This window comes from Neltuma alba, unplaced genomic scaffold, assembly GCF_004799145.2.
Source record: "Neltuma alba isolate B1F8T4 unplaced genomic scaffold, ASM479914v2 tig00013430_pilon, whole genome shotgun sequence".
In the NCBI taxonomy this organism is placed as follows: domain Eukaryota; kingdom Viridiplantae; phylum Streptophyta; class Magnoliopsida; order Fabales; family Fabaceae; genus Neltuma; species Neltuma alba.
The window spans coordinates 127331-256117 of record NW_021637680.1 but is presented as its reverse complement, the minus strand read 5'-3'; the positions used below and the strand labels follow the sequence as shown (position 1 = coordinate 256117).

Below are 128787 nucleotides of genomic sequence, written 5' to 3'. Positions count from 1 at the left end.
CAGGATTTTATGCAACTTAATTTTTTCAGTATACAACTCAATTTTTCTTATGTGCAATCATGTTTCCTTGTGTCACATCTTCTCTTCGTGCAACTGAACTTTTTATGTGTGCAACCCATCTTCCTTTATATGCAAGTTATTATCTGCAAATTAGCCTCTTGTATCCAAATAATGTTTTGCGCAAATAATTTTTTCCATATGCAACTCAACTTCCCTTATACTCATTTCATTTTTCCTTGCGTAACCTATCGTTCTAGGAATTATTTGCTAATTAATTTTCTAACGAGAAATTTATCACCAATTTTGCCAAGGAACAAAACTAATCTTTCAAAAATGTATTACTACATTGTAAACTATATTATTTCACATTAAATATTTTTGAGAAAATGAGATAAATCTTCGTTTGAAAAGTTTACTGAGATTGGCCATTAGAACTTTGTGAACGACCGCAGTCTTTCAAAGAAAGATAAATTTGCTCATAAAATGATCACAGTGCCCTTAGTGTACATGTACATGTTCAACTCCTAGATCTCGTTTATTTAATAACATCTCCCATGGTAATCACCATTCCAATGTAAGTATACATTTTTAGATTTTAGTATAATACAATCATGTCCGATTAACTATAATTATGTAAGTAATCTCTTGGAAATATGGTCCTTGCTAAAGATATAAAACCCAATCCCAAGGACAACCATTTTACCAATAAATTAAATACATCTTTCTTATATAAAATGTAAAAAAAAAAAAAAAAGGCCGCACTATGCATACCTTGCGAGGAACAAAAAATTGATCTAAATACTAAATTGATTGAGGTAATAGTTCAATAGTCAGTGGGTTAGACTATGATCAACTCAAGATCAAACTAGTCGTATTAAAATAATATCATTTAATTGAAAATAGCAAAATACAATAACATTAACAATCACTAGTAACAAAATACAAGGAAATAGAATAATAGTTTGATTGTAATAATAATAAAGGAGAATAACATAAAAATTTTGACTTTTATGATTCTTTAATAATTAAAATTAATAATCATTGATATCAAAATCATTATTAAAATTCATTCAAATTTATAATGATTGATATATTAGGAGCTGAATAAAAAAAAGTAAAACTAATAGTAACATAATTATCCAAACTGGTTTACATTGGTTTTCACTAGTTCAACTTTTGGCCAGCTCAGTACCCAAACTATGGTTGGTTCATCAATTTTTCAATTGAATTAGCTGATTCGATTGGATTTTTTTTTTGCCTTGATAATTTGTGAATAATTAATATAATTTGTTATAATTTTTATTGTATATTAATATTAACTGATAATCGTTGATATCACAATTCTACTTATTTTAGAAATAATACAAAACTTTCAAATTCAAATATTTTATATACAAAAAGGTATATATAATTATACTCCACCCAATTTTAAATATAGGAGTTAGTTAAAAGGTGTGTGTTACTCCGAAATATATAATACTCTCAATCCACTTTGTCTTTTAAATTTATACATCGAATCTTTAATATAGGAACTAGATATCTAATTTGAGGATATTAAGAAGATTAACTTAGTTGGTTATTTGTCAAAAATGTGTGTTAATATCTCTAAACTATTCTTTTTAGTCATATGTATTGGAATACCTTTTGGTGGAACTTGTTACAATCAATAAAAATATCAAAGGAAAAATGAGAGGTAAAATATATTAAAGTTTTATATTTAGAACCAAAATAATCCCCAACTAACTCTTATATTAACGATTAGAGAGGTAGTAATATTTTTTCCAAATTATCTTTATTAATGGCACTTATTAAAAGAGTTTCTATGAATAATACAAGTGATTAAAAGAGATATTATAAAGAAACCAATATAAATATTTTATAAATTACTAATTTAATTAATTTTTTTAATCCACATTAGTTATTCAGCTATTGTAGGTCTTATACAAGAGAGGAGGGAGTAGAAGAGATAGAGAGAAAAGAGAAAGTTGATCTAAGATCAAATGTAATTCTCACATATATTTACATTCTCTATCAATTCATTCTGCAAAAATGATATGAGATTTGCAAGTTACAACACATTATAAGCCATCTCAGGCCCAATATTTCATAACACAACATAAATCTGGTTAACGATCATTATCAATATCTAACCTACTCTCCCTTTTGGAATTTTTAGGAGAGGAACATCATCAAAATGACCAAAATTCATTTCTACATGAGCACATGGTTCTTTCAAGTGAAGCAATATATTCAGAACCTCCTTCGTGGAAGGCCTACTAGCTGGCTCTTTGGCTGTACACATCACCCCAAGTTTGAAGACACTGTACATTTCCTCCAAGTATGAAGTTTCCTTAACATCTTCGTCTAGAACTTGTTCAATGTTTTTTCCTTGTTGAATCTGACGCCATGCCCATTCTGCAAGGCACGAGTGCTCATCTCTATAGTTAGCTTCTTTACCTGTTGTCAGCTCCAGAAGGATAACCCCAAAGCCATATACATCAACCTTTTCATTCACTATTTTCGTTTGAGCATATTCTGTAGATTCAATATGTTTCACATAGCATTCATATCAGTTTTGTGCAGTTTAAAAGGAAAGAAAATTAAACTAATTTGAAACTAAGCATCCCTTATTAGTCTTTCTGTCACGTGACTCAAAAGGTGAGGGAAGGACTAACAATCAATAAATTTGTGATTTTTGTGGACTAAACTGCATATTTACTAATTTTTCTATGATTACAACTAGATACAAAGCCAATGACCAAATAGTTCACTGAAAACTAGAAGAGAAACTTAAGAGGTGTTTGGGTATCATCTCAAACCATGGTTTGAGGAAAGAGTGAGCCAAACAGGGAGAAATAATTCGAAACTATGGTTTTCGAGTCCAAAACCATAGTTTTAGGATAAGTGAATCCATTCTACTTCTAGATCAAATTGGAGAGTATGATTGTATCTGTCAAAGTAGATTTCAACAATAATATGACTTTAACACCCCTTAATTATTTTTTTTATAAACATATTTAATCTTATATCTTATAAATATATATACACATATTAATTATTTATTAATTACATTATCTTATGTATTATTAATTATGTTGGTAAAAAATATATTATTAACAATTTTATTCCTTCAAATTAAAATATATTATAAAATTTATATTTTATATAATTATCATATTAACTTATACGTTTTTTAGTAATTTACATATATAAAAAGTGTTTCTGATAACAACTATTCAAACACTTTCACTTTATCAAAATGACTTTTTCACAAAATCTATTCTTTATAAAATCTATTCTTCACAAGCTATTCTCCAAACTATGGTTTGGTTTTATTCAAACACCAATCTTTGAGGACTTGGTATTTGTTTTCGCCACCACTTATAAATTTTTTTCTCATCAAGCTCTTATGGTATCATATGATTCTAATTAAGTCTTTGCAGTTTTTTTAATTATTTATCTGAAATTACAGGATTTGATAAGAATCATGTGAAACTAGAAAGACCTAATTAAAAAGACGATAAGGACCTTACTATAATTAAGTGAAACTGTAAGTACCAGATAAAAAATTATAGAGACTTGATTAAAAATCAGATGAAACTATAAAAACCTAAAGATTAATTTTCTTGAAGTAAAATATGAGCTCATGCCTTGCATGAAATCCAAAATAATATCACTCACAGCATATGAACAGTACAACTATACCTATTATATATAGATTACGTATTTGACTATTTGTGACATTATTTACCTGGAGCAATGTAACCAAAAGAGCCAACCACACATGACATGGTATCAAGTTGTCCTGGTTTGATCAACATCTTGGCAAGACCAAAATCTGCAACTTTGGCATTGAACTGAGAATCCAAGAGTTATTGTTGCAGGTGATCTCCTTCCATGAACAATGAGATGAATCTGATTGTGTCCAGTGACTGAGAGAATATGGGCTTTTAAAGTACTGCTTCATCCTCAGCAGAACTCCATGTTCTTGATCATAGAGTTCAGACTGAGAATTCGCACAGATCAGAAAGAGAAGGAAGAAGAAGTTAAGTGGGACATAGAGACAGAACAATGGGGTTGAATTCCTCATCTGGGTATGTGAATTTCACTCCTCTCGTAGTGATTTCGAAGAGGAATAGGATTGGGCGATGAGTTCGAGGAGAAAGAGTGAATCACGTTCACGCATGCATTATCACATCGTTGCAGTTGTCTGCGATGTCGGGTTTTACACACAGATCCTGAAACTGAAAGGACGAAAATTCTTCTCGAATGTTGGCTTTCTGCCAAATCCGAACTTGGACTTGTCAAAGTCAAATATATTTGGCGGGCGAGAGTTGTTACGCCCCCTGTGGGCCCATAGAAATAACGTGATTGGTTGGTTGTAAAATCCTTAAGTCTTATCCGGCAAGATGCAACCGCTCAATAGGGCTGTTTACGAGACGGATCGGGACCGGGACAAGCTCGTTCCGGTTCCGTCCCGATAAACAGTAACAGGATAGATTTTCTGTCCCGTGTCCCGATCCGTCCCGGGGTTGTCCCGGTCCCGGTCGGGATGGGACGGATCCGGGACGGGACCGGGACATCCCAAACCTCTTTTTTTTTTTTTTAAATTTTTTAAAATTTTTTTAATAAAATCTGATTTTTTTAATTATGTTTTTTTTGGGCTTAAACCTTATAAAAACATCTTTTTATTTTTTTTTTATTTGTTTGGGCACACTCTTAGGTATGTTTGGCTCAATGAGAGGAAGGGAGGGGAGGGATTTTAATGGAGGGAAGGGGAGGGGAGGGGAGTGGAAGGATTTTAATATCACCTTGTTTGGATTTATAAAAAAGAGGGGAGGGGAGGGAAAAATATTTTAATATGGACAATTTTGCTCTTATTTTATTTAAGGCATGGGCATAATAGTCACAACATGACAAAATATAAACATAATGGTCACAACATGACAAAATATGAACATAATGGTCATAATATGACAAAATATTGCATTTTCCTTCCAAATCCTCCCAATTTTGGAGGGGAGGTTGAGGAGGGGAGGGGAGGGGAAATTTTAAAAAATTTTCCCTCCCCTCCTAAAATTTGTGTGTTGCCAAACAAGGGAAAATGATTAAAATCCCTCCCCTCCCCTCCCCTCCCTTCCAAATCCCTCATACCAAACACACCCTTAAACAAAAACTCAAAATATTACATATAATAATCATTAAAAACTCTAAATAAAATCTTTTAACACAATAAAAACTTGCTCAAAATTCTAATCATCAATAATCTCAAATCATTAACAAATATAAAAACTCTAAATAAATATATCCATAGTTCCATACAATAGTATCAAATCTTAAAAAAATATGAAAAAAATAATATTATATAAATGGGATAAAAAAATAATATAAAAAAAAGGACCGGGACGGGACGACCCCGTCCCATGTCCCGTCCCGTCCCGGTTTGTCTCGTCCCGAAAAATTTCGAGACGGATCCGTCCCGTCCTAATAAGACCAGGACCATAACGGACCGACCGGGACGGATCCTTCTTGAACACCCCTACCGCTCAACTTTGTAGATGGAAGTCGACGGATCTTTCCTTGTAGCGTTTCATTCCCACTTTTTGTTTCCTGCCCATCTTTACTTTCCAAGCAATTTTATTAGAAGTATTACCAGATATTAAATATAAATATTTTTCTTAAAAAGAATTTTAATCTTAGTTCATCGAGATTAGCTTCATTTGTTAAACACAAGTCCGCTGTTGGTTTTTCAGTTTTGTTTTAGCTTATCTCGTTCTAGTCTTTTTCACACTAATCTATTATGTTATATATCAATTTATAAGTTAGGTAATTAATTTTTAAAAAAATGATAAACTCTTCTATACAAGAAAGATTAATTGATGACTTATATTTAGGACTAAAACTTACCTTCTAAATATAAGTCATCAATATAATTTTTTCAAATTTAAAATGTTTTTAAACTCTTCATATTAATTACATATATTAAAAGAATTTTTTTATGATAGTTTGTAATATAAATAATTAAAATGAGTATCTTAGATAATCAATACATACTTTTACAAATAAATAACTTAATTGATTTTTGAGTTTCTGTAATTAATTATCTAACATTTAGAATGGAAAACACTTCCTGAATTTTTTTAATTAAAAAAAGGAATCTGTTGGTAAAAGAGTAATTACGTTCTTGTTGATTCACTTTTCAAATGCGCACGGCTGAAATTTCTTTTCACATCAGTCTGATTGACTAAAATTTAGTGGTTATGCCAATAATCCAATATCTGCCAAGTATTCCTCCTTAACAGCAAATATAGTGGCTCAGTCAAAAGAGGGGGGGGGGGGGAAGTACGGATATGATTGTTAGGTTTAGTGAAATGAACTTGATGTTTCTTAAAAGATAAAGGTTTTAATTTTATAAATAAACGAAGTTATATTAACAGAATTTTAAATTTAGGCCTAATAATCTTTGGATTTAAATTAGTCAGCTCGATCAAATATTACATTAAACAATTAGGTAAAAATACGTTACTGGTATTTGAATGAATTTAAGTGGAGAGGTATTTGAATGATATGGTTGTGGAAGTGGAGTGTGCTTTGGAAAATGCTTCAATAAAATAGACTAGCAATAGGATCTTTTGGTATCATTCATGACATCATATAATGCTAAAATAAAATATTTTTTGGCCCACTGTTTAAAATAAAATATAAATATGGTCAATAAAATAAAATACTAAGTGTAACAATTCAAGATCGGACAAGTCGCCTATTTCATCAGGGTTACTGCCATTAAATTCACACAAGTGAAGTTGAAGACTTCTCAGCTCCCTCAACCTTCTGATGCTGGCCGGAATGTTGCCGGAGAATTTGTTGGCGCCAAGATTGAGATATAAGGGATGCACCTCCAGTTTACAATCCTGGAACTTGCCTGACGGCTTAGAAAAGAGAGTCAAGGCCATTAGAGTGGCCCCGGAGGGGAACGTGAAAGATAAACCGAAGATCCAAAGAGTTTTTATATTTGTTACTCATACAGAGAAATCGAATGGAATCTCGTCTTAGCACTCCCAACTTCGACTTGAGAAGTTCAAACCCACGTGGAATCAAATTATAGGAATTATTTAATGATGTAACGTGAATTTAAGTTTTTTTTTTTTAAAAAAAAATTTGTGTGAACTGAGTCTTTTGTACTCATCGGTCATCAGTATTAGGACATGTCTCTATAACGCAAAAAATATTTACAGAGATATTTATATATTGCTCACAAATAAAATTTTCAAATTAACAATTAGATTCAAATTCATGAGTTTACAAGTTATAAACTGATTTTTTATTAACTAATTGGCTCTTGTAAGAGACATGAATATAGTTAATTAAGAAGCAACATGGAATTGGCGTTTGACGACGACGAATCCCAGATGGGTGGGAAGCCCACATGTTTGTTAAAATGTCAAGATGGGAAGGAGCACGCCTTTGTTGGACATGTTTAGATTGCTATTAGAAACGGTAAAAGTTTTTTTGGAATTTGTAAACTGAGATTTGTAACTTATTTAGGATCAAATGGTTGTTTGGATGGGCTAAAAGCCTAACTGACTTCAACTTTAGTTGGACTTAACAACAAAAAATCTGACCTTTTTTTATTTCAAACTGCAGTTTCAAACAGTGATCATTAAAAATGAGCATTAAAAATATACCAATTCAAATTTACCTTCACATTTTCTTCTCTACCTCATCTCCTTCATTAGCATAATAAGTTTTTATTCAGACCAAATGAATTTTAATTTATATTCATGGTTTTTCATTATATATATTTAATTAATTATCTACAATGTGTTTTCAATTTTTTTTAGTAACAAATATTTTTATTTTATAATCTTAAAAATAAATTATTTTTATTTTATCATAATAATTTTAGGTATTTTTTAACTATTATCACATTAAAAATATAAAATATCAAATACTATTATTCAATAAAGTCTATATTCTTTTCAATCATTTTACAATTGAACTCATTTTTTTATTTAATCATCCAAGTAACTTTTAATTTTTTTCAACTAACTTTTTATAAGTATTTATCTAAATATAAATCATATTATACTAATTAATTTTTACTCTAATTTTAGTTATAAAAATCAGTCAGATTGGAAATCAGTTTTTTTTTTTTTATATCAATTCAAACACACCCATTGAAGTCGAAGGCGTCACGTTTGAGAAATTTCCACCGTGGAAAAAATGACAAAAGATGTCGACGTAAGGGGGGGCAGTGGAAGACCCTGACTTCCCCCAAAAAGCTAACAACCCATTGACTCTCGCAGCGAACGGATTTTTGAAGACCACTCCTTTCGCTCAGACTCTGTAGTCTACTCTGTGTATGCACTCACTGAACGCAGAGTTGAGAATATTTTGGATTTATTTGTGAACAGGTGACTTCGTTTTTGTTCCACACTCCTTGTTCGGCTTTTGTAACGTTATCTGATTTTGATTAATATATACATACCTTTCATTTAACCAAAAAAAAAAAGCAAACAATAAGAAGAAGCTATCAACCCATTTGTGATTCCTTAGCTGCAAATTTTCTGCGTTCGTTTTTACTCATATATTTTGAATATCGGAACTAATTAATACTATACTGAAGAATTGAACAATTTAGAGTGATTAAAAAAAAAAAAATATTTTAAAGTATTTATATTTATTATTTTTTAAAAACTAATTTACCTAACTTATAATTTAATATATAACCTAATACGGCATATAAGGATTTTAGAAATATTATGTGACTTGTATTATAATTAAGTAATTTAATAAATTTTTTTAATTTAATTATTTAACTTCTTCTTATATTAATTATTAAGAACCGGAGGTAGTAGTTTTTATCTTAAATATAAGATTTTAATCTATTTTATGATTTTATCTTTTATTTTTGTGATTTTTCTCAAATTAATTTATTTAGTTTATAAATTGGTAGATAATATGATGTTACATTAGAGTATTTTAGGAAGATCATGCCAAGTTGTTAGTTAGTATTACATTTTTCTAAAAACTAATAAATTGATTGGATAATTGTTTAAACATCTCCTATCGCAAAATTTATTGTCCAATGGTATTTAGAAATTCATGTTCGACGTATGACATATTTTAAGCTATGCAAACAGTTAAAAATATGTTGTACACGTCTAAAGAAGAGTTGGGGCTAAAAATATGTCGTAGTTGGCTTTTTAGACAAATTTCAAGTACATAAATGAGAAGTTTTGTTTTAATCAAACAATGGTACCTAAAGTGTTCCCTTTTTAATAAATAATATGATTTTTTTCTCTATTCTGTCTCCAAGTAAAGCATTCGATGAGAAGGAAGACTCCTAATTTTTTCATTGATCAATCCGATTTTTCAAAACCCAGCGGCAAGGCTGATTAATCCGAAGAATGGTGCATGAGAATTATGAAGGAAAATTAATTATTTTAAAAAAATATGAATTTAAAATTTACAAAGAATGACCAATATTTTTATAAAATCCAAATGGATAAAATTTCCCTTGTGATTGGTAACATAGTTGGTTGTAAATTTCGGAAGATTAACTGTAATTGTTAAAAGATTACCTGCAAATCAGTTTGTAAACTATGAAATGGTTGTAAATAATATAATACCATCAGCTAATAGTGGATTTTGAAGCCGCCCTTATAAGTTGTGATATTTAATATCAATTAAATTAGTTTTAACTAAATAGAAGAACATGTTTAAAATTGATCTTATCCAAAACGAACATACCTTATTAAATTAAATTATTATAAGTGATTGAAAACATTCCTAACATTTATCACAATTTCATCATGAATGGAATCATTGATATTGTAATTTAAAAAATTAAACATATATATCCTCAAATAAGTCCAATCGAATTATTCACAAAGGAAAATGATGCTCCTCTAATTTTAAAATTATATTATAAAATAAGTCTTATATTTAAAATTAAAAAATATATTGAATAGGTTTTATTTGGGAATTGATCGATACCAATGGTCTCCGCCATACTGCAAGAACTAAGGCATTAGTTTTCTCCACTGCAATTAAATGATTATGATAAGTCTGCTCCTGAGCAAAACCGCTGTCACCTTAGCCCCACTTGCCACCAGAGTTGGAAAGGGGTTTGTTGGATTGCAATATTCTCTCTAATCTTTTTTTTTTTAAATATAAACTTCAATTTTTTAGCTGGAAATTAACTCTATGTCTTTCTTATCTGTGTTTCTCTACTCATTCTCTCTTTTACTCACACTCTCCATAAATAATGATATTTTAAAATATATATTTTTATATATTTATTGTTTTTAATCAATTTTAACTAGTTTTAATGTTTAATACTACCAGTCCTTAATACAAGAACTAGTTTGACTTTTAATTTGATCCTAAATATAAGATCTTAATTCACTTTGACTCCAGTATTTGTCTATTTCGCCTTCAAGCAATTTCTATATTAGTTGCATATGTTAAGAAGTTAGCATCAATAAGTAATTCAAACATATATGATTAATAAAGATATTTTAGGGAAGACAATATTTATTTGCTACAAATAGCTAACTTAACTAACTTTTTTAATCTCTCTAGATTAATCAATTAGATCTTATATTAAGAACTAAAAGTAATAGCATGACTTGAAAATTTATGCATTTATATGAAAAAGTTAGTACTCTGACTTGGAAAAAATTAGTACTTTGACTTAGAAAGAGGAGTATAGCTGGGTTTTTGCCTTGTAATTGGTTAAAACCTAAACATGAATAGGTAGTTGTAATGAAACCTCTTAGTGCCTAGTATGTATTACTACATTCTAACAAAAGCAACATTTTATTAATACTAAAAAATCAATACAAAGTATCCAAAAGAAAATAGGATAGTGACAACCAGCAACAGCCAAAAAAAAAAGAATCCAAGATACAAGTAGAGCAAAAAAAAAACAGAGAAAAAACAACAAAAAGAACAAGGAAAAAATAGGAATAAATCCTTAATTGAGAATTTAATTGGTAAATTCTCAGTGTGCAACTTAACTTCTCTAATGTGCAATCCATCTTTTCTTATATGCAATCATTTTTCCTTATGTCACATCAACCGAACTTCTCATGTGTATGACCATATGCTCTTATATGCAAGTTATCATTCTTATGTGCAAATTAGCCTCTTGTATCTAAATAATGTGTTTTGCAAATGATCTTCTCTATGAGTAACTCAACTTCCCTTGTGTGCATTTTATTTTCCTTTGTGCAAGCCATCATCCTAGAAATCATTTGTTAATTAATTTTTTAATAAGGGATTTATGACCAATTTGGTCAAAGAGCAAAAGTAATCTTTGAAAAATGTATTACTACATTTTAAAATATATTATTTCACATTAGATATTTTTGAGAAAACCGGGGTAAATCTTCATTTAAAAAATTTACTGGTCGTTATGACTTTATGAAGGCCTGGGGCCTTCAAGATGGATAAATTTGCTCATCAAAAGATCTCAGTGCCCTTAGAGCACGCGTACATGTGCAGCTCCTCCTAGATCTCGTTTATTTAATAAGATCTCCCGTGGTAATCACCATCCCAATGCAAGTATATTTTTAGATTTTAGTATAATGTAATCATGTCTGATTAACCATAATTAGGTAAATAATCTCTTGAAAATCTGGTCCTTGCTGAAGATATAAAAACCAATCCCAAGGACAACCATTTTACCAATAAATTAAATACATTTTTCTCATATAAAATGTGGAAAAATAGGCCGTACCATGCATAATTTGTGAGGATAAAAAACTAGACCAGACACTAAATTGGTTAAGGTAGTGTTTCAAGAGTCAGTAGGTTAAATCGAGATTAACTCATAGTCAAACTGGTCATATTAAAATAATATCATTTAATTGAAAATAACAAAATACAACAACATTAATTGTCACAAATAATAAAATACAAGAAAATATAACAATAGTTTGATTGTAACAATAATAAAGTATAACAACATTGAGAATTTAGATCTTTGCGATTCTTTAATAACTAAAATTAATACTAATTGAGACCAAAATCATCATTGAAATTTATTCAAATCTATAGTGATTGATATATTAGGAGCTGAATAAGAAAAAGTAGCACTGATAGTAATATAATCATCCAAACCGGTTTATATCAGTTTTCACTAGTAGAAGTGTTCAATTTGTCTCAATCCCGGTGAGTTCAGGACAGGACAAAAAATTTTTTTGGGACAAGACAAGTATGAGATGAGACAAGACACGGGACGGGGTCGTCCCGTCCTGTCCCAGGGTATTTTTTTTTAAGAAAATTATTTATTAATAATAATTATTAGCTTATTCAGTTTACTTATTAATAATAATTATTTTTATAGTAATTTTTAGCTCTTGAGTTGTAGTATTATCTCAACAAAATCTCCTTTCTCAATAAAATAATTTATAAAGCCATTATATAGTTTTTTTTTTACAATATTATTTTTACACCTTTTTTATACTATATAATTGAGTTTTTTACATAATCTTTTTTACAACAAAAAGGGAAAATGGGATGTCCCAGTTCCTTCAGAATCGAGACAGAACCTAGAAGAGACAAGACCGGACACGGGACAAAAATCCAGTCCTGTCCTGTCCCTTGAATACCCGTACTAACTAGATTAGACCACTGGCTGGTTCACGATTCCAGTTGAATTGGTCGATTCAGTTTTTTTTCCCTTGATAATTTGTGAAAAGTTAATATAACTTGTTATAATTTTTATTTTATATTTAATATAACTGATAATCATTGATATCACAATTCTACTTATTTTAGAAATAAGACACGACTTTCAAATTCAAATAGTTTATATACAGAAAAAAGTATGTATAATTATGCATACTCCACCCAATTTTAAATATAGGAGTTGGTTAAAAAGTGTTTTAGTCCTAAATATATAATACTCCATCCACTTTGTCCTCCAAATTTATACTACATCGAATCTTTAATATAGAAAATAGATATCTAATTTAAGGATATCAAGGAGATTAATTTAGTTGGTTGTTTGTCATGAATGTGTGCTGACATCTCTAAACTACTTTTTTTAGTCATACGCATCCAAATACCTTTTGGTGGAATCTCTCACAATTAATTGAGATATCTTGGAAAAAATGAGACATAAAATAGATTGAAGTTTTATATTTAGAACCGAATCTGAATTCCAATTAAGTCTCATATGAAGGACAAGAGAGGTAGTAATATTTTCTCCAAATTATCTTTATTAATTACACTTATGAAAATAATTTCTATGAATAATACAAATGATTAAAAGAGATATTATAAAGAAACCAATACAAATATTTTATAAATAACTAATTTAATTAATTTTTTAAATCTACATTAGTTATTAAGCTCTTTTAGCTCTTATACAAGAGAGGAGGGAGTAGAAGAGATAAAGAGAAAAGAGATAGTTGAAGATTAAATGTAATTCTCACATATATTTACATCCTCTATCAATTCATTCTGCAAAAATGATATGAGATTTCCAAGTTACAGCACATTATAAGCCATCTCAGGCCCCAACATTTCATAACACAACATAAATCTAGTTAACTATCATTATCAATATCTAACCTACTCTCCCTTTTGGAATTCTTTAGGAGAGGAACATCATCAAAATGACCAAAATTCATTTCTATGTAACCACATGGTCCTTTCAAGCGGAGCAATATATTCAGAGCCTCCTTCATGGAAGGCCTACCAGCTGGCTCTTTGGCTGTACACATCACCCCAAGCTTGAAGACACTGCACATTTCCTCCAAATATGAAGTTTCCTTAACATCTTCGTCTAGAACTTGTTCAATGTTGTTTCCTAGTTGAATCTGACGCCATGCCCATTCTGCAAGAGATGAGTGCTCATCTCCATAGTTAGCTTCTTTTCCTGTTGTCAGCTCTAGAAGGATGACCCCAAAGCCATATACATCAACCTTTTCATTCACTCTTTTCGTTTGAGCATATTCTGCAAATTCAATATGTTTCACATAGCATTCATATCAGTTTTGTGCAGTTTAAAAGGAAAGAAAGCTAATTTGAAACTAAGCATCCCTTATTGATCCTTCTGTCAAGTGACTCAAAAGATGAGGGAAGGACTAATAACAAGCAATAAATTTGTGATTTTTGTGCTAAATTGCATATTTACTAATTTTTCTATGATTACAACTAGATACAAAGCCAAGGACCAAATAGTTCACTGAAAACTAGGAGAGAAACTTAATCTATGAGGACTTGGTATTTGTTTTTGCCAACACTCGATAATTTTTTTCTCATCAAGTTCTTGTAGTATCACATGATTCTAATTAAATCTTTGTAGTTTTTTTTTTATCAGTTATCTAAAATTACAGGATTTGATAAGAAATCATGTGAAACTAGCAAGACTTGATTAAAAAAAGACGATAAGGACCTTACTATAACTAAGTGAAACTATAAGGAACCAATAAAAAAATTACAGGGACTTAATTAAAAATCAGGTGAAATTATAAAGATCTAAAGATTAATTTTCCCAAAGTAAAATATGGGCTCATGCTTTGTATGAAATCTAAAATAATATCACTCACAGCATATCAGCAGTACAACTACCTATTATATATAGATTATATATTTGACTACTTATGGCATTATTTACCTGGAGCAATGTAACCGAAAGAGCCAACCACACATGACATGGTATCAAGTTGTCCTGGTTTGATCAAAATCTTGGCAAGACCAAAATCTGCAACTTTTGCATTGAACTGAGAGTCCAAGAGAATGTTACTTACTTTGACATCACGATGAATAATGGGCGGCGAGTTATCATGATGCATGTAGCTCAAACCTTGTGCAATCCCAATGGCTATTTGCAATCTCCTTGGCCACTCAAGAATAATGCTATGAACTGCAGATGACACACCCAATGAGCCATTCTTCTTGTGCAGCCACTTATCAAGACTATGATGTTCCAAATACTCATATACTAGAAGTAGAGAATCCTCATTAGATATACAACATTGTAACTTCACTATGTTGATGTGACGAATAGTGCCTAAGATTTCAACTTCTGCAAGAAATGCATTCTCAAGCTTATGATCTAACTTCCTGTTATTGCTTATCTTCTTCACAGCAACATGGTCTTTATCATTGACAGCAACACGGTACACAGTACCGTACCCTCCTCTACCTATGATGTTATGGTCTGTCAAGGATGAGACAATCTTTGATTCTGTGAAAGTTAGCTTCTGGAAGGAAGTCAACTTCCATGAAGTGTCCAATTCTTGCTTTCTCTTTTGGTAGAATTTCATCATGAAAAGTGATAACAAGGAAATTGCTATGGAGGCTACTATAGCAAGGCCTATGATCAAAGCAAGAGACATGGATGAGCCTTTGCTTGACTTCTGAGGGACAGAACCAGAATTGCACAATTTAAGGTTTAATCCAGCTGTGTTAGCACAAAGGCCCGGATTGTTCAAAAAGTTGGTGGCATAAGCAAGATTTTCAAATTCACTAGGAATCTTCCCAGTCAAGTGATTAGAGGAAAGGTTGAGATCAGAGTTTCTCAAAAGGGCTAGTTGAGATGGAATTTGGCCAGATAATTGGTTTTCTGACAAGTCTAGTTGTGCAAGGTCAATCAAACGAGTAATTGAATCTGGGATTTCCCCAGAAAGTTGATTTTGGCTCAAGTTTAGAATTCTCAGAGATTTCCATGATATGATTTTAGATGGAAGCGGCCCAGAAAGTTTGTTCTGATCAAGAAGCAGAGTTGCAAGCTGAGAAAGACTGGTTAGCTCTTGCGAAATACTTCCATTAAAGAGGTTGCCACTTGCCTTGAACACAACCAGATTTTTCATGGAAGATATTGCTGCTGGAATTCTGCCAGAAAACTGATTGTAACTAATTACCATCTGTGAAACATTCACAGGCAATGTTTCAGGAAGCTCACCTGTGAACTTATTTTCACTGATCATTAAAGTTGACAAATGCCGAGACTTCCAAAGGCTGCTAGGAATTTCACCAGAGAGCTCATTATTGTAGACCTTCAACTCTAGCAAGCTGCTACAATTTCCTAATGATTCTGGTAGTTCACCACTGAGTTTGTTGTCATAAGCTGTTAATCGAAATAAACTGCCATGGTAACACAAATTCTGAGGAAGACTGCCCGTTAAACTGTTTGATGCAAGTTCAAATCTTCCAAGGTTTGAATGGAGCCCGAACTCTGGAGGAATGTTGCCTGATAAATTGTTGAAGAAGACGCTGAAATCTATTATAGATTGAAGACGGCCTAGGCTTTCGGGAATCTCACCTGATAATTGATTAAGTCCCAAGTTCAAGCCAGTTAGCTTATGGAGATTTCCAAAGCCATTAGGTATCTTTCCTGTAAGCTTGTTCTGAGGAAGATCAATGATGGTCAAGTTTAAGGCTTCAATCACTTGAGGTAGCTCCCCATCAAGCTGATTCCTTGAAAGAAACATCATGCTGAGATTCTTCAGCATAAACAAACTACTTGGAATTTTGCCACTTAACTGATTTCGGGATAAATCCAACATCTCTAAGACTACCAGTTTCCCAATACTTTCTGGGATTTCACCAATCAAGTTGCAATCAGACATCAGAAAATGCTTCAACTTCGTGAGGTTGGTGAAGCTAGAAGGAAACTTTGAAGGAGAGAATGGGTTGACGCCCAAATTCAAGATTTCAAGATTGGATAAGTCGCCTATTTCAATTGGGATACTGCCATTGAATAGACATAAATCAAGGTGAAGAGTTGTGAGCTCTTTTAACCGCGTAATGCTCTCCGGAATCTCACCGGAAAAGTTGTTGCCGCCGAGGTTAAGAAAACGCAGGCTAGCCAATCTGTCAATGTCCTCTGGAACCTTGCCAATGAAGTAATTATCAGAAAGGTCCAGGTGCTCCAGCTTGGAACAGTTGTAGAGATACGTTGGGAACTCCCCAGGAATGAAATTCAAATGAAAATCAATAGAAGTGAGGTTTTTAAGCTCACAGATGAAAGTTGGTATCGGTTGAATGATATTGATCTCTTTCAGAGCCAGCCCTGAGACAGAGTTATTGTTGCAGGTGATCTCTTTCCATGAACAATGAGATGACTCTGATTGTGTCCAGTGACTGAGAGAAGATGGGCTTTTAAAGTACTGTTTCATCCTTAGCAGAACTCCATGTTCTTGATCATAGAGTTCAGACTGAGAATTTGCACAGCTCAGAAAGAGAAGGAAGAAGAAGTTAAGGGGGACATGGAGACGGAACAATGGAGTTGAATTTCTCATCTGGGTATGTGAATTTCACTCCTCTCGTAGTGATTTCGAAGAGGAAATAGGATTGGGTTATGAGTTCGAGGAGGAAGAGTGAATCACGTGCACGTATGCATTATTTGCAGCTGTCTCCAATGTCGGGTTTTACACACAGATCTTGAATGAAAATTCTTCTCGCATGTTCCAAACTGGGACTTTTCAAGGTCAACTATATTTAGCGGGTCAGAGACGTTAAGTCCTTTGTGGGCCCCACACAAATAACGTGACTGGTTGTAAAATCTTTAAATCCTATACCGCACGATGCAACAGGAAGTCAACCGATCTTTCCTTGTGGCGTTCTATCCCCACTTTTTGCTTCCGGCCCGTAGTTACTTTCCAAATTCCAAGCAATCCTTTTGTTAAAAACAATTCGCCCCTCAGTTCTGTTTCCAATTTTGTTTTAGTCTTTTTTATCCAGTCAGAGTTGGAATGGTTAGGACAAAGACACACTAAACGGGCTTAAGTTGTTCGTACACGGGTTATTTATTTAATTCAGATAAAATAAGAAAGCCAAATAAATTATTTAATTATAAGATATGTGAACTAACTTTTCTAAAATAATTACGTATAACATTATATTATATATTAATTTATCAGTCAGATAATCAATTTAAAAAATGATAAACTCTTCTATATAATAAAAATTAATTAATAACTTATATTTAAGACTAAAACTTACCTCCTAAATATAAGTCATAAATCTATTTTTCTTCAAATTTATAAAATTTTTAAACTCTTCATATTAATTACATATATTTAAAGAATTTTTTTAATGAATGAAATAGTTTATAATATAAATAATTAAAATGAGTATCTTAGATAATTAATGCATACTTTTACAAATAAATAATTTAATTTATTTTTTAATTTCTGTAATTAATTATCTAACATTTAGAATGGAAAATACTTCCTGAATTTTTTTATTAAAACAAGGAATCTGTTGGTAAAAAGAGTAATTATGTGCTCGTTGATTCACTTCCCTAATGCGCACGCCTGAGATTTCTTTTCACATCAGTTTGATTGACTAAAATTTAGTGGTTATGCCAATAATCCAATATCTGCCAAGTATTCTTCATTAATAGTAAATATAGTGGTTGAGTCAAAAGAGGGAAAAAAAAAATTTATAGACATGATTGTTAGGTCTAGTGAAATGAACCTGATGTTTCTTAAAAGATAAAGGTTTAAATTTTATAAATGAAAAGTTATATTAACAGAATTTTTAATCTAGGCCTAATAATCTTTGGATTTAAATTCCTCAACTGGATCAAGTATTATATTAAACAATTAGGTAAAAACACCTTAATGGTTTTTGAATGAATTTAAGTGAAGAGGTATTTGAATGATATTTAAGCATCTTTCACCGGACATGACCTCGACAGGCGCGTCCTGATGAACAAGGACGAGACCAGACTTTTGTCCTGTTTTGTCCTGTCTCGGTTTGGGACCGAGATGGAACTCAGACGTCTTGTTTCTTCTTTTTTTAAAAAATACTATAATTTTTATATGAATTTTTTATATTATAATGCTTATTTTTTATTAGGTTTCTAAAAATAAAAACATTATAAAAAAATTATGTAGAAAGCTTAATTATATGGCACTACCCTTGATCCTAATTATAAGAGCTAGTTAACTAATTTGAGAACACTAAAAAAAAAAGTTAAGTTAGTTATTTGTAATAAATAAGTGTTGTCTTTTCTAAAATACCTTTACTAATCAAGTGTATTAGCTAGAACTATCATTGTTAAAAAGGCTGCCTTGAGAAAAAAGCATTAATATGATAAACAAAATGGATTGGAGTCTTATATTTAAAATCAAAATAAAAGTCAAGTAAAGTTTTATATTAAGGAGCGGAGACAGTATAAAAAATATGCAAAAACAATACTTGATGTGAATTACTCAGCTGGATCAAATATTATATTAATTAATTAGGTAAAAATACGTTAGTGGTTTTTGAATGAATTTAGGTGGAGACGTATTTGAATGATATTGCTGGGGAAATGGAGTGTACTTTGGAAAATGCTTCAATAAAATAGATTAGCGATAGGATCATTTGGGATCATTCATGACATCATACAATGCTAAAATAAAATATTTTTTGGCCCACTGTTTAAAATAAAATATAAATATGGTCAATAAAATAAAATAAAATACTAAGAGTATACACCCTACCATTGTTGACATAGAATATTATGTGAAAGAAGTTTCCATAGCCAATATAACAAAATGAGTTTTTTTTTGTTCAAATAATGCTACTACATCCGCTCCTTAATATAATATCTCGTTTAACTATTGTTTAGGTCTTAAATATAATATTCTAATCTATTTTATCTCTCATATTTATATTTAGAACTCCAAATAGTAATATGTATGAAAAATAAATTCATAATAAGTCTATTAGTTAACACATATATTAACACCATACGCATGTGTGTGTGAAATTTTTAATGAAATAATGCCATATAACTACACATAGTTTGAAAAATGAGAAAATGACCACAAAATATCATATAAATTTCAAAAAGACAAAGAAAGCATCAGGTACTAATATGAAATTTTGATTTTTCACTTAAAGACCGAAATGCCCTTATTATTACAAAACATAATAGAATTTACAACTTTTATAGTGAGAGTTACTACTTCATCAATGTGTTTTGCAATCTTTTTGGAGGAGTTGGGCAATTTTTCTGTAAAAAAAATACAATTCCACGCTGAATTTTACAAAACAATTAGTGGAATTTATAACTTTCATAGTGAGACTTGCTATTTTGTCAATGGGTTTTGCAACCTGTTTTGAGGGGCCGGGCAACTTTTCTGTAAAAAAATAATATAATTGCACAACGAATTTTACAAAATACATAGTGGGTTTTACAACTTTCATAGTGAGATTTACTATTTCGTCAATGGGTTTTGCAACATGTTTTGAGGGAATGGGTAACTTTTCTGTAAAAGATAATACAATTCCATGCTGAACTTTACAAAACACATAGTGGGATTTCACAACTTTCATAGTAAGAGTTATTATTTTGTCAATGGGTTTTGCAACCTATTTTGAGGGGCCGGGCAACTTTTCTGTAAAAAACATAATAAAGGCATTTCGTTTTTTAGGCCAAAAATCAAAATTCTAGATTGGTACCTGATGTTGGCTTTGTGATTTTATTTATTCGGGTGTCTTTTTTGTCTTTTTGAAATTCATATAGTATTTTGTGGTCATTTTTCTTTGAAAAATCCATCAGGCTTATTTATTGGGTCAATTTTTTTTTGGATTTTTTTAATTTTCAGTATTTTCTTTTTTTGGCACTCAAAGTAGGTTCGGTTTCTTAAAACCGTTTCGCTTTCCAATCTAATTTTAATTTTTGGCGAATGACAATTCCACTCGATTCAGCTAAGCAATTTTTTGGTCATAACTAAACCATCAAGAAAGGGCAAATGTATGGCGCATAAAGGAAGCTAAATTGCTATTGCCATTTGGCTCCCTATAAATTTGTTACGCTCTATATGATAAGCTAAAATTATATAACACTATCTCTTGTTCTTAATATAAGACCTTGTTTGATCTTTATTTTAGTCTTAGATATAGAATTTTAATTCACTTTGTCTCTAATATTCACTACTAAAAAAAATTTCCGACAATGATTTTTGATGGCGACAAAAAAAGTCACTACAAAAAGTTGACTTTTGGCAGTGACACTAGAAAGTCAACAAAAATGTCACCGTTAAAAGTCATCACTAAAAGTATTTTTTAGTGATGATTTTTAGTGATGACACAAAAGTCACCACTGAACGTAAGACTTTCAATGGTGATGGGGTCACCACTGAAGGGCTCACTTTCAATGGCGGCTTTCTAGAATCACCGTTGAAAGTAGACTTTTAAAGGCGACCATTAGTGTTGCCGTTGAAAGCCTTTTGATTCTCCATTCATGCTCAAATTTTTAGTGGCAACGGTTTGACTTTGAGTGGCAACTTTCTAATATCACTGCTAAAAGTTTAATATGATAATATATATATATATATATTTTATTTTACAATAATAATAAATAAATTCAATCCAACTCAATGGCAAGAAGATTGGACACGAAAAGAAGCGGTCACAAGTTTGAACCTTGAAGAAGACACATTTAAGGGTGTGTTTGGGTGACACCCCAAACCATGCTCTGGGGAATAAATCACCCAAACACCTACCCAAAAACCAAAACCATGGTTTTGGAAAAAGCAAAAAATTTTTGTTTTTGGAGAAAAGAGGGAGAGTGTGAGAGCCTATAGGATATGTATCTTGTTATTTTTTTATAAACATATTTTTTTTATAAATATATTTAATCTTATATTTTATAAATATATATATATATACATATTAATTAATTATTAATTATATTATCTTATGTATTATTAATTATGTTAATAAAAAATATATTATTAATAATTTTATTCCTTCAAATTAAAATATATCATAAAATCTATTTTTTTCTGTAATTATCATATTAACTTATGTCTTTTTTTTAGTAATTTGTATATATAAAAAGTGCTTTTGATAACAACTATCCAAACACTCTCACTTCTCAAAATCACTTTTTCATAAAATCTATTCTTTCCAGAATCTATTCTCCAGAATCATTTTTCCAAACCACGGTTTGGTTTCATCCAAACACACCCTTAATGTGAAAATATTTGGACAGTAACATGGTGGCAAGGAGTGATGTGGCATGAGAGTGGTGATGTGGCAATGATGTGGAGGTGGTGGCCAGTGAAGTGGTGGTTAGTGATGACGTGGCAACTATCAATGATGAGGTGGTGACGAATCGGTGAGGACGTGGTAGCCGACGGCGGTGATGTGGCATCAGTAAAGTTAGTTTTTCTTTGGCATCGCTTTTAGCCGTAACAAAAAAAGTCATCATTGAAAGTACTTTTAGCGGCAGCAAAAGATCATTGCCAAAAATATCTTTTAGTGGCGACAAATGTCACATCTAGAACTTGTAAAAGTTGCTGCTAAAAATGGCTTTCAACGGCGATTTTTTTTTTGTTGTCGTTAAAAATTTTCAACCACGGTTGCTATAACAACAACTATTTAGTGGCGACACTAAAAGTCACTACTGAAAGTCAATTTTTTTTGTAGTGATTTATGCATTTTTTCTTAAAATAATTCTTCTAATAATGGTAGTTTTAGTCAACATATTTGATTAGCAAAAATATTTCAGAAAAAAAAACCTATTTATTACAATTAACTAACTTAACTTATTTTTTTTAATTTCCTTAAATTAGTCAACTAGCTCTTATAATTAGGACAGAAGGTAGTAATATGGATTATAAGTGCACACGTGGCTCCTGTATTACGGACTTATGGTCGCCTAAATTTTTTTAAAACTTATAAATAGTATAATTTTAATTTATTATAAATTTTATATTTAATATTGATCATGATTGTCATATCATTAATAATAACAACAGTAAGAGCGGCAATAGTAATGAGGTAAATTAGAGAGAAGAAGAAAAATGAAAAGGGAACTGATCGATCCTATTCCCAAACAATCTCTTTCTATATTTATGCTAATTAGTACAAACTATTATATTTATTTTTCACACTATTTAAGTTGTAAATTCACATGGTATGTCAATTTATAAGTTCTTCAGAAATTTACGAGTGTAGGAAACATATCAACTTGTAAATTACAAATACACTAGTTAAGTTATAAATTTTCAGAAGATTTATAAATCTCAAAGCTTTACTTGTAAATTATATGTAAAGGTGTCTAAATAATAATATTTACTCCATTAACATGTTAGTATTTTATAAAATGCTACATTCGGTCCTTAATATAAGAATTAATTGACTAATTTGAGTATATTAAGAAAACTAGTTAAGTTAGTCATTTGTAATAAATAAGTATTATTTTTTCTAAAATATTCTTACTATTTAAGTGTATTGGTTAGAACTATTATTATTACAAAGATTATTTTGAAAAATAATGAATAAATATGATACACAAAATGAATTAAATTTTTATATTTAAAATTAAAATAAAAATTAAATAAACTTTTATTTTAATGGTTAGGGGTATTATAATATTTTGAGTCACTCAGTGATGCCATCGCGGGTGATCCCGATAATTAGTCAAAGTGCTTGGTCAAAATTAACTTTTGAGCGTTTTACGTTGTAAGAAATATCATTAGTTCCTTGGCATTTAATTGTAACTTTGGAATTCAATCGGTATTACTGTTTTACGAGATGCTATCTCCAATTCTTAATATAAAAGTTTAGGGATAATTAATCTCCAGGTCCTTATAGTTTCATCTGATTTTTAATTAAGTCTTTATAAAATATTTTCTTTTTATCAACTCCTTTTACTTTCGTGTATTTTTAATTAGGTCCTTCTTTTTTTTTTCTTTTTATCAGATCCTTATAGTTTCACTTATTTTTTAATTAGGTGCTTTGTAGTTTTGAAAAATTATTTATTAACTTTATTCTTTAAAATTAATTTCATTTTTAAATTAATAATTATATAATTGGACAAAATAATTAATATAATCATTTAGTAATTAATAAATAATCAGAATAATAATTATACTTAAATATAAATTATTTATAATCATATTTTAATTTTAGAAAAATTTATTATTATAATTTGAATTTTATAATTATAAAAAATTCGAATTGAAAATAAATAATATATTTGTTTAACTAAAAATTTAAAAGAATATTAACATAACATTGTTACAATAATTTATTATTTTTAAAATGTTATTATTTGTAAAATAAAAAATAAAAACTACAAGGACCCAATTAAAAACAAAGTAAAACAATAAGGACCTGATAAAAAGAAAAAAAATTATAAGGACTTGATTAAAAATATATGAAAGTATAAGGACCTGATAAAAAGAAAAAAAATTATAGGGACCTGATTAAAAACCAGTTGCAACTATAAGGACTTATATATTAATTATCCCAAAAGTTTATTTAATTTTTATTTTGATCTTAAAAATAAGATCCTAATATATTTTGTCTCACATATTTATTTTTTTTCACGTAGTTCTTATGATAACGATAGTTCTAGTAAAAAACTTGATTGATTAATAAGAATATTTCAAAAAAAAATAACACCTATTTATTATAAATAATTAACATAACTAATTTTTTTAATCTATTTAAATTAATTAATTAATTTTTATATTAAAAATCAGATGTAGTACTTATTTGTAATTTTTGATGTCTTCTTTATAATTTGGATGGAAAGTGTAACAGGGGAATGACTTTATACGCGTCCCTTTCGCCCCACTTCCTCCTCACATCTGATCTTAACCCATAGATTAAAATTTGATTGGTTAGGATTTAATATTTTATAAAATTATTAATAAAACGTGAAATTATTAAGTAAATAAATAAATACAAATTGTTAAATATTAGCTTAGTTTAAAACTGCAATAAAGAAATATTAAAAGTTGTTTTATAAAACATTAATGTTATGAAATAGAACCAAAAATGAAACCACAAAAGTAGAAAGATGAAGACAAGAGAATGAGATTGCTTTTGTATTTCTTCACTTGCTTCACTTGCATTACAACACAAATGACATGCCCTATTTATAGGCATAATCTTACAAATAGGTTACAATTGTTCTTAAATGACAAATGGTGGATAATCAATCCCATGAATGTGAATGGAGGTGAGTTACAAGAGTGAATGGGTAGTGGAGGAGTAATGGGTAGTGGAGGAGTAATGGATGGTGGAGGTAGTGGAAGTTACTTGGAGAAGATGAAGAGCAAGGGGTAAATGGACATCCACACAATATTCATAACACTCCCCCTTGGATGTCCATTATATAAGGATGTGCCTCATTAAAAAACTTCAACTAGGAAAAACCCTGTGGGATAAAAACCTAGTAGAAGAAAAAGAGTACACATTCACTAATACACTATTCGATGCTGCCTCATTAAAAACCTTGCTAGGAAAACCCAGTGGGAAAAAACCATAGACAAGGGAAAAAGAGTACAGCGTGTATTAACTCTCCCTCTTGATAACATCAATTGATATCCTTGAGTCTATGACATCTGATATCATGAACAAACTTTTTAAATATTGTAATAGGAAGTGACTTGGTGAACAAATCTGCTAGATTTTTATTTGAATGAATTTGCTGGATATATCTTTCACCATCTTTTGGATATTGTGAGATAAATACTCCATTTGGAATTACCAGCATGTAAATCAGAAAAGAATCTAGAATTCTATTCCAATGTCTTTGGTGAAGAAATATATCTTACCAGTAAGTTAACAGCAAATGATATGTGATGTCATGTATGATTGATAAGATATGATATGATACTTCTGGACCTATGATTTGGTACTTCTGGACCAAGTAGTTTTTCATCACCTTCTCAAAATATATAAAGTTCTTTATTCACCTCCACAAATCTCACAACTATTAAAGTATATAATGGATATGATTTATCCATATAAAAATACTTTAAGGCTTTTCTTGTATCAATTATTTGATACACAAAAATCTTCATTTTTCAAGTATTCAATTTCCAATCCGAAGCAAAACTTTGTTCTTTTCAAGCCCTTCATTTCAAATTCTTTCTTTAAGCAATCCATAGCTTTTGTAAGCTCTTCAGGAGTTCCAATAATATTTATATCATCAGCATAAACAATTATAGCAAACTCACTTTCAGATCTTTTCATAAAAATACATGGGCAAATTGGATCATTTTTATATCATTTCTTCAACCGATATTTACTTAGTCGGTTATACCACATACGCCCTGATTGCTTCTGGCAACTTATTTAACTTAATCTTTATTCTCAAGAACTTAAATTGTATGCTTCTGGCAAGTGAAATTCTTTAGGGAATTTCATATATTTTGATTCAAAACTATAAAATGAATCATACATACTGAAATTATTTTAATCTTCATAATATTTTATATACTGAAAGATTTTCTTATATATGCTCCTGGCATATTTTTGAATCCTTCAAGGATTATCATGTAAATTTTACTATTTAATGATCCTCATCCAGGGGTCATCTAGCAGGCACATTTCATAATGCCAGACTATTCAAATATGTAAAATTATATCCACCACAAAGTAATATGTCTCATCATAATCATTTGTGAAAATCTATATTTTCACATAAATGTCTATATATTCTATTGAAACTTTATATGTGTTGGGACTACAGGCCCATTTTCACATATCGAAATAACATTTTCATCACATCTTTTCCCTTTTCCTTTTCTTCTTGGCCAAATTTATATCTACTTTATATGATAGATCTATACGTAAGATCCTTTTTTTATCATGTGATATTCTTATGAAAATCATTGTCGACAACTTTACCTTTTCGGTTCCATTTTTTCTTTTGTGACAACAACTTTACCTTTTCGGTTCCATTTTTTCTTTTGTGACATAATTTGTTGAGATCTCTTTCTTCCTTTTCAGGTACCTGAACCTCTTCTGGGGTTTTATAATTAGTTATGTCTTGACACTCTTCTAGAGTAGATGCCTCCTCAATACAACTTCTAAGTTGTATGCTCCTCTTTATTCAAGATATTTATATTGGAACCAATTAACCTCTCATACTTCTGGCATGTCTTAATATTCAAAATAATTGGAGCATTTTTAGCTGGAATATGAGATTTAAAAATTTTCATTCAAGTCAGTAAAATATTTTGTAATATTTCATGAATGCAATTTTGATGAACTTCTGGTCCATACTAATATATTTGAGGATCTATATTTAATAGTAATAATGCATTCCATGCATTCTCTTTTCCAGCTACTCAATTTCTCCCCCTCATGTTAGGAAAACTTTGTCGAATAACAGTCAACTAATTATGTAGTATAAGTCTCCTAAATCCATTTGCTTCTTTTAGGAACATTATTTTGTTCCATTTAAAACAAACAAGAAGAAAGAGGTTCTTACCCAACATATGTCCCAACTTTCTTTAAATATCCATCTATGTGCATTGTGGTGGATTGGTAAGAATAAATATTACACATTTCAATCTTTAGATGGAAAATATCTTGCTCCTGACCAAAAGCCAATTTCATTGGGAGAATTTTGTTGCCTTGATGTCTATAAGTGCTGCAATATATCAAATATGCCAACACTAAAATGGAAAAATTTGTTCTCATAAATATTGATCAAGCTATTCACAGAGGCATCAACAAATGATTTTGCTAGATCAATTTGTTAAGCAGGCTTTTCAACATTAAAAGCCTGATATATAAATTCACTAGTATCTTTAAAATCAAGTTTTGGGAATCACATAGTCTGGAAATATTTATCTAAATAATCTTGCAAACTTCAGGTTGCAAATTAATATCAATCACACATCTTACCATTTTATATAGATGCATCTATCAAATATTAAATACTTGTATGGCTTTTGTGCTTCTAAATGGGCCCATATATATTTCCAGAAATATAGTGATCCATTCGAAAACAAAACATAACTAATGATATTTTATAATCAATTTTCTTTGAGAACAAGCAGCACATACGGATTCTTAAAAATGTTGGCTATTCGGAAGAATCTTCTGGTTCTTCAATGGATATCAATACATAATCTTCAATAATTATATAGTTTAAGATGATCAAACAAGTCATGCCAACAATAAATCTAATTATATCAGTAAACTTCTGGTTTACTGTATCATGTTTCATTACCAATAATAAACTTTTCAATATAATATATGATTGATGATATCCATTTATGAAATTGATATGAAAAATATATCCAATATCAACTCATATTTGTATTTCAACAGTTTTTCCCCTCAAGATTGAGTCATTCAAATATGATTCATTTATTCATATATTTCATAAATAGCTGCTAGCATAAAATAGGTTAAAGCCAATAACATATCTTTTGCTTGGAAGCCCAAGTACTTCCTAGTTTATATATAGTTACGGACTTTAATCCAATTATACTATAATATTTACACTCTTTGGAGAACCAAAGTTGCGATGTAGATCTATGGATCATATTTTTCACTATCAATACTTTGTCTGCTCATAAAGAAAAAATCAGTATTAGTTCTTCTGGAACTATATTAATACTATTACATCGAGTTCTTCAGGAACTATATAATTTAAGAGGAATATGAAAGACAACTCTATTTCAATATATTATTAACATAATAACAAATAATTATGAGTATCATAGATTTAACTTACAAGACACATAGAAAACACACAAAAATGATGAAGAACATTTAAAATGAACTTTTAAAAGTAAAGTACTTAATGTTCAAAACTTCTCAATATTAATCAAGGTACTATAGACATTTAAAATGTTCAAAACTAATATTAAATCAGATCACATAAATAAGATATAAATAAACAAAATATAACTAGTAACCCTTGAGTCTATTTGATCTATTTAGTTTTATATCACACACTTATCAATATTACAATATCAAATTCTTATAACAATTTGTTTATCACAAATCACAATAAATTTAAAGGCCGATAAAAATTAAACATTATACACATAGCCTTCTAGGCATATACTTATATGTTTTCTATTTTTATATATATTTTGGGTATCTATCTTTCTTCACAACTTATTGCCTTCAAGCATTAGAATTACCTTCGATATTTTGATAATATCACATGGTCTTTTTGATTCCACAACCATTTTTTCTTAACATTTGCTTTTCAATGAATTGATACATATTTGTTTATATGACTTCTGGTCATATTATAACAGTTGTTCATAATTTTATCATATTGATCATAGGGCCATTACTAATTCTGCCGTTATGATTCAATAGTCAAGCCCCAAGATTATTGCCCTTTTAGTTATCAGTTCCACTGATACAATGTTATCATATTTTTTTGTCACTCTTATGGATATATTCCTTGCTTTCAATAGCATATCATCATTTTTCTCAAATATTAGTCTTCCGGACTATAACAAAATTTTCAGAACTACAAAGTTCTTTTGTATCGTGAGTTTTTAACCATCAATCTTCAGGACTTTGATATATATTATCAAATTGTGACAGTCTTGTCATGCCATCTGTTACTACCACAAGATGGTCTTTTATCAAATAATCATCAAAACGTGATGTGGCTTCTGGCCATCTAATCACAAAATCAAGAATATAATGGCTATTAGCCATTCATTTATATGTTTAACATTCTACTTTTCAAGACAACAATTAACCAATATCAGAGATGATAATCATATATAGTAATTTTATAGATAAACAAAAACATCATAGCAAATCAATAAGTCTTAAGGATAGTAGGATCATAAAAATATAAGAAAAGTAAGAAATAAAAATTTTCATATCTCAATACGATAAATAAAATATTTGGTTGCCAATGAATCAATATGGTTAAGATGCAAAACCATCATTTCCTCTAAATAAATTGGAGAAATCTTACCAAACTGTTCGGATCAAACTATCTTCATTCAACGAACAAAACTTCAACGTGCATCAACTAGAAGCCATGGATTCTGATGGTAGAGTCTCGTGCTGATAACGTGTTATGAAATAGAACCAAAAATGAAACCACAAAAGTAGAAAGATGAAGACAAGAGAATGAGATTGCTTTTGTATTTCTTCACTTGCTTCACTTGCATTACAACACAAATGACATACCCTATTTATAGGCATAGTCTTACAAATAGGTTACAATTGTTCTTAAATGACAAATGGTGGATAATCAATCCCATGAATGTAAATGGAGGTGAGTTACAAGAGTGAATGGGTAGTGGAGGAGTAATGGATGGTGGAGGTAGTGGAAGTTACTTGGAGAAGATGAAGAGCAAGGGGTAAATGGACATCCACACAATATTCATAACAATTAAATGTAAATAATTCCTTCGGTCAAAAAAATGAATATTTCAAAATTTAATTTAACGACTTTAAAATGGAAAATGGAGACACGTGGAGGGAAAGAAAAGTTAAAAAAAAAAAAACAAATCCGTTTAATAGAAGGACAATATTGCACCTTTTTAATATTTAATAGATAAAATTTCATCACTCTTAATTTTACGATGACCGCGCACCTTGAAAATTTTCAAGAATAAAAATATACCTAAAATAAAATTTTAAGAACGCACAACTTGCCATTCTTAGAAGTAAACCGCTATGAGAAAGGAGTTACTTTTTTTTTCCCCTATCACGATAATAATGCTACTCCTCCGGTCCTTATTATAAGACCCAATTTGATTTTTTATTTGGTCCTAATTATAAGACCCAATCCATTTTCTCTCTTATATTTATGCATTTTTTTTCCAAGATAATCCTTCTAATAATGATAGTTTTAGCCAATATACTTAATTAGCAAGAATATTTTAGGAATAACAACACTTATTTATTATAAATAACCAACTTAACTTACTTCCTTAATCTCCTTAAATAAGTCAATTGGATCTTATAATTAGGACCGGAGGAGTATTTTTTATTGTTGGGTTACTTATCTTATCAACCAACTGAGGAAGAATTCAGTAAAATAATACAAGAATGAAAGTTACCAATAAACACATAAACTTGCTACACCCGGGGGGGGGGACTATTCCTTATAGTATATTGGCCATTAGGAGAGTGCATAGATAGGATTGTACAGGGTCTGTCCGATGCCTAATCTGAAGGTTTTGTAACTCGTTGCTCGGCTTTATCCAGTAGAAGCTCTAGTCATTTTTGGCATATGGGCTGGGCAAGGCAGGCTCTCCTTATCCAATTTTACAACCTGAATTTTGAAATTAAAATATTACTATATATCTTAACAAACATTTATGCTTTAAGAGTTAAATAACATCCATATTTTTTTTAAAAATAAGACAATAAAAAATTATAATTAAAGCCTTAAAGTTCAAATGATTTGCATCAATCTTCACAATACAAGCTATATTAACATATTCAATTATATTATTAATTTATGGTTTAATGTAATTTATAGTGTTCTATATATCATATTCAAATTAGTATAATTTTATAATATATGAAGTAATATTAATGTGAAAAGGTTAATAAAAAAACCAACTATAATACACAACAAGGTAATTTAGAAAAGTTAAAAAAAGTTGTTATATCTAAAATAACTAAAACTTAAAAAAATCTCACAGCATAATTTCAATTGAAATATAATATATTAATATATTATAATTTTGGCCAAAAAATACATATTATAATATAAATAATCATTTTTTTATTGGACCAAATAAGCAAGCCTGCATGTCATGTTCTCGGTCTGGCCCTGCCCGTAATTAGCTCGGTCTGAAATGCCAATTTTTATTCAAGCTTTTTTTCTTTCTTGGGTCAGGTTGGGTATTTATTTTGACGGACTCGGGGGGCACATCAAGTTATTGAGCATCATGAATACTCCTATTATCGATGTGACTCGTTTAGAAGAAAGAATTCAAACTTGTGTGACCAACAAGTGTTGGTCCAAGATAGAAGGAACTTGGGCACCTTAAACATTATGTTCTGGGTTTGATTCTTGGGATGATGTGTATGGAACAAACACTATTACGAGGGGTCCCTGCTACGACGCCTGACAGTACTCCAAGAGATTAGTCTCTTACCGTTCGGGTGGAAGGATACTCTGGACAACCAAAAGAAAAAAATTCAAACTTGTGTGAGAATTTGGCACCCAAGTTATTTCGAGAATATAACGCTATTGTTTGAGTGTTTTGAAGAAAATTATTAATATTTTAATCCCTATTTCAAAAATAAATTTTTTTTAATAAAAACAGGGGAAATTGGTTGAAAGTGCATGTTTGAAAATTTTATTAGATTAAAAAAAACATGAATTTGAGAGAGTACAACTCTTCTTTAATTATTTGCAATATATTTTGATTATGTCCAAATGGCTTTCATCTTGAAAACTTTTACACATAGACATTTTTAACCAAACTTTCCCAGAATATATCATAGGCGTCAATTTGGAAAAGGCAATTTGTTTCAAGGGACCAAGCCGATAAATTTTTCTTTTCGAGGGATCATCCAAATGTCATTCTAGACCCATACTTCAGCTTCAGCATAATGCTCATCTGTAACTTCTGTGACGCGAAATGAAAGGCCTCCATGCCTACACAGCTTATAATTTACTCCTCCGGTCCTTAATTAGGACCTAATTTTTAAGTTAGTTTTGATCTTAAATATAAAACACATTTATCATATTTATTAATTTTTTCTAAATTATCCCTATGGATATTTCCTTAACTATAATCAAGTAGAAGAGGTAGATGAGGTATTAAAAAAGATGATTATAGTATTTTTAAAAAAACATGTCACTTTTCTTATAATTAACTAACTTACCTAACGTCCTTAATCTAATCAAATTAGTTAAATTGGTCTTATATTAAGGACCGAAAAAGTATAAATACAACAGAAACACATCATCATCCCACATAGTACTTTTCATCCGTTAGAACCATGTAACTAATTTATGAATATTAAGAAAATTAATTAAGTTAGTTATTGTGATAAATATATCTTGATTTTTCTAAATTATCCACTCTAATCAAGTACACTGGAATATGTGTAATATAATCAAATGAGATGGCTTTGGGCAAAAAAATATAAACTTAAGAGACAAAGTCAATTAAAGTTTTATATTTATAATCAAAGTAAATTTTTATTTAACTTTTATACTAATTGAACTGTCATAATTAGGACCAGTAAATATGATGAGATCTTGTATTTCATTTATGTTCTTTACACTATTCAAGGATATTCCTCACTGTGCGCACTACTGTTTTCATATGGAATGTTATTATCTTTTATTCAAAAAACTGGATGCAATTTTCATATGCTTAATTAATTATAATAATCGTTCGGTCCTTAATATAAAACTTAATTGTTGAGTTAATTTTGATTTTAAATATAAAACTTATTTCTTATATTTATCAATTTTTTCCTAAATTATCCCTATGGATATTTTGTCAACTATAATCAAGTAGGAGAGATTGGAAGAATATTAAGAAAAATAATTAAGGTATTTTAAAAAAATATCATATTTTTTATAATTAATTAATTTACCTAACTTCTTTACTCTAATCAAATTAGTTAATTAGATCTTATATTAAAGACAACAGGATTATTTGACACATTCTTACAACAAAAATTTTTTTTAAATGGAAAGATAAATATTTTGACAAGTTTTTGTTTCAGTCCCCGTATATATTTTTTAGCAAGTTTTAGTTTTAAATCATATATTTGACTTTCCTTAATGCCATCAAATTTAGATCCAAGTCCTTATGGAATATTACATTAGGACTATCATTTTTAGACAAAAAAAAAGCTATAGGAACAAAAAAAAAAATTTGAAAATACATGGTCGGAAAGTAAAATTTGATTAAATTATATGGACTAATAATGATATTAACACTAAATATTTTACAATTTTTAGATTGATTTATTTTGATTGCAATTGGAATTTATGGGCTGCCTGTGGCATTTATATTGCATTGGGTTTTTAGGTATTTAAAAGTGGGCTCAGAAGAAGAAAAAGAACATGCAGAATCCCTCACAACGTGATGAACCAAAGTTCAATTCCCTGTTGGGAGAGATGTCTACATTTAGTGCTTGACAATATCTTAAATAGAATTACTTCCAATATGAGAATATCTATACTTTAACCAAAAAAAAATGAAAAGAAAAAGAACAAATAACATATAATTACTCAATTACGAGTAAATCCACGAATTTAAAAACCATTAGTAACAAGAAGCCAGAGAATGAAGACACAGCAATAATAATAATAACAACAATAACAACAATAATAATAATGCTCAACTATAAGGAACTACCAAAAAAGATATATATTAATAAAATATAATATTAATACGATGAGATTAACACGGGTATTTAGATAGAAACCAAAACATGATTTTAAAAGTGCTTTTACGGTATACGAAATAAATACATAGAGAAATTTATCTTGTTTTACAAAAAAGTGCTTTTAGAAAGCATTTTTATACAATCCCAAACACCTACTAAAGAGTATTGACCTCATCCTTTGCAACATATTTTGCCTAAATGGCCTTCTTGAAGTTTAACCTTTTAACATCCTCAACACACATTCCTCAACATGTTTATAGTAATATATTGTATCTTTCGATGATACTCAAAAATTTTTTAATTAAATATTTACAGATCTTCTAGATTTAAATTACGAGATAAAATTATTTTTTAAACGTACAAGAAGTTACCATTTTAATTTGATCAAACTGAACACCAATGGGAAGAGGTTTTTTTTTTTTTCCTCATAAAGATGTTGAAAAGTAGTCTGCGCAGATGAAAGCATTGGCCAATTATTTTTGTTGAAAGATATATTTTTAATAGCATATATTAATAATCAACTTATTGTTGAACTATTCTGAAAATTGTAAAATATATCATTAATATTTAAAAATGTCAATACCATTGCTTCTCCTTATAATTTTGGTTTTAGTTCATATAGTTTAAAATTGCAATTTTTTGTTACCTATAGTTTCTTAATGAGGCATGGGAGAACATTGACTGAGGGTTCATACTACTTGTGGGCCCAAACACATTGTTGCAGTTGCGGAGGCGTAGTATGGGTATTCAGATGTACAACTACAAAAGACGAAGAATGTAAAATTAAAAAGGAATCAGTTCACTATTCAGTACTGCAAGTCCTGAGAATACCGAGTTACGGAAAAAGAAAGAAAGAAAGATATATTTATAATAAAAAAAATTACTTCTAGATTATAAAATCTTAATTTGTTTTGTTTTTCCAAATTTATACTATCTCAAGTTCTTAACAGAAGAGCTAGATAACTAATTTAAAAATATTAAAAAAATTTAGTTATTTATCACAAATCTGTGTTGGTCATCCTAAATTGTCTTCTTTAATCATGTACTACCTCCAATCTTTAATATAAGAGCTAGATAACTAATTTAAAAAAATTAATAAAATTAGTTAGGTATTTGCAATAAATAAGTGTCGATTTTTCTGAATTAACCTTATTTAATTATGTACATTAAAACTATATTTGGGTGCAAATACCTTACAAGGAATATTTTTTAGAACACATAATAAATTTAAGAGACAAAATGAACTAAAATCTTATATTTAGGACCCTCAACTAGTTCTTATATTTAGAATTGAAAATAGTATATTGGATTACCCCTTTCTAGGAATATCTTATCATCAATAGGAATATTTTCAACAAAAAAAAAAGAGAGAGAGAGAGACAATGTATTAAAGTCTCATATTTATGACCAAATTCAATATCTAAACTAGCTTTTATATTGAAATCAAATATGATAATTTTTTTCTTCAAAAATATTCTTATTGGTTAAAAAGAGTTTTCATAAAAAAATAGTTCCAATGAATGAGTAAAAAAATACTTTAAAGAAGTTAATACAATTTTGTTATAAATAACTAATTTGACTAATTTTCTTAATTTATACAAACTAATTATCTAGATCTTATATTAAAAACTAAACAAGCTAGACAAAACAAAAAACTTAAATATGACAAAGCTTGAAGCCTGATGATTTCACCATGGGAATTAGTTGATGGCAACTTGTGAGCTCTCCGAGTTGCAAAGCAAATCACGCGTGCAAACGCTCACATTAGTTTGGATTGTCTTGGTGGTCAGTGGATTCGGATCCTTAACCCTTTTTTTTTTTTTTTGGGGGTGGGGCAATAAAAATCAGAAAATATTGCAAAGAAATAGTTAGAGACAAAGGGGGGAAGTGAAACACCAAAGGGGCATCATTTCTGTTTTATATTTCATGCATTTAGAAAGAAAATGACATAAAAAAATGTGATTGTGTATACAATTCACATTCTATAACATCACTTATCTACTACGTGAGTATGTGTAGGATTCGTATCCTACGATCATACTCATCAACTCTTTTCTGTGTCTTTCTTCAAATGGATCATATACATTTACTTTTGTGAATGGGAAGGAAAGCTCTAGCAGAAAGCATCCTCATGTATCAACTGTGTAAAGTTGAGTAGAAGGAACTCAATTATTCTTGAGCAAAGTTAAGAATTCAAACTTTGTGGATGGAGAAAATTATATCGAGTGTTATTCCCAATTATACACGACAATGCTCAAACTTGACATAATGGTACTGAATAATATATAATAAAGGAAAACAAGGCACCACAATCTGCCAACTTCTTACTCCCTAAGAAGATATCTGCTAACACTCTTCTGGTGTTTATAGGATTATCAAGAGAAGATAACTAAGGTTCAGTTACAAGGGACTTTTAAGTTTAGAAATGCACAAAATATGCATCAAGTAAAGCTTAGACATCTAATAAGCACAACACATGAGATCATTATGAAGTAAGATTCAGACGCATCGAACGTTATAACCCACAAACAATTCAAATGGTTCAGTAAGGTGGCCGAATTCTCTGCAAATTTAAATCTTAAGCCACAAACAATTCAATTGGTTGCATAAATGTTAAGCTTAGCTGCAGCTTCTCACTGCAAATTTATAAGTATCAAATCATATATGTGCCTAAAATTAGAAAATGAGCTGCACTGAACCCAACTAGACATGCTAAAATACACATACGAGAAAATGTAGCTCATGGAACAACTAACATGGAAGGTAATCCGGGTTAGATAACTTCTTCAAAGTTTCTTCGCTTTTCCTTCATCACATCTTTAACGGAGTTCATGAAGAACTCCATTCCACAAAAAGCGCCGCAGGGCCATAATTTGTCCAGGAGAACAATTGGTAGGATACACGTACAAAAGAAAACAAAATCTGCAGGACTGAATCTGATGCGCTGTTGCCATGACCCATCATTTTCAATTTCAGCTATCTACTTTCCCCTTAAATTGATCACCTTGTTCATACTATCAAAACTCTGAGCTCACAATATTTATTAATGTCTACATTCTATTGGCAATGATAGAAAATTAAATACACGGTGAGAGTTCTCACTCTTGACCTGGTCTCCCCCCCCCCCCGGGGGGGGGGGGGGGCCTTAGCATTGTTACTCAACCAAATCTGATCACAAGTTAATTTAATTGTCTCTATGAATTGGCGGAGTTCAACACCATTTAGACTTAGACATAGTTTCTAGAAATGAGCCATAGTACAATACCATGCACGATAAGCCAGTTCAGAATCAAGTATTTATCACATCATACTATATGTTATGGATCCAAGGAACACAAACCACATTGTAGCAATCTAACGCAAGCAACAACCAGCATCATATAGGATAAGCTGTTGTTCAAAGGAAGGGATAATATCGTAATGTGGTATCCCCATGTTCATTGTCATCGAGAATTATTCTAGTTCCCCACAATGCATTGCTTAACTAGCAACATAAGCTACCGACCTAAGTGGATGCAGCACCCGGAGTTCCTGGTTTGAGAGTAACATTGTTGAGTCGCTCTAGAACCAAAATTAGTGATTGAGTTCCCAAATTACCTTCACCATAAGCCTTAAGTGACACGTAAAGCTGCTGAGCAAGAGCCAGCCCAGGCAAAGAAATACCCATGTTCTGACACTCCTTCAAACAAATCCCCAAGTCCTTCACAAAGTGATTCACGTAGAATCCAGGCGCGAAGTCCCTCTTCAAGATTCTATGCCCATACAAATCCAGCGACTTCGAACCCGCCGCTCCCGTCGAAATTGCATCCAAGTATAATCCCACATCAAGCCCAGCCTTATGAGCATACACCATACCCTCCACGAGCCCGACCATGGTTGAAGCAATCGTAATCTGATTAGCTAACTTCGCGAATTGCCCCTTCCCACTACTACCCATATAATTAACCTTCCCCATAAGGGAAAACAATGGGCTTAACCGATGAACTACAGATTCGTCTCCCCCTGTGAAGATTGCTAGGGTTCCGCTCTTAGCACCCCGATCACCGCCGGAGACAGGGGCGTCAATGGAGTAGCAGCCTTTGGAGGCGGCAGCTGAGGCGATTTCCACGGCAAGGGATGGCTCTGAAGTAGTCATGTCGACGAGAACTCCGCCAGGCCTAAGTCCAGAGAGCACACCGGATTTGGGGTCCAGAAGGACGGAACGGACATCAGAGGGGTAGCCGACGATGGAGAAAACGACGTCGGATTGGGAAGCCACCGCTTGAGGAGACTGAGCTAGCTGAGCACCCATATCAAGAAGGGGTTGAGCTTTAGAGACAGTTCGATTGAAGACGGTGAGCTTATAGCCAGCTCGAATCAGGTGACCGCACATTGACTGCCCCATGACGCCGGTGCCGATCCATCCCACACGAGTGTTTGATGGGCTTACTGAATCGGCGGCGGCTGCGGCCATGAAGCGGCGGAGAAGAGTAAAGAGGGCGACGGAGGGATTGGAAGCGTGAGACCGGGAGAGAGAGCAGGAGTGCCGGCAGTTCTGATGAAGTGAACGTAGCAGAAGAGGCAGGGGCATTTCCCTGGGTCTTTCTGGTCCAAATTATTTCATTATCCTCACTGCGATTCTGCTTCTAATTTGTTTGTCGTTTTGGCCCCGGAGATCACCGGACCATAAATAGTGATCGACGTTGAAAATAATTTATCAGTTATACTATCTTTTGGTTTTTTTTAATAAAATTTGTCTGATTTTTAATTTGTTGTTAAATATAAAATCTCAATTTATTTTATATTTTATATTTATTTATTTTTTTAAAAGTAATTTTTATAATAGTTGAATATATTAAATATTTTATCAAACAATAATTTTAGTTAATATATATAATTAATAAATATATTTTTAAAAAAATAATACCTATTTATAATAAATAACTAAATTAATTAATTTTTTTAATCTTCTCATATAATTAATTAAGTTTTATATTAACCATCAAAAGTAAGTGTTAGTTTTTTTTTTTAAAAAAAAATACTATATTTAATAATTAACTTTTCATGATTGAAATCTTATAATTAACAAAAATAATTAGAAAAAGTTATAAATTCAAGAAGAAAACGTTCTGAACCTCAACATCAAAACAAATTAATCTCGCGACTTATTATTCTCTCTTCTTTTTTTTTTTCAAAACTCAAAAGTACAATTTTTGTTGGTTTAGAAGCGTTATAAGATGAAAACTGTGCTAACATATGCTTTTCCTCGAATTCTTCCTCAGAATCATAAACTCTATCATTTACCAACTCAAATATTCATTTGAAGCTTGAATTAACCAAAACCCCTCAAATCTATCACTTAATTAAACAAAAATCACATTATATTACAGAACCGAATTGTCCTCAATTTTATGCAAAGTGCTTGCAGAAACTTTTACTTTTGCAAGTAGTCCAAACAAGCACGCAAGTTGGCGAGTATGAACAAGTCACTTAGCCGAGATCACTGGTAAAGTTCAATATGGGAAGTGATTATGGTAGCAAGGATGGGAAGCTTGACAAAATGAAGGAGGAGGATGCGATCATAAAAATGGAGGGTGAAAAGCACAAGCGGTGTGATGCGAATTGAAACTAGCGGGCATTTTCCTGATTCCATTATAAATGGAGCTCGATCATATCGGTTTATTTTCGAATCACTCCCGCAATACACATTTCAAAAAATAAAGATATATATGGAGAAATTTCCATGAATTTCAGATTTTAGCTATAAAATTAACCGTTCTCGTGATCCCCCCCCCCCTCCTTCCTCTAATTTAGCTCATTTTCCCGCTTGTTTCTCAGCAATGTCCACGACCATCGAAGAGAGAGAAGGAAGAAGGGCAGATACAGGCAAGCATGGGATGAGGAATATACTCTCGTCGACGTTTCTGTTTCGGCATCCCGGAGCATTACATTAAGTTGGGAGAAAAACAAGGGTCGTAATGCCTTCGTCGGAGGCTCTCGATTGGTTCCTCCTCCCTCTTAGCAGAGCCTTTTGTACGCCATTCTCCGTTTTCATTCAGATCCAGGTTCCCTTTTCTCATTTCTTTCTCTTCTGTTATTCCCATGCTGAAAATGTTGCGAAAAGCATTAACATTCTTTTTGTATTTTTCTGCTGTTTCTCTGGAATTATCCAACTCTTATACATTTGTGTTGCTAAGTTTGTTAATGGTAACATATAGCTCATATAATTTCTAATGAATCATGCGTTTGGAAAATGTATTGTTACACCTTTGTTTAACCCATTTTATATATTGTAAATAACTAAATATGCATATTAATTTTACATGAATATTTATTTAATCCTAAAAGTAATTGAAAACTTAAAATTCAATTTAATATCTGAGACTCAATTATTTTTAATCATCAACCTTTTCAGACGCATAGTAATTTAAATTGAACGAATAAACTTATCAGAATACATACATTTAGGTGGAAAGTTTCACCAGAAAAAAGGGAGTTTCTAAATTAATTTTATAATGTTAAGGATTAGCCGTCTAGCTGCTGGCTGTATATATAATACAGTTAAAAACTAGCTTGGTTATTGTGGGTTAGAAATGGCAAAAGAAACAAAGCTTTCTCATTAAGACTTAGGACTAACAGGTGACTCCACTTTGCATATTAGGCACCAGTCGGCAGTATTTAAACTGCTTTGAAGCTTATTGTCTCAGTGATTACTGAATGACTGGTACAGAATTTGCAAGGCTGTTAAAACTGCTTTGAATAAACCCTGGCCCGTGGGGACCCCAGCATGCTTTTATTTCTTGCAGAATGTTTTATAAGCTTCACTAAGAGTTCAAGGACACATCAATCTGTGAATCTGCATGGTTATTGGACGAAATGGCACTAATTGTGATGAAGGAGTAGTTTAACCTAAATATCTGAGTACTGTCTTTGTATATGGCCAAAAACATCAGCAATTTGGTGATATAACTTTCAATTGGTCATTTAAATTAAATAAGTTGCCATGAAATGCTGTTATAAATTCATCTGTGTTTGTTGCTTATGAAAAATACTTGCATGATACTGTGCCATTCAAAGCTAAATTTTATGTCTGCTCTGTAGGGATGTGTGATTTGCTTACTTCTTGGTATTGGGTGGGCCTTGGCTGCTTCTGTCAGGTACTCATTGATGTCAAACAGTGAAACAATTTCAATACCATGTTAATGAGACTTTTGATATATATAATTCTTTACAGGAACAGAGAGATAAATAGAATTAAATACAGTATGCGGAATGGCAACGACTTCGCTTTCCTTTGTCACAATATCAACGAACTTGAGCACTCACATCAGGTCAACCTGCCAACAGTAACTGTAATTATGCCACTAAAAGGTTTTGGAGAACACAATTTACACAATTGGAGAAGTCAGGTAATATTCTGGACACATGCCCTCCGAACTTTCATTTTTGGTATGTTCCATTGATTTATGGAGCTGGGAATTCAGGTGAACCCATTGGGGTAGTCTGTTTTCCTCACATTTTACCTAGGGCAGGGCTTGGGAAATTGGGGGGGAGGATGAGGAAAAGGGCTTTTAGTTCAGGCTTAAAAGCCCTGCTAAAGGTTGGCAAAAAAATAAAAAAGAAAAGCCCTGCCAAAAAGGCTAGGCTTCGGCTAGCCTGAAAATTCTTTTTGTTGCCTTTTTTTTCTTTTTCCGTTTTACATAATTTTATCAAGCTGGATGACCTGACCCCATTTTTGAAGCGTCAAATTTTTTATTCTGATGATGAAGATGAGATATCAAGAAAAATTTAATTGTATATTTATAACTTGGACTTTAGAAAATTTATATTTTTCCTTTAAATTTGTATTTTAAAGCATTTTAATTTGGTCCTATAGAGTTTATTGTTGTATTATTCAAATTGGATTTTGGATATGCATTGTGACCATGTGAAACTTACATTGAGAAAAGGAAAATGATATTATCCAGGCTTTCAAGCCTAGCTTTGAGCCCGATCAACTAGGGCTAGGTTTCAAAAAATGACCAAAATCAGATAAACAAGGCTTCTGAGCTTGAGCTTAAGGGCTTGTAGGCCAAGCCCATGCATTTCCCAACTCTTTCCTTTGATGTGATTCTTTCTAAAACTACTATTTGTTGCGCTTGTTTGGTTCTTTATGGATTGGAAATTTTATATCTAACTTAATTATTATGAGTGCTTACATCAACATTTATTCTCTACATATTGTGTTTATCCCAAATTTGAATGAATTCACTGTAGGTTGCATAAATATATCTAGTTTCTTATTGAAATTTAAGTTGTATGATTTTTTTAGTATTTTGCACATTTTATGAACTGTGGTGTTTGACTCTATTCTGTTTATAAATTGCTGTATGACCATTATGCTTCTTATTTGAGGTTCACTTCTGTTATTTAACAAACGTAGATAACATCTCTCTACGGGGGCTCTCTAGAATTTCTTTTTGTGGTAGAAAGCACAGAGGATCCTGCTTACCATGCTATATCACTACTGCTATCAGAATATGAGGTATACATAGTCCTGAAACAGATTGAGATTTATTTCCTATTTCAGAGACCTGTTTATAGTTTTGCTGTTATGTTCTACAAGCTGATATATAAACTCATTTAAGTACATCATCCCCCTCTTTATCCAAACCTGGAAGAAGTGAAAAATGAGAATTCCATGTTAAGGCTAGATTCTTGGCTTCTTGATGCGGTGGCAGAGCTTTAATTTTGTTTTGAGCGTCTTTTGATATCTGTACCTGTACCTTACCAACTTTGATGTTATATTTGTTCATGCAGGATAACGTTAATGCTAGGATTATTGTGGCTGATTTTGCAACAACTTGTAGTCAAAAGATTCACAATCAGTTGGTATGTTACATTGGCTTATACATTGGTATGGAAATGTACAGGGCTTTTTCATTTGTGTTGATCGGTTAGGTCGTTCTTTATAATATGATTTGTTTCATTTGCCCTAGTAATAGACACTGTAAGCACATGGGCAGGTTGGAGTTGAAAATATGCGTAAAGACAGCAAATATGTATTGTTTTTAGATGATGATGTTAGGCTACATCCTGGAACAATTGGAGAGCTCACCAAAGAGATGGAGAAAAACCCTAAGGTATAACTTAAAATACTTATTTCTTCTTGTTTAATTATAGCAGTAGAGGTTCTACTTGCCTATATTATATAATCATGTTCTCAAGTGTTTTGATGCTTAACAGATATTTATTCAAACTGGATACCCTCTCGATTTGCCATCTGGAAGTCTTGGAAGCTACTGCATCTATGAATACCATATGGTATCCAACTGCGACTGTCATAGTATCTTCACTCACTTGTGTGCTCCCCCCTTCACCCTCCCTCCTTCCCATATAGGATTGTGTGCTTTATGCATTTCTGGTGAAAGGTGATTCACTGTAAGAAGTCTCACAAAATGAATTTAACTGGAGCCTTCAGAAATCACTGGATACTTAACATGTCATTGATGGGCCTGATGGCTTTCCATGTGTCTTTCATTATATCATATTAGCTTAAGTTTGTTGTTTTTTAACCTTCTCACAGCCATGTTCAATGGGCTTTGCGACTGGTGGGAAAACTTTTTTTCTGTGGGGAGGTTGCATGATGGCAAGTAACCTCTACTTTTTGTTTGCTTTGATTAGTGCATCAGAAAAGGTAAAGCGGATTCTAACTATTCAAATGTCTTCAGATGCATGCTGATGACTTTAGGCAAGATCGTTGTGGTGTAGTCTCCGGACTTCAAGATGGTGGATATTCTGATGATATGACTCTTGCAGCTATAGCTGGTAAATCTTTGACAAAAACAAAGTCCAGATCTGTCTCTGGTTTCAAGATCTTGACTAAATTTTTTAAGAACTATTTCCTTTTCTTTCATTCCTTCATTCATTTATTTTGACCAAATTCCATTCTGTTTCATAACATATTACTATAATGTTCTCCTTTTCAGGGGCTCACAAAGAACTCATCTATTCTCCTCCAGTTGCTGTGTTTCCTCATCCACTTGCCAGTGATCTTAATTTTGGAAGGTTTGTTACGCATTCACATACTCATCAAAGTTGTGTTATAGTTTTATTCTGTTTGACTTTTTAATCCATGATCAGGTACTGGAATTACTTACGAAAACAAACATTTGTGTTGGAGTCATATGTAACAAGGGCTAACTGGATAATGAACCGTGTATTATTTGCTGCTCACTGTTATCTGTCATGGGGATTTGTAGCGCCATACTTCATGGCAATTATTCATGTTTTGGCAGCGTTAAGATTTTATATCAAAGGGTACTCATCTGAGGAAATGGCTTACGGTGATCATTCTACTTTTCCTAGTGTTATTATTTCATGCCATTTTTAGTTATTACATTGCATGATCACTATACTACAAGGCTTGGGAGAATGAGAAAAATCATCCACCATGGTGGAGAAATGCATGATTAAGATGTTCTCATTTCTTGTAGTTTGATTTATGCTTTTCACGCAGGGTTATCACTGGTCAGCTTCTTAACTATATGCACTTTCATTGCTCTTTTTTCAATGTGGAACTTGACAAGGATAGAAGTTCATCTGTGCAACCTTTTGTCCCCGGAGGCACCCCGGCTTTCTCTTACTTCCTATAATTGGTGTCTTGTAAGTATTTCTCTAAGCTTCCTTTATATAAACAAATGTAAACATGTTAATATGTAGGATTCAGTTTGTACCGAAGGATGTGAGATTACTTGCTGATAAAGCTATCAATTAATATTTACTGAGCAGGTGTTCATAGCGATGTTGGTGGATAACTTTCTATATCCGGTATCTGCCATTCGTTCTCGTTTATCTCAACATATCAATTGGTCTGGTACTCTGTACTATTTGGAAAATGGAAAAGTAAGCAGGGTAGGTTGTTCAATGCCTTGTGTCAGCCTCAGTAAGACATTACTTGCTTATGTTAGATGAAGCATATTGTATATATATTGCTTTCTAAGCAAAATCCCAATTGGGAGAGAATTGGAGTAATAACTATGAAATATGAATAACAAGTAGAAAATTGGAATCATATGAACCTGCAGACCAGATTCCAGAATTAGCATGCCAATCTGCACAAATGTTTCCTTCCCTATACATAAGAACCGCCATTATTTCCAACCTGTCATCTATAATTCCCTGTACATGTTTTAATAATCTGCTCTGTACACTAACAAATCCTGAATTGAAGCCCACCAATGAAGCAGAATCCCACTCAACCCAAGCTCTGCCTCGAAATATGTGAAAACTCATGATTTGTTGCAGAACCAACACGTTATTTTATGTTCTGCAGATCGAAAGAATACAGAGAAGCAAGGACATGCGCCCGGTATTCACAGACTTGGGGGGAAAACACTTATTTGGAAAGAAAGGATTAGCTCGCAAGAACTCATTCCTCGGTTCTTGGTCCAGAAGTTTTATGCAATGGCGTCAGCCCAAGAAACATGATATATAGGAGACAAGGCTTCTACTTCTAGTGAATAGGTTCAGTATCTCTCTTGTGTCTCGTTGCCCCACCTTTTGAGGGTTAATGAGCAGCATGACCTTTGGAGTAAAAGGACGTTGACAGATCAACTGGTCTCTTCTGTTGTTTGGGCCATCCGTCATTGATTGTAAGGCTGTTTGAATCGTAGTCCCATTTTTTGGTTACCCATTCAAATCACGATTCTTCAGCACAAAAGTGTGTTTTTATTAGTGTCGAGCAACCAAAAAAAGGGGGTATTTTTTAATTGTTTTTGTATTTGTTTAATCTGCTGTAGGTAGTTTAACGTCTAGAAACGCAATCGTACTTTGCCCTTCATCTTAGGGATGAAATTGTAAATTCATCTTATCCTTTGAAGCTCTCAACTCTTGTAAATACGTTATTGTCAATGGCAAGTTGTTTAAATGACAGTGCCACCTACTATACTTAGATAAAATCTCATACTCGAGCAGTGGAGCTTGATCTTCATATATTTGTGTATGTGCATGTTTAAATTGTATAAAATTAAAATAAATACATCAGGGTCTTTTTCTTGCAAAGAATATATGAATTTTCTAGTCATTTAACTTGGGATCATAGCTTCTTTTCCAAGCAAAATGGTATCAAAGCCTTTGAGCTTAATTTGAAATTTCTTAATGCCTTCGTTGCTTTCCTTTTGTAGCCTTCAGTGCAGTGGGACTCAATCTTCAATTTCGAGCCTTTCATAACATTTTCGCACAGCCTTTTGCTTGTCCTCTTTCATCCATAGCTACTGGCCATCACACACAACTCTATTTTTCTTATGAGAAAAGCATGCAAGAGATATCAGGATCTCAATGGGTTCCCATTCAGTACTCATCACCTGATGAGTAATCTGGACCGTTCAGATTAGATCTAGACGGTCCAGATTTAATATTATTAAATAATTATTTTAAAATAGAAAAAAAATATTTTTAAAGAATAATAGTTAAGAGATTATTTTTATTTTTTATCTTATACCTGTTAAAATAATTATTTTTTAAAAAATAAAAATAAAAATAAAAATAAAAATAAATTTAGACAGTCCAGATCTGATGAGCATCTAATGTAAATCCGGATCTCAATTAGCCATAAGAGGATCACATTATCAAAATGCAATGTTTGATGCGTAAAATTTTTTTTAATCATGCATTTTACCTTGGACCATGCTTTGATCATTTCTTAGTTGGGTTGATGGAATAATACTGTATAATTTGGAATAAGATATAAAAAGTCAAATTTGCCCTTTTGTTTATTTCTGAAAATTTGATAATAAGGAAAATTAGTAAATTACTACTTTGTCTTTTTAATTTTTATTATGTTTTATCCTATCTAAAAATTATTCTCGTTCTTGTATGAAAAAAATTGTTCTCATTCCTGTCTAAAACGTACTAAATGAGATATTAAATAAGTTTCATTAATATTCTCATTCTTTTTTCCGCTCCCTATTCACATAAAATGATCCTCTTTCACTTTTTTTATACCAATCCTGTTGAAATATTATTTCCCAATAAATAAGATTGTAAGTGATGTGGATAAAAAAATGAAAAATAAAATAAAATATGAAAGTAAGAAAATTTACCTAATTATTTCCATGGCCTTTTCCCCATGAAACAGGCGGCGACTAATTCCTTTTCATTGAGTATCTCATTTTTGAATCTCAAAATTGGCAAGTTTTTATTCAGAAAATGAGCAAATAGTTAAAGATGAAAACTTGCCTAAGATGAATCAGATTACTTACAAGGACGGAGTTGGACAAAAATCATCAGTAGGGCCAAAGTTTTAATAATTTAATGCATGTGTGCATATATTGGTTTACAGAACAAAATATGTACGTATTATTGGTTGATTTTTTAAAATTTATCATAAATATTTTTCCAAAATAATTTTATAATCTGAAAATTATTATTATTGCGAAGTAAATGTTTCATAAGAAGAAAACTTAGGCATTTAGCTTTATACACTTAGGATACTTGATTTGAGCAATTTATAATTGCAAATTATTATTAGAGTATTTTAAGAAGTGGATTTTTTTTCTTTTTACTTTTGTTATGAACTATTCAAATCAAATATTAAATATTAGTAGTTAAGATTTTAATAACTGAAAATAAATTGATATCCATTTCATTATTTGATTTTAATTTACGGCAATTGATAATCAAACATATCATTCCGAAATAGAGGAAAATAAAGTTCGATGGTCCTCGGCTCCATGATACCCATAGCAACAAAATAATTTTCGTCCCGAGAATCTAAGGAAAAAAAAAACTTGTTGATAGACATTTAACCATGTGCTTTGGCAAGGCTGATTACCCATTAAGACACTTACAAATAGGATTCATCTCGAATAAGTGTAAAAAATCCAGTTCTGTAATTTTTTTTCCTGCCCGCAAGAGTGGCAAAGTTTAGCCCCATGATACCGATTTAAGATTGGTAACTTGTATCTATCCGTAGCCCCAATGGAAGATCAATTGCCAAGCACTTGAAAGTAGGATAATAATTAAAAGTTTAATTCACTGGGATAAAAATCCTATGATATATATCAGTTTATTTGAGAAATACTACTTTTGATCCTTAATATAAAACTCAGTTGACTAATTTAAAAAGATTGAAAATATTATTAAATTACTCTAAAGCATTTATATTTTTGGTTTGCCTTTATTATTTGCAAGAAAAGAAATTATGCAAACTTGGGACAGGTTATTCTAAAAAAGCAGGATGATTTGAGATGGGTTCCACCTGGAGAATATGATTGTCTTCAGAAGCCTCTGGTTTTATCTTTGGTTATAAATAGAGTGTTGTGGTTAGACGTTGGTGCCCTTAGGCTGAATGATGTATGGACTAGTTCCTGTATGCTGCTTGTCCTGGAGGTCCATTTTGGATTCTAGTGCCTTCCTTCCTCTCTTGTTTTAAGGGAGTGGATTAAAGCTGCGATTGAAGATGCAGCATTGGCGTCAAAGAAGTTGGGCTCATTTGTTGAGCAAGTCTCAAGACTACCACCTTCTATAGCCGTTTTCTTGTTCGTTGAAGCATTGGAAGTTGGCTTGCATTATTCAGTTGCAGAGTGTTCCATTGTACTTTCATTTAGAATTCTCGTTTTGTGTTTTGTTGCTGACACTTTTTGGCCTTGGAGCCAGTTTCTTTTTTCTAGTTTTTGCATTGATGTTCTGTAGACTTTTTTTCTTTGAATGATATGAATACATTTCTTTGGCCAAAAAAAAAAAGCATTTATATTTATCATTTTTTTCCAAATTAATTTGACTCATTTTATGAATTGATATATAATTTAGGAAGTGTTTGGATAGAAACAAAACTATATTTTTAAAAGTGCTTTTATATATGGAGGAGTTTGCTTCAATTTACAAAAAAAGTGCTTTTTAAAAGCACTTCTTAGGTAATCCAAACACCCTTCTAATGATACTGATGTATTCCTATTTTATTGTATATTTGTATCTATATTTTGAGAATTTTATGCTTAATTGCAATAGTTGTCAATAATTTGAGCTAACAAGGAATTGTATAAATAAATGCTAAAATGGATCTAATTATTATGTTTTCTTAGTTAAATTAATCTACACAAAGATATCTCTACTTTCTTGTGTATTTCAGAGTAATTAGGAGCTTTGAATCTAAGTTGGGCCTAATACATTATTGCAAAGTGATAATGGCTCAAGGAAGGTAGGCTTTGGAGCCCAAACGGATTGGGAAAAAAACATAGGTGTTGAAAAATCAATAGATTTCAGGGCCTCAAGAATGCATTTGGGCCAACTTACAGCATAATTAGGGCCTATGCATGTTAACTTACCACTTATACCTCTCAAATGGGCCCTAACACTTCCATTTAAGCCCAAATAGCATTTTTTTCATTGTTCAAAAAGGTGGATCACCATTAAAAAAGGGTAGGAGGTGATTTTACAGGGTTTTCTTTCCCATCAAGTCAAAGGAAGTGTCACCTCATTAATGAAAAGCAATTTTGGTATTGCAAATTTAATTAAAAGAGGAATTGTTAATATCTAATTAAATAATATCTTAAAATATCTTCTTTAAATTAATTATATCCCAAATCCATATTTGAATAAATCAAAAACTCCTACTAAATCTCTTTACTTTCTCTCCAAGTCTTCCCTTTTAATAATTTGAATTATCCTAAACCCTCCCTACTTCTACTCACATTGTGCCAACTAAGCTTCTCATTATCCTAAGCATTAATTCAAATAAACTTAAGTCATCTTTTATCCTAATTCAAATATTAATTTGATCACTTATTTTCCAAGCAAATATCAAGAGTCCAAAATAAAGTAAAGATCATAATCTTTATTCTATAAGGAGGTAAGGAGGGGGTCAGCCAAGGCTATAAAAGGAGGTCCAAAGACAAGAAGTAAGTCACGTCTTCTTCACTCACTCTCTACACTCTCCACAAGCATCACTAAAGCGTCAAATTCTCTTTACTTTCATCTCTATATTTTTGTTTTCTTTCTTTATCAATATGATGTGTTCTAGCCACATGAGTGGCTAGTCTCCTTGTTCTTGAGGAGAGATATTATGACTTGAGTCCTATGCATTAATTTTGATGAGTTGTAACTAGAGTTTTATATCTTTCATATGTAAGTTTTTATGATTTCCTAATTTTAGATTTTGAAAGTCTTATATGTGATTCTTTTGATTATTAATGAGAATTTCTTTTTCAGTTATAATTTGTGAACTTCTTTATAAATCTTTTTCCCTCCCATAATTATTTCATGTTATTCTAGTATGTTATTTTTAGGATTGCATGAATAGTTATGAATTAAGTTTAGCACTCGCTTGCTTTTTAAGAATATATCGTTTGGATATTCTTGTTTTGAGGAACAAATTATAACTGGTATTGAATTTCACATGCTAAGTGGTTCTAAAAAAATAATTATTTAGTTGATATTTGTATACTAGTTCTAGGTATAGATATTAATTAAGTAGTTATGGCCTACGTGTTCACCTAGGGTTTATATTTTGACTTATTAATCTTCTTTTTATCAACTCTTATTAACTTTTGGACCGAGATAGCCACACATCGATCCTTAAAAAGCTCATCTTATCAGTAAAGTTTTTTTTATTCACTATCTCTAATTTTTACATTCTCTTGTTCACCTTAATTTAAAATCAACATTCTCTTCTACTCCTTATTTCTCTTTAATCATGTAATTCAACTTAAAAGTTGTTTTAAAGCTAGGCTTTGACTCCACAAGAGACCGACCTAGGGTTAGCTCCTATAAACCAAATAGGGTTAATACTAGTAACTAATTTGAAGCGCTAGCGATAAGTACGATCACATACACACAATCATTCTAAAAAAATCATGTAACATATGTCATAATTAAGTAATTTAGTAACTTCTTTAATCTTTTCAAATTAATCAACTGAATCTTATATTAAAGACAAGAGGTAGTACATGCTAAATTCTCCTATTACAAACTTATTGTCCATATTACCTCAGTTTACACGCATAACAAGATTACTTCATCAATCTCACCAGTGTTTGACACATTTGTTACTCGTAGCCCTAAATATATCTTTGGGGGGGGGGGGAAAGAAAGTTTCCTCATCTAATATGCAACATACTGAAACAGCAGGCACCTGGTGATTATCACAGGGAACAAAAGTATCAGTTGTTGAACATGTAGTGGTTAAGCACCCACAAATGAACAAAGGGCTTCTCAATTAGTATCTAAGAAAGTTCATTCAATCGACAAGAAATAGTAGTACAAGATTAAGATTCTCAAGTCATGCATCTCTAAAAATGTCGCAAACAACTGATCTAGCTAATGCTCCAAATCTCCAATGTAGAAGTCTTCAATCATATCAAAGACTCGAGTTGCATGTTGTGGCCTGCCACGTGTGAGTAAAGAATCATACAAGAGAGAGAAGAGAGGACATTAAAATAAAAATAGTGGACTTGCGAATTTACAGATAAGAAAATGGAACAGAAATGCATTACCAATCAGGCATGGGATCAAGTTTATTATGAAAATAAGCATGTTCTCAATGGTTCATGCTGGCAATGCAGCGGCACTAATAGTCGAAGTTCAAATTTGAATTAGATGGCATTCTTGGAGATCTCAATGTGTTGGGAAGGGGGATTTTGACAAGTGTTGGTCGGATGATTCTAGAGAAAATTAACAAAATTAGAAGAAACAATGCCTCTCATCACACAGGGAACAACCTTACTGACAAAATCAGGATCTCACTAGGGAATGTGACATCGTTTTTCAATTATATTTATAGGAAAGCCAATAGATGCTGAATTGGATTCCTAAAGTTGCCCATGATCTCAATATTAGTCTTTTTTTTTTTTTTTTGGGGTAAAAATCTCAATATGAGTCGTTTGATGTTCACTAACCTGACTCTACTTAGGATGTAGGCGGTTTTGGAGTTAAATATATGGTAGTGTAACCCTCCCTGTTTCTTTTGTATGGTTCTTCTTTCAGCCTTTTAGTTTTTTTTTTTCCAAAGATTCTAATTTGAACCACATACCATCTTTTATTGACATCTTAGGTCATCCCTAGATTCCATGGTGAAGACGCACTTACCATGAAATAGCTTGGATGGCAGAGTACGCGGATGAGATGGCAGTAAAGATATTATGTAAAGAAAACAGAATTGCAGTCAGATATTACACATTCTTTATTTATTATTATTTTTTTCTTTTTTTTGGGGCTATATGACAAAGCAAACTTTGAACCAACTCCTGCCAACCAACTACATCTTTCATTACGAGCACAACGAATAGCAAGTAAATCTGAAAGTTGGTTGTCGCAATGTTTCTACTCCTCAGTTGAAGGGCACAAGAAGAACTATGGAATATATACAAAGACGACCATACAAGTTATGGTCAAACCTTTGTTGGCTAACCTAAGTGGCTAAACCAATACAACATCATGCTTCAGTTTATTTATTATTTCCAGTTATATACCAGAAAGGAACCAGGAACAGTTTATGGGAAGAATAAATTTAAAATATTCACTTAAGAAATATGGATAGAGGGGAAATGAGAAAAGTATAGTGGTTAATTTGCACCCAAGTGGTAAAGAGGAATATCTCAAAGCAAAAATATTCATACCCGTAAAACCCTTCGGTTGAATCATCTCCTGCATGTGTTAGAATGGCATCACCACCTGGATGTTCCTCTACGTATGAGGTCACATCATAAACCTGCAGAAGATGAGGCACAAGTAAATGCAAATTATGCATCAGTTGCCCCGGGGGGGGGGGGGAATGCAGAATTATTCTAAAAGCATAGAATGTAGTCTAAGGATTCACTGGCAAGTTGAAGAAGTAATTTGGAGATGCCTATTGGTTTTGACCAAGAGCTTTATGTATGTGACACAAGCTTTTGGGATTAGAGCTGCTTGACGTATCAAGTTTGTAAAGGCGCCTAAAGCTGCAATATAAGGCCATACCTTGTTCTTGATTATTATCCAGCAGTCTGTTCTCTTGTTATGCAATGACACTTCTGCTTTTCTGTAGGTTTTTGATCCCTGAGAGTACAGTTGAGCATACAGGACACACAAATTAATCTAATGTCTATTTAGCATGTTTAAACAATATTCAAACTCACATTTGAACTCCATATAGAATTCATTTTTTGCCTTGCAGTGTTCAAATTACTTCAATGGTCATACCAAAATCTCCAAACCCTATCTATACATAATCACTTGAAAAGTACTCCCTCCAGTCCTATTTATAAGCTTCAAACTTAGGAAGGGGTGTGGTCTATTTAATGTATTTTTTTTCAATGTTGCCCTTAATTATTTCTCTCTTATCACATTTCCCCATACATTCTCTCTCATCATTTTCTCATTCATTATAAGGACATATTTGGAAACAAAAGTATATTTCTAACCCATTTATTGTTTTTAACTAATTTTAACTAATTGTTCTTTACTCATGAATTAGTTATTTAAAGCTTGTAATAAGAACCAGATGGAGTCTATGATTTGCATATTTTCATCTTACAAAACTAGCTTCAGATTCTTAAAACAGAAGGGGAAAAAATGAATGATACGTCCTCATCCAAAACGAAGCAGATTCTATCTTTCCACTCAAGTAAATTCAAGGTGCAAAAAAGTTGGATGGACTAGGTAAGAAAGGCTCTCCAACAGAGCCACGGCAGCATCCAAAACGTTCTGATCCCACTTCTTGACTTCCATCAACTTCCACCCTGAAGTACCAAATTGTGAAGTTCTTGTATTTTATCAAAAAGCCAAATGAAAAGCTGATTCAAAGGATTTAAAGTTGCATTACATTAATAACCTGACATTTAGGCATCCATTCAAATCACAATTCACAAACATCATCAAGCCATCACTGGGAAGCCGAAGATGCTGGTCTAAATTAGAAGCCACAGCCAAGTTTACAAGCCATATCATCAACGAGTTTGTTTCTTTTCAAGTATAGCCTAAATATAGAATGACAAGAATCCCAAAATGCCCACCAAATGGTTAAAAGTTAGTAACAAGACAGTAAACTATTGACTATTCAAAAGGTTTTCATCTTGATCCGAATCAGCCATAGCTGGAGGCTTACACTCTTGCTCAGTTACTATATTTTCTCAAATAACTAGTGGCAAAACAGAAACCAACATGAATGAGCCTAAGGGTTCAAATTCAACAATGTAGAACTCGCTCCCAACGAAACGAAAGAAAAAGCGCTAAATTAATAATTTCCTGCAACAACACATACCTTGTTATCGTTTAAGTTGAACTGGCCCTTTCCCGGATGCTCTGAGGAGGGAAAATAATTCAAAAAGTGATTTAGATACACTTCATAAATCACCATAAGTATGCATAGAACTTATCGAAATTTACGAAGGAGTAAAAATACGAACTAGATTTGCCGTCTCTCTGTGTGAAAACCAAAATACTGAGCAAAAAACCGAGAACCAATGCCAAGGCGGCTATGAGCACCATACTTTGGTGAATTCGGCGCCTCTAATGCTTAATGAAATCTGAATCAAAGAAAAATGAAAGGATTAAAGTGAAGCCGGAAATGAGAGTGGGAATGTCGTGGAAAGGTAAGAACGAATCTATACAAGAATCTACAGAAAGTGAACGTGAGCTAACAGTATTTGAGCAGCGAAAGATGCCGGCCAGGCAGGGAGGCTCAAGGATTCCGAAGACAACAACTGGTTATGGCATGTCGATTTTTCTGTGGGCTACTGTGAACTGGAGGTCCATTGCCCATGCGGACAGGCCGGGAGGGGAAGGGAGAAAATAAAAATTAAAATAATTTGTTGGGTAAGAGATTATACAACACCCTCTCCCCCCCCCCCACCCCCAATATACCATTATAAGATTATTTTTAGTACACATAGCACCTTAAATATGAGGTCTATATATAATTAAAAAAATAATATCAACATACTGAATACACTAATAAAATAAGATTAAATATTAAATGTATTATAAATAAGATTAAAATTAAAATACTGTATACGCCCAAAAAATATGATCACGTTACTGGTTGTACTATCACTCTAATTTTTTTTTTTTGGTCAAATTGTAAGTTCAGCTGTAACTTAATTTTCCACTTCGCGCAGCACTATAATTTAACTATTTAAAATATTGGTCTTTCATGTTTTAAATAAAATAACATATTTATGAAATAAGGGACTAAAATCTTAAGTAGATAAAATTATGAAAACTGAATTGCATCGAATCAAAACTATAAGAATTAAGAAGATTAATTTTTTTTAAAAATGATATTTTTCAATTAACTAATTTATTTAATTTTTTTAATCTAATCAAATTAATTAAATAAGTCTTATATTAAAAATTGAAAGAGTATAAAATTAAAATGTCAAGTACACTCCCAAATCCCAATTAAATCATCTATTTCTAGGCTTTCTATGGCTACATTGTTGTTGGGCTGGGTCCTCCCCTGTGGGCCCAAGCAATCCACTTTCGGGCCTTGATCTTTTTTTTTTGGGCTCTTTTTCAAGCCTTGCTCTTGCTCCACTTCATCCTTCAGCAGCAACAAGATTAACCCTCCAGCTCTAATGAAGGGACTAGTTTCCCACAACGTGGTGAACTAAAATTCGAATCTCTTTTGGGAGAGGTGTTCATATTTAGTGTCCAACAGTGTCTCAAATAGGATTACCTTCAATAGGAGGATACCGATGCTTTAGCCACAAAAAAAAAAAAGGTTAACCCCCCGAAAAGAAAAACAAATAAATCCTTATCTCTGGTTTTTTATGTACTTTGTTGTGACTAGGACTTGCGGTTTCTCATATTGTTTTTTTAGATCTTTAAATTTGTCCTTATTTTTAGTTTTGACTTAAATTTTAAATCATAGATTTTGATTCTGCAAAAAGTAAAATGACCCGAGTTTTTATTAAATTACAGAGACCAACATTTTAAATGAAAATAAACTTGAGAAATAGAAACATGTGGTTTGAAATTAGAGGGAGCAAAACTATAATGAGAATAAATTCAAAAGTCCAAAAATTACATTATTTTTTTTATTATCATAATTAATGCACTCATGGTACCCTCTATAAAGGGTTCAAACTCAAAGCCAGACGTTTAAAAAAACTTGTGTCGTTCGGGTGGCAAGGCCCCAACTCATAATGCTTACTTGATTATTGCAATTCATATACAAAATTTCTGATAAGTTCTTCTTTAATTCTAGGCTCCTAAATGTTTTGGTTGTCATTATTTTTTAAGAAAAACTCCTAAATGTTAAAACAAATAAATTCATAATACACATATTGCTAACATTATCAGTTTATAACCGTTGATCTTCTAAAAATAATAATTAATATTTTCTTTTGGCCTTAGATTCAAAATAAGAACTACATTTGTTTATAATAGTATAGTATTGATTCAGTGGCTTAATAAATGGATTAGTGGATTTTCAAGATTAGTTTAGCTCATAAAAGGACCCAATTTCCAAATGCCAACAGTATTGTAATACCTCCTTGGTCATACTAAGTTACAATAATATTGAAAAACATACAAATCAAGGAAATAATAAAATTTATGTGATGTGTAAAAATTAATTGTTGTTTTACATTTGTACATCAATTAAATAACATGAGAATTGAGAGATGGTGTATTTTTAAATGTCAATGATGGAATATGTAATTCAAATTTTTTCATAAGTAGTATCTTGAAAAAATTGTTAGAGCCATTTGGCTAACACTAAACATATCATTAAGTTTTAACTTAAGCAAGAGGTCATGACCTTGACTTTTGTGAGCATTATGGATGTATGAGTTCCTTTCAATAGGCGAATGGGGGAAAAATCTTCAAACTTATGTACCGATTGCAAGGCAAAATGTGTATTATATTATTCCGTCCAATTTTTAATATAAAAGATACTGTAATTTAGATTATATATTAGTTTATAAATTACGTAAATTAATTATCAGAAAAAAGATAAATATTAAAAATAAGATTAATGAAATTTTTATAGTACCTCCGGTCTTTAATATAAGATCCTATTTAACTTTTATATTAGTCCTAAATATAAGATCCTAATCCATTGTATTTCTCATATTTACTCAATTTTTTTAAGGTAGTCATTCTAACAATTATAGTTTTAGCCAACACACTTGATTAGTAAAAATATTTTAGAAAAGACAACATATATTTGTTACAAATAACTAACTTAACTTCTTTTTTTAATTTCCTCAAATGAATCAACTAGCTCTTATAATTAGGACCGGGGTAGCATTTAAAATTAAACCTAACATTCCAGCTAGCTTATATCAACAACCGGAGGAAGGAAATATGAATTATATGATGCTTATCCTTCTCCTACGCTAGAAGAAAAGCATTCTTCATAAAAAAGAAAATTAAGAGCATCATCCATTTGCAATCAGAACTAGATTCCGCAAAATCTTCAATTTCACATCCACCACGCTAAAGAGTGGTGGTTATGGCAACTAACATCCATTAGAACCTCGCAAAAGGCATCTCCCACACCAGTACAGATTCCCCTGTCCCAAATAATCTCAAATGAACAGAAAATGTCGCAGGAAAATCTCAATGCCATAGCCCCTATAAGTATCAAAAACCACAAAAGTCCTCGTTTCCCACTAACATACGCTGTTTCCCATATAATTCCACTTGCACACTTTTCAACCAAAAAAAAATAAAAATAGTTTTACATTATACAAAATAAATATGTAAAAAAATTTGTTTTGATTTAAAAAAAGTGCTTTAAGAGCACTTATGAGAATATCCAAACACTTTTTAAGGTTTTGTTTGCTTTCACGGTTAAAATCACTTGTGTGACGTTTCATGTAAAATGAGATAAAATTCTTTTAATATATTTATCTCATATTCTGTAAATTATGATTAAAAAACTACTTATAAATTATTTCAAACATTTCCTCCATGTTAATGCTTTTGATTTTAACTTCGATATTCCACCGGAACCGAAAGTCCCATCACTTTAGATATATAACGCTAGTTTATATCAGAACAGAATAAAGCGAACAAGAGAAAAGAAAAACATATCACCTTTTCTTCATCTTGCTTGCCTTTATCTTCATTAATATTCCAAAACTTGCGGTCCCCAACGGAAGCAAACATAATCACAGGGAGACAGAGACATGGGTTGCTGTTTCCGGGGCTCAAGAACTCAGCCTCCCATGGCGACCTCGTTTCAAGAATACTCATCAGGACCACCACCACAACCCAGAAATCTCCGGCAAGAAGTTCTGTTCGAATTCCCAGGATGCAGAGTTCATCTCATGGACGACGGCGAAGCCATCGAACTGGCACAAGGCCACTTCGAGATCGTCAGAGTCGTCGACGATAACGAGTCACTGGCCACAATCGTAAGAATCGTCGGCGGCGACCTTCAATGGCCGTTGACGAAGGACGAGCCGGTGGTGAAGCTCACTGCGGTGAACTACCTCTTCTCGCTGGCCGTAAAAGACGGCGAGCCTCTGAGCTATGGCGTGACGTTCTCAGAACAGAGTATTGGGAACTTGGGGTATTTGGATTCGTTCTTGAAGGACCATGCTTGCTTCTCCGGACTGAAATCGAGCAGTAGGAAGAATGATATTGATTGGAAGGAGTTTGCTCCGAGGGTTGATGATTATAACCATTTTCTGGCAAAGGCAATCGCCGGCGGTACTGGTCAAATTGTGAGAGGTATCTTCATGTGTAGCAATGCCTATACCAACCAGGTTTGTCTTCTCTACTTCATTATTCATTTACCCATTTTCATTATCCCCTGCATTAGATAACATCACTTTTTAAAACCTCAAATGTAAAACTTAATGCTTTGATGCTGATGATAAATGTAAACGTGATATCTTAATGTAAGGTAACAGCTGCCTCCTATACTTAACATAAGACATAGCTTAACTTTTAATTTGATACTAAATATAAAATTTTAATTCATTTTGTCTTTTATATTTATTTATTTTTTTACAAAGTAGTCTTTGTAATAGTCACGTGTTGAATGTTTTATTAAATGATAGTTTTAGCTAATACATATGATTAACAGGAGTATTTTATGAAAGATAACACTTATTTATTATAAATAACTAATTTAATTAATTTTCTTAACTCTAAATTAATTAATTAGGTCTTTTATTAAGGGGGTGTTTGGGTTTTTTGCCAAACCATGGTTTGGCTTCCCAAACCATGGTTTGGCAAAAAATTTGCCAAACACCCTTAAAATTTTAAAAACCATGGTTTCCAGCAAAACCATGGTTTTGAGCTGGAAACCTTGGTTTCGGTTGAAGCTGCACGCCACCCGCTTCTGAGGAGTCTTCTGAGGAGTCAAAATAGTCGTTGGTAATTATTGGTCCCTCAGTAGCTTCCAACGGTGATATATATATATATACATATTTTATTAATATATATTATTTATTAATATATGTACATATTTAATTATTTTATTAAATTATTTTGGGAAAAAACATATTTATTTATTTTATTAATATATGTACGTATTAATTTTTTTTATTAATATTTTTTATTTATTTTAAATAAAGATATATTATGAAATATATCTTATATGTAATTATCATTTATACTTATGTCCTTTTTAGTAATTTCTACATATAAAAAAGTACTTCTGACAACAACTATCCAAACACTCTCACTTTATCAGAATTACTTTTTCAGAAAAGCTATTCTTTCAAAATCTATTCTCTCCATAATCTATTCTCCAGAAGTTATTCTCCAAACCATGGTTTGAGGTTATCCAAACACCCCCTAAGTTATAAAGATAATAATTGACTTTTAGTGGGTGTGTTTGTTGCCAAGGGGAAAAAGAAGGCAGAAAGAAAAATGTTAGCTGTATGCAATAGCAGGGCGGGTATTATAGCTAGAAGGGACAAATGGCCCTACAAAGACTTTTTGCCTCCTAACTAATCATTGTACTCCCTGATTCGTAATATTAGTCAATTTAGTTCATTAAATATGTTTTAAATTACTTTTTTTCAATTTTATTAATATTAAATGAGGTAGTAAAGAAGAGAGAAAAATAAAGTTATATTTAAATATTAATTGTAGAGACAAAATTAAGAAATAAAAATTAATTATTCTTCAGGTGACTATAGTTTTTACCAAGCTATTTTTCTCAAAGCGACTTATATCACGAACGGGAAGGAATATGTGTGACACTTTTACCCTATATATTTAGGCAATTTAACACCCCCTCCCTATAGGGAAGGGACCAACTTACCTCTATTTTCATTATTTTGACAGCATGAGGTATATAACCCAGAGCATCCTCTATGAAAGGAAGTGTATGGTCACGTGAGCTAAAAGCTCTAAGCTGTATGATATGTGTATTATGCATGTATGAAAGCTCAACCTTGGTTGGTCACTTAGATCAAATTAGTTTGTTAACTAGTCTGATCAAGAGTTTTGACAGATTGAATGGATTAGGTTTTATATTTTTTCTCTCCTTACTAACATCATTTTGGGTTAAAAAATACAAGGAAAAAAACCAATCATCCATTATATTTATGCTTCAGTAATTCTATTTCATTGGCTTATATTTAGTTTGTGTATAAATGTTCTATTTACTTGTGTGTTAATATCTTTTATATTTAAATATTATTCTTTTCAGCTTTATATATAAATATTTTTGTATATTTTAATCATGACTAGGCTAAGTAACTCTGGTTGAACTACTAGTTCTTGAACCACTAGTTCTTGAACCACTATTTTGATCAATTCAATAACCAATAATACAGTTTTAACTACCCTGTTTTATTACAGAAAGAAAAATGTGTGTTTATGGCCCCATATTTGATGATATTAATTTCAGTGCCTCCAAAACATGTGTATATATAATTGTCCCAACAGCCTTTTTTTTTTTTTTTGGTTGCTCCATATCTGTGTTATGGTAAGTATGTTTGTTGAAGTTTGATCTAAAATTAGTGGGGGAAAAGCAGATCCAGAAAGGAGGAGAAACAATCCTAAAAAGTGGCGCTGAACAGAACAACAATGGTTTCATGCGCAGAGATAGTAGGGGCTACACTAGTTCTGGTTCCACGAACAAGAACCAAGTGAACCAGAATCTTAAACGGTACCCAAAAGTAACTGATATAACTGATACATTACATATATAGTGGGCAGAATCTGATGAAAATGTTGTAATGTAGGGTGAGGAATGTGTCGAAGATGACAGAGAAGTTAAGCAAGTCATTGGTGAATGGAGTTGGAATAGTGAGTGGATCAGTGATGGGACCCGTTGTGAGATCAAAACCAGGACAGGCTTTCTTGAAGATGCTTCCTGGGGAGGTGCTCTTGGCTTCTCTTGATGCAGTCAGTAAGTCAATATAATCTCATTAATGAAACCTAGGTTTGGATTGATGGAAGATTCATTATTATATTCAAGGTTTGTAACGTTGTGTGTTGTTCATTACAATGTTGTTTCCATGTCACAGACAAGGTTCTTGATGCAGCTGAAGCTGCTGAGAAACAGACACTTACTGCAACCTCCCACGCTGTAACTAGAAGCGTCACCAACAGGTAGCCCTCTGGTCTGAAATATATGAACTGGTTAGAAAGCTAGTTTTGATAATAAATACTCCTCCGGTCCTAATTATAAGACCTAATTGACTTATTTGAGGAGATTAAGGAAGTAAGTTAAGTTAGTTATTTATAATAAATAAGTGTTGTCATTCCTAAAATATCCTTGCTAATTAAGTATATTGGCTAAAACTCTCATTATTAGAAGGATTATCTTGAAAAAAATGCATAAATATAAGAGACAAATAGATTGGGGTCTTATAATTAGGACCAAATAAAAAGTCAAATGGGGTCTTATAATAAGGACCGAAGGAGTATAAGATTTTAATCTATTTTGTCTCTCATATTTATTATTCTTTCTCAAACAAATTCATCTATTCATCTAACTTATAAATAGCAATACCACTCCAGTCCTAAATATAAGTCGCTATTATGAGAAAATTTTAATTCTAGATATAAGTCACTTGTACTATATGTGATGCTTGTTTTTTTAATTTTACCCTTATTTATTTTTTATTGAAAAGAGAGAAAGAATGGAGAAATATGGGAATGATTGATAATTGTAGAGAGAAAAAATTTTAATAAGGATAAAATTGGGAAAAAAATTCATTTTGATGTATTCTTTGGTATGTGAGAATGTGTTACAAGTGATTTATTTAGCTTCCATACTCTACTCAAATTACTGCCTCCGGTTCTGATTATAAAATCTCGTTTGTAGACTATAAACAAGGTTTTATAAGTAGAACTAGAGGTAGTAGTTAAGTAGTTCTTACATTAAAGACTGAAAGAGTAATTAAAAGTCATGAAACTTCCTTAAACTCTACTTCCTCTAGCTTATAATATAGAAGTTAGATAGCTAATTTACAGAGATTAAGAAAATAAATTAAATTAGTTATATATAATAAATACACATTAGTTTTCCTAAAATACCTAATTTAGTCATTTATATTAGAAGCTATTCTCATCGATGAAAACTTTTTTTAGCATGTGCGATGACAATCATGAATTTGCGAGACAACAAAATGAATTAAGTTGTTTGGATGAGCTGCTCAGAAACATCTTCCCACAGGTCAAGACAAAATTTCTCATATGCCTTGTACACTGTAAAAGATACAAACATAATCCAAACACCTAAAACAAATACTTGAACAAGTTTCTACATTCAGAATTAAGACACACAACAAATTTGAATATGAGATGATTTTGGATGCTTGATGAACAGGTTTGGAGAAAATGCAGGGGAAGCTACAGAGCATGTGCTTGCAACTGCAGGACATGCTGCTAACACTGCATGGAACGTTTTTAAGATACGAAAGGCCATAAATCCAGCTTCTTCTGTTAAAACTGGCGTGCTTAAAAATGCAGCCAAGAACGCGTCTCTCAAATACTGATCATCCCAAATTTGGTGAATTTAGTAACAAGAAACTGTATTATTCATTTCTAGTTCTCTTCTCCCATAAAGTAATGGGAAGCCCTCTCATGTTATTTTTGTTGGAGAAACTGGTTGATGAATATCTTGTTTGGTTCTGTGAATGTCATGGTTTGCTTTATATATCTCACCTCTTTTAAAAGCTTTCTTTCTTTGCTTTTTTTTTTAAATTTTCTTTTAATTTATTATTGTGATTTGCATATAATATAAATTTGCTATACCTTAATCAATCGCCGCCTTTATGTAAACATCAGTTATTAAAAATCAATATAGTGCTCTTTTGCCGCCACCCGGCCCCGGGGGGGGGGGGGGGGAAGCACCCAAACTTGAAGCCTCCAAGTTGAGCATTCATGGACTTGATGAAAATCACATCTGCAGAGTGAATAACGTGCCTTTAAGCTACATTGTGTGCGTGCGTGTGTGTGTAAAGTTTTATCTTTCTGTCACTTAAAGTTTTAGATGATAAAGATTCATATAACTTTGGGTTTTATATATACTAGTGTGTGTGTGTGAGAGAGAGAGAGAGTTAAAAGAATATATATCATAAGCGACGTGTTATGTTCGAAATTATTGTTATGGAATTCAAATTTATCTGCATAAATTTGAAAGTTTATATCAGTTGCTTATCATAATATAAAAATGATAGGCAAAAAAAAGTATTTTATTTAAAATAAATATATTTAAAATTAACTTGGCTGCATATATCTATCTGCAAACTGGTTTAGTTAGCAAATTTTGAATCTTTGGAAAGAGTTTCCCCAAATTTTGGAACTGTATTAGGACATAGGAAATAAATAAGAGAAAATCTTACATGGCTTTTAGTCAAATAGGTGGGATTTATTTTCATGGCAAGGCCGATGCACATGAGATGGTTTCATGAGACGCAAAATTTTCGGACAAAAAATGTCCCCAATTATGAAATTTTTGAACACCTTTACCCCTTGTTCAATTAAATTCAAGTTAGTCAGATTATGAGTTTAATTAAGGTTTGAGGTAATTAAATACCTTAAAAGTATTCACAAAGAAACACCTAGTATCTGAAAAAATTTTTTGACTCTTATATACTCTAAAAGTTTATTTTCGTAACAAAAATACTCTTGTCGTTATCCACCATTATACTTAACTGTTAAATTATGTGGTTTAACCGATGCATTTAACGGTCAAACTTAAAAACTTAATAGTATATAATGGTTCATAGCAGAAATAATACGAAATAAAACTTTTAAGACATATAAGAGTCTAAAAAAATTTTTAGGTGCTGAATACTTTTTCATTGCTGCATTTGAGATATTCAAGCACCTTATAGTTTTTTTAAAGCATCTCGTAGATTTAGTTAAATTGAGATTATCATACGCACGTTAACATGACTTCTTTTTTTTTTTTGTGGTTTTCTGTGGTAGTAATGAAACATTATTGGGACGAGACCGATATGGTTTGGCTCTGAATTTGGTACGTTTGAGAACCTTCTTGCCACTAAATTCCGTGGATGTTAAAGAATGGTTTCTGAAATAATAAGAAAGATCAGATCACGATATCCTTAAAAAATTCAAATGTTACCAGAAGTAAAATACTCTTCTCGTTCTAAATATAAAATCTATTTTGTAGTATAATTTACACTATAAAATGAATTTTATATTTAGGAGCGGAGGGAGTAACATATATTCTAAAATCTAAATCTTTAGAATCCTTCAAATCTTCTTTCCCCGTATTTCGTTCAGGCCTGCCCCTCCGTATATTTGCAATTTGGTTTGCAGACGTGTTAATAATCACAGTACATGGACCTCATCCATCTGTGAGCTTCTGTGTAGGAAGAAGCTCCCCCAAACCCCCCCCCCCGGGGGTCTTTGAACTTGGTTTACTCAAGTAAGATAAGAGCCAACTAGATTAGGGTAAGCAACCTTTTTAGACCAGGCCCTTCAGCCCCGGCTCGTTTTTTCACCTCTAAATAATTATATGCATGGACCTTATGCGTTTGTAAACTTTGATAAGAAGTCATCTCCTTAGGTTTCTCTATCTATCAATGAGGGCTGAGTCTAACTGAAGATGTAGTGAATCAATATCCAAATTTCTATTGAAAAAAGTATCAACATTTAGTGCGCGACAATGTTTCGAACATGATTGCCTGTATTAGGAAGATACTTGTGTCTATAAAAAAAAGATCTCTCTCTCTCTCTCTTCGTTCTTGCTATAAATCAAATAAAGATCTTTGAGCTTAGTTTCTTCCAGCAAGATAAGAGCCAACTAGATGCATCACAAAAAAGAAATTGCGAGCTTAATTAGAAGCATTATTCCCTGAGTGATGAGAAGAAAAAGCACTAATGTTGGATATACGACCTCCTCTGCATTTTAATGATTCTTGGTGCATCTCTCTCATATAATAATCTAACAAAAAGAAAAGCCAATTCATCATTTGAGTGAATATCTAGAAATGACATTTCACAGTCACAGCTTATAGCTTGGTGAGATGACGAAGATAAAACAATTATTAATTGGTCTAATCATTATCGTTCACACTTGTTTATTTAATTATTTTAATTCTACCCCTGGCTGCTACTACTTAATCTCTTATAATATAGCCCTTAATTTTTGTTCAGTGTTTGTAGACAACTTTGCACAACAATGAAAGTTAAATCGTATAATTCTTGGTTTTGTCCTTTTGTTGGAAAGTTGATTGATCACAAAGGAATATGTATACCTATAAAGCAATATGAACATAGCTAACAAATTTCCTGCAATATACTAATAAAATTATGGTAGTTTTATTGCACTAATCTCCATATAAATATATATAACTCAATTAATTAATTAATTAATGAGGAGGGAAGTTAATTAATGTCCTTGTCAAATATGCATGCTTTAATTTGTACGTCTGTGTGGCCTCAACTGAGTGAAACATCTTAATCATGCTTTTCTCAGGCCACCATCAAAGTCACTTTCAATATATAAAAATAAATATATAGATATATAAATATATATATATAATATTCTTGCTTTTTAATCATAATGAACCCTTAACAGTGAAATAACATTTCAAAAGAATACCAGAGTCAAAAGTTTCTGAGGACTTAAGAGAGTGTAAAATTAATCCCACTGTCAGCTTACTGAATTCCTCCAATGTAAATCACGTTAACCTAACTTCGTACATATAAAAAAAAAAATTATGTCAAAAATTGGTTAATTAACTTGTTAAATTTGTCAAAAGGATAAGAAATTACAATGCTTTCCATTATTGCTAGTTAGAAGGTTATTTCTATTTCCAACTTTCTAAGATTGGTACTTTTTAAATTCAGAATTTTTTTTAGATAATGTAGCATTCAATAGTCTAATGCTATTTTCTAGTAGCATTCAACATCCTAATATTATTTATGGTATATCCGGCATTAATTCTAATGTTATTTTCTTGGTACACCATCATCTCTTAATGTTATCTTCCAATGCAGTGTCATTATCTTATTTCAGTCTAGGACACACTAAGATTAAAGTGTTAAAAGAATCAGAAAAATATGCATTATAAATAAGATTAAATTTTTAAATGCAACTAAAAAATAATTTTAGGATATTGAATGCTACTTTATTTCTTATTTAAAAATCATTTAAATAATGCAGTTAATTAAAACTGACATATATTTAAAATCAAAATAATTCCATTAAAAGTATTTATTCTCACGAGGCTGAACATTTTCCCCACAAAATACTGACATTTAACTGTCTCTCACTTCTTAATTACAATCAATGACAGAACATTAAAAAAAAAAAAAAAAAGAACTAGACATTACCTAAAAGTAACTTATGTTTTAGATTTTAAAAAACCTTCTAAAATATATTACTTGTATTTTTAACCTGAAAGACTAATTCAATTTGATTTATGATAAAAGCTGTTTTATTATAGTCAATCAAAGACAACCATACCAAACCAATAACTAAATATAAAGCTGTTTAAGTCATTCTCTCATTATTGTACTAAGCTATTTTAACTAACCCATTGATCAAACCCACTATCCAAATCAAATGTACTCTCTAAATTTTATTATATATCAGACTAATTATATTCAATTAATTTGGCCTCGTTTAGTCACCCTGGCTAAACACACATACACGCATCTGTATAAAATAACCCACTTTATAGATTTGGCATGCCCCAATGCTCTATAATTAATGATTATATGCAAACTTAGCACATGTTTCATATGTATGTGCCCTAAAAATAAGTATATCTATATGGGCATCATGAGGAACAACTTTTTATGAGGAGTCAATACGAAAATAACAAAGCATATAGGGGGGGAGAGAGAGATTCGGTTAAGGTGAAAGTGAGGAGGCAGAACCTGGAAATTCCAGACAATTCTGGGGTTTGATTAAAGACATATCATATTTATATATTGTTTTTAAATGCTCCACTCAGTGTTGATGGTCCCTTTGATTATTCTTTTACTTTTTTGTTATTTGTTTGTTTGTTTTTTTCCTTTGTGAGCTAAGGCAATTTGCAATTCGGACCTAATTAACCTCTGAAAAGCCACTTAATTATAAAATATTTAAAGCAATAATATATCTTTAAGCCGAAAATAACGGATGGTGCTCTTCTTTAGTTCTTTGGTTTCCTTGTAATTTGTGTGGGCTAACTAATAATTTATACATGTTGTGTATGTACTACACACACACACACCCATATATATATATATATATATATGCGCCAAACTGCACATGCACATTAAAATTGTTTTTTTAAAAAATATTTACCAATTAACAGCCCTATACCACTATAGTTACAACTTTAAATCATGTACTACCTCTGGTCCTTAATATAAGACCCTGTTTGACTTTTAATTTGGTCCTAATTATAAGACCCCAATCCATTTTGTCTCTCATATTTATGCATTTTTTCCAAGATAGTCCTTCTAATAATGATAGTTCTAATCAACACACTTAATTAACAAGGATATTTTAGGAATGACAGCACTTATTTGTTACAAATAACTAACTTAACTTACTTCCTTAATTTCCTCAAATTAGTCAACTGCGTCTTATAATTAGGACCGGAGGTAATATTAATCAATCAGTGTTTTGCCATTATATATAATCCTTTCTAAGAGGCAAGCTTAAAATGTGTAGTTACTACGTTAGATGATGAAGAGTATACCAAGTGGTTCCAAACCTGTCAATGGTTAACTGTTCTCGTCATTTGCTATATATGTAGAAGTTAATCATCACTTAACTATTATTGTTATTCATACGCTAGTCCTTACTTAAACTCGTTGATATACAAAAATAACATGTAATTAATTAAGTTTTTGTTATTTGCTAAGCGACAATTGTTATTCACTTAACTGTTCTTATCATTTACATGCAGGTCTCTACATAGATTTATTAATATACATACGCAAATAACTTGTCACCAGCTTTTTTTTTGCCATCAAATATAATAACTTGTCACTAGCTAAACTATTCTCTTCATTTGTTAAACGAAAGTTATTATTCACTTGGCTGTTCTTTTCATTTATTAAATATATGTTCTTCCTTAAACTTGTCTAAGCAAATGCACAACTTGTCACTAGTTTCAATGTTTTGTTAACATACAAAAGTTGTTATTCCCTTGTCATTTCATATATCTCTTAAAACTTGGCAGTTATCTTATAATATTTTGCACTATATATATTATTTAGAAATTTTAGTAGCTTAATGATTATATATTTTTTCGGAAACCAAAGGGTGGTAGGATCAAATGGGAGCTCTGGCTGCGAATGGCATGGGATTTTTTTCACATGAAAGCAATTAGATAATTTCACAAAAACCTGGTTTTAGAATAGCTCTCAAAACTTCATTGTAATTCAGACATTTCAAATGACCATTTTTGGATTCCCCATTTGGAGGTCGTTATATTTAAAACTCCCAAGGCTAATTTGAATTAATGTGCTCGACACTTGATTCAGCTTTCATGACAGGTTTGGAACTTGATCTTGTATTCTTGTACCAGCAAAGCATTATATTCAAACTTAATGGGTCTTCCCTAAACCTTCCCACAACACAAAAATCATATATTATTCTTTAATTATACTCCCAAAATATAAGGCTTTAAATAACGTTTTAGAAATTCATCGGGTGTCATATACGAAGCTTGTGTAATATACAACTTTTGATTTTGAAATAATAGAGTCTCAAAAATCGGCTGCCTATCGGAAAATCTGCCAAAATCTTGGCGTATATTGATTAAATAAAAGATGGAAAACGAAAAAAGTCCTAGCTTCTACCTAGATTGTGCTAAACTGACCAATTAATTATTTGGTTTAATTAAAAAAAGTTAATCACGTATCTCGTGAAGAGTAGTTCTATTATTTTCTATTAGACTGGTAGTTAAGCAATCAACAATAGATGGAATATTTGAGGATCAATTTGGATCCACAAAACTAAGTTCTTTACAAGATCTTCCTTCTCTTTTGTGACATTACACAAAGACAAGTTCGATAAGTGCTTAAAATTGATCATGATGGCTACAGATCAAATTATACTCGTCAAGCAATCGTGAAGATAAACAAGCTAAGCTCGATGCTGATATGAGTTGGTTTAACATTAACACAATAAAGAATAAATATTGAACTAACATATCTTCATTATCATCAAAAAATGGACACACACACACAGTTATACACACATATATGTTTATTTAGAGAGGAGGTCCAAAACTTACAGCTAATATATAATATATTATATCGTCCTTCATCTCTACTTCTGAGAAACACAGACTCTCTTTCTGGCGAATCTTGAGATTGCACGTAAACAAACAAAATTGATGGCCATTATATGATATTTTATATATCATCTTGATGGTCTCCATTTTCAAATGTTGTGCTGTGACACATATATAATATATATTTCGAAAACCTTTACAAATATTAACATTATCTACGTAAGAAAGGCGTCTATATTTTAATGGTGGCACAAATAATTATTGTTGACTCTGAGAACTCAGTAATGCTTTCTTTTGGTATTCTTTTTCTTCCTTTTCTTTTCTTTTTTTTCTTTTTAAATTTCATAACATACATACCTAATGATTAAATCATTAGAAGATCAAAATATTTATCAGATCATACACAAAGTGTGAGCAATGGTAAAGTAACTAATACAAGGTTTAATGTAAAATTTTTGAAATCTAGCTATATACTCCTCCGGTCCTAAATATAAGGGTCTTATATTTAGGACCGGAGGAGTATAACATAAAAACTCTAATAAGCTGCGCTAGCTATATATTCATGAGCAATAAGTTCAAGCTTATGATATGTTATTCTGAATCACACTGCACTTTCTAACTAATGATACAATATTTACATGCATTCTGTCTTAGAATCTTTTTTTTCTTTATTAAAATTTGTAGCATGTAGTGGCTTTTTGCAGTAGTTATATATGCTTATACCCCAAGAGAAAATTGATCTGGGGTGCCTGTTTTTGAACCATATTAATTAACTATAGTTATATACCCCACTAGGCTAATTTAAAATTTAAAAGGGGGGTCCTAAAGGAAACAATGGAACTTGATGATGATGAATAAGGAGCTGGCCAGAAACCGACAATGGACAAAGCAACCTCTCATCAGACTAACAAAATAATAAAAACAAAAGAAGGAGAAAGTACTATAATGGCAAATTGGAGCAGGGTCACATTCATCTTTGTCCAAAACTAGACAAACAAGGTTATATCAGATCTCATGCCACTGGCAGAAACAACTAATTAAATGCAAAATCATATATTTAACAACCCCACAATGGTCTTTTCACACAGCTTTGTCACATATATTCACTGGGTGTGCTTCATAACCAGGAATATACCACTCAGCATTTCTATATGTCTGCATATTCAAACACACACAAATATAAGCGTTGAGCTCCCTTAACAAGTCTTTTCATAGTTCATCAGATCTCTTGCTCTTTCTTTCTTTCTCTCTAAATATTGCTTTTACGTTGGCTTTTCCCATTAGAGAAGCAAAATGAGTTTCCCAGAAAAAGATAGAGAGAAGAACATGATGATGAACAAGAAAGAGAGAGGTTCAATACTTGAAATATTCAGATATGCTGAGTGGACTGATGTAATGCTTATGTTGTTGGGTGCTTTGGGAGCAATAGGAGACGGCATGTCCACAAACGTTTTGCTTGTGTTTGCTAGCCGCATCATGAACAGCTTAGGTCATGGGAATACTCAAAAACAAACTAATGGTGGGAATTTTTCCATGGCCGAGGTTGAGAAGGTCAGTCTCTAAAGGTTGACTATATATCAGTCTGTAGTCTTCACTTTTTCTCATATATTCTTCCTCTTTCCCACTATTCATCTCTCTCTAACCTTTTCTCCTTCTTTTTTAACTTGAAATTCATTGTTTACAGTGCAGCTTATATTTTGTGTACTTGGGATTAGCAGTCATGGCGTTAGCCTTCATGGGTAAATCCAATGTTTCTTCTTTTTCTGTTTTTATATTTGCTTTACTTTTTTGATACAAACGTGACAAACGTTTTAACATAGCTAATTAGCTGCAGTACTAGGTATCATATGGTAGTGGGCATCTTCACTTTTACCTGTTTTGATGAACAATAAAGTGATGCTGTAAGAAACCCTAAAGTTAAATCCCCAGTTTTTTGAAAAGCAAAATAGGAAGAGTTAAGAGAAACGAGAGACAATAAATCACCTACATCTGAGTAATGGGGATGTACTGTGATCTAAGAGAAATGGCTAAAACTTCTCAAAATTTGATTTTGAACCAAATATATAGAAACGCTCATATTTAGCAAACTGTACTGATTTATATTCATGCTTTTTGCAGAAGGGTATTGCTGGAGCAAAACAAGCGAGAGGCAGGTGTTGAGAATTCGGTACAAGTATTTGGAAGCCGTGCTGAGACAAGAAGTGGGATTCTTCAATTCACAAGAAGCAACTACTTCAGACATCATAAACAGCATATCAAAGGATACTTCTCACTTCCAAGAACTTCTCAGTGAAAAGGTTTATTCAATGTTAATTTCGCGTTTTCCAACAAGCTGCAGTGGGTTCTTTTTTTGCTAGTTTATAGTCCTGCAAATATGTAGAATATAATCAATATTTTGAGCTCAAGTTAAATAGCTAGTTTCAAAGCTTAATCATAGTTAGGGTTTCAAAGGAAGGCGATGTAGTAGAAGATGTTGGAGAAGCTTTTTCTTGGTCCGAATGTGGAGAAGCTTTGAAGACTGACTATATTAGCCTGTCAGCTTTTTGTATATTAGGACAACCCAACTTAAACAGTATGGAAATAGTTCAGAATATATTTATTAATATGTAGGTTGAAAAAACTTGATCAGATTTTTTTTTTTTCCGGACTTCTTATTATCAACTATTAGTTTCCGAATGAAAGTATAACATATATAGAATAACTTTTAAGAAATCCAATATAGCATTAAATTAAAAAGTACATCATTAAAGAAAACCCTCTACTTCTTGTATATATAGAAAACTCATGACCAAAAAAAATGGTTTTCTCCATATATGTGGTTTTCTGGCCCCTGATACAAACTGATATATTTTAATTTTTTTTTGGCAGGTGCCTCTATTTTTGATGCATTCATCATCATTCATCTCAGGGATCGCCTTCTCAACGTACTTCTCATGGAGACTGGCCATATTATCCTATCCAACACTGCTTCTTCTGATAATACCGGGAATGCTTTATGGGAAATACCTAATCTACTTGTCAAACAAGTCCCACAAAGAGTATGGCAAGGCAAACGCCATTGTAGAGCAGGCTTTAAGCTCTATAAAGACTGTTTATTCGTTCACAGCAGAGACAAGAATCATGGAGAGATATTCTGCAATACTTGACAGAATTTCAAAGCTTGGAATCAAACAAGGCATAGCCAAAGGTTTGGCTGTGGGAAGCACTGGCTTGTCCTTTGCTATATGGGCGTTTCTGGCTTGGTATGGAAGTCGTTTGGTTATGTACAAGGGTGAAAGTGGAGGAAGGATTTATGCAGCTGGAATTTCCTTCATCATGAGTGGGCTGTACGTGACTTTTCTTCTTCTTCTATCTCCTCTCTCTCTATATATAGATATGTATATCTTTAATTTCCTAGTTGTCTTCTTCATCATTTGGCTATCAGTTAAATTTGATAGAATTAATGCCTTTTTTGAAGGATCTTCTAGTTGGAGCTCTTAATGGTAAAGTTTTCTGTTTTGTAGACCTTACAAAGAGAATGGCACAAAGAATTAATCCCCTATCTTTTTCTTCTTTTTTCTTAGAACTCTACAAATATTTCACAAGGATTTTAAATCTCTGCAGCAAATTTTGGTGCATCCTTTTTATCATAGTGATTTGATCTTTAACTCTTTTTTCTTCTTTAAATTATTGTAAAGTGTTTTTTGTGAGAGGATGTAAAGAAGATGTTCTAAAAGTTGCAGCAGCATTCATATTCCATCTTCACCATTTCAAACTCTAGAGATTCAAAATCGGGGTTGGGTCCTCTAATGTGCATCCTTTGATGTATTGGTAATACCCCAACCTCCCAAATATTTTTTTTCCTTTTCCTTATTATATTTTATGTAAAATGAATGAAATTTTGATATCTACATACGGTGATGGAATGGTGCAATTTTATAAATCAAAACTGCACAATTTTAGAGCATTTGTTCTTTGAAAAATCATTAAAAAAAAATGAATACTGCAACATTTTATTACTATAAAATATCAAAATGTCATTTATTTTATGTAAAATGTAATGATCAAAAGAAACATGGGGGAAAAAAAGTTTGGGAGGTTGGACATTATAAACGACATTAGAGGGGAGGCAAATTAGAGGCACAAACCCAATCCAAATTCATCATAGTTTAATAGTTATCGTTATTCTTTTCTTCCCTTAAAGTCACAAGCTGAAATGGGAGAAGAACAGTGCATAAAATTATTATTCATCTTACGGGTGTAATTTTTTTCTTTTTGCCCCCTTTTTATGTGGAATTTGAAAACCTAAAATCAGAACTCACTAGAGTTAACTTTAGCAGTTGTGCGGATCTTTATATGTATGGCTTTCGTTTATGTATGTGCACTTTAAATAAATTTAAGTTGCTTATCTGCATTTATTATGATCCACACATACACACACGCACACATACACATTTTCCTGCTATTAGTAATGAATATTATGATGTAACTTTGAGAATGCACAACAAACACATGTTTGGCAGTCTCCAGTACAAATTATACAATGTAGAAATTAAGTTTAAGAGAAGGAAGCTGATCGGAATCTAACTTTTCTGGAAATAATACTCTTCTTTCACCAAAGTTCTCTCTCAAAGCTTTCTCAAGGAAAGCAAGGGGTGGCTAGATTTAAAAAGAAAAAGGATACCATACGTGTTCATAGAGTACAATGATAGTTTATAATTATTGAACCGGCCTGTCCTTTCAACACGAAATTTTTCAGAAGAAAATTAAGTATAAAGAGTCATGAAACAACTTTTTATGTATATACTTGTAAAAGAATATCCAAAGCTGCTTTATTAAGTTTTTAAATTTGAATGATATTGACTTTCAATTTGTGGTTCTTTAATACTTAAGTTTTGGATAATAACTATCTCTAGTGATTAAAGTAAAGTGCTTTATTTCATTTAGAGGCTCCAAAAGTTGATTATATTGCATTGCTTGTTTTAATCTTCTGCCGGCTTCTTGAACATTAATGATGATGGTCCTGCAAATAGTGGTAAACCCTGTAATTAATCAGAACTTCTAGTTGAGAAATAGAGCAATTAATTAATTAATCTCAAAAGAACTTTAACCAACTTCTCCCATGTTTGATGAATATGACTCAACAACGAAAGATTTAGGAGAAATAGGAGATACAGATACGTAGCTTAAGCTTAAAAATTGATATTACTTGTTTGAGACAGGCCAGAGAAAGGACATAAATATAAATGGTGGTAAGGAAGGTCAAAGTAAAGCTAGTTCAATCAATTTTAGCTAGTTACGTAACAAAAGTGTCTCATTAATTAGTATCAAATCATAACATACTTTGACAGCATAACATCAATGTGATTTTTAGCTATATATCTTCACTTTTAGGCATTACATGAGCATTAAGGTAGCTCTCATATTCTTTGTAATGCTAGTAGGTGAAATACACTCCTGTTTTGAAATAACTGTCACTTTAGAATTTTGATTTTATTTCAGAATAATTGAACAGCATTTTACCCTTCATTAATGGAAATAACTATTGATAAAGTCCAAGTGTTTTCTGATAAATACACATATTATAGTCAAATACCATTAGAATTTGCTACAACTTCGACTACTTAATAGTTTTCTCAATCTATGTACATAATTTTAACAATAATTATTTCAAAATATTGCAGATCACTTGGAGTTGCACTTCCTGACCTTAAGCACTTCACAGAAGCATCTGTTGCAGCATCAAGATTATTTGATATGATTGACAGAATACCAACAATTGATAGTGAAGACACAAGAGGACTTGTGTTAGATTGCATAACTGGCAAGTTAGAGTTTGAGCATGTGAAATTCACCTACCCCTCACGTCCAGATACAATTGTTCTTGAGGATTTCAATCTCACAGTTGAAGCTGGCACAACTGTGGCTCTTGTTGGTGCAAGTGGGAGTGGTAAATCCACAGCAATAGGATTAGTACAGAGATTTTATGATGCAGATGAAGGTTTTGTGAAGGTTGATGGTGTAGACATAAGAAGCCTACAATTGAAATGGATAAGAGGAAAAATGGGACTTGTGAGTCAAGAGCCAGCACTATTTGGGACTTCAATAAAGGAGAATATTATGTTTGGTAAGCCAGATGCTACAATGGAGGAAGTAATTGCTGCAGCCATGGCTGCCAATGCTCATAACTTCATCAGGCAGCTTCCTGAAGGTTATGAAACTAAAGTAAGTGAAAATGCACTACATAATAACTGCCTGTTAAATCTGCAGAATTATAGTGACTTAATTTAATTTATTGAACGTAAACCAGATTGGAGAAAGAGGGGCTCTTCTATCAGGTGGACAAAAGCAGAGAATAGCTATTGCAAGAGCCATCATTAAGAATCCTGTGATTCTCCTTCTTGATGAAGCAACTAGTGCTCTTGATTCTGAATCAGAACTACTAGTTCAGAATGCACTTGATCAGGCCTCCATGGGAAGGACCACTTTGGTAGGTACAAATAACATCTAATTGGCTTAAAACGGTGGCTGTTTCGTCTGTACTTGTCTTGTCTAACACCTTGTAAACATGATCAGGTTGTTTCTCACAAGCTATCAACAGTTAGAAATGCAGACCTCATAGCAGTTGTCAATTGTGGCTGCATCATCGAAACAGGAACTCACAATGAACTCCTCAACAGCGAAGATGGGCACTATGCTAAACTAGCAAAGTTGCAATTCAGTTGTGATGAACATTTGCAGAACCCGGACCAGATTATTTCTTCTGTAGCAAGAAGCAGTGCTGGTAGACCAAGTACTGCAAGGTCAAGCCCTTCAATTTTCCCAAAATCACCATTGCCTGATGCTACCCCACCACTTGAGTCTCACCCTCCACCTTCTTTACCACGTCTTCTTTCTCTGAATGCTCCTGAATGGAAACAAGGTCTGGTTGGAAGCCTCTCAGCTGTAGCCTTTGGCTCAATTCAACCCATATATGCCTTAACCATTGGGGGTATGATTTCTGCATTTTTTGTTGAAAGCCATGAGGAAATGCGTCATAGGATTAGAACTTATTCCTTTATTTTCTCTTCATTATCCCTTGCTTCTATAATTCTCAATCTCTTCCAACACTATAATTTTGCCCATATGGGAGAGAAATTAACAAAGAGGGTCAGATTACAAATGCTAGAAAAGATCTTAACCTTTGAAACTGCCTGGTTTGATGAGGAACGAAACTCTAGTGGGGCCTTATGTTCAAGGTTGAGCAATGAGGCTTCCATGGTGAAGTCACTCGTTGCGGATCGCGTCTCTTTAATGGTTCAAACCACTTCTGCTGTAACAATTGCAATGATCATAGGGCTTATTGTGGCTTGGAAGCTTGCACTTGTTATGATAGCTGTACAACCACTGACAATACTTTGTTTCTATACAAGAAAAGTGTTGCTCTCCACACTTTCAACTAATTTTGCCAAGGCTCAGAATCATAGCACACAAATTGCAGTAGAAGCTGTTTATAATCATAAAATTGTAATTTCCTTTGGAAGCAACAAGAAAGTTGTACAACTATTTGATGAAGCTCAAGAGGCACCAAGGAAGGAAGCCAGAAAGAAGTCTTGGCTAGCCGGGATTGGAATGGGTTCGGCTCAGTGCCTAACTTTCATGTCATGGGCTTTGGATTTCTGGTATGGTGGGACATTAGTTAAGAAAGGAGAAATATCAGCGGGGGATGTGTTCAAGACATTTTTTGTATTGGTGAGCACAGGCAAAGTCATAGCTGAAGCTGGAAGCATGACTTCTGATCTTGCCAAGGGTTCAGCAGCAGTGGCATCTGTTTTTGCGATTCTCGATAGACAATCATTAATCCCAAAGGTAATTGAGATTATCATTTTTTTAATCTTTCTCAGATAACCAACCAATTGACCTAACTTGAGCGAATGCGAAGAATTTATCTTACAAGACAAGCCTATAAATATAAAGCTATGTCACAAAACTGAAATACCATCTTATATCTTGATATTGCTTTTTCTTAACTTGCATGTAGCCTAACACCATATATTGTAATTGTTGTTTGATTAGGGTGGGAATGTCATTAATGGGTGCAAATTGATCAAATAAGAGGAAAGATAGAGATGAAAGATGTTGATTTTGCTTACCCAAGCAGGCCAGGGACTCCAATACTGAGAAAATTTTGCTTGGAGGTGAAGTCAGGAACAAGCATAGGAGTAGTAGGGAAAAGTGGGAGTGGAAAATCAACAGTGATAGCTTTAATTCAGAGATTCTATGATGTTCAGAGAGGGTCTATCAAAGTGGACGGTATAGACATAAGAGAACTAGACATTCAGTGGTACAGGAAACACACAGCACTGGTTAGCCAAGAACCTGTAATCTACTCAGGAAGCATACGAGACAACATCTTATTTGGAAAGCAAGAAGCAACAGAAGGTGAAGTTGTGGAAGCTGCAAGAGCTGCTAATGCTCATGACTTCATTTCGTAAGTTCTCTACTTTATACTTAATATAAAACTAAATCATAGAAAATTATCCAGAACTTTATAAAACTCCTTAAACTTTCAAGTTTGTGCAAATACCCTCATGCCATCAATTATTCCATTGTTCCACTGTTTAAAAGGTTATTTATATAACTTAAATTTTAGAGGGTTGTATATAATATAGCTTAAACATAATAAATTAACATTGAACCTTTGACACAAGTAACAAAATTCTGTGTTTATAATGCAGGTCACTGAAAGATGGGTATGAAACAGAATGTGGAGAAAGAGGAGTACAACTATCAGGAGGGCAAAAGCAGAGAATAGCAATTGCAAGAGCCATAATTAGAAACCCAACAATACTTCTGCTAGATGAAGCAACCAGTGCCTTAGACGTTGAATCAGAACAAGTGGTACAAGAAGCACTTGATAGAATAATGGTCGGTAGAACTACCATCGTGGTGGCACACAGACTTAACACCATTAAGGAGCTTCAATCCATTGCCTATGTTTCAGACGGCAAGGTTCTTGAACAAGGAACCTATTCACAGCTTTGGCACAAGAAAGGCGCTTTCTTCAACCTTGCTAGCCATCAATCTTAAGTTTCATGGTTTGCTGATGGCTTTGTCTATTGGGCTTAATAGGCTCCATGATATTGAGCTTGAGGCTCTCTTTTCAGCTTAGTATGCTTTCTACCCCAATATATGTATTATAAGTGGGCTAGAGGCCTAGAACAGATGTATGAAGATGTAGTATGGGTCCAGGTTGAAATCAAAAGTAGTGATCTTTTTAACAAGAAAAGAAAAATAGTAATATTTGTAAGGCAGTTTGATCTGGTGAGGTATATATAATATAAAGTTTTCTAATGTTATTTCTGAAGTCATCTTTATTTTATAAATTGCACAAAATAGTCATTAGCAAGTTTTCTTAGTGGCAATGCTACCCGTCACATTTAGATGAAATTGCAGATTTGAACCTTATATGATACATGTATCTATATTAGTACTTCTTTGATCCTACAAAATAAAATTGAACATTTCCAAATATCATTTAAGCTTATTCTAGAAACTATAATATTTTTAATTTTAATAAAAATATAATATAAAATGAAACTAATTTTCCATTAATAATTTAAAAAATGGCAAAGTCTAAAATGTTCGAAATGTCAACAGACTGTAGGGATTAAGTGGGTGTTTGCATAGTTTTAAGATCTTTAGAAATCTTTTCACAGTAAAACAAAGTAGTATAAGTATATTTTTGAGTAGATTAAAGTTTTAAAACTTAGGTTACAGGAATGGTTAAACTATTTTCACAATTACAGGAAGTGGTAAAAAAGCTTGAACATAATTTTCAGAAGGGAGTTGTGGGTATGAAACAGTAAAGACTTGCAATTCAGTTTTTGAACAACAAAACAAAGCATAAACATGGAATGCTAGAAATATTAAAGACTAAAGACTCATGGGATAAAGACAACGTAACTGTGATTTATCCCTATTTAGTCCTCAAACAAATTATTTGAGATTTCTTCACTCTTCCTCATGAGTTTTGGGTCAGGCTTTTATAAATCATTGCAATCTTTCTCTTCAATAATTAAAAAAAAAATTCTTCTCTAAACAAATACGTTGAATAAATTAAATAATGTGTTAAAAAGCTCAAAGTTTTTTCAAAAACACATGTTAGGGACAGAATATTAATTGACACGTTGAAGTGAAAATTTACTATGGGCAAGATGAAGGCCATTAATGTGTTGGGACTTGTTTGAAATAACAATTAAAACCTTTAAAAGCAGCTTTTTAACCATGAGGTTTAAAATTTAGGCAAATTTTTTTTTTTACCAGCAAAATTTAGGCAAATTAATTGAGTAGAAATGTGTGTTTAATAATATAGTTAACGCGTTAGACAACATGATTAACGTGTTAATAAAGGTTTTGAAGTTCCAACTTTTATAAAACCAAAGAATAAATATCAACTTCCACAAAAACCATTTGAAAGATTAATTTCATGCACAAACAAAGCTGTCTATGACTGTTTTACATAGGTACTAAGATTCAAAAGACTAAAACTCTACATTTTCTAAATCTTCTCTTGTATCACAAGACTTGTAGTCAGCCGTAAATCAATTTTTTTTATTATTATCACAAGGATTAATAATAGAGCAAAATTAAAGATTTAATTAAGAGAAAAAACATATAACTACAAAATTAAAAATTGAGAAAAAATATAAGTATTTCCAAAATGGTTTTTCCTTTTAAGTTCATAAAATAATGTTTCCTACTTTCTGGTCTATGTTCTTTATTTGATTTATATTTTACTAAAAGAAAAGATACAAGGTAACAAGGTTTTTCAAGGGACATTGACAATATCCATTTTGCTTTTCTTCTTCAGCTTTTCCACCATATATAATCATAGATGAAGATGCCGTCGAGACTGAAGACAAATGCTGAATGGTGCCCCTAGCCCCTACCGGATTGGAAGGATTTGATGAAAGATGCAATAAGCTCCCAGTCTGTTACTGTCATTTGTATTTTTTTTCCTCATATCAAGGAATGTAAAATAAATTTTTTTCACAATTTTCCTAATTAAAATTGGGTATTAAAAGATGGCCCAAAAACACGGAGAATATTGAGGGAAAAAAATATGTTCTACATTTTTTAACGACTTTCTTTGTTAATTTAACAGGGATAAAATTAAAAAAAATCATTATTTACCTTTCAAAATTAAAGATTTATATTTAGGAATACATTTTTCTCTTACGAATAACTTAGATATAAAAATAGACTGATATTATAATAAAAATCAAATATATACTTCCTCCGGTCTTAGTTGCATAGGCAACTTAGGGTTTTCGCATCTTAAATATAATATTATCTCTTGTCTTTAATACAAAATCTAATTGACTAATTTGGAAAAACTAAAAAAATTAGTTTAGTTATTTATTATAAATATATGTTCTCTTTCTTAAAATACTTTTGCTAATCATGTATATTAACTAGAATTAATATTTCATAAAACATTTAACATGTACTATTAGCTAGAATTACCATTTAATGAAATATTTAACATGTACAATTACTATGAGGACTACTTTAGAGAAAAATAAATAAATATTAAAGACAAGATGGATTAGAGTCTTATATTTGGGACCAAATTGAAAGTCAAATAAGCTCTTATAATAAGAAACAGAGGTAGCATATCAATAAATTTTGTCTTTCAAATTGAGACGCTTTTTGTTTTCATCAATAAAATAGTGATCAAATGTGGTATTTTATAGATATTAATATATATTTATTATAAATAACTAATTTAACTAATTTTTTTAATATTCGTACATTATACTCAACAAAGATGCCGTGTGAATCATTGAAAACTTGATAGCAAAATGTTGAAGATTACTACCAACAAATGTTGATTTTAATAAAAATGATTAATTTGAAGTCTGGATTATACTTTGACCAAAAAAAAAAAGAAGTCTGGAATATGAGTTTGCATAAATGCAGAAAATGACTTTGGGAGAGTTACCCTAATTGGCTCCGATCACGCTCAAATCTAATCAAATCAGGTAGGTATCAAAGCTTGATACCACCATTGAATACAGTAGTGACACATCAAAGCTTGATTATAGAAACTAGAAGCTTAATAATAATAGATATTTTTCGTTTAAATATTATCTACTATTTCAGTTAAAAAGTAAGAGTAAAATTTTAAAGTGTGATTATTTGGCCAAAAAAATATTAAGACGCGATTGGTTGATCGGTGTAAGTTCCATTGCCTTCAATATAATAAAAATATTAAATCGAAAAACAAGAGTTGTAAGGTGCCAAAATATAATTTGAAACAAATTTTTAGATGCCATTATCCCATACTTGGCTTATCAGCAACTTTCCTATTGGAGAAAGAAGAGCACCGTCTTTGAAATGCTTATATAGGGGTTACGTGGGTGTTTGCAAAGTTTTAAGATCATTAAAAATCTTTTCACAGTAAAACAAAGTAGTGTAAGTATATTTTTGAGTAAATTCAAGTTTTAAAACTTGATTCCTGAAGTGGTTAAACTATTTTCACGATTACAATAAGTGTTAATTCAAAAAGCTTGAACATGATTTTCAGAAGGGAGTTGTGAGTATAAAACAGTAAAGACCTGCAATTCAGTTTTTGAACGACAAACCAAAGCATAAATATGGAATGTTAGAAGTATTAAAGACTAAAGACCAAAGACACATGGGGTAACCACAATGTAAACTGTGAAGCAAGAATTTGCTATGGGCAAGATGAAGCCCATTAATATGTTAGGATTTATTTGGAATAACAATTGAAACCTTCAAAAGCAATTTTTTAACCATGATTTAGGGTTAAAGATTTAAGCAAATTAAATGAGTAGAAACATGTGTTCAACAATAGAGTTAACGCGTCAGACAACATGCATTAACGTGTTAAGAAAGGTTCTAAAGTTCAAAACATTTTTTTTATTGTTTTCCAACTTTTATAAAACCAAAAAATATTAACTTTCACAAAAACGATTTGAAAGATTAATTTCATGTAAAAACAAAGCTGTCTATGATTGTTTTACGTAGGTACTAGGATTCAAAAGATTAAAACACTGAATTTTCTAAATCTCCTTTTGCATGACAAGACTTGTAGTCAACCCTAAATCAATTTTTTTAGCTACTTATGTTATCATCTAACAGCGCAAGAGCTGATGCAATTTCCAATGTTCTCAATTAGCATGGAGTGTGTTACACTCTTGGCAATTTTTTAAGTTGTGAAAACCATATTAAAGGCACCTATACTTTCTTTTTATTTTTAATTTGGTACTTATATGTTTTTTTCTTAATTAAATTATTTTATTTTGCTCTTTTAGCAACATTAGTTTTTGTAACTTTGTTTTATTAGTATTGGAAATCTTTTGTACAAGGATTAATGATGTTAATAAAGTAAAACTAAAGATCTAATTAAGAGAAAAAACACATAAGTATCAAATTAAAAATTAAGAAAAAATAGAGGTACTTTCAAAATGGTTTTTCCCTTGAAGCTCATAAAATAATGTTTCTACTTTCTGGCCTATGTTCTTTATTTGGTTTATAATTTACTAGAATAAAACGTACAAAGCAACAAGGTTTTCCAAGGGACCTTGACAATATCCATTTTGCTTTTCTCCGTCAACTTTTCCATCATATATAATGATAGATAATGTCAAGACTGAAGACAAATGCTGAAAGGTGCCAATAGCCCCCACCGCATTGGAAGGATTTCATGAAAGATGCAATAAGCTCCCACTCTATTACTATTATTTGTATTTTATTTTCGCATATCAAGGAATATAAAATAAAGTTTTTTTCACAATTTTCCTAATTAAAAAATGGGTATTAAAAGATGGCCCCAAAAAAACCGAGAAAGGATATTGAGGGGGAAAAAATGTTCTGTACATTTTTTTAACCACTTTCTTTGTTAATTTAACAGGGGTAAAATTAAAAAAAAATTCATTATTTACCTTTAAGAGACTTATATTTGGGAATATATTTTCCTATTATGAATAACTTACATATAACAACAGAACAGAGTGATATTAACTCCAGTCCTAGTTACATAAGCAACTTAGGGGTTATTTGTCTTAAATATAATATGTCAATATTGATAAACTTTTTTGCTTTCATCGATAAAATATCAAATGTGGTATTTTGGATGTACCGATATGTATTTATTAAAAATAACTAATTTAATTATTTTTTTTAATATTAATATATTATACTCCAGAAAAATGCCGTACGAAACACTGAAACATTGAAAACTTGATAGAAAAGGTTGAGGATTACTACTAACAAATGTTGATCTTAATAAAAAGTATTTTGACTGCAATTCTTGAATATGAATTTGTATGAATATAGAATATGGCTTTGGGAGAGCCATCCTAATTGGCTCGGATTATGCTCAAATCCAATCAAATCAGGTAGGCATCCACTTCAAAAAAATGCAACAAGCATTGAGTACAATAATGAAACATCAAGCCGTGATTATAGAAACTAGAAGCTTAATAATAGTACTCTACTAATTCTTAAGTTGGTTTTGATCCTAAATATAAGATTCATTTCTCATGTTTATCAATTTTTTCTAAATTACCCCTATAATACTCTCTCAACCATAATCAAGTAGAAGAGGGAGAGAGGGTATTAAAAAATATGATTATGGTGTTTTAAGAAAAATGTGTCACTTTTTTTATAATTAACTAACTTACCTAACTTCCTTAATCTAATCAAATTAGTTAAATGAGTCTTATATTAAGGACCAGAGGAATAATAGACATTTTCCCTTTAAATATCATTTCACATTCCAATTAAAAGTAAGAGTAAAATATTAAAATGTGATTATTTGGAAAAAAATAATATTAAAATGTGATTGGTCGATCGGTGTTAAGTTCCATTGCATTCAATATAATAAAAATATTAAGTCGAAAAAATAAGAGTTGTGAGATGCCAAAATATAATTTGTTGATTGGCATGAGTCTCACTATTTTGGTGGCCAAAAAAAAAAACAAAAGGTCTATCCTGGAGATAATTTAGTAAATTCGTGATGTTAATATAATTTCTCTCAAGGATTATCGTGTGCAGAAATCATTTTTCAATTCTTATTGATTTTTAACAAATTTTTAGATGCCATATCCGATGCTTGTCAGCAATTTTCCTATTGGAAAAAGCAGAACACCTTCTTTTAAAAAATAATTGAGGTGCCGTGGGAAGATTCTTGGAATTCCGTAGGTAGGTAATGGAAATTGCGGGAAAGTTCCAAAGAAGCTTATAAATTCAACGATGCTACTATACTAGTTTCGCTGCAAATGTTGGGAACATAAACTTTTTTTTTAATGAAAATTGGGAAAAGGAACTTTAAATATAATGGTAAAAAAGAAACTTTTAATCTACGTTTCTGGTCTTATTTATAAATTATTTTTAACTTGTTTTATACGGATTAAAAAACTTGATAAATTTCATTAAATCTCGTTTAAATTTCAACAACTTTTTAATTTTATTCCTATTTGCTATTTCCGATCCTTAATATAAGAGCTTGTTTGACTTTTTATTTTGGTCCTAATAAATATAAGACTTCAATCCACTTTGTTTCTCATATTTATCTATTTTTTTTCAAGATAGTCCTTGTAATAATAATAATTCTAGCTAATATACTTCATTAATTAGCAAGGATATTTTAGAAAAGACAATACCTATTTATTACAAATAACTAACTTAACTAATTTTCTTAATCTACTCAAATTAATCAATTAGCGCTTATATTAAGGATTAAAGATAGTCATATATATTATACCTCATGTAAATAAAGTCAGCATAACAATAAATAAAAAGTAAATATATACATCCATACAAACTATTTCTTTCAATGTCCTATAAATAGGATAAAAAAAATATTTTTTAACCCTATAAATAGGACAGAAGAGTAATCATTAGAAATTAGAATGGCTAGAGTTTAGTGAAAGAAAATTCAACAAAAGACCAGGAAAAAAATAATTTCATCCACAATATAAGTCATTTTAGCAAGAAAAATAGTAATTTTTGTAAGGCAGTTAGACAAAATTATTAACGTGTTAAGAAAGGTTCGAAAGTTAAAAACATTTTTTTATTGTTTTCCAACTTTTATAAAACCAAAGAATATCAACTTCCACAAAAACCATTTGAAAGATTAATTTCATGTGAAAACAAAATTTTCCAAGTCTTCTCTTGTATCACAAGATTTCCAGTCAACCCTAAATCAATTTTTTAACTAATTATATTGTCATCTAACAGCGTAAAAGCTGATGCAATTTCCAATTTTCTCAATTGGCATGAAGTGCGGTGCACTCTTGGCAATATTTTAAGTTGGGTACCTATACTTTCTTTTTATTTTTAATTTGATACCTATGTGTTTTTTTTTAATTGAATCATTTAATTTTACTCTTTTAGTAATATTAGCTATTGTAACTTTGTTCTATTAGTATTGGAAGTCTTTGTGCAAGGATTATCAATATTAATGGAGTAAAATTAAAAACTTAACTAAGAAAAAAAACACATAAGAAGCACCATATTAAAAATTAAGAAAAAGTACAGATACTTCTGAAATGGTTTTCCATTTTAAGTTTATAAAATAATGTTTCTACTTTCTGGTCTATGTTCTTTATTTGATTTATATTTTACTAAAAGACAAGATACAAACTAACAAGGTTTTTCAAGGGACATTGACAATATCCATTTTGCTTTTCTTCTTCGACTTTTCCACCATATATAGTCACAGATGACGATGCCGTCGAGACTGAAGACAACGCTGAGTGGTGCCACTAGCCCGTACCGGATTAGAAGGATTTGCACTTGGTTACAGCTACAAGTAGAGCCGATAATATAGATTGAATATGTAGACCGATAGGTTGGGTTGGAAAAAGAAAATGAAACTGCTTGGATGCTGTTTTTTTTAGCCTACCTGCCAATCCGCTGGCTAGCCCAGTTTTTTTTAATTTTTTTTACAAGTTATATTTTTTTTTTGTTACATTTACCCGGGTAAAATTTTTTAAAAAATCATTATTTACCTTACAACACATTTATATTTAGGAATACCTTTTTCTCGTACGAATAACTTACATATAAAAGTAGATTGATATTATAATAAAAATCAAATATACTTCCTCTGGTCTTAGTTGCGTGAGCATCTTAGGGTTTTTTTCCCCGCTTAAATATAATACTACCTTCAGTTTTTAATATAAGACCTAGCTGACTAATTTGAAAAGATTTAAAATTAGTTAAATTAATTATTTATTATAAATATGTGTATATTAGCTAGAATTACCATTGAATGAAACATTTAATATGTACAATTATTACAATAACTACTCTAAAAAAATAAATATGAAAAACAAAGTGAATTAGAGTCTTATATTTAAAACTAAATTGAAAGTCAAATAGGCTCTTATAATAAAAAAACAGAGATAGTATATTAATAAATTTTATCTTTCAAATTGATACACTTTTGTTTTCATCAATAAAATAATTATCAAATGTAGTATTTTAGATATACTAATACGTATTTATTATACTCCTCCGGTCCTAATTATAAGACCCAATTGACTTATTTGAGGAGATTAAGGAATTAAGTTAAGTTGGTTATTTATAATAAATAAGTGTTGTCATTCCTAAAATATCCTTGCTAATTAAGTATATTGGCTAAAACTATCATTATTAGAAGGATTATCTTGGAAAAAAATGTATAAATATAAGAGACAAAATGGATTGGGGTCTTATAATTAGGACCAAATAAAAAGTCAAATGGGGTCTTATAATAAGGACCGGAGGAGTAAATAACTAATTTAACTAATTTTTTTTAACATTGATACATTATACTCAACAAGAACGCCATGTGAAACATTGAAAACTTTGATAGCAAAATGTTGAAGACGACTGACTACCAACAAATGTTGATCTTAATAAAAAGTATCTTGACTGCTTAAATGTGAGGTCTTGAATATGAGTTTGTATGAACGTAGAAGATGACTTTGGGAGACCTACCCTAATTGGCTACGATCACACTCAAATCTAATCAAATCAGGTGGGCATCAGCTTCCCAAAAGAAAAAAAAAGCAACAACCACCATTGAATAAAATAGTGAAACATCAAAGCTTGATTATAGAAACTAGAAGCTTAGTAATAATAGATATTTTTCGTTTAAATATTATCTAATATTTCAATTAAAAAGTAAGAGTAAAATACTAAAGTGTGATTATTTGGCAAAAAAAAATTAAGATGTGATTGGTTGATCGGTGTAAGTTCCGTTGCCTTCAATATAATAAAAATATTAAATAAAAAAAATGAGAGTTACAAGGTGCCAAAATATAATTTGAAACAAATTTTTAGATGCCATTATCCCATGCTGACCAGCAACTTTTCCTATTGGAGAAAGCAGAGCACCGTCTTTGAAATGCTTATATGGGGGTTACGTGGGTGTTCGCAAAGTTTTGACAACTATGAAATGTTATTATCAATTTTAATATATCAGATAACAACAAGTTTTTTAGAAAATTTAAAAAATAGTACTTTTACAATTTTAGTAATACCGTTAACAAACTCCGTAACTTTATTACCAATTTCGGTATAATATTTAACAACAGGTTTTTTTAAAAATTCAAAAAAAATAACATTTTTATAACTTTAGCCACTATTTTTTTAAAAAAATTCTTACAACTTCAGTATAATGGTTAACAACTTTTATAATACTATTAACAATTCAGTATAGCAGTTAATAACAGGTTTTCCATGAAATTCAAAAAGCAGTATTTTTACAACTTCAGTAACGCTGTTGACAAGTTCCATAATTTTATTAACAATTTCGATATAGTATTTAACAATATGTTTTCTTAAAAATTAAAAAAAAAAGCATTTTTACAACTTTAGCAGCTACTTTTTTAAAAAAAAATTTATAATTTCAATATAACGATTAACAACTTTTGTAACGCTATTAACAACTTCAGTATATTAATTAACAACAGGTTTTTTAAAAAATTCAAAAAGTAACATTTTTACAATTCCAGTGATGCTGTTAACAAGTTCTGTAACTCTATTAATAATTTTGGTATAGCATTTAACAACATGTTTTCTTAAAAATTAAAAAAAGGGTATTTTTACAACTTTAGCAACTACTTTATTTTGAAAATTTTTATAACTTCAGTATAACGATTAACAATTTTTGTAATGCTATTAACAATTTCAGTATAGCAGTTAACAACAGGTTTTTTGAAAAATTTAAAAAGTAACATTTTTCCAACTTCAATAATGCCGTTAACAAGTTTCGTAACTCTATTAACAACTTCGATATAGTATTTAACAACATGTTTTCTTAAAAATTCAATTAAAAATTTTTTACAACTTTAGTATAATGGTTAACAACTTTTGTAATACTATTAACAATTTCAATATAGTAGTTAACAAGTTTTCCAGAAAATTCAAAAAGTAACATTTTTACAACTTCAGTAATGCCGTTAACAAGTTCCGTAACTCTATTAACAATTTCGGTATAGCATTTAACAATAGATTTTCTTAAAAATTAAAGGTAACAAGGTTTTTCAAGGGACATTGACAATATCCATTTTGCTTTTCTTCTTCAACTTTTCCACCATACATAATCACAGATAAAGATGCCGTAAGGAAATATGGTTTTTCCTTTCAAATTTATAAAAATAATGTTTCTACTTTCTGGTCTATGTTCTTTATTTGATTTATATTTTACTAAAATAAACCATACAAAGTAACAAGGTTTTCCAAGGGACATTGACAATATCCATTTTTCTTTTCTTCTTCAACTTTTCCACCCTGTATAATCATTGATGAAGATGATGTCGAGACCGAAGACAAATGCTGAATGGTGCCACTGGCCCCTACCGGATTAGAAGGATTTGATGAAAGATGCAATAAGCTCCCACTCTATTACTGTCATTTGTATTTTATTTTCACATATCAAGGAATATAAAATAAAGTTTAATTTGTATTTTATTTTCCCATATCAAGGAATATAAAATAAAGTTCTTTCACAATTTTACTAATTAAAAAATGGGTATTAAAATATGGCCAAAAAAAAAAAGAGAAAGGATATTGAGAAAAAAATATATCATACATTTTTAAACTACTTTCTTTGTTAGTTGTTACATTCAACAGGGGTAAAATTGGAAAAAAAAATTCATTATTTACCTTGTAAGAGATTTATATTTAGGAATACATTTTTCTCCAACAAGTAACTTGCATCTAAAAACAGAGTGATATTATAATAAAAATCAAGTATATACTTCCTCCAGCTTTAGTTACATAAGCAACTTAGGGTTTTTCTTTTATCTCAAATATAATATATCAATAAATTTTGTCTTTCAAATTTATATACTTTTTGTTTTCATCAATAAAATAATTATCAAATACGGTAAGTTAGAGAGACCAATATGTATTTGTTATAAATAATTAATTTAACTAATTTTTTTATAAAAATGCCATGTGAAACATTGAAAACTTGATAGTAAAATGTTGAAGATTACTACCAACAAATGTTGATCTTAATAACAAAATATTTTAACTACTTAAATACGAGGTCTTGAATATGAGTTTGTATGAATAAAGAAAATGGCTTTGGGAGAGCTGCCTAATTGGCTCCGATTATGCTCAAATCTAATCAAATCAGGTAGGCATCAACTTCCCAAAAAAAACAAAAACGCAACAACCATTGAATACAATAGTGAAACATCAAAACTTGATTATAGAAACTTGAAGCTTAATAATAATAGATATTTTTCGTTTAAATATCAATTAATATTTCAATTAAAAAGGAAGAGTAAAATATTAAAATGTGATTCTTTGGAAAAAAAATATATTAAAATGTGATTGGTTGATCGGTGTAAGTTCCATTGCATTCAATATAATAAAAATATTAAATCAAAAAATAAGAGTTGCAAGGTGCCAAAATATAATTTGTTGATTCGCATGAGTCTCACTATTTGGTGGCGAAAAATAAAATAAAATAAAGGTCTAGCCTGGAGATAATTTCGTAAATTCGTGTTGTTAATATAATTTCTCTCAAGGACAATCGTCTTTACAGATAATTTTTCAATTTTTATTGATTTTTAACAAATTTTTAGATGTCATATCCGATCCTTATCAGCTATTTTCCTATTGGAAAAAGTGGAACACCATCTTTGAAAGGCCTTTTCTGTTGACCTATTGACTGGGGAAAACTTTTGGAAAATGTTGGGTTGACTGAAATAATTGAGGTGCGGTGGGAAGATTCTTGGAATTAAGTAGGTAGGTAATGGAAATTGTGGGAATGGTTCCAAGAAGCTTGTAAATTCAAGGATGTTCCGGTCAAAATAAATAAATAAATAAATTCAAGGATGTTACTATGTTAGTTTCGCTGCAAATATTGGGAAAATAAACTTTTTTTAATGAAAATTGGGAAAAGGAACTTTAAATATGATGGTAAAAAGAAACTTTTAACATAACCATTAGAAATTAGAATGGCCGGAGTTTAGTGAAAGAAAATCAACAGAAAAAACCAGAAAAAAATACTCTCATCCACAATATAAGTCACTTTAACTAATTTATTAATTAAAAAAATGATGGTAGACTCGTTAAATCTGTCTTAAATTAAAAAAAAATTCAACTTTATTTGTATTAAATGAGAACGCTCAATAAAATCATTAAACTAAAACTTTTAATTAAAAACATATCTAAAGATTTAATTATTGAAAGGACACAATGGTGTTGTATACTTCATTAGTTGACTCCGCTTAGTGGGTTAATGTTTGTTATTGTACATATATTAAATGAGATTATGAAAGTAAGAGAAAAACACAAAGAATTACATTTAAGCATTGATTATAGAGACAAATTGATAAATAAGTACTCCTCCGGTTCTTAATATAAGACCCATTTAATTAATTTGACTGAATTAAGGAAGTTAGGTAAGTTAGTTGATTATAAGAAAAGTGACACATTTTTCCTAAAACACCATAATCATCTTTCTTAATACCCTCTCTCCCTCTTCTACTTGATTATGATTGAGAGAGTATTCATAGGGGTAGTTTAGAGAAAATTAATAAATATGAGAAATGGATCTTATATTTAGGACCAAAATCAACTCAAGAATTGAGTCCTATATTAAGGACCGGAGGAGTATTAATTATTCTTCAAATGACTTATATTTTGGATCAAGTTATTCTTCTAAATATGACTTATATTGTGGAGCGGAGGGAGTAGAGTGAGAATAAAGTGTGCAATATGTATTTATTAATTGAATATTTGGGTTAACTTATATTAAGTGATTTTATATTTTATGAAATAAATATATTGAGAAGTTTCGTCACAAGTTACATACAAACAATTATAAGAACCCTAATAAATACAAAATATGAAAATACAATCTGAAATTAATTACATGAATTATAGTAGATGTAATAAATGGACAAAAATAAAATAAAAACCACCATTCGATCCAATCAAATTATATTTAATTATATTAATCAAAGCGTGCGAAAATGACTTGAATTGGAATAGAGGTTTTTTTTTTATATATTACAAAAAACAAAAAAGCATCCATCAATGTTGTAGCGTGTCCAAACTAAATGCAACAAATACCAGGCTACAGCAACTGATGAAATGAAAATTGTTTTATTTCATAAAATATTTTTAGGCACTCTCTCAAAAATGTCTGTAATAACTTGATGGCAAAAGTACATCTTTAATTTTCTAACCTTATATAAGATTTTAAATTTATCTCTTAACTTTATAAAGTATTTTTTTTAGTACTCTAACACTAATATTATTTGTCTCAAATTTTTTTTTTAAAAAAAGAAACAACTACAAACACCCAAAAGCAAAAAGAACCATAGCAATAATCACCATGAATTAGGACAAAGGAGAGCCATGTTTTAATGTATGAAACAACTTATAAAATTTCAGGAGTAATTAATTATTTTTCTAAAACGCCCTTAAAATTAATTGAAGAAAAAGCTTATAATGCAATCTTCCCATGAAGAAAATGCAGTGTAAGAGACACTTAACAATTTTCATACACATTAAAAACATAGACAAAATTGGTTACTCTCATTATATATGCGTGTCATTAGGGTCATCATGGAAGTGTGGCAAAAGAATAGTCTTACATTGCATAGTATCATGAGAGTCAAAAGCCAAACTAAGCACTTTTTATTAGAAACATTTTTTTGTGATATTATTAGAAACGTTTTTGCAAAAACGCAAAAGTTAATTTGCGCAGAAAACAATAAGAAGAAATAGGTATTGGTTAGAATAAATAATAAGAAGAGATAATTTGCGCAGAAAATAATAAGAAGAAAACAATAAAAAACTAATTAAGTTACTTATTTATAATGAACAAGTGTTGTCTTTCTTAAAATACCCTTATTAATAAAATGTGTTGGTTAAAACTAATATTATTACAATGACTATCTTAAAAAAATGGATAAATATGAGATATAAAGTAAATTATGATCTTATATTTAAAACTAAAATAAAAGTCAAATGAGCTCTTATGTTAAGGACAGAAAATAGTTTAGTACTAACTCCGATCCTAATTACAAAAGCTAGTTAACTAATTTGAAGAAATTAAGAAAATAAGTTAAGTTAGTTATTTGTAATAGATAGCTGTTGTATTTCCTAAAATATTCTTGCTAATCAAGTGTATTGGTTAGAACTACTATTATTAAAAAGACTATCTAGGAAAAAATATATAAATATGATAGATAAAATGAATTGAGATTTTATATTTAGAACCAAAATAAAATTCAACCGAAATCTTATATTAAATACCAGAAGTAATATATGAATATATTATAAAAATTTATTGTATAACTAAATTCCGTGCACATAATTTTTTGTGCCAAGCTTGTGACTTGTATGTCAGAACCAGAAGCTGATCCACCAGTCCACCTGCTTCATGGAGGTTCCTGGATGCAACTTGATAAATGGGAACCACTAAAATTATATATTATATATCAATATGAATATTAATGGGTCACGGCTTTTGCCTCGATGCCTATATAAGCATAGCCGTTCAATTCTTTTTCATCAAATTCCTAAAGTGATTGATAATCTAAGCCATCGGTTCTTTCGTTCATTAATTTCAAAATGGGGATCCAAAGCGTTGAAGCCTATGGTGGAGCCACCAAGTCTTCAATGCTCAATTGCATCGACCTCTCTGATCCTGACATCGACAAATCTGTTAATTTGCTCAAACAGGTTAGCCTTCTCTGTTTCGCTCCTTCTTGTTGCTTCTTGGAGAATTTCGGTGTGTTGGTGTTTAATTATATATGTGTGATCATTTAGGCATGCTTGGATTCTGGGTTTTTCTACGTTGTGAACCACGGCATAAGCCAGGATTTCATGGACGAGGCTTTTGCCCAGAGCAGGAAATTTTTCGGTCTTCCGCTGAAGGAGAAAATTAAACTTCTTAGGAATGAAAAACAGAGGGGATATACTCCTGTTCTCGATGAACTACTTGATCCTGAGAACCAAGTACATGGTAAATATATTCTTTTGTTGTTCCTTCCATGCATGTCTTTAGATATAGCACTATGTTGTCTTCTGGTCGTCTTCTTCCTCATTATTTTAGTTTTTTTTTGGGTTGAGTAGGTGATTACAAAGAAGGATATTACATTGGAGTTGAAGTATCCGAGGATGACCCAGAATCACAGAAACCATTTTATGGACCAAACCAATGGCCTGCGTCTGGTAACTATCTCAAATTTGTAGTTTCTGAGAATTTATCAGAAGAAAACATCATTTTTACTTTGCCCTCTGGTGATAACTCATTCATAATTCTTTGTCAACTTTGTTGTCTTTTAGATATTCTGCCTGGATGGAGAGAAACAATGGAAAAATATCATCGACAGGCATTGTAAGTGTTAAGGAACTTGTTAATAATAAGTAATACCTTCAAAGTAATACGGAGACCATGGATTCACACAAGTTTTTTCATTTGTTGTTTCTTTTACTGTACCTTTAACCATCGGGTATTCAGAGAAGTGGGAAGAGCAGTTGGAAGAATAATAGCCCTTGCCCTTGATTTGGGTGCTGATTTCTTTGATAAGCCAGACATGTTAGGAGAGCCGATAGCGACTTTACGCCTGCTACACTATGAAGGTATCAATATCAATATTTCAATATACTTATAAAGATGAAACGACCCTATTCATAAGCTATGAACAATGAAACTTATCTTGAGTAAATATTAGTAGTGCCTTATGCCTGATATAATTACAAGATGAAAATGATCCTGACACGAGTTGATCGTTCTTTGGTTAAGGACAAACCTCAAATCCCTCCCGAGGATTATATGGAGCTGGAGCTCATACTGACTATGGTCTAATTACTCTGTTGGCAACAGATGATGTACCAGGTCTTCAAGTAAGGATCTCTCTCTCTCTCTCTAAGTCAGATATTTCACCTTATTACAGAACATTTATATATTTTCTTTATGCAGATATGCAAAGATAGGGATGCTAAACCTCAGATATGGGAGGACGTGGCACCCTTGAAGGGGTGAGTTCTCATTGTAGTTGAATGTAATTTTCTGGCTGAAAGTGAGACTGAGTTGTTACCTGCATGCTATTATTGCATAGTGTTGCATGTTTAGCTGCATACGTTTTCCTCCTTATCTTTCAAAGACAAACTGATTGTTCCTTTTTTGTTTTCATTACTCGAATTGAAAGAATAATTGCTTCTTCTTGTTGCCAGAGCATTTATAGTGAATCTTGGAGACATGTTGGAGCGCTGGAGCAACTGTATTTTCAAGTAAGGAACTTTGTTACTGCAAGTTATATATCTGAACTCTACCCAAGCCGGATATACTTCCGAACTTGAAACTGAAGGGACTTTCAAGATTGCCCTGAAACTTTCATCGCTAAACATTTCTATGAAAGTTTGATATGTGTGATTATGGTGCAATTCATTTTTCAAGCTCTAATTTTTACAATGAATTTATTTATTTTGTTCTGCGGTGCTAGCTTGAGTTGGCCTGGGTTCCTTTTTTTTCAATCTGGTACAAAGGACACATGACAGTACTGAAGCATTCTGGACTATTAGCATGCATGGGATCTTATAATTGTCTCAGTGATAATATTTGGTGGTCATTGTTAAAAGCCGCTCTTAATGCCATGAAAATTTCTGCAGTTAGATTGTTGATCTAGCTCTGTATGAATCAACAGAGATCGCCTGTACATATAATCATTTTCATTTCTATAAGGACTCCCCTAGAAGTTTTGACTATACTAATGCCATGTCATGTGTCTTCCTTTAATTGCTGGAACGAAAAAAATATAAGTTTCATTGAGAGCAATTGTAGATGTCATTATGAGTGTCTTCCGTTCTGTACATATTGGAATGGAGATGTTAGACTAAATGTATTGATAGATAAAATTAAAGACCACAATGCTATATGTGATTTGGCTTTCTTCTATCTGATATATATCACTGCTGTTGCTAACTATTGCTATAGGCTCTTATCAGTAGCATCCTTTTACATCGAACTTTGTTCAGTGCAAAGTCAACATTTTGCTTTGTATTTCTGCTCAGGTCCACATTGCACAGAGTTCTAGGAAATGGTCAAGAAAGATACTCTGTAAGCTCAGTCTTTTTAATTTTAAGTTTCAGCTTAGTTTTTCCTGCCGTTCTGATGTTTAACTTTATTACGTACTAAGCCATACAATAGTTTTACATATCACTGCTATTGGCTGGTCAAACAATATATATGTGTATATATATACCACTGCTACTGCTGTATTCATCTACTTTTTTTTTTTTTGGTGATATTATTATTATTATTATTATTATTATTATTATTATTATACGAAATGGAATTTCATGTGAATTATGTTTGGCTGGTAGGAATCCAAAATATTCCATTCTCAATCCTCTATAGTGATTTTTCAATTCAAAGTAGTAAACCCGTTCCCCATGCAATGAACTGCTGTTCATTAAGGAATGATGTGTACATCACTTTCTTAACTGTACATATTTATTGTCAGATGTATCATGTGTAAATGCTTCAAACTTGTCTTACTTAAAAAATAAAAATTAAATAATTAAAGTAACAAATATATTTACTACAAATTATTATGGTAATTTTTTTTATCTGTTCAAAAAAATAATTAAGGCTAAAAATAATAAATATTTTCACATCTAGAGTATTATCTCCGTTATTTTTTGCTTCAATTCCTGATCAGCAATTAATGACCTTACTCTGGGAATTTCTGGTTTCCTTGGTTATGCTTCCTTTTCCTCTTATCTGATTTGTTACAGAGGCCTGTAAAGAAAAGTATGTAACTTTCTCATCTCACTTTTTGTTTTCTCTTGACAGATAGCTTACTTTTTGGAGCCTAATCATGACTGTCTAGTAGAATGCTTGCCAACTTGCAAATCAGAAAGTAACCCTCCCAAGTAAGTTAAAATTTCTACCGAGTTTACCAGCATATTCTATGCCAGTAAGTTTATATGATAGCTAGATTCAAGATTTCACAATGAGGGACTCGTTTTTGGACATGTAAATAATAAGGTAGGCAATTTATTTATATCGTAGAACATATGAACCAAGTACATAGAGAAGGAAACTCAAATATGCATGGGCAAATTGGCAACAGAAGACAGACAAAATCGAAATACCATAAAGGGTTTCTCCCAAGCAAAAGGAAAACAAAACTAACACAAAATGGAGAGCTAAAATGAACTCTATCAGTGGTCCCTTCCAGTCTCACAAAACTGCACATATATTTCTTGCCAGGTTCCCTCCCATTCTATGCCAGGATTACCTGTGCCAGCGCTACAAGGACACTCATGCTGATTTAAGCTCATACAAGAAACAGTAAGCTTTACGTACTAGCATGCTTGGCATTTATGGTAAACTAGAAAGAAGTATTACCTTGCAGTTCGAAAGTTCAAATGCTAGTGGTCACAAGCGGACGAATCAGTGAGCTTGTGTTGTCATTTGAAGCCTTGCAGGCTGGAGAATTGTCTCAAGGAAATTGGCTGTTCACTGATTTTCTCCCAACAACAAAGTTTCTTTGTATTAGGAGCATTAGCATTTTACACTAGGCATCAAATTTAGCCCATTAGCTTCAGCACAAGGGGTACATTAGGTTTTATCTTTTAAGGAAAGTTTGGTGCGAAATGCTTAGGGATCGGATAGTAACATCCATGATCTGTACCTAGATAAAAGAAAAATAATCTGATCATCTTTGATATTATCATTCATCATACGATATGAATTTTCACTCTACATTTAGCATAAAAATTTCTCGCTATAGTCAATTATTTTTCAGATACCATATCGTGTTACTCCCCCCTTCTCGATCTCCCAATTGTATCGTGTATTTTACACTTTCAATGGAGCATAGTTGCACATAATGTCCATATAAACAGAGAGCTGCCAAATGCCCTTGAGAACATTTGCCCTGTTGGCCTTCTAATGAAAAATAAGTTGTCAGTAATAACCTTTATGATTAAACAGCTGGTTTCTGGTTATTTAGTCTAGATCATACTTTAGTTAATGCTAAAACAAAAGGTTCTTCAGAAAGAGGGAGGACATAACAAGTTTATATACATTATAGTAACAAGTCATTAACTCGACAAGGTCCCACAAAAAAGATAGGGTGGAAGTGAGCTAGGATACAAAATGTTAGTTCAGATATGAATGCGAGGAGTCCTTTGCTACCCATAGATCTCTCGCCACACAGTTAGGAGGTCTTGTTTAGAGGCATAAAACTCTAGGAGAATCGAACCCGCAACCTTCCATGCAAAGCAACACTTATTTACTGAATTTTGACTCTTGGCATAGTCATAACTAACGTGATACACAGCCAAAGCCTCATTTTTAAGTTGCTTCCTACTCTTTGGACTATCGTCCGGCTCAGAAGCACCATATAGTTTCTGCATGCAACAACGCAGTCAGCAAAGGAAGAAAATATTGGATTTTCTGAGAAAATGTAGGGCAAAACCATTGAAACATGTACCTCTTTATATTTCTTGTAGATGTTATCAGCAGCCATGTCTTTGGCTGTCGGGTCAGAACAATAATTTAGCGCAGCAGCCATTTCGCTCCTATACTGGTCATAGTATAATCTCCACATATTCAGGTAGTTCTCAGGTACTTCGACATCAAAACAGGGGAGCTTTGTAATATCTGGCAGCATGCACAGAACAACAGGTGTAACAAATACACAGTAAATCACGTTACGAGGCAACACCAAAAACACGGGATTATTCTATTTGGAATTCTCACCCTTCTTAGATGTGTCTTCATATTGATATCTGTCCACCTCATCGTATAGTAAACCTAAGATAGAAGTAGAGGTGTATGAATTGTCCTTTTCCATATAATGTGGGTACATTTCCGGCTTCAAATACTTCGGAACTTCAACCTGTTGACAAGCATTGGACAGAGCATATGCAAATTAAAAGCCTTCCCTTGTTTCATAGCATCGTATGGACAATGGAATGAAAAAACGAATGAAATTCTGAAGTATCCTTTGTGCCATTAGGTAAAATATAATAAAATGATATACTACACCCGGTCCCTAATAAAAGCAGATGAAATTTTGAGGCAAAGAATATGGTAAGGAAAATAATACAGAACTAACCTTCTTTCCTCCTTTCTTTGGTGCGTCCAAAGCATAGTAATAAAGATCAGTCAATTTAATCATCTTTTCCTTCACACATTCTCTCTCTTGCTTCTCTTTTGGGCAGTCATCCCTCACCCTCAATGTCAGCAGCCGATCCATAAGGGCAGTCCAACTCTCAGCTGCAATACCCACAGCATAACTAAAAAAGACAGCCAATTAGTATCTTAAGCCAATTAACTTCGGCAACCCAAAAAAAGGGCAGAATATCACATTATTCCAACACTAGATAATGAAATCTCTGATTCTCATCAAAATTCGAATATCAAGTTCTTAAGACTAGCAATAATGAAATAATTGTAAGCAAAACAGATTCCATACGTAAAAAATAGTGCCTCCATAGTTTGAGAACCAGCAGTGACATGGAAGATTCAAAGGACATTGAAGGATGGAATAATGTCAAAAAATGGCAGTTGTCATTGCTTAAGTGATGAAGACACAAAACACTAGCCAGGGCTGCTCGTAAGCTCCATTTCATTCAATTTTGGATACGAAGATTTTAGTAGAAATATTTAGACACCATCATACCTGGGTTGAAACCGACATCCCAAGAACAGTTTGAAAAGTTCATGCTGCAGTTCATCATCTGAAAGTGCACTTGGCCTTTTAGAATCAACGACATCATTGCAAGGAGGATTTTCAATCCATGGGTCACTCTTTTTGAAATACTCCAACAACTGAAACATTCAAAATATAAATATCGTCAATATAAAGAAAGTTGTTTTTAAGTACTACCAGCCTCCTCAGCAAAATGATGATGATGATGATGATACATAAATTACTACCCATTAAAGCCGAGAAAGAAGAGCATAAATTCCGATTTCTGAACCCCAGATTTGTGAACATTTGAGAAAAGACCTACGATACAAGTTAATCAAGTTGTACAGAAATCTAACATTCTGGTAAACTTCTATACATTTATAAGCTTTGAGGAATTCCAATTTAAGACATTATAATCAATATCACAAAAGAGAAGAAGCTACAGGAACCACCAAAAATAGAATAATAGGAACTCTGGAAGTGAAAGATATCTATACAGGAACCAGCGCTAGGATGAAACCAAATGCATGGATGATGAGAAAGCATCTTTGGAATATGCAGAAATTTAAAAGCAATGGCAAATAAGGAAAACGTCTCTCACTGATGCAAACTTAGGCTTAGCCATTGTATTTTTCTCAGCTGTGATAGCAGAAAACACAAACAAATTACTGGTTAAACAAATAACCTCGGTGGGAGATTGGACGGTCTAACCAGTTAACCTCAGCCTAGCTGCCTAACACACCAGAAAACTGAATACTGATTAGACATCTAATAAACAAAAGAGCAGACCTGAGGATTTTTTGATACCCAGTACATGTCACCATCAAAATCACCTCCACCTATCTCATCTGCCAAAGAGCGAGGACCAACACAAGGAAAGAATATTGCATATTTGCTATGGCCAACAAAAGATTCTAGCTCCTTCACATATGTTGCTTGGAGTATGTGAATATCTCCAAAATGTAATCCTGGATTCCGATATACCAATACATCTCCAGAAATTTGACCATTTTCACTATAAACGCAAAGGAAAAAGCACATTATTCAAGCAACAAAAATAGTTAACATTTTTGGGCTTCGGCCCCTTCCTTTACCAAAAAAAAAAAAAAAAAATAGTTAACATTTCCTCAATAAATTAATTTCTAAATAAGCCCGGAGTTTGAATTGTATCATCAAAATTGCTAAGTCTATTAAAGTCATTTCCAAGGAACAAAAAACCGGACTAAACACTAAACCGATTGAGGTAGTGATTCAAGGGTCAATTAGTCAGAACGGGATCAACGGGTCATATTAAAATAATATAATTTTATTGAAAATAGCAAAATATAACAACATTAATAATCACTAATAACAAAATATAAGGAAATATAACAATAGTTTGATTGTAACAATAACAAAGTATAACAACATTGAGAATATTGATCTTTATGGTTTATCATTAACTAAAATTAATAATCATTGATACCAAAATCATCATTAAAATTCACTTAAATCTATAGGGCCTGAGATATTAGGCGTTGAATGAGAAAAAATAGAACCAGTTCATTACCGGTTTTTAACCAGTTTTCACCGATTCATGCCGGTTTGACCATTTTAACATCCAAACCAAATCGGACCACTGGCCAGTTCACCGGTTTTCTACTTGAACCGGCCAGTTCAGTTCAGTTTTTTGTTCTCTGTCGCTTCTTGATATGATTTACATTCATATCTATTCTTTCTCAAACAAAGACCAACATTTGGCACTAGAGTCATAATAATATAGATAAAACTATCGTACCAGAAATGAGCAAATATGCAATAGGCAAAGAATATGTGAACATGATTGGATGTGCAGGGAAAATCTATAGCACGAAGCTCCATACTAAACATGACATGAGCATGAAAGAACCATCCAGTGTCACATAATACCAACCAATACAATAAAAATTCAACCGAAACCAATCCCCAAATGAGGGAACGTCTCCCATGGTGACTTTTTCTATCCATAAAACTAGAACTCATAACTTGATGAAGGGACGTTCAGTAGCGTGACACTTAACCCTCACCATTGATCCAAGCAAACAAATTTTAATAGAACAATGATACTGTCTAAAGGAAGGTTCAGAATCAGAACAAATGCTGGAGACTAAATAAAGGAACATCTATGATCAGATATATGAGCTACAAATGTATCCCATTCGCATGGTAGGGCATAAAATAAAGGGGGATAGCAATAAGTTGCCACTTTTTAGCCAAGATGAAGTATGACAGACTATTCCTCTTGACCATTGCAGTTAGATGGTAGCCGGAAAAAAAAATCACCAGAGTGTGAGGAACTAGAAAGAATGCGTCGGCTGCATTGTAAATTCAAAAAAATATATATACACATATATATATCATACGCCTCCAACCATGGGGGTTTTGCGCATAAAATGGAGCCATGTCTTCTACTGATAGAGAGATAAAGCAAGAAACAAAAGAGATGCTTACAGAATAATACAAACTTGATTCTTCTTAAGGCGACCAGTGGGATCAGCAGTCCCCATTAAGTAGTAACAATTGGGTATATAAAGTTTCCCCCTCCTAAGACTATTCATTTCCTCCTTTGCCAGTACAGATAGACGATATTGCAAAAATGGCTCATCAAGAGGGATACCATGTTGAATCATTTTTGCTGAATTGAACTCATTATCTATCTCACCATGGTTTAAAGACACTGCACAAAGAACCACATAATTGAATAAATTTTCTAAAGCAGATTTCAAAAAATCATACAAATGACAGGCCAATATTCAAATGTCAGAATTTAATTATTCTAGGAGAAATTAGATGACAAAATGAAGTATCAGCTGTAGGAATCTCTACGAGGATTACCTCTGAATGCAGCACGCTTGTCAGTGAAGACACAATATGCATTTTCCATAGCACTCTTAAGTAAATCCAGAAAAAACTCATTTGGCACTCCTCCATAGCTCAGAAGAGCAATCAGTGTTCGGGATAAATAACACCTCTGTGGTTTGTTGCTGAAAGATGAAGGCTTAAGATTAGATAACTGTTGCTTTAAAAGTAGAGAATTTTCTTTTCTAAAAACCCTAGAGTATTAGCCTAACACAATAGTTTAAGCACAACTCCTAGTAGTTTAAAACTTATGATTAGTTAGTCATAAGCTATTAAAATGTCTTTTTGCCTCCTTTTCTATCACAGAACTATAAACCTTAACATATAGAAGAATGGAGAACAAGAAGGTTAAACAATCCTGCAATAGCTAAAAACATGCAAGCATACGAGTGCCTTTTGAGCCCACTCAGGATGAAAAGTGGTGGAACTCCTGAGCCCATTCCAGATTTTGACATTAGTCATAATTTATTGGTTCTTTCTGAGCCCACTCACTGAAAAATTAAATTATCATATAACAAAAAGTATGATCAATATCCCAACCCCCCATAGCTGCTTCAGGCAACAAAGTTTCAGAAATAGCAAACAATAGCCAACTTGATAGGAAAAAGATATGTAAAGGAGATACCTTGTAGCTACCACCTCCATTGAATTAATGCTTTGAATCGAAAGATTTGGATCTGTATGCGCCTTAATCATTGATTGTCGAACTTGTATCGTCCGAGGAGGAAGCTGCATGATTTAAGAAGGAAAGAACTTTACTGCCAGCAGAACAACTGATACAGATCTAAATTCAAATAAATCTGGTATGCATTTAATTGTAACAGCTCAGTTCACCCAAAAAAAAAAAAGAGTAACAGCTCAAACAACTTCAATATGGTAAAGATGTTGAACCTAGACATCTAGGAAAATGAAAATGGATAACCTAAATTCTTCCACCTTTTCTATATATCAAAACATTCTCCTAATGGCTGCTAGATAATACTCATATCTTTACTCTCTACCTCACCTATTTCACTGCAACCCAACAGAATACCTGGCTCCATAAACCAACCAATAACAACCAATAATATGAGAAATTAATATCTTACAAGATAGACCAATTCAACAGCAAGACATGGAAGTTTACTCACAAAGGTAGTAAACTCCATACTAAAAAACCACAACAGTACTCCAATCTCACTTCAAATTTGTTTGTGCAAGTGAGACGGGGGGGGACTCCAACTAAACACATTTGTTCAAGCATTAACCCAAAATATCAGTCATTATATCTGCAAGAATGCATTTACAAATAAACTGACATCATCAAACTCTTTCGAAAAATCCTCCACCTAATAAAACATGGAGTGGATGACAGCTAAATCGTCCAAAATTTATTATTTGAATAAAAGAAAATTACAAGTAGGAACAATCTTATGAGCCATGAATTCATCAAAACAAGAATTAAAACTCGAAGTTTATTTGCATGCTCCAAAATGCAGATTGCCATATACTACAATTAAGACGATCATACTTCCACACAAAAATTAAGAAGAAGAAGAAGAAGAAGAAATGACTCAATGAGTTAGTACCTTTTTGTTGATTAAAAGCGTTCCCTTCATGGCACATCCCATGTGAAAGAGACGGCATTGGATCAGCAAAGGCTTAGTCAAGGAAAGAAAAACTATCAGAATAAAATCCATGTGACGCACATCTGCAGTCTCAAAATTTACAGAAAAGTAAGGAACGCACTGGCTCACATGTGCTGGACTCCATCTTTGTAGAAGCAATAGTTGTCTTATCCTATCCAACCGAATTAGAAATTCACTATCATTTAAGTCTTGGTGAGGAAAAGATTTCTATGAAAGACAAAATTTAAAGAACTAAAGAGAGAGCAGACAACGAAAAAGTAGCAGTAAGTGTTTATTGCAGCACCGAGGCTCCATGCAAGGAGAGAGAAAACAATAGAAGATCTGGACTTCCAACACTTGAAAAAATTAAGTATCGAAGTAGAAAATAGTTTTGTGAAACAGCACTTCCAATGGAGATTTTAAATAGGGATGCTATCTAAAATAATGACGCATTCAACCATATAACAGTGGCTTATTCCATTGAAAATGAAAATAATAATGAATGCCCGAAGATGACCAACATAATATACATTCACCAAACAAGAAATAAAGTTGGGGGGAAAGAACCAAACAAGAAGTAAAGGGGAAAATAGGACAAAAAGACATGCATCTAACAAGACACCGTAATATTATCACATAATCCATTAGTCTTGCACACAATACATATTAATTTCTGATAAAGCCTGCAGTTCAAATCATCTCAGATAACATCGTCTGCCCAAACTTAAGATCGTTGTGGGTGTGTGTGTTTATTTAAAAAAAAAAAAGGCTGGAAGAGAATACTACTCTCTTTCAGACCATAACATTGTAGGATGTTGAGACATGAATGACTCGTCATATCAGCATAGTCATACAAGCTTTACAATCATTTTCCATCAGCCTCGTGTCTGACCAAAATTTTAAGAAAATGGCATAAATAAAATAGGAGTTAAGGTGCATCCAACTCCCCAAAATATTTTCTCGGGTGTCCAAGTACGTCTAACATCATGAAGTTTTTTTTTTTTTTTAAAGGTACGTCTAATACTCTAAAATATTTTTTAGTGCATCTAACACCAAAGCAAAAAAAATACTTTAAGGTGTTGGGCATGCCTAAAAATTACTTTAAGGTGCTAGATGCATCACAAGATACTTTAGAGTGCTGTATACATCCAACAAAATACTTCAAGGTGTTAGATGCACCTTAACCCATAAAATAGCATATATACTACATAGTTATATTTAAGTTTTATCCTTCGAGAAGTATATTTACTATTATTTAATACACATATCAACAGAATGATGATTAGAAAAAGAAGAGAACCTCGATGAATAAGCTATAGCGAGTTTATGCCATGTAGTGACGTGGTATATTCCTACAAGTTAGTTGCTCTACATCACAAAACGACAAGAAGGCACATCGGTAAAAGCGATAAAAATAGGAGCATATTGTTATAAACCCTTGATGGATATTTGATACAAAATAGTGAAATAGAATAATGTGAGCAAATAAAGTATGCAAATTTAGGTATTAAAACAAAGAGATACCATGAAATTTTTAGCCTTCGTATGAATTCCTTTAAACACGTGTCTAGGGCAAAGCATAGCTAAATCCTCAGAAATAAACCCGGTTCCATCAGTATGTATCTGTGCTTTCCCATTGTGAGAAACTTCTTCACCATTTTCATCCTAAAAAGAAATGAAAACAAAAGAGAAATAATTTTCTCGTATACAAAAGGGGCAAAAAGTCCTTATAGAGATGACAAAATAATTGATCATACCTGACAACATACATCTCCAATTTCTTGAACATCAACAGATCCCATGTCAATATCAAGTGTCAAGGTTTTGGACAAAATTAGAGAAAACCTAAGTACTTGACGTCAGTAACTTCGATCAACTGTTCCTTGTGCAGGATGGGAAAGAACATGAGATATAATTTTAAAAACAGTATGAACAGAGTACCATACCTGGCCATAAACTTGTCCAACGTAGGCAATGTATGAGCATGCATAAATAAAGATCGAGCTTCAAACATTGACTTCCCCCGCAATATGTAAGATTCCCTCTCATCAACTGATGCACAAGATTTTGTCCTAACAAAATAACATCTCACACCTGAAGACGTTTGGTCCTTCTTTTTATCTTCCTTTCTTCCATCTTTGAAAACTGATCAGTTGATAAGAAGTTTATGCTCATCAGTGCTGGTATATTGGTTTCCCATAGGTTTGTCTAAAAACTCTAAAGGCAGCATCAGATGCATATTAATTGTCAAAGATTCAAGAACGCCTTGTGCATAACAGCAACAAAGAATGAGATGTAAGCAACGCATAAAAAGATTTAAAAACCAAGGGGAAAAAAATCAGACATCCAAATACACAGATACCCCGAATTTCCATTATTGAGGCAGCATTCCACCATAGGGGCACAAAGCAATTACATTCACTTTAGTAATCCAGGGGAACAAATAGTTCAATGAGTGCAGGAATAGAGACATATCAACAATTTGACGAAAACAAAAACAAGCAATCAGGCATATAGATACTGTCAAGAAGGATCAACAAGTGCAAGCATAAAATTTCAAGGACATAGCATTCTATAAGAAAAGGTTCACAGATTACCAAAAAAGCGGTAAAGGCGAAGACCAACATGGATTCCCTCTCTCCCAAATTTACTGTATAGAGCATATGCTTCCTCAAAACCAGTCCGATTCGGCTTGTATCCATGCCTTTCCTCAGCAAATTTTACAAGTAGAACATTGTCATCACCTAGTGATTTTTGTAAGTGTGTCTCACCTAGTGATTTTTGTAAGTGTGTTCGTACTTCTTGGAAGAAGGGGCCCTGAATTACCAGACAAAGGGATTGGAAATTAATATATTAATTAATAATTAATAGCTAATACTATATTTTATAAATAGCCCATATGCCATTGAATTATCACCAAATGTAAACTGGTCGGGGATGTAGTTGTTATTTTATTAGTGGACAATGTATCACAAAGAACTTCCATAGTACACATGGAAGCATGTATAGAAATTAAGGATCTGCATCTACAACAGCATGTATAAGTGCGTATATGTTCTCTAGAGCTTGTTAAAAGTTAATGAAAATATAATAAAGTAGAGGCAAACCTTGAACCTTAAACTCCCATCTGGAGAAATATGACACTCATAGACAAAAGGCTTCCCTGAATCCCAATCATGATACTGCAGAAACCAAAGTTATCAATAGCAAACAATCAAATATTTTTAAGAATAATACAGCAGATGTTGGATGAAGAAGTGCCAAATCGCTAGAGTTGATAGCTTAACAGGATAGTTAAGAACTGCAATAAACTCATTTACATGACAAATCCAACAAATTTAGCCTTATTTTAAGGCGCAGTTGAATGGTAAAATAAAATAAAAAATAATAACAGCATAGTACAACAAATTAAAACCTCCAGATTTTTAATGCACCAGAAAAATTTTATGGATGTCATAACTGTTGAATATTCAATTCAAATTCCCAGGAAAAAAAAATGTCAATGGAAGATGTCATTTTTAATCGCTCAGCGCATAATTGGAATAGTTTTGGCAGACCCAACCATTCCCTTTTTCAAGGACAAGTTCCAACTTGAGATCAAAAGGAAGCAAAGTAATAAATCAACGCACTAATTTCAGACATATAAAAATCAAACGGAGTCTTCAGCCAAAAAAACAAAAACAAACGGGATGTTCACCAGTCGTCGATCTTGGTGATCGGAGACAAATTTTTTTCCGACGGCTTCCCATATTTGTTCCTCAAACTTCCCCATCGGCAACGGTTTAAGACTCCTAATCTTGTCCGCCGTTATAGCCCGTTCAAGACTCTCTCTACAAAAACAAATGCAAAAAGCAAAATTTAAATCTTAAAGCATCATGACTCAGAAGTAACTCTGGAAAGAGAAACAAGTAAAATAAAAAACATTCCGCACTCACCCTCCAATGTAGCTCAAAAGTAGAAATGCCTTTCTGAATTCCAATTCTCCCAGGGCCACCAATTCTGGACTCGTTGGTAATTCTGCTTCTCCCTGTGCTCTTGAAGGCGAGGCAGTTCCGGGATCCTCTTCCATGGGAGAGGGAGTTGCAGCTCCGCTAACTGTAACTTCAAAATTTTCAAGAACAAAGGAAAGAGATGGCCAAGCTAGTCAATAGTCCAACATGCACTGACAAGCCATACCCACTCCTTAACCCGAGCAACTGACACAGTAAAGAGAATCTCAACATATTAAAACCAAACCCACTTCTATCGCATCATTTGCTCTTTGGGAAAATTGTATACATTGCCTTTCTAAGGATTAAAATTATTTATAATAAATAGATATTAATTTTTTTAACATATTTGTTAAAACTACTGTTACTAAAAAAAGAATAAATTAGAAAAAATATATAAATATAATAAACAAAATAAATTAAAATTTTACAAAAATAAAAATTAAGAAAGGAATCCGGAGTCGGAATCGTCACTGTTCAGCCACATTAACAAAGGAAACGGCCGGCCTTGTTATCTGAGAGACGTTTCCATTTCCCCGCCTTCCACGAGTACGGCGATTTGAACGAGAGCAATTTTGGTTCGAGCCAACTAAATGAAAGAGAACAGGAAACAGTAAGTAAATAGATGTACTCCTTCTACCTTGGGTGTCCATGATTCGCGTAGCAGAGCCTCTGGTCGCATCCGGTGAGCGACTAGGGGCTTTCTTCGGAGAATTAATCATGTGCACAATGAACCCAGAGAGACTTTTCCGAACTCTGGAGTGTGAGATTAGTGTCAAAATATCAAGAGCCGATTCTTCTCCGATGTTCACGAGCTGGCGCCTTACATGGGAGTCAGGAAGGGGCTGATTCTGATCTTTGCAGATACTTTCCAAGAGACGCTCTACTGAGTCAGGAAGAGGGACATTCTCAGCGGGATTTGTCATCGAAAGCAGCCCAAAGCTTGAATAGTTGAATGGTTGAATGGAAGAGAGACAAGACGACGAAGGATGGTTGAAGCTCCACAGTGCTGACAGAAGATGAAATGATTACCACTACACGAGAAACCAAAGAGGCAATCACGTTTCCCGCTCGCCAGTGAGGCCAGTGAGAGTGTGTCTGTGTATATGTATATATTTTATATAAATATGTGTGTGTGTGTGTGTGATCATGCACAATACAAACCAAAGTGACTTTTTTTGAATAAAGTGCCGTTGGGAAAACAAAATTTGTGAGGAGTCTAATCACCATCAGTACCGTTTTGTTGCCTTTGTGAGCAAGGAGACGCCGGTGGCACCGGCTGAGCATTACTAATACTTAATATAAGATTTTGTTTGATTTTTATTTTAGTTTTAAATATAAGACCTCAATCTATTTTGTCTTTTATATTTATCTATTTTTTTCAAGATAATCCTTTAATAATGATAGTTCTAGATAACAAACTTAATTAGTAAGGATATTTTAAAAAACAACACCTATTCATTACAAATAACTAATTTAATTAAATTCGTTAATCTCTCCAAATTAATCAATTGGGTCTTATATTAAGACCGGAGGTAGTAGCAACTAGCAAGCACACCTACGTTTAGCTTTTGAAAAATTTATCTAGCCGTACGTGCTTATAATTTTATGTCATTTAGAATTAGCTTAGATTTTTTCACCAAAAACAAAAAAGAATTAGCTTAGATTTTTATAATGTTTTTCTTTTTACTGGGTATTTTTAATTTCCTTAGTTATAAACGTTAGTGCTTATTTTCACATACAATCTGTTAATTATGACTTCCGTAAATGAGGTTTTTCTTTTTAAAAAATGAAATAATAAAATTAAATTTATATATCGTCATCGCAATAAGAAGTTAATATGCTCATAATTGTCTCCTTGCATCTTTGTATAATTTGCAGTATGGTTGATTTTGATTTTATTTAAAAGAGTGTTTGGATAGAAACAAAATTATAATTTTAAAAATATTTTTACAATATACGAAGTAAATATATGAAGAAATTTATTTCATTTTATAAAAAAAGTGCTTTTTCAAAGTTTTTTTTTTTAGATTCAAAACAACCCCCTAAATCTATGTAACAAAATTAATATTACCTCCAGTCTTAATTATAAGAGCTAATTAGCTAATTTGAAGAGATTAAGGAAAGAAGTTAAGTTAGTTATTTGTCATAAATATGTATTGTCTTTCCTAAAATATCCTTACTGTAAATATATGAAGAAATTTATTTCATTTTATAAAAAAAGTGCTTTTTCAAAGTTTTTTTTTTTACATTCAAAACAACCCCCTAAATCTATGTAACAAAATTAATATTACCTCCAGTCTTAATTATAAGAGCTAATTAGCTAATTTGAAGAGATTAAGGAAAGAAGTTAAGTTAGTTATTTGTCATAAATATGTATTGTCTTTCCTAAAATATCCTTACTAATCAAGTATATTGGCTAGAATTATTATTATTAGAAAGATTATCTTAAAAAAAATGTATAAATATTATAGACAAAATGAATTAGAATTTTATATTTAGAGAATTAAAATAAAATTATAAAATCTTATATTAATCAAAAGTAGTACAAGGGTACGAGTGTATGTAAAATAAGAGTCACGCTTTCTCACCGAAAAATTGAAAATAAGAGTCATACATAAGTTACTATGTATTTGCTAACGTCATTTTTCTATAACAAACGCAGGACTAATGTCTATAGTTAAGAAAATTGTAAGACCTGCCAATAAAAGTAAAAGACCTCGTTAAAATCATACTCATACTCTTATTTATAAGTTATTTTTAATATATTTTAAATAAATTAAGAAAAATTTTAAATTTTATTAATTCTAGTTTAAATTCAATAACTTTTGAATTTTATCACTGTCTAATATTAGATTATGTCTCATGAAAATAAAATCAATATAATAATAAATTAAGAGTAAAATTACATATTCATGTAAAAAATTTCTCTATTTCTCTTTCTCCCACCAGAGGAGTACTACTCTATCTTATATACAAGTCACTTGGAAAAATAAAATAAAATTTGTTCCTAAAAATAAATTATTTGTAAAGTAATTAATGATTCTTTTTTATTTTAAGTGAGTCAAAACAAAATTATCTTTACATACCTTAGGTAGTGATTGTTTAGGCACTAATCAGTATATCAGTACTTTTAGGGTCTATTTGGTACAAGGGAAATAGAAGGGAAGAAATGGGAGAAAAAATTTTAACAAGCTCATTCTAAAAAAATTAGAAAAATGGGGTTAAATTCTTTAATTAATTTTTCTTCTTGTTTTTATCTCATATTTTTATTTTATCAAAATTTTATAACCCCACTTCTTTAATTTTTATAAAATCATTGCGGGTAGCTTTCGCTGATCTTTGGAGTGCTGGCCGTTTTGTTTTGCTTTGTTTGTTTTCCTCTTTTACTCTGATTTGCTCAATTTAAAGAATGTTTGCATAAAAATAAAATCATAATTTTAAAAATATTTTTGTGATATACAAAATAAATATATGAAAGAGTTTATTTAGATTTATGAAAAAGTACTTTGAAAAAGACTTTTAAGATTATCCAAACATCTCCTTAATCTTTTATGTAATCTTTTGTGTGATAGGCTGGCTTTTATTAAAATTATCTTTTAATTAAAAAAAAGGATATCAGTACTACTATATTCTTATATACAAATCACTTGTTAAAAAAAAAATTTGTTCCTAAAAAAAGTTATTTGTAGAGTAATTAATGATTCTTTTTTTATTTTAAGTGAGTCAAAACAAAATTATCTTTACATACCTTAGGTAGTGAATGTTTAGGCACTAATCAGTATATCAATGCTAGTATTTTTAGGGTCTGTTTGGTATAAGGGAAATAGAAGGGAAGAAAGGGGAGGAAAATTTTAACGAGCTCATTTTTAAAAAAATAGAAAAATGGGGTTAAATTTTTTAATTAATTTTTCTTCTTCTTTTTATCTTATTTTTTTATTTTATCAAAATTTTACAACCCCACTTCTTTAATTTTTATCAAATAAGTTTATTAAAAATTTTTCTTTCCTTCTTTTCTCTTCATTTCCGTCATACCAAACGGATCCTTATCGTAACACTTGTTTTTTATTGTTAATGTATAGTATCTGGCTTCTCTCAAGGGGGAAAAAAGGCATATCAGTTCGTGTAGCTTTCGCTGGTCTTTGGAGTGCTGACCGTTTTGTTTTGCTTTGTTTGTTTTCCTCTTTTACTCTGATTTGCTCAATTTAAAGAATGTTTGCATAGAAATAAAATCATAATTTTAAAAATATTTTTCTGATATACAAAATAAATATATAAAGGAATTTATTTAGATTTATGAAAAAGTATTTTGAAAAGGACTTTTAAGATTACCCAAACATCTCCTTAATCTTTTATATAATCTTTTGTGCGATAGGCTGGCTTTTATTAAAATTATCTTTTAATTTAAAAAAAAAAAAGAAAAAGAAGTATATGAGTACACCTTTCGTTTCCTTCGTGGGCAAGGAGCCAGGGGCTTCAGGTCAAAAGAAAAACGGAGCCTGTGGCGGGGCAACAGCAAGTACGTACCTTTAGCTTTTTATCCGCATGTACTCATTGAAATTAAATAATAAAAAAATACTTCCTCTTGTCTGATGATATATGATTTTATTTTATTTTTATTTTAATTCTAAATACTATTTTCAGTCCTAATTATAAGAACCAGTCAATTAATTTAAAGAGATTAAGGGAGTAAGTTGAATTAGTTATTTATCCTAAATAGGTATTGTATTTTCTAAAATATCATTGCTAATCAAATATATTGACTAGAACTATCATTGTTAGAAGAATTACTTTTATAAAAAATGTATAAATATGAGAGACAAAGTAAATTGGAACCTTATATTTAGGACCAAAATAAAAGTCAAACAGGGTCTTATATTAAGGATCAGAAATAGTATAAAATAGCAATCCACTTTGTCTCTCATATTTATATATTTTTTTCTAAAGTAGTCCTTCTAACAATAGTAATTCTAGCCAATATATTTTATTAGCAAAGATATTTTAAGAAAGATGACATCTATTTAGAATAAATAACTAACTCAACTAACTTTTTTAATCCTTTCAATAGCAAATTGACTAAGACGAATGACAAGTTTAGTAAGGCGAATGACAACTTCTGATAAACAATTCATAAAAATTTAATTTTCTCTTTTTAAATGACAGAATTTTCAGATTTCTTTAGCAGATCACAAGTTCTGATAAGTAATTTATAACAAGTTGAGTAAGGCGAATGACAAGTTATGAAAATCAATTGACAAGAGTAGAAAGCCAAATAACAACTGTGATAAGTGAAATTATAAGTCTGTGAGGAGATTTGTCATGAATTCAGAATATTAAATGGATCTACATTGATACCATTAACAATTATAAATACTAAATGTTAACATTACTCTACCCATAAACAAAATACTAACATTTTCAGATTGTCATATCATGTTGCTGTGATCAAACTAACCAATCTGTAGTTACAACACTACTAGGTAAAATTACAACAATAGTAAGTCAAATAACGAAAAACCAAAGGTGTTTTGACAGCAACCAGTTTCTGCAAGATTCGGTGACAAGTGTATCTCAAACTAACTACAACATCCTCCAACTAACATTTTCCATCATTAACTTCATGTTTCACTCTCTTCCACCGTATAACCCAGTGACCACACCGCAACCCACCAAGATGATGCCGTGCCAATCATGAAGTATATATACATGTAGTGTCTTGGGTAGCTTGAGTCTTATCCTCTCCAACATTGATTCTGTATACCATCTCTAAAACACTATTGTTATCAACTTCAATCTAATTACCTCTGCCACTAGCATTAACGATGGGTCACCATCTTTTTTGTAATAGAGATTGATGGAAATGGCTACAACCTTAATCATATTGATAAATGCATAGGCGGGAGATGAATATTTTTGAGAGGGAGAGAAGCAAAAGGAAGAAGAGAGAGAGGGAGATGAAGAGGGAGAGAAGGACGGAGACCAAGAGAAAGAGAAGAGGGAAAGAGAAAGAGATGGGGTGATGGGAGAAAGAGAAGAAGGGTATTTTTTTCTTTTTAGCCTGATTTCATATTTACAATTTGAGACCGGGTCCTTCTTAGTAATTTAGCTTATTCAGGTGACCTCCTTGTGATTTTGCTAATTCAAGAGTCTTTATTTGTCATTTCCCCTTTTTCTTTTTACTGGGTATTTTTAATTTCCTTAGTTATAAACGTTAGTGCTTATTTTCTCATACAATCTGTTAACTTAATTATGACTACCGTAAATGAGGTTTTTCTTTTAAAAAAATGAAATAATAAAATTTATATATTATCATCGTAATAAGAAGTTAATATGCTCATAATTGTCTCCTTGCATCTGTGTATAATTTGCAGTATGGTTGATTTTGATTTTATTTAAAAGAGTGTTTAGATATAAATAAAACTATAATTTTAAAAGTATTTTTACAGTATGCGGAGTAAATATTTGTTTTATTTTATAAAAAAAGTGCTTTTTCAAAGTATTTTTTTTAAGATTCAAAAACAACCCCCCTAAATCTCTGTAACAAAATTAATACTACCTTCAATTCTAATTATAAGAGATAATTAACTAATTTGAAAAGATTAAGAAAAAAAGTTAAGTTAGTTATTTGTCATAAATAGGTGTTGTCTTTCCTAAAATATCCTTGCTAATCAAGTGTATTGGCTAGAATTACTATTGTTAGAAAAATTATCTTGGAAAAAAATGTATAAATATTAGAGACAAAATGGATCAGGGTCTTGTATTTATGATCAAAATAAAAATCAAATAAAGTCTTATATTAATAATAAGAGGTAGTACAACGCCGAGTGTATGCCAAATAAGAGTCATGCTTTTTCACCGAAAAATTGAAAATAAGAGTCATACATAAGTTATTATGTATTTACTAGCGTCATTTTTCTATAACAAACGCAGGACTAATGTCTATGGTTAAGAAAATTGTAAGACCTGCTAATAGAAGTAAAAGACCTCGTTAAAATCATACTCATACTGTCCTAATCTTATTTATAAATTATTTTTAATATATTTTAAATAAATTAAGAAAAATTTTAAATTTTATTAATTCTCATTTAAATTCAATAACTTTTGAATTTTATCACTATCTAATATTAGATTATATCTCATAAAAATAAAATCAACGTAAAAATAAATTAAGAGTAAAACTGTATATTCATGTCAAAAATTTCTCTATTTCTCTTTCTCCCCTATAAGTAAAACCAGAGGAGTACTACTATATTCTTATATACAAGTCACTTGTTAAAATAAAATAAAGTTTGTTCCTAAAAATAAGTTATTTGTAAAGTAATTAATGATTATTTTTTTATTTTAAGTGAGTCAAAACAAGATTATCTTTACATACCTCGCGTAGTGATTGTTTAGGCACAAATCAGTATATCAGTACTTTTAGGGTCTGCTTGGTACAAGGAAAATAGAAAGGGAGAAAAGGGAGAAAAAATTTTAACAAGCTCATTTTAAAAAAATTAGAAAATTGGGGTTAAATTTTTTAATTAATTTTTCTTCTTCTTTTTATCTTATATTTTTATTTTATCAAAATTTTATAACCCCATTTCTTTAATTTTTATAAAATAAGTTTATTAAAATTTTTTCTTTCCTTTTTTTCTCTTCATTTCTCTAGTACCAAACGGGTCCTTATTGTAACACTTGTTTTTTATTGTTAATGTATAGTATCTGGCTTCTCTCTCCCCCCCTTTATAATTTTTAATTATAAATTAAAAGATAATTTCTTTTAATTTATAATTAAAAAAAGGGGATATATCAGTGCACCTTTCGTTTCCTTCGTGAGCAAGGAGCCAGGGGCTTCAGGTCAAAAGAAAAACGGAGCCTGTGGCGGGGCGCAATAGCAAGTGCCTACCTTTGGCTTTTGAAAATTTATCCGCATGTAATCATTGAAATTAAATAATAAAAAAGAAAAGAAAAGTTATAAGAGAGGATCATGATGAGGTTTCAAACAAAAAAAAACAATTAAAAAACAACTCTGGAGAATTATTATTTTTACTATAAGATTTGTTATCATAGACTGTTGATGTTGTTATTAATAACAAATTCCTACCTTTAGCTTTTTGAAAATTTATCCGCATGTACTCATTGAAATTAAATAATAAAAAAATAAGAAAAGTTATAAGAGAAAATCACAATGAGATTTCAAGCAAAAAAAACAATTAAAAAACAACTCCCGAAAGTTATTATTTTTATTATAAGATTTGTTATTATAGACTGTTGATGTTGTTATTAATAGCAAGTACCTACATTTAGCTTTTGAAAATTTATCCGCATGTACTCATTGAAATTAAATAATAAAAAAATACTTCTTTCTGTCCTTAATATATAACTTTATTTTATTTGTATTTTGATTATAAATATAAAATATCAATATATTTTATCTCTTATATTTATTTTTTTTCCTAAAGTAGTCCATATAACAATAGTAATTCTAGTCAATATACTCGATTAGTAAAAATATTTTAAAAAAATGACACTTATTTAGGATAAATAACTAACTCAATTTATTTTTTTTAATCTTTTTAAATTAATTAATTAGTTTTTGTAATTAAGACTGGAGGTATTAACAAAAATTACAATTAGAAATATTAAGGAAAAAAAGCAGCCTTCGGCGAGTTGGGCTGATATATAATGAGCCTTTAAATGGATTGTAAAATTTTCAACAAGCCCGCTAGGTTTTGATAAGTTAGCTGGCTAACGTGTCAAACTGTCAATCCTCACTTTAAGTGCGTAGCTCAATAACGTGTCAATCCTTACTTTGAGTACATAGCTCTACGCCTCTACCAATAAGCCACCGAAGTCTTGGATAGAATCAAAATCACCATTTTAAAAGTATTTTTACGGTATATGAAGTAAATATGTGGAGGAGTTTATTTTGATTTGAGAAAAAATGCTATTCAGAAGCACTTTTGATGCTTCCCAAACATCCCCTTAGTCCTTTAAATCAGATTCTTATTTGAAAAAATATTTATACTACTTCCAGTCCTTAATATAAGACCCTGTTTGATTTTTATTTTAGTCATAAATATAATACTCCAATCCACTTTGTCTCTCATATTTATATATTTTTTTCAAAGTAGTCCTTCTAACAATGATAATTCTAGTCAATACACTTGATTAGTAAGGATATTTTAGGAAAGACAACACCTATTTAGGACAAATAACTAACTCAACTTACTTCTTTAATCTCCTCAAATTAGTCAATTGGCTCTTATAATTAGGATCGGATGTAGTTTAAGAGTTTGTTTGACTTTTATTTTGATTCTAAATATAAGACTCCAATCCACTTTGTCTCTCATAGTTATGTATTTTTTCTAAGATAGTCCTTCTAACAACACTAGTTCTAGCCAATACATTTGATTAGTAGGGATATTTTAGGAAAGACAATACATATTTATTACAAATAACTAACTTAACTTTTTTTCTTAATCTCTTAAAATTAGTCAACTAACTTTTATAAATAGGAGCGAAGGTAGTATTTAGTATCTGATCATCGAACAGGACCTCTAATAGAAGAAGAATATACTTGCCTAGAAAAAAAGAAATCCTGCCGGTAATCATTGTTTGATTATAATAATGGCAAGTTTATTTCTTTTATATATATATATATATATATATATATAATGATCTTGTTTGAAAAGGCATACATTCTCTATATTTTACATCATTCGTTAATTTTAATTCTCACAATTTTCACTATTCAGGTGATGAGCAGCTGAATATTTATCAAGACACTTGAAAAGATGAATGATTATTAAACCAATTGAGATATCATCTACCCTAGAAGCAATGACATGGTTAACAAAAGACATGTTAGATAGATATTGACCAAAACAAATGAAACTCGTAACCAACTTCTTAGTGGTGATTCCCATTTCAAATTTCAAATTCTCATTATAACAAGTTTTGGATCAACTTATTTTAAATGATTTTATACCATATGAGATAAATATACGAGATATGTTTTGTTTTGTGAAATGTAAAAACACTTACTTTCCAAACAAGTAATTAATGGGATGTTTGGATGAAAACCAAATCATAGTTTCAGAAGTGTTTTTACAGTTTACGAAATAAATATGTGAAGGAATTTATCTCGTTTTGTGAAAAAAATATTTCTAAGAAGTACTTTTGAGAACTGCCAAATACCTTCTAAGTTGATGATTTCTAGCTGTGGATTGAACCCCTTCTATGGCAAGGGAAAGCAAACCATGGCCACATCCATACTTAGTTTTGATGCATTCAAACTTTCAATTGCATTTCTGATTTTACCTTCATGCGTTTATGAAGACAAAATGATTCCGGCGGTTCTTTCTTCATGCGGGAAAGATATTGTAACGAATAAAAGATATTTTTATAGACCGAAAGAAAGTTGGTCGTGTTGAATTTTTTCCTTCAAATATTCTACTCATAATTAAATCTGCCCCTAATTAAATGTGCTATTGGTTAAATAATTCTTAAGGCTTGCTACGTCTTATAACCCAAATGACACTAAATGCTTCCTGTAAGACTTGTATAAGTGTGAGATCGTGAGTTTGAATCTCCGAATATATAAATTATGGCAAAAAAAAACTTTTAGGAGTTAAAAAAATTATTATTAGGAATATATTTAGAAAAAATTATAATACTTCTTGCAATTATGAAAGGGGTTCTATAAATAGGGATAAGAGCTAAAAAAAACTTAGAACTTCCTCTTATTTCAAATATAAGTCATATAAAAATATTTAATATTCTTTAAAACTATCAAATATCTCTTTTCAAAAGGCCAAAAACAATTTATAGAAAGCCTTCTATAATAGGAAATAGAGGGAGTACTATAGAAAGAAAGGGAGGGAGCATGTAACCACCAAACGTTTAGATCGACTGGCTGTGGGGTCGTTCTAGCTTAACCAAAGTCAGGGGTTCGATCCCGCTTGGAAACGCAGTAGCGTGAAGTGGTAGGCAAGCCATCCGTTAGGGGATCCTTCATAGGTGCCGCTCCGGATTAGTCTGGGCCCGTTGAAAAGCCTGAAAGATGGCATTGGCCTAGGATACCGGGGGAGACCACTCAAAAAAAAAAAGGGAGGGAGCATGTTATATTATTGATGTGATATGCACATAACCAAAAAAGAATTAGATGTCAATATATAAATTTAAATACACAACATAGTGTTACAAATGAAACATATTTATACCATTTTTGAGGAAAAGAATATGGTATTTTCCATCAAAACAAAATGCTGAATTGCATTCTATACATATTTATTTTTTATATTTTTCCAAATAATTCATGCATGTTATTCTTTTAAGCAAGATTAGTCATTTGGTTCCTATTTTGACTCGGTTGTAACACATTCTCCAAATTTTAATTCGGGGCCGGTCAATTCTTATAATCATGACTTGATTATAACTTAATTCTTAAATTGTGACTCATTACAACTCCATCTTTTTAGTTTTAACCATTTAAAATTTCATTATATAAACTCCATAAAATATATGATCTTTTTTTGAAAAACATAGGGAATAATTTTTAAAAAAATTAACTACAAGAACTAAGAACTAAGTCATATCAAATTAAAATTCAAAAACTGAGTTAAAATTATGATGATTGAGTTGCATCAAATTAAAATTTAAAAATTAAGTTATAACAAAATGAAAATTATAAAACTAATAAATTAACTTTTCCTTTTTCTATCTAAAAGAAAACCACTTCAAATACATGCATTGGGTTTTCTCTTCCCTTTTTCCTGCCCCCAGAAAACTAATTTTCTTTTTAACCTTGACCGTAGAGAAGTAATTAGAAACTTAGATTTCCCCCAAAAAAAAAAACAAAAAAAAAAAGAACTTTATTACGAAGAAGACAGATGGATTAATTTCAGTGAGTGATTGAGAGGGACTGTGCGCTCATTGCATGTCACTAGTGTACCAGCGTATTTAAGACTGTCCCAGCTACTCTTATTACTCCAGAACCTATTTACCTAATTTATAAAAATTAAGAAAAAGTTATATCAGTTTTTTCATAATTAACGAGAAACAATTTTTGATAATTTTCTTGAAATACATCTTTCATTTATTGGACATTAACTTTCATTTATTTAAATTTGAAAAAAAAATAATACTCTTCCTATCCTAAACATAAAACCTCTTTTATAATGTAATTTATACTATTAAAATGATCTTCTATTTAGGACTACAGGAATACTACCTCCAGTCCTTAATATACAAATCAATTGACTAATTTACGTATATTAAATAAGTTTTTTAAGTTAGTTATTTATAATAAATAAATATTATCTTTTTTAAAATATCTTTATTAATCATATGTATTAGTTAAAACTATCACTTGATAAAAATTTTAACATATATAATTACTACAAGAATTACTTTGAAAAAATGAATATATATGACAAAAAAAATGGACTGAAGTGTTATATTTATGACCAAATTAAAAGTTAAACTAATTTTTATACTAAGAATCGGAGGTAGTGCATTAAATAAGGATCTATCTTTAAAACAATACTCCTCTATTCCTATTTATAAGATAGAAAGAGAAGGTTTTTCTTGATCTTATTTATAAGTCACTCCATTAAATTTTTAGTATAAATGTGTCATTTTATCCTTCATTTATTATACTCCCTCCGTTCCTTATTATAAGAGACATTTGATGCTTATGGCATGTTCCTATATATAAGAGACACTTAAAAGTTGTCTATACTTTTTTGTGTTGATTTCCTATTTTACCCATATTTATTATCTCCAACTCACACTCTCTCTCCTTTCCACTTCTCTTTCTTTTAATAATTTAATTGTTCTCTTTCATGCTCTCTCTCCTTATTAATGAGGGCATTTTTGGAAAAAAATTATACTTTTTACACATTAATTGTTCTTAACTAATTTTAACTATTTTTTTGATCAACGCACTTCGGTTATTTGTCTCTTATAATAAGAAACGGAGGGAGTATTGTAGATAGTTATTTGTTTGAAAGGTGTAGATGTTTTAAACAGGGATAAAACTGAAAATGTATTATATTTTAATAAAAAATTAATACAATTTATATTAGAAGTATCTTATAAATAGAACAAAAAAAGTATTTAATATCATAAATAAAAACAAATGAATTCTTATATTAAACACTTTGCTTTGCCAACATTCTACCTCTGATCCTAATTATAAGACATTGCTTGTAGTCTACAAATAAGGTCTTATAAATAGGACCGGTAGTATTAATTGTTAAGAGCCACGTCAAAAACGGTTAATAAAATTTTATATTTAAGATCAAGATAGTGTTTGGATATAATCAAAACTATAATTTAAAAATACTTTTATGATTTATGAAATAAATATATGAAGGAATTTTTCTGTGAAAAAATATTTTTACCTTCGGGTGCTTCCAAAAGTACTAGTTCGTTTTCTCTGCCAGGTCCCCAACTCAAAACTGAAATGCAAGTATGCAACCGTGTATTGTTGGTGTTTGCAGTAAATGCAGCGGAATTTAGCTTTTGCACGTAACTAACCAGGCTCATGGGTACAACTATGATCCATGACTATCCAATGACGTGTGGAGTGTGAGAGTAAATGCACCAGGAGAAACATACGACCCTTGTCCAATGATAAAATACAACCTCCCATAATTAATATAAAAACTAATTAACTAATTTAAATAAATTTTAAAAAAATTGTTAAATTATTTATTTACATATTTATTTTATATTTTGTAAATTATGATTAAAAAATTATTTATATACCATTCTAAATACGTGCCGAGTGAACCAGAACTACTAGATTATCCACCCTTTGCAATTAAGAGACAAGAAGGAGAACAGAATAAAGAAAGAGGACACAGAAAATATTGCCAAGGCCCCAACTCACACAGTCCTCCTCAACCGAAGTTGCATAGTACTCAGCAGAACATCAACACCTCTTGCTTTAATTCCCATCCCACCAGCCACGGTTCCTCTTCCTTCTTCTTCCTCTCACTTCTGTTTTTTTTTTTTTTTTTTTGCACTACTTTTTGCCCTTTTATGATCAGTATGAAACAAGTCGCAAACACATAAGAAAGAAAGGGGAAAAACAGAGGAGTTGAAATAGAGGAAATAGGATGATATCAAACCAACGTGCTGCGCAAAATGAAGCTGCTTGTGAGATAAATTAAGAAACTTATGCTTCAATCTTCCCGAGAAGTTATTGAAATATAGAGAAACACGTGAATCCAGAGAAATATACGTTTCAGTAGAGAAAACGGGACTTTCAAAGTTTCAATACAGCAACATGAAAAAGAAAGCAGAGCAGTCAAAATGGGGGAAAATTACGGGAAGAAGAAGAGCACCAAAGTTACAGTGTGACCATTTAAACGAAGATAAAATCAACACACTAAACTAAGAAATAAAGAAAATAACCAAGTTGTACGTTGGATGAATACATAGCTATGTTTCATCTCTCCCATATGTTATTGTTAGGTGAATCGGAAGCAGCCATTCTTTTCTGTAAATTCAGGTCTTTGTAGAACCTGTTGATGAATTCTTCAGCTGCCTTGTCGACTTGTCCATCTCCATCCTCGTCGTCGTCTTTCAGGGGGAAAGGCGAATCGGTGATTCTGAGTTGCCTCCCGGCAGGCCTCTGGCCGAACCAAGGCAAAGTCGCAGACGGCGAATTCGCCACCTCGAGATTATCGACAAGAAGCTTCCGGAAGGCATTGAATGCGGAAACGTCGTCGTGGTTGTAGGGCTTGTGCTTGCGTTTGTTGTTTGCCATGGCGCGAAAGGGGAGGGCGGGGCTGTTGTTGCAGCTGAACTCGTAGTCGCTGGGAGAGATAAAGGAGAGGTAAGAGTCGTGAGATCGGCAGGTTAATGCTGCGTAATGATGGTGGAGTTTGATGCCGCCGGCGACGGCCTTGCTGACGGCGATCTTCCCCCGTTTCACCAATAAACTGAGATTGATCTTTATTTTCCTCTTGGCTATTCCCTTTTTCAACATGAACACCACTACACGTACAATGTTCCACAGCTTGCTTGCCGCCGCCGCCGCCAGCGCCGCCGCATTGTCCGCCATTTCCATTCTGTTACAGTGCGAGTGTGAGTGTTTGCTGAGACTTGAGAGAGAGGGAGGAGAGAAGGCGTTTCTACAACTTGTATGGGACGATGAGAGGGAAGGGAAGTACAGGTATTTAAAGGGGTCCATATCCAAGGGTGGGCCCGGAATGATTAAATTAACTTTTTTTTTTTTGCCCCTGTAACAATGAGTAAATTAACTTTCTTAACATAAAATCTACTTAATTATCTAATTTGAATAGATTAAAAAATTAATTAAATTATTTATTTATACTATGTAGGTATTTTTTAAAAATATTTTTACTAATTATGTGTATTAACTAAAACTACCATTTAATTAAATATTTAATATGTGTAATTACTACAAAACTACTTTAAAAAATAGATAAATATGAAAGTAAAATAGATTTTTTTTGACCAAAAAAAAGTAAAATAGATTGAGGTATTATATTTAGAATTAAATTAAAATCAAATTAAGTGTTATATTAAGGACTAGATGTAATAATTGACATAAAAAATTAACTAGTAGTTGAAATAAAAAAATTAACTACTACTTAATTAAATCAAGAAAGCTGAGTAGAATTCAATGGGAACGTTTCTTTTTCTTTTTATATTTAAATAGTAAGAAAATAAGGATGAAAATTTTGAAATTACGGGGGAAATTTGTATTTGAAGAGCTTTTAATTTGGCAATTTTAAATTTGACTTATCGTATGCATATGTCTACCAATATACCATTATATTCCTATTTATAAGTTAAGGACCACCCAAAAGTATAAATATTCATACACATTCTGGAATAATTTTTAAAACAAATTATATAAAATACCATAAATAGATTAAGAATGAAGAGCAGAATCCTGCCTTCGATTGTTGTACGAAGGCGTACAAATATTGTGGAAGGTATATAGTTGGAAATAAAATATATTGATGACGCGCTAGAAAGCCCTAATGATTTGAGACTTAAATGGTTAGTTTGCTGTCACTTTTCTTCGAAGTTGGATTGAAAGTTACAGGAAAGTTTGTGTGATGAGAAATGATTTTCAATAATTGGATTTGAATATAATACTCCTCCGATCCTTAATATAGGATCCAATTTTTGAGTTGATTTTGATTTTAAATGTAAGACCTATTTTTTATATTTATCAATTTTCTCTAAATTACCCCTATAAATACTATCTTAACCATAATCAAGTGGAAGAGGGAGATGGGGTATTAACAAAGATGATTATAGTGTTTTAGGAAAAATGTGTCACTTTTCTTATAATTAACTAACTTACCTAACTTCCTTAATCTAATCAAATTAATTAAATGGGTCTTACATTAAAGACCGGAGGAGTATTATAAGTTGAATCTTGCTCTCTTCCCCCATATGCCAACCCATGATATGCACCAGAGTTGTGTAATACTTTGTATATTTTTTTTAGGGAAAATTTAATTTTAGATTATATGGGTTATACTAATTCTGATCCTTAATATAAGATCCTATTTGACTTTTATTTTAGTCCTAAATATAAGACCCCAATCTACTTTGTTTATCATATTTACTCAATTTTTTTTCAAGATAATCCTTCTAATAATTATAGTTTTAGTTAATACATTTGATTGGTAAGGATATTTTAGGAAATACAATACCTATTTAGGACAGATAACTAACTCAACTTATTTCCTTAATCTCCTCAAATTAGTTAACTGGCTCTTATAATTAAGACCGGAGGTAGTATAATACTTGATTAGTAAGGATATATACTCCAAAAATTATATGAAAAATGATTTTGTAAAAAAGAAAACACCAATTAATTTGTGAGTTAATGTTAAGGTTAAGTTGAAAGAGAATAAATGGTCTTAGATGTTCCAAATTAATGAATCTTTGCCATGTGTTGCTGTGGGGTATGTTGCTTGACGTGATTTAGCAAAAAACCATAATCTTAAGATATGTTTGGTTTGGCAAGCAAGCTTTAATTGCTGGCGCCATGTAATTTAGTGCGCCATTGGCTTTGACAAGGATACCATCATGTCTAAACACTACTAATCATGAGGCCCTGAGGTTAGATTCGACATGCTCCGGTGTTTGTATAAATGTTTAAATTAATTGTGGTGTTGAAAAAAAATTGACATACTAAGCACGACCTTAGATTTTATAATGTCAATTGGATTTTAAGACCTTAGATTTTATAATGTCAATTGGATTTTAACTAGAGGGCAAGCATTAATGACTTGATATACAGGCTCATCCAGCTTGCGATTTCTTATTTATAGAAGAGCTTTCATGTCATAAACTATTGGTTCAATTAAAAAATATTATCTCTGATCTTTAATATAAGAGTTAGTTGACTAATTTGAATTGATTAAAAAAATTTGTTAAGTTATTTGTAATAAATATGTATCTTTTGCCAAAATATCATTATTAATCATATGTATTAATTAGAACTATTATTTTATGAAACTTATAGCATGTGAAGTTACTATAATAACTACTTTAGAAAAAATGGCTAAATATCATAAATGAAGTAAATTGAGATCTTATATTTAAGATCAAATTGAATGTCAAACTAATTCTTACTCAAAGAAGAAAGATATACATTGAGGCTATTTAGTGAGATAGTAATAAAGAAGGATATCAAATTTAACCTTTGAAGAATGTTATGGATCATCGCAAAAAAAAAAAGGGTATGTGTCTTAGTTAGAAATAAAGTGATTTTAAAAGAGAAGAATCAAAAGATCAAAAACAAGAATGGTATTTCAATTATAAGTAAAAAAAGCTTAATGGTAAATTATCGAAAACATTATTTTAAATGTATTAAAGTGACAGATATTAGTAACAATTTTAGCCATGAGTCTGAAAATGAAAAATTTATCACTAAATTTTATTATGTACAACTGATCTTATGATTATTATAAATGAACGTTTAACTTTTACAGAACATAGTAATGTTTTTTATTTGAAACATTGAAATCATGCCCATGACTTTGTGTGTGCATGTTTGTGTTTTTTTATTTTGCCTAAAATGAGTAAACAACCTTAGTCTTTAAATGTCAATTTTAAATTTTGAGGATCCTTTGTTTTTGTTCCTTTGAAATGATTACAAAGTGTGGTTTGACTTTTTTCCGGGGGGGTGCGCTTGAATTTGTTTTATGATCAGACAAAAAAAAATTAGTGATTTAATTTTAAATAATATTATATTTTAATCTTCTAATTTTATAGGGTATTTTTCTAGTGCTCTAATTATAATCATGATAATTTTATTTAAAAAATACTGAAATTAAGATATTTAAAAATTATAAATATTTTTTAAGTTTGAAACGTTAATTTTTTTTAAATAATAACTATTGGAACAAAAATAAAATCATTTGGGACTAATCATTAAGGCCCTTGATTGTAGGGTTTTGCTTACTCCTCCGGCGTGTGTCTTTCAATCTATCTTTCTTTATACGACGTGAAAGTGAAGCAAAATTTCCTAAGAACATGTGTTGACCAAGGCGTGCGTTTCCTTAACCTCTTCCTCTTGCTCGTAATATGCTTTCTTAAATTAATTAATCAATTAATTATCTTAATACTCCATCATAGTCCCTTAAATTATTAGACATTAACAAATGTTTACACATTACATTTAATTTTTTACAATACCAATATTGGGTATTAACACTAAGTCTAATATTTTTTTTTTTACCGGAGTTAGTTGGGGACTGAATTTGATGTTAAATATAAGATCTTAATTTATTTTGTAACTTATCTTTCTTAAATGTAAGGGTTTTCCATCAAGGAATAATTCTAATAATCTAATACACATAATTAAAAATAACAGTTTAGGAAAATCAACACACATTTATGATAAATAATCAATTTAATTAATTTTTTAATATTTTTAAATTAATTATCTAGTTCTGAGGAGTAGAAATAATATTAAGAAAAAACTCTGACACATTATATTAAGAATGTGGTCCCATCACCAAGCATTTCTCCTGAAATTCCAGTGACAAATATAAAATATGTCAGGAAGTTGTTTGCAGGTTTCATAACTTAAATTAATAATAGTTTTTTTTTTTTATGGAGTGTGGAAATTAAATCAACGTTGACGCCGTTCTTTTGTGACATTTTGTACAATTGTGAGAGAGAAGAAAGTTAATTAAATGGAGGGGCGGCGAAGACTTTCTTCGTCTTCACATGCCACGACGACGACTTCGGAAACTCTTCCGGACACTACCAATATGCAATCACTTGGCACTGTGGGAGTTAGAGTGTATGTGCGGATGTGTCAAAATGAACACCTGTTCAAAAGAATGGAAATACAAGGGTATAAATATTACTATTCTGATTCTAAATATAAGATATATTTTATAATATAATTTACACTACAAAATAAGTCTTACATTTAAGAACTGAAGAATAACTTGTATTCATTAATTAGTGAACGGGCCTAGAAAAAGCGAAAGATCTCGTGCCTAAGGGTAAGCAAAACCGAACCGAACATAATTCGATTATTTCGGTTTTTATTTTTTTTGAGTTATTTTATTCGGTTATTTTGATTATCGGTGTTCGGTTCAATGTCATAAAAAATAATTCGGTTAGTACCAAAATAACTGAAATATTTGAATGAATTTTTTTTTTTTAAAAAAATATTTCTCTCCTGCCTCCGGGTCTCCCCACGGTCCACCCAGTTAACCATTCTTATTATTTTGTATTGATTGATGGACTCCATCTGTCCAGTGTTCATCACATGGGATCCACTTCCATAGGCCTAGAGTTCAGCTCTCCACCTCAATAATTCACACCCTCACAGACTCGTAGCTGCACACTTGCACATCATCAGCATCTTAGACTCTCAAAAACTCCCATTTGACCATTTTTGAACTCTCAAGTAGTCAAGCCCCAAGACTCACAGGTCGGTTGTCGGCGATTGTGGATTGCACAGCTTAAATCTCAATGACTCCCTTCATCCTCGCAAGCTCCGATCTACACTCAGCTTAGCCGTCGCCACCGATCTTCATATAGTAGGAGTATTACAATCGTGGTCTCCGATCCCTCTCCCTTTGGCCTTCTCCTTCCTTCGCGATCACCCATTGCATTCCAGATTCTAGTTACAGCCCCTAGATTTCTCACCTCTAACTTTCATTATGATGAGGTGAGATTCAAGTTATAGAAATTTTTTCAACCATATTGTCTTTTTTTTTTTCAAGTGATTATTTTTTAATATTTTTAAATCTAGTTCTTATGTTAAGGAGTAGAGATAGTATTAAGAAAAAGCTTTGACGAATATTATATTGAGAATGTGGTACCATCACCATGCATTTCTCCTGAAATTCCAGTGATTAATATAAAATATTTCAGGAAGTTGTCTGCAACTTTCATAACTTACTTAATCATTAAGCAGTAGTACATTTTAATTAACAATAGTTTTTTTTGAATGGAGGGTGGAAATTAAATCAACGTT

The 128787-nt window shown here is 31.4% G+C and overlaps 9 protein-coding genes across 15 annotated transcripts; 4 read left to right on the top strand and 5 right to left on the bottom strand.

Annotated features, from left to right (window-relative positions):
- Positions 1-13538: 13538 nt before the first annotated feature.
- LOC114737325 (receptor-like protein kinase 5) lies at positions 13539-17345 on the bottom strand. The gene is made up of 2 exons (XM_028925240.1): positions 14636-17345; positions 13539-13972 (listed from the first exon to the last, which is right to left on the bottom strand). Exons 1-2 carry the CDS (start codon positions 17262-17264, stop codon positions 13563-13565), a joined length of 3039 nt encoding a protein of 1012 aa, XP_028781073.1. The 5' UTR covers positions 17265-17345; the 3' UTR covers positions 13539-13562.
- Positions 17346-37125: 19780 nt separating this feature from the next.
- On the bottom strand, positions 37126-38699 carry LOC114737346 (probable 3-hydroxyisobutyrate dehydrogenase-like 1, mitochondrial). The gene has a single exon (XM_028925267.1). It carries the CDS (start codon positions 38651-38653, stop codon positions 37589-37591), a length of 1065 nt encoding a protein of 354 aa, XP_028781100.1. The 5' UTR covers positions 38654-38699; the 3' UTR covers positions 37126-37588.
- Positions 38700-39592: 893 nt separating this feature from the next.
- Positions 39593-45969, top strand: LOC114737345 (uncharacterized). The gene is made up of 15 exons (XM_028925266.1): positions 39593-39739; positions 39901-40127; positions 41164-41219; positions 41297-41471; positions 42485-42586; positions 42862-42933; positions 43068-43184; positions 43288-43365; positions 43628-43690; positions 43773-43869; positions 44031-44109; positions 44185-44387; positions 44561-44706; positions 44833-44955; positions 45377-45969. Exons 2-15 carry the CDS (start codon positions 40041-40043, stop codon positions 45536-45538), a joined length of 1560 nt encoding a protein of 519 aa, XP_028781099.1. The 5' UTR covers positions 39593-39739; positions 39901-40040; the 3' UTR covers positions 45539-45969.
- Positions 45970-50984: 5015 nt separating this feature from the next.
- Positions 50985-54785, bottom strand: LOC114737349 (cytochrome B5-like protein). Of its 3 annotated transcripts, none has more exons than XM_028925270.1 (6): positions 54627-54785; positions 54423-54542; positions 54278-54318; positions 52996-53073; positions 52656-52747; positions 50985-51424 (listed from the first exon to the last, which is right to left on the bottom strand). In XM_028925270.1, the coding sequence occupies exons 2-6, from the start codon at positions 54502-54504 to the stop codon at positions 51358-51360; spliced, it is 360 nt and encodes a 119-aa protein (XP_028781103.1). In that variant the 5' UTR covers positions 54505-54542; positions 54627-54785; the 3' UTR covers positions 50985-51357. The 3 variants fall into 3 exon arrangements, with proteins under 3 accessions (XP_028781103.1, XP_028781102.1, XP_028781104.1); XM_028925269.1 differs by having other exon boundaries at positions 54658-54785; XM_028925271.1 differs by having other exon boundaries at positions 54685-54782.
- A 3265-nt stretch (positions 54786-58050) lies between these two features.
- Positions 58051-63099, top strand: LOC114737316 (senescence/dehydration-associated protein At4g35985, chloroplastic). Its single transcript, XM_028925232.1, has 5 exons — positions 58051-58736; positions 60966-61099; positions 61176-61342; positions 61461-61545; positions 62768-63099. The coding sequence occupies exons 1-5, from the start codon at positions 58155-58157 to the stop codon at positions 62934-62936; spliced, it is 1137 nt and encodes a 378-aa protein (XP_028781065.1). The 5' UTR covers positions 58051-58154; the 3' UTR covers positions 62937-63099.
- Positions 63100-70949: 7850 nt separating this feature from the next.
- LOC114737320 (putative ABC transporter B family member 8) lies at positions 70950-78765 on the top strand. The gene is made up of 9 exons (XM_028925235.1): positions 70950-71207; positions 71341-71395; positions 71775-71953; positions 72525-72982; positions 75320-75860; positions 75946-76125; positions 76212-77484; positions 77709-78105; positions 78353-78765. Exons 1-9 carry the CDS (start codon positions 70950-70952, stop codon positions 78702-78704), a joined length of 3693 nt encoding a protein of 1230 aa, XP_028781068.1. The 3' UTR covers positions 78705-78765.
- A 14912-nt stretch (positions 78766-93677) lies between these two features.
- LOC114737344 (2-oxoglutarate-Fe(II) type oxidoreductase hxnY-like) lies at positions 93678-109344 on the top strand. 5 transcript variants are annotated; one of them, XM_028925261.1, is made up of 11 exons: positions 93678-93851; positions 93939-94134; positions 94242-94343; positions 94458-94509; positions 94633-94754; positions 94918-95018; positions 95095-95153; positions 95349-95405; positions 96186-96231; positions 96970-97049; positions 109161-109344. In XM_028925261.1, the coding sequence occupies exons 1-11, from the start codon at positions 93741-93743 to the stop codon at positions 109249-109251; spliced, it is 1017 nt and encodes a 338-aa protein (XP_028781094.1). In that variant the 5' UTR covers positions 93678-93740; the 3' UTR covers positions 109252-109344. The 5 variants fall into 5 exon arrangements, with proteins under 5 accessions (XP_028781094.1, XP_028781096.1, XP_028781098.1 ...); XM_028925263.1 differs by lacking the exon at positions 109161-109344 and adding an exon at positions 97390-97928; XM_028925265.1 differs by lacking the exon at positions 109161-109344 and adding an exon at positions 97189-97305.
- On the bottom strand, positions 98186-109121 carry LOC114737343 (probable RNA-dependent RNA polymerase 5). The gene is made up of 20 exons (XM_028925260.1): positions 108937-109121; positions 108243-108408; positions 108005-108137; positions 107415-107489; positions 107079-107124; positions 106905-107051; positions 106254-106452; positions 106065-106152; positions 105832-105972; positions 104429-104479; positions 104269-104340; positions 103326-103429; positions 102677-102825; positions 102293-102518; positions 100613-100838; positions 99812-99960; positions 99245-99425; positions 98887-99025; positions 98618-98787; positions 98186-98534 (listed from the first exon to the last, which is right to left on the bottom strand). The coding sequence occupies exons 1-20, from the start codon at positions 109016-109018 to the stop codon at positions 98316-98318; spliced, it is 2763 nt and encodes a 920-aa protein (XP_028781093.1). The 5' UTR covers positions 109019-109121; the 3' UTR covers positions 98186-98315.
- A 13395-nt stretch (positions 109345-122739) lies between the features above and the next one.
- LOC114737319 (uncharacterized) lies at positions 122740-123357 on the bottom strand. Its single transcript, XM_028925234.1, has one exon. It carries the CDS (start codon positions 123355-123357, stop codon positions 122740-122742), a length of 618 nt encoding a protein of 205 aa, XP_028781067.1.
- Positions 123358-128787: the final 5430 nt, after the last annotated feature.

What these genes read in the sequence shown, in the direction of transcription:
- LOC114737325 (XM_028925240.1), bottom strand. Translation starts at nt 17,264, where the DNA reads ATGAGAAATTCAACTCCATTGTTCCGTCTCCATGTCCCCCTTAACTTC. An exon ending in TTTCGGTTACATTGCTCCAG is followed by an intron (nt 13,973 to 14,635) that starts GTAAATAATGCC and finishes TTGAATTTGCAG; the next exon opens with AATATGCTCAAACGAAAAGA.
- LOC114737346 (XM_028925267.1), bottom strand. Translation starts at nt 38,653, where the DNA reads ATGCCCCTGCCTCTTCTGCTACGTTCACTTCATCAGAACTGCCGGCAC.
- LOC114737345 (XM_028925266.1), top strand. Translation starts at nt 40,041, where the DNA reads ATGCCTTCGTCGGAGGCTCTCGATTGGTTCCTCCTCCCTCTTAGCAGA. An exon ending in ATCTGAGGAAATGGCTTACG is followed by an intron (nt 44,388 to 44,560) that starts GTGATCATTCTA and finishes CTTTTCACGCAG; the next exon opens with GGTTATCACTGGTCAGCTTC. An exon ending in CTTCCTATAATTGGTGTCTT is followed by an intron (nt 44,707 to 44,832) that starts GTAAGTATTTCT and finishes TTTACTGAGCAG; the next exon opens with GTGTTCATAGCGATGTTGGT.
- LOC114737349 (XM_028925270.1), bottom strand. Translation starts at nt 54,504, where the DNA reads ATGGTGCTCATAGCCGCCTTGGCATTGGTTCTCGGTTTTTTGCTCAGT. An exon ending in GGATAATAATCAAGAACAAG is followed by an intron (nt 52,748 to 52,995) that starts GTATGGCCTTAT and finishes CATCTTCTGCAG; the next exon opens with GTTTATGATGTGACCTCATA. An exon ending in TCAACCGAAGGGTTTTACGG is followed by an intron (nt 51,425 to 52,655) that starts GTATGAATATTT and finishes CACACGTGGCAG; the next exon opens with GCCACAACATGCAACTCGAG.
- LOC114737316 (XM_028925232.1), top strand. Translation starts at nt 58,155, where the DNA reads ATGGGTTGCTGTTTCCGGGGCTCAAGAACTCAGCCTCCCATGGCGACC. An exon ending in GTGAACCAGAATCTTAAACG is followed by an intron (nt 61,100 to 61,175) that starts GTACCCAAAAGT and finishes GTTGTAATGTAG; the next exon opens with GGTGAGGAATGTGTCGAAGA. An exon ending in ACTAGAAGCGTCACCAACAG is followed by an intron (nt 61,546 to 62,767) that starts GTAGCCCTCTGG and finishes CTTGATGAACAG; the next exon opens with GTTTGGAGAAAATGCAGGGG.
- LOC114737320 (XM_028925235.1), top strand. Translation starts at nt 70,950, where the DNA reads ATGAGTTTCCCAGAAAAAGATAGAGAGAAGAACATGATGATGAACAAG. An exon ending in CCATGGCCGAGGTTGAGAAG is followed by an intron (nt 71,208 to 71,340) that starts GTCAGTCTCTAA and finishes CATTGTTTACAG; the next exon opens with TGCAGCTTATATTTTGTGTA. An exon ending in AAGAACTTCTCAGTGAAAAG is followed by an intron (nt 71,954 to 72,524) that starts GTTTATTCAATG and finishes TTTTTTTGGCAG; the next exon opens with GTGCCTCTATTTTTGATGCA.
- LOC114737344 (XM_028925261.1), top strand. Translation starts at nt 93,741, where the DNA reads ATGGGGATCCAAAGCGTTGAAGCCTATGGTGGAGCCACCAAGTCTTCA. An exon ending in CTGTTAATTTGCTCAAACAG is followed by an intron (nt 93,852 to 93,938) that starts GTTAGCCTTCTC and finishes GTGATCATTTAG; the next exon opens with GCATGCTTGGATTCTGGGTT. An exon ending in TCCTGAGAACCAAGTACATG is followed by an intron (nt 94,135 to 94,241) that starts GTAAATATATTC and finishes TTTTGGGTTGAG; the next exon opens with TAGGTGATTACAAAGAAGGA.
- LOC114737343 (XM_028925260.1), bottom strand. Translation starts at nt 109,018, where the DNA reads ATGATTAATTCTCCGAAGAAAGCCCCTAGTCGCTCACCGGATGCGACC. An exon ending in TTGGAGATGTATGTTGTCAG is followed by an intron (nt 105,973 to 106,064) that starts GTATGATCAATT and finishes ATTTCTTTTTAG; the next exon opens with GATGAAAATGGTGAAGAAGT. An exon ending in CAAAGAAAGGAGGAAAGAAG is followed by an intron (nt 99,026 to 99,244) that starts GTTAGTTCTGTA and finishes GCTTGTCAACAG; the next exon opens with GTTGAAGTTCCGAAGTATTT.
- LOC114737319 (XM_028925234.1), bottom strand. Translation starts at nt 123,357, where the DNA reads ATGGCGGACAATGCGGCGGCGCTGGCGGCGGCGGCGGCAAGCAAGCTG.